The sequence below is a fragment of the Oncorhynchus gorbuscha genome, linkage group LG10 (assembly GCF_021184085.1).
Source record: "Oncorhynchus gorbuscha isolate QuinsamMale2020 ecotype Even-year linkage group LG10, OgorEven_v1.0, whole genome shotgun sequence".
NCBI classification, from domain to species: Eukaryota; Metazoa; Chordata; class Actinopteri; order Salmoniformes; family Salmonidae; genus Oncorhynchus; species Oncorhynchus gorbuscha.
In genome coordinates, this window is record NC_060182.1 from 11836859 (window position 1) to 11981037 (window position 144179).

Sequence of the window (144179 nt, forward strand, 5' to 3'; positions counted from 1 at the left end):
AGGCTGTTCTGAGGGCAAAAAGGGTGCAACTCAAAATTAGGAAGGTGTTCCTAATATTTTGTACACTCACTGTATGTAGAACCTAGTGTTGTGCAGGAGATATTGAAAATGAGGTTGAAAAGCGATGAAAATGACCCTAGAGAGATAGGCTTCAAATAGGCTATTGAGAAGGCTCATTATGTTTAACCAATAATAATGCACTAAATCACAGACTAGGCACATCATGAAACACATTGAGGTGAAACATTTCAGACAGTAGCCTAGTCGCAAAATATAACTCAATTGATTGAACGTTACATGTATTTCAATATGATTGAACTAGCCCATATAGGCCCATATAGCCTGCGTATCTTTTCATGCCGTCATCTCGATTTTTCATTTGAAGAATAATTTTATCCATCACTTATTTGTAACAATTGCAAATACTTTTGGCAACTTTGTAATTGTAGTCAACTTTGTAATTGTAGTCAACTTTGTAATTGTAGTCAACTTTGTTCTGAAATGATCGGCAGTCACAGTCACACAGACAGCATAGACATCTGGATTCTATGTTTAGCGGAGATCTTCTGTAAATAAAGTGATGCAGAAGGGCAAAAACAGCATCTAACGATGCCCCCCTGGCCGCTCTACGGATGGTCTGGAGCACTAGTAGATGTGTAAAGGTTTTTAAGACCCATGTTACTAACGAAGGCTTTGGGAAACACCTCGGCTACGAAAAAGACATCGTAAGAAGGTTCTAATGATGATCTTATTAACACTACGAATGCTCTGGGAAACGAGGCCCTGAACTTAACACATTGGCCACTCCAGAACAGTCCACTGTTTCTTCTTGAACCCTTCCAGGGTGCGTTTTGACGTGTGTTTGGTGTCATTGTCCTGCTGGAAGACCAACAGCCTTGTATGGAGACCCAGTTTTTGGACACTGTGATGAACATTTGATTTCAAAACACCTTGATAGTCTGTAGATTTTATGAGGTCTTGCACACATTCAAGGTCCCCAGTACCAGAGGCAGAAAAGCAGCCCCACAGCCTTATCGAAACTCCCCCATGTTTGCTTGTCGGGAGGGTGTTCTTTTCTTTGAATTCTTCATTTGGTCGTCAGTAAACATAGAGCTGATTTGTATTGCCAAAGAGCTCTGATTTTGTTTCATCTGTCCACATAAAATTAAGGCTTGTTAATGTGAATTCAGTTGGGGTTTCTTGTGTCTCTTTCATAATTGGGGTATTCCTATGTAAACAAACTTAATGGAGCATTACAAGAAAATAACACCCTCCCTTACAATCAAACATGGAGGAGGTTTGATAATGCTGTGTGGTTGCTTTGCTGCTTCTGGTACCGGGGGCAAGGCATCATGAAATCAGCAGATTATCAAGGTGTTTTGGAGTCCAATATTTAACACAGTGTCCAAAAACTGGGTCTCCGTCAAAGGTTGTGGGTCTTCCAGCAGGACAATGACCCCAAGCACACATCATAAAGCACCCAAGAATGGTTCAAAAAATAAACGCTGTTCTAGAGTGGCCAGCATTGAGTCCAGATCTGAATCCCTGTTCTGAAAAGAGCAGTTGGTGGAAGGCACCCCTCAAATATTGCAGAATTGGAGCAGTTTGCAGCTGAAGAGTGGGCCAAAGTTCCAGCAGATCGGTACAGCAAGTTCATTGATGGCTACAAGTAATGTTTGTCAGTAGTTATCATGGCCATACAACCAAGTATTAGTTTTCTCAATCAATAAAAAAAAAATTAACTTAAGTTTTAAAACAACTAAAATTGTTCTGCAATGTTGAACATTTAGCAACAATGTTTTTTTTCAATTTCAACTGAATTTAGAGGAAATAGGAAATTGTTTAAGAAAGGTGCAAGGGTACCAATATATTTGTCCGGAACTGTAAATGCATGGAGGGAAATTGTTTAAGAAAGGTGCAAGGGTACCAATATATTTGTCCGGAACTGTAAATGCATGGAGGGAAATTGTTTAAGAAAGGTGCAAGGGTACCAATATATTTGTCCGGAACTGTAAATGCATGGAGGGAAATTGTTTAAGAAAGGTGCAAGGGTACCAATATATTTGTCCGGAACTGTAAATGCATGGAGGGAAATTGTTTAAGAAAGGTGCAAGGGTACCAATATATTTGTCCGGAACTGTAAATGCATGGAGGGAAATTGTTTAAGAAAGGTGCAAGGGTACCAATATATTTGTCCGGAACTGTAAATACATGGAGGGAAATTGTTTAAGAAAGGTGCAAGGGTACCAATATATTTGTCCGGAACTGTAAATGCATGGAGGGAACTTGTTTCAGTTATTTATATTATCTATAACGCACTCCAAGAAGGCTACATATCCCTTAAATAAAGTACATTTCCTATCCTATTGACTTCCATTATTAATCAAAGTTTCTACTTGCCTTGAGTGGAGGACACGTGTGGGGATGATGCATACCAGAGCAGTAGGAGGAACCACATAGTCACAACAGAACAGAGAAAATGAGGCAGAGAAAAACTACCTTGGTTTATAAGGAAGGGTTGCATTTCCTTAAACTATAAATACAGGTCATCTTTGTCACCACACCTTGAAAACGCCATACAATGTAGCTCCAATAATCCCGCTATTTATTACATTACTGTATTCTGAGTTCAAGAAATTACACACTTTGATAAAGCTATATTATATTTGACAGAATAATTTTAAATTGACAAATAAAGTTACATTTTACTGTAGGTGTCCATTGTAAATGAAGAGGCCTTGCATATTGACAAAAAGTAGTCATCCACACTTAGATAAACCATGGTTTTCTTGTGGTCATATGAATCAGTATTTCATGATAGTAAGATGTAGTTTAGTAGGGTTGATATATTTACAGTAAACGTACATGCACTATTGTCACAGAGTGCTTACAACTGTAAAAATAACTACAAGAGTAGAGGTTATTATCAAGTTTCATATGTCTTAAGAAAAATAAATGACGTGTGAAAACCCGATATGAACACCAAATGCAACTAATATTAGCCTAAATGACGGTAAACACACACTTCTTGTAACCAATAGAGCGGCAGGAAGCCTGACGGTTCGAGAATTGGGCCAGTAACTGAAAGGTTTCTGCGTTTGAATACCCGAACTGACAAAAGTGTAAAAACTGTTTAATGTGCCTTTGAGCAAGAAACGTAACCATAATTTTCTCCAGAGGCGCTGTACTACTACGGCTGAACCTGTAAAACAACACATTTCACTGCACCTATTTGGTGTATGTGACAATAAAACATTATTATATATATTTTTCTTTATATGTAAGGTATCATATGCCATATTTCAACATAAATGAGTTTAACTTGAACAACAATGTTTTTCATGAGCAAACAAAATCATCTGAGACCCTCAGCTAGATGTCATCATGTTAGGCTGTGGCTGTGGCTGAGATAAGAGAAATGCCAGCTAAGTGGAAAGGTTGAGTGTTCTGTGGTTTTGTGGTCTGTCTGCTTACTGAGGGAGATGCAGTTATCTTCTACCATCTCAGAAGAGGAAAGGGTAGGGACACTTTTATTAAGCTCATCATCTTTAGCAGAGGCATTTTCATTTGTACACACAGTTCTTCTACATGTGTAGACGGGGAAATTCTCCATCTCCAAAGAGGACACCTCATCAGACTATGAGGAGTCCTATCAGTCATCCAAGTGAACCTTTTTTTGTGGAAAATATTTAAACATATTTTGTCATTTTTTTGTTGGGGGGTGGGGGTGGGCGGGGGGGGGTTAATGTTACAATATTTAAATGAACCTCAATCCATATTCTGTTCATATATTTTCAATTCATTATTTCCCACAGAACATTATGAATAGAATACAGACTGATACCTAGTCAGTTGCAAAACTGAACGCGTCTTCTGCATTTAACCCAACCTGAATCAGAGAGGTGCGGGGAGCTGCCTTAATCGACGTCCGCTGCACCCTGGGAGCAGTTGTTGTTGGTGTGAACTGCCTTGCTCAAGGGCAGAACGGCATATTTTTCCACCTTGCCGTCTCAGGGATTCAAACCTACAACCTTCCGGTTACTGGACTAACCCTCTGAACCGCTAGGCTACCTGTAAATGTAAATGTAAATGTAAATGCTACCTGCTGTACATAACTAAAATGTATTGATCATTTTGATCATATTATAAAGTTGAAGTAATAAAACATTTAAAAAAAAGAAGGGGCCTCCACCACCAACCTCCCATCACATTCACCAAACCCCACCCAGCCAAAATGCCTCCACCCCCAAACCCCCATCCCATTCACACAACCCCACCCAGCCAAAATGCCTCCACCCCCAAACCCCCATCCCATTCACACAACCCCACCCAGCCAACATGCCTCCACCCCAACCTCCCATCCCATTCACACAACCCCACCCAGCCAACATGCCTCCACCCCAACCTCCCATCCCATTCACACAACTCCACCCAGCCAACATGCCTCCATCCCAACCCCCCATCCCATTCACACAACTCCACCCAGCCAACATGCCTCCACCCCCAACCTCCCATCCCATTCACCAAACCCCACCCAGCCAACATGCCTCCACCCCCAACCTCCCATCCCATTCACACAACTCCACCCAGCCAACATGCCTCCGCCCCCAACCTCCCAGTCCATTCACCCAACCCCACCCAGCCAACATGCCACCATCCCCAACCTCCCAGTCCATTCACCCAACCCCACCCAGCCAACATGCCTCCACCCCCAACATCCCATCCCATTCACCAAACCCCACCCAGCCAACATGCCTCCACCCCCAACATCCCATCCCATTCACCAAACCCCACCCAGCCAACATGCCACCAACCCCAACCTCCCATCCCATTCACCCAACCCAACCCCACCCAGCTAGCATGTCTCCATCCAACCCCCCCCCCCCACTCCTGGAAACAATGTTTCCACCCTTCGCAACCCACCTATAAACTATAAACAACCCACCTATAAACTGTGGATGTATTTCAAGGTCTACCTTCAAACTTGGTGCCTCTTTGCTTGACATCATGGGAAAATCAAAAGAAATCAGCCAAGACCTCAGAAAAAAATGTAGACCTCCACAAGTCTGGTTCATCCTTGGGAGCAATTTCCAAACACCTGAAGGTACCACGTTCATCTGTACAAACAATAGTACGCATGTAGAAACACCATGGGACCACGCAGCCGTCATATCGCTCAGGAAGGAGACTCGTTCTGTCTCCTAGAGATGAACGTACTTTGGTGCGAAAAGTGCAAATCAATCCCAGAACAACAGCAAAGGACCTTGTGAAGATGCTGGAGGAAACAGGTACAAAAGTATTTATATCCACAGTAAAATTAGTCCTATTTCAACATAACCTGAAAGGCCACTCAGCAAGGAAGAAGCCACTGCTCCAAAACTGCCATAAAAACGTCAGACTACGGTTTGCAACTGCACATGGGGACAAAGATCGTACTTTTTGGAGAAATGTCCTCTGGTCTGATGAAACAAAAATGTAACTGTTTGGCCATAATGACCATCATTATGTTTGGAGGAAAAAATGGGAGGCTTGCAAGCCGAAGAACACCATCCCAACCGTGAAGAACCTCATGTTGTAGGGGTGCTTTGCTGCAGGAGGGACTGGTGCATTTCACAAAATAGATGGCATCATGAGAAAGGAAAATTATGTGGATATATTGAAGCAACATCTCAAGACATCAGTCAGAGAGTTAAAGCTTGGTTGCAAATGGGTCTCCCAAATGGACAATGACTCCAAGCATACTTCTAAAGTTGTGGCAAAATGATTTAAGGACAACAAAGTCAAGGTATTGGAGTGGCCATCACAAAGCCCTGACCTCAATCCTATAGAAAATTTGTGGGCAGAACTGAAGAAGCGTATGCGAGCAAGGAGGTCCTCAAACCTGACTCAGTTACACCAGCTCTGTCAGGAGGAATGGGCCAAAGTTCACCCAACTTGTTGTGGGAAGCTTGTGGAAGGCTACCTGAAAGATTTGACCCAAGTTAAACAATTTAAAGGCAATGCTACCAAATACTAATTGAGTGTATGTAAACTTCTGACCCAGTGGGAATGTAATGAAAGAAATAAAAGCTGAAATAAATCACTCTATACTATTATTCTGACATTTCACATTCTTAAAATGAAGTGGTGATCCTAACTGACCTAAAACAGGGAATTCTTTACAATAATTAAATATCAGAAATTTTGAAAAACTGAGTTTAAATGTCTTTGGCTAAGGTATATGTAAACTTTCAACTTCAACTGTATGTGTTGGGCTTTAGCTGAGATGATTCTTTACAGAGTCAAGTATATTTGTCCAGGCCTTAATTGTGAGGTGATTGCCATCTAAGAGCCAACATTTTTGTTTTTGTGGCAGGGCTGCCTGCCAGGGTACTTTTAAAGAAGCACTTAGTTAAGCACAGATAAAATGCACTCTGAAACTTCCCCCTGTTGCAATATGACTGAGGATAATCATTGTATGCATCATGTTTATGTTAATGAATTATTTGCTTTGGATGTAACTTAGTAGCCAACATATGGTAAAGAAATGCTTGGATGTCTATCATAAAACTACTGTACTTGCAATGCTTGCTTTCATTTCACGAGAAAAACACATACCACAGAGACATCTCTGCTAACAGAAACCACATCTTCCATCGTATTGAGCCGATGCATTGACTGTTTTTTTTCACATACTGTAGGTATTACATGTCCTTAAATTGAACTTGCAATTTAGATGAATTCTTAAATTATACTGTGTCTCCATCTCTTTGTTTGTTTGTTTTTGATTTATTTCATTGAAAAAGTTTAGGTGTAATACAAAGTATGTGAGTTTCTAAAACGGGCTATTGCATAAGACACCCCAGTAACCGTGGTGACAGTGCGGCCTAATGGTCTATTGTGATGCAATAGGAGTGAAGCCGTGAATACCATTCAGTCATTCTCTAGCTAGCTCTGGCAGCCAATGCCACAAATCATGTTAGTGATGTCATTTTAAACAGGTTTAGTGGCACTTCAAAGGTCAGTGACAATGTCAGGAAGATTAAGTCAGACTGACAGAAAGAGATGGACAGCATCACCGAATACAGGTCATATTATGGTTAGATCATCCAGTGGTCTTAAACTAATCATGCAGTACTTGAGATTTTAACTGCAAGGTATTTATTCTGCATTATTTATGAAAACAGACTGATATTAATTGTAATAAATGAAAAAAAAAGAATAACCATTGGGATTATGTCATCCTTTGTCGACTCGCAATGTTTCTTTATCCTGGTTCTGGGGAGACATTTCTAATTTAGAGTTGTGTTTCTTTATCCTGGTTCTGGGGACACAAAGGAGAGACATTTTTAAGTTAGAGTTGTGTTTCTTTATCCTGGTTCTGGGGAGACATTTCTAATTTAGAGTTGTGTTTCTTTATCCTGGTTCTGGGGACACAAAGGAGAGACATTTTTAATTTAGAGTTGTGTTTCTTTATCCTGGTTCTGGGGAGACATTTCTAATTTAGAGTTGTGTTTATTTATCCTGGTTCTGGGGAGACATTTCTAATTTAGAGTTGTGTTTCTTTATCCTGGTTCTGGGGAGACATTTCTAATTTAGAGTTGTGTTTATTTATCCTGGTTCTGGGGACACAAAGGAGAGACATTTTTAATTTAGAGTTGTGTTTCTTTATCCTGGTTCTGGGGAGACATTTCTAATTTAGAGTTGTGTTTCTTTATCCTGGTTCTGGGGAGACATTTCTAATTTAGAGTTGTGTTTATTTATCCTGGTTCTGGGGACACAAAGGAGAGACATTTTTAATTTAGAGTTGTGTTTCTTTATCCTGGTTCTGGGGACACATTTCTAATTTAGAGTTGTGTTTCTTTATCCTGGTTCTGGGGAGACATTTCTAATTTAGAGTTGTGTTTATTTATCCTGGTTCTGGGGACACAAAGGAGAGGACATTTCTAATTTAGAGTTGTGTTTCTTTATCCTGGTTCTGGGGAGACATTTTTAATTTAGAGTTGTGTTTATTTGTGCTGGTTCTGGGGACACAATAATATATGCCATTTAGCAGACGCATTTATCCAAAGCGACTTACAGTCATGTGTGCATACATTCTACGTATGGGTGGTCCCGGGAATCGAACCCACTACCCTGGCGTTTCAAGCGCCATGCTCTACCAACTGAGCTACAGAAGGACCATAAAGGACAAAGGAGAGACATTTTTTAATTTAGAGTTGTGTTTCTTTATCCTGGTTCTGGGGACCTAAAGGGACAAACATTTAGTTTTTTTGCACAAGCACTACACACCTGATTCAAATAATCAAAGCTTGATGTTGAGTTGATCATTTGAATCAACTGTGTAGTGCTAGGACAAAAACCTCATTTGAGCGTATGGTGAAAGGTGAAGATTTTATATCACACACTATAGCGCCCCCTACTGGCATTTTATCAAATCTCACCATGAAGGGCATTATAGGTAAAAAAAAATGGATGTAAAATAAAAATATAAACATATCACCATCATTCAGGGGGAGAAACACTAGAACAAACAAACAACTTAATAGCAAAACCATTTTCTAAATTATTCTTGCTTTATTTGCGGAATATAGAATACACACCTCTGTGCCTTTGGTCTCTTTCAGCCATCATCCTCCAGGGCCCTCAAACTCAACTCTGGACCTCCAAGTTAGTTTCACTGCATTTTTTCATTGTTCTCCTCTAATCAGGGACTCCTTTAGAGCTGGGACACCAGGTGTGTACAGTTAATTATCAGGTAAAACAGAAATCTTGCAGTCGTCTCCAGATCTCGCAGGCTAAGAGTTCAATACCCCTGCTCCAGGGAATCAGTGTATCTCTATTGCCTGCATGAGTACTGGTGCCACCTTTGCTGAACCTACACATCCGCTCACTTGTCATTGCATCAGGTTTATGAGGAGCAGTATGGACAAGGTTCTCATGGCTACTACACAACCTCCCACTCACTTGTCATTGCATCAGGTTTATGAGGAGCAGTATGGATAAGGTTCTCATGGCTACTACACAACCTCCCACTCACTTGTCATTGCATCAGGTTTATGAGGAGCAGTATGGATAAGGTTCTCATGGCTGGATCAGGTTTATGAGGAGCAGTATGGATAAGGTTCTCATGGCTGGATCAGGTTTATGAGGAGCAGTATGGATACGGTTCTCATGGCTACTACACAACCTACCACTCACTTGTCATTGCATCAGGTTTATGAGGAGCAGTATGGATAAGGTTCTCATGGCTGGATCAGGTTTATGAGGAGCAGTATGGATACGGTTCTCATGGCTACTACACAACCTCCCACTCACTTGTCATTGCATCAGGTTTATGAGGAGCAGTATGGATAAGGTTCTCATGGCTACTACACAACCTCCCACTCACTTGTCATTGCATCAGGTTTATGAGGAGCAGTATGGATAAGGTTCTCATACACAACCTCCCACTCACTTGTCATTGCATCAGGTTTATGAGGAGCAGTATGGACAACCTACACAACCCCACTCACTTGTCATTGCATCAGGTTTATGAGGATGGCTGGATCAGTTTATGGATAAGGTTCTCATGGCTACTACACAACCTCCCACTCACTTGTCATTGCATCAGGTTTATGAGGAGCAGTATGGATAAGGTTCTCATGGCTACTACACAACCTCCCACTCACTTGTCATTGCATCAGGTTTATGAGGAGCAGTATGGATAAGGTTCTCATGGCTACTACACAACCTCCCACTCACTTGTCATTGCATCAGGTTTATGAGGAGCAGTATATGCTACTACACAACCTCCCACTCACTTGTCATTGCATCAGGTTTTCTGGATAAGGTTCTCATGGCTACTACACAACCTCCCACTCACTTGTCATTGCATCATCAGGTTTATGAGGAGCAGTATGGATATGGATAAGGTTCTCATGGCTACTACACAACCTCCCACTCACTTGTCATTGCATCTGAGGAGCAGTATGGATAAGGTTCTCATGGCTACTACACAACCTCCCACTCACTTGTCATTGCATCAGGTTTATGAGGAGCAGTATGGATAAGGTTCTCATGGCTGGATCAGGTTTATGAGGAGCAGTATGGATACGGTTCTCATGGCTACTACACAACCTACCACTCACTTGTCATTGCATCAGGTTTATGAGGAGCAGTATGGATAAGGTTCTCATGGCTGGATCAGGTTTATGAGGAGCAGTATGGATACGGTTCTCATGGCTACTACACAACCTACCACTCACGTGTCATTGCATCAGGTTTATGAGGAGCAGTATGGATAAGGTTCTCATGGCTGGATCAGGTTTATGAGGAGCAGTATGGATAAGGTTCTCATGGCTACTACACAACCTCCCACTCAAACAATCTACCACTCAAACACTTATTTTATTCACACACCATCCATCCATCCATATATATACACACCATCCATCCATATATATATAGTTGTGTCATATGCTATATATATATATATATATATATATATATATATATATATATATATATATATATATATATATATATAGCATATGACACAACTTTACCCAGCTGTTATCACTTCCATTAGTGTAAATAATGTGATTCATATAGCTATGTATGTTTGGAAATTAATGTTGGCAAATATGTGTGAGATGTCCATAACATAGCTGCAGATTGAACACCAGATAATGAGATGAGAAATCACCAAAGATTTTTGTCCATTACTGCATGTTACAGGTTGGCCGACACAAAACGCTGCTATCGCTCCTTCAACTGACCTGGTATCGGCGATACTCTCTTCGTTCTCCATTCTGGAAAACAGTTGTCTTATAAACAACATTTACTGTATAAGGAAACTGTTTTCCAGATTTGAAAAGGAAGAGAGTATCGCCAATAACAGGTCAGTATTTTATTTGTATGTAACCTTTATTTAACTAGGCAAGTCAGTTAAGAACAAATTCTTATTTACAATGACTGTCTACCCCATCCAAACCCTCCCCTAACCTAGACAATGACTGTCTACCCCATCTAAACCCTCCCCTAACCTAGACAATGACTGTCTACCCCATCCATACCCTCCCCTAACCTAGACAATGACTGTCTACCCCATCCAAACCCTCCCCTAACCTAGACAATGACTGTCTACCCCATCCATACCCTCCCCTAACCTAGACAATGACTGTCTACCCCATCCAAACCCTCCCCTAACCTAGACAATGACTGTCTACCCCATCCAAACCCTCCCCTAATCTAGACAATGACTGTCTACCCCATCCATACCCTCCCTAACCTAGACAATGACTGTCTACCCCATCCATACCCTCCCCTAACCTAGACAATGACTGTCTACCCCATCCATACCCTCCCCTAACCTAGACAATGACTGTCTACCCCATCCAAACCCTCCCCTAACCTAGACAATGATGGCCTACCCCGGCCAAACCCTCCCCTAACCTAGACAATGACGGCCTACCCCATCCAAACCCTCCCCTAACCTAGACAATGCTGGCCTACCCCATCCAAACCCTCCCCTAACATTTACATTACATTACATTACATTTAAGTCATTTAGCAGACGCTCTTATCCAGAGCGACTTACAAATTGGTGCATTCACCTTATGACATCCAGTGGAACAGTCACTTTACAATAGTGCATCTAAATCTTAAAGGGGGGGGGGTGAGAGGGATTACTTATCCTATCCTAGGTATTCCTTAAAGAGGTGGGGTTTCAGTTGTCTCCGGAAGGTGGTGATTGACTCCGCTGTCCTGGCGTCGTGAGGGAGTTTGTTCCACCATTGGGGGGCCAGAGCAGCGAACAGTTTTGACTGGGCTGAGCGGGAGCTGTACTTCCTCAGTGGTAGGGAGGCGAGCAGGCCAGAGGTGGATGAACGCAGTGCCCTTGTTTGGGTGTAGGGCCTGATCAGAGCCTGGAGGTACTGAGGTGCCGTTCCCCTCACAGCTCCGTAGGCAAGCACCATGGTCTTGTAGCGGATGCGAGCTTCAACTGGAAGCCAGTGGAGAGAACGGAGGAGCGGGGTGACGTGAGAGAACTTGGGAAGGTTGAACACCAGACGGGCTGCGGCGTTCTGGATGAGTTGAAGGGGTTTAATGGCACAGGCAGGGAGCCCAGCCAACAGTTGCAGTAATCCAGACGGGAGATGACAAGTGCCTGGATTAGGACCTGCGCCGCTTCCTGTGTGAGGCAGGGTCGTACTAACCTAGACAATGACGGCCTATCCAGGCCAAACCCTCCCCTAACCTAGACAATGCCGGCCTACCCCATCCATACCCTCCCCTAACCTAGACAATGACTGTCTACCCCATCCAAACCCTCCCCTAACCTAGACAATGCTGGCCTACCCCATCCATACCCTCCCCTAACCTAGACAATGCCGGCCTACCCCATCCATACCCTCCCCTAACCTAGACAATGCCGGCCTACCCCATCCATACCCTCCCCTAACCTAGACAATGACTGTCTACCCCATCCAAACCCTCCCCTAACCTAGACAATGCTGGCCTACCCCATCCATACCCTCCCCTAACCTAGACAATGCCGGCCTACCCCGGCCAAACCCTCCCCTAACCTAGACAATGCCGGCCTACCCCGGCCAAACCCTCCCCTAACCTAGACAATGCCGGCCTACCCCATCCATACCCTCCCCTAACCTAGACAATGACGGCCTACCCCGGCCAAACCCACCCATAACCTAGACAATGCCGGCCTGGCCCAGCCAAACCCCCCTTACCTAGACAATGCCGGCCTACCCCGGCCAAACCCCCCTAACCTAGACAATGCCGGCCTACCCCGGCCAAACCCTCCCCTAACCTAGACAATGACGGCCTACCCCATCCAAACCCTAACGACGCTGGGCCAATCGTGCGCCGCCCTATGAGAATCCCAATCACGGCCGGTTGTGATACAGCCTGGAATCAAACCAGGGTCTGTAGTGACACCTCTAGCACTGAGATACAGTGCCTTAGACTGCTGCGCCACTCGGGAGCCTCAAGTTGTTGAAGAATCTATGGCATTGTTTTGTATAGTCAAACCTGTAGCGTCCAGTAATGGATGCCAGAAATCTTTGGTTATATCTCATTGTCTGGTGTACAATCTGTAGTTATCCATAACAGTGCTCATTACTCTAGTCCTATCTGCACTATATAACCCAAAATAAAGCTAACGAATAAATAGTAAAGTAACTTTAAAACAGCTGTAGTGTGCACAGTTTCAGATTTTTCATTGCAGTATTGTGCAAACAATAATAATTGTAGGAGGGGAAAAAAATGTAGGATTGTAAACACCAGATCTCATAGTCCAATCAAGTACAATAACAGCACCGGTATGTTAGCATGTTGAAGAGAGAAGTAGTTTGTGTATTACACAGCCGTCAACAGGCTGCATATACACAATATTACAAGAGCGTCTGAACTGAAAAACACTGTTGGTGATAATGGATGTCAATGACAGGTTACTGTGAACTCAAAGATGGATAGATACTTTTTTCTTACTGGTAACCTCTTCTCCCTTATTTATGACTCATTGACAGTGGATGTTGCTCAATCCCTTCTCTACATTTGATTTCCCAAGGAGGGGGGGGGGGGGGGACATGTAGAATACCTAAAACGGTATCCATGCATATCTGTGCTGAATTAGCACGTCCTTCCAACCTACTACACACAGACCATACAATCGGACCCACTTTGCATTCTGGCGAGGAACATGCCTGAATGTTTTTTTTATTTTGTTCATTTTTTTAACCTAATGTACACTTTTGGTGCAGACATCATTATTACGTTACAATGTTGTTGTCAGGGAAAAATAAATCAAACAAACTGTTCTGAGAGAAAGAAAATAAGATACCATGCAAAACGCCAGATGAGCTAGTCGTATCTGACACCACTAATATCAGTAGCTTCTCTTCTCCACCGTCTACTGAACAGGACTAATATCAGCAGCTTCTCTTCTCCACCGTCTACTGAACAGGACTAATATCAGTAGCTTCTCTTCTCCACCGTCTACTGAACAGGACTAATATCAGTAGCTTCTCTTCTCCAGTGTCTACTGAACAGGACTAATATCAGTAGCTTCTCTTCTCCACCGTCTACTGAACAGGACTAATATCAGTAGCTTCTCTTCTCCACCGTCTACTGAACAGGACTAATATCAGTAGCTTCTCTTCTCCAGTGTCTACTGAACAGGACCAATATCAGTAGCTTCTCTTCTCCACCGTCTACTGAACAGGACTAATATCAGTAGCTTCTCTTCTCCACCGTCTACTGAACAGGACTAATATCAGTAGCTTCTCTTCTCCACCGTCTACTGAACAGGACTAATATCAGTAGCTTCTCTTCTCCACTAATATCGTCTACTGAACAGGACTAATATCAGTAGCTTCTCTTCTCCACCGTCTACTGAACAGGACTAATATCAGTAGCTTCTCTTCTCCACCGTCTACTGAACAGGACTTAGCTTCTCTTCTACTGAACAGGACTAATATCAGTCTTCTCCACCGTCTACTGAACAGGACTAATATCAGTAGCTTCTCTTCTCCACCGTCTACTGAACAGGACTAATATCAGTAGCTTCTCTTCTCCACCGTCTACTGAACAGGACTAATATCAGTAGCTTCTCTTCTCCACCGTCTACTGAACAGGACTAATATCAGTAGCTTGTCTTCTCCACCGTCTACTGAACAGGAACATGCACTGCTGTATTAAGCTCGTCATTACACTGACAAGTTTGAAGATGCATGTGATTTAGAGACGTATGATACAAAATATGTTACATATGTAGTACCATCTAACGATCACTCCTTTTATTTTCAAATTCATTTGTGTAAAGATATCTATTGCAGAATACGGTATTCATATTACTATCTGTAAAGATGTATTTAAATATCAATATAATTGTGCAATTATTCATAATCTTTATAATCTCTCCCTGCAATTTCTTTACACACATTATGTATATTAGTTTTTCCTGCTTGTTCTAACGTTGCATATCTTTAAAAAGTTAAAGGCTTTCGATGCCGCGGTGGGTATATTATTGTTGAAAAGCACTCTTAGTAACCACACCATCAATCTGTGTCCCTTCTCTGAGTCCAAGAGGCATTGTCACCTGTTCCTGGTCAGCTCAGATTGTGTCTGTGGTACCCCTCACCCCACCCCCCACCACCGTATCTCCCTGGGCCAAAAGGTCAACCTCACAGTAACTGTTCCAGCACATCAAATGGATAGTTACAATTCATTTACTTTCTTTTTCTCACACTGCCCCTACCTTGACTATTCAGTAGACATTACGTTGGTATCGGAGTGAAGCATTTGTAAAGAGTGTGGATGTTATCATCCTTCTTCCCCATGTTCTTCTCTGACAGACCCCATTCCTGTTGTTTTGTGCAATGGGTCAAGAGGAGCTTCAGAGGGTTATAAAGAGGAGATCTTGACAGTTTCCTGGGTGTTATAGATACTGGAGCGAGAGTTGCGTAGGATGCCAGGGATGGTGGGTGAGTTAGGTAGGCTCTCATCAGGACTGTTGGCTGGGGGAGTGGGGATACTGATGATGGCTGCTGTGTAGTCAGTACAGTTCAGCTTCAGGTCTCCAGTTCTGGCGTTTAGACTGGAGCGACTGCTCACACACACACACACACACACACACACACACACACACACACACACACACACACACACACACACACACACACACACACACACACACACACACACACACACACACACACACACACACACACACACACACACACACACACACACACACACACACACACACACACACACACCGAAATAAAGTTAGACAATGCACGTATCTGTCACCATTACCCCAAAATAGTCAAATGTGTTTATGTTGAGAGGACTTGTATGTGTCCTCATTGTAAGTAGATCAGTGTATTCGAGACAAGTAATTTGTTCTTCCACTGTCTGTATAGTGATACATCCATCATAGCAACTATGTATAAAAATGCAAGCATTCAATAAAACAAACAAACTCACCATTATCAACTGTTTCCCTTAAAAATAAACAATGTCACGCTACAGTGGCAAATTAAATAAATGTTCCCATTGTTTTCAACTACATTTCTCATTAAACACAATGGAGGTTGTTTTGACAAAACATCGACAGTATCAACATAGTTAGAGCCAGCAGAGTTTGAGAAACTGTTCGAACTCAGCTTGTAATTCAAGATCAGCAGAATGTTCTTCTTAATGAATAGGCCAGAGCTAAATGTAGTAAAACATCAACAGCCTCTACAGGTGATTGAGTGGTGAGGCAAAGATAGAAAGGGAGGAGTGGGCTCCTTGAATCAGGTGGACAGTGTGTGCTGTACAGTACCTCTGTGGGTACTGAGTTCCAACAGGTGTCTTGGTGACGTGCAGCGTGTCCAGCTCCTGCACACTTCCCCGGTTGACAGACACGGTGGAGTTGGCAAGGCGAATGGCCCTCCTCTTGGCCCGCCGGGAGCAGCAGGTGGTGGTGGCCCCCTGCTGGCTGGACAAGGAAGTGCTGCGGCTGGTGCGGAAGCCCATTGAATCCATCATACACACCTCGCTGTAGGTGACTTCATCGGTGAACTCGTGATTCTGTCAACACATAAAATAATGAAAGACGTCGATCCTGGCCTCTGAACGGCCATCTTTAAACTAGCTGCAGGTGGCTGTATACTATATGATAGCTTCTCATAACTGCTGAAAGTGTGAAACCGAGTGTCACGCCTTGGTCATTGTATCTTGTGTTTTTGTTATATGTTTGGGTAGGCCAGGGTGTGACATGGGTTTATATGTTGTATTTCGTATTGGGGTTTGTATTAATTGGGAGTGTGTATTATTAGGGGTGTGTCTAGTTAGGCTTGGCTGCCTGAGGCGATTCCTAATTGGAGTCAGCTGATTCTCGTTGTCTCGGATTGGGAACCGTATTTAGGCAGCCTGAGTGCGCGTTGTATTTCGTGGGTGATTGTACCTGTCTCTGTGTTAGTCACCAGATAGGCTGTATTAGTTTCACTCGTTTGTTGTTTTCATATTTTCAGTTATTTCATGTACCGCTTTATCTTTATTAAAAGTCATGAGTAACCTACACGCTGCATTTCGGTCTGACTCTCTTCAAACAACAGACGAACAACATTACACCGAGTATATATACAGTACATCAAAATGAGCAATAAACGTATCAGACAATATTATCTATGAGATTTTTAAAAAGCAGCACTCACGGTGGTTTTCTCCAAGCACTGCAATAGATGATGATGTTGATGCTCGAAGGCGGACCTGTTCTTCACACAAAAAGCTGTGCTGTCACTATCGCCACCCTGAGGGACACAGCAAGACAGCAACTCACTTAGCCCAACATAGCCACACATGAAAGACTTTATCAGTGTAACACGATCACATCAATGGTAGTTAGTAGTTGGCAACGCATTGCGGTGGTAAGCAAACTTCAGATTATAAACACAAATGGGAGGTGATTTTGTCCAACAAACATTGTAGAATGAGTTATTCTTTAGGCAATAATACAGTATATTGATGAGTAGACATTATACTGATGAGTAGACATTATACTGAATAGTGGACATTATACTGAAGAGTAGGCATTATACTGAAGAGTAGACAGTATACTGATGAGTAGGCATTATACTGAAGAGTAGACAGTATACTGAAGAGTAGACAGTATACTGATGAGTAGGCAGTATACTGATGAGTAGACAGTATACTGATGAGTAGACAGTATACTGATGAGTAGGCAGTATACTGATGAGTAGACAGTATACTGATGAGTAGACAGTATACTGATGAGTAGACAGTATACTGATGAGTAGGCAGTATACTGATGAGTAGACATTATACTGAATAGTGGACATTATACTGAAGAGTAGGCATTATACTGAAGAGTAGACAGTATACTGATGAGTAGGCATTATACTGATGAGTAGACAGTATACTGATGAGTAGGCAATACACCTGCATTGTGCTTCTACACCTGCATTGCTTGCTGTTTGGGGTTTTAGGCTGGGTTTCTGTACAGCACTTTGAGATATCAGCGGATGTACGAAGGGCTATATAAATACATTTGATTTGATTTGATTTGAAATTTGATATACTGATGAGTAGACATTATACTGAAGAGTAGGCATTATACTGATGAGTAGGCAGTATACTGATGAGTAGACATTATACTGAAGAGTAGACAGTATACTGATGAGTAGACAGTATACTGATGAGTAGACAGTATACTGATGAGTAGACATTATACTGATGAGTAGACATTATACTGATGAGTAGACAGTATACTGATGAGTAGACATTATACTGAAGAGTAGACATTATACTGAAGAGTAGGCATTATACTGATGAGTAGGCAGTATACTGAAGAGTAGGCATTATACTGATGAGTAGGCAGTATACTGATGAGTAGACATTATACTGAAGAGTAGGCATTATACTGATGAGTAGGCATTATACTGATGAGTAGGCAGTATACTGATGAGTAGACAGTATACTGATGAGTAGGCATTATACTGATGAGTAGGCAGTATACTGATGAGTAGGCAGTATACTGATGAGTAGACAGTATACTGATGAGTAGACAGTATACTGATGAGTAGGCAGTATACTGATGAGTAGGCAGTATACTGATGAGTAGACATTATACTGAATAGTGGACATTATACTGAAGAGTAGGCATTATACTGAAGAGTAGACAGTATACTGATGAGTAGGCATTATACTGATGAGTAGACAGTATACTGATGAGTAGGCAATACACCTGCATTGTGCTTCTACACCTGCATTGCTTGCTGTTTGGGGTTTTAGGCTGGGTTTCTGTACAGCACTTTGAGATATCAGCGGATGTACGAAGGGCTATATAAATACATTTGATTTGATTTGATTTGAAATTTGATATACTGATGAGTAGACATTATACTGAAGAGTAGGCATTATACTGATGAGTAGGCATTATACTGATGAGTAGGCAGTATACTGATGAGTAGGCATTATACTGAAGAGTAGGCAGTATACTGATGAGTAGACAGTATACTGATGAGTAGACAGTATACTGATGAGTAGACAGTATACTGATGAGTAGGCATTATACTGATGAGTAGACAGTATACTGATGAGTAGGCAGTATACTGATGAGTAGACAGTATACTGATGAGTAGGCAGTATACTGATGAGTAGACAGTATACTGATGAGTAGACATTATACTGAAGAGTAGGCAGTATACTGATGAGTAGGCAGTATACTGATGAGTAGACATTATACTGAAGAGTAGGCATTATACTGATGAGTAGGCATTATACTGATGAGTAGGCAGTATACTGATGAGTAGGCATTATACTGAAGAGTAGGCAGTATACTGATGAGTAGGCAGTATACTGATGAGTAGGCAGTATACTGATGAGTAGGCATTATACTGAAGAGTAGGCATTATACTGATGAGTAGGCATTATACTGATGAGTAGGCAGTATACTGATGAGTAGACATTATACTGAAGAGTAGGCATTATACTGATGAGTAGGCATTATACTGATGAGTAGGCAGTATACTGATGAGTAGGCATTATACTGATGAGTAGGCATTATACTGATGAGTAGGCAGTATACTGATGAGTAGGCATTATACTGAAGAGTAGGCAGTATACTGATGAGTAGGCAGTATACTGATGAGTAGACAGTATACTGATGAGTAGGCAGTATACTGATGAGTAGGCATTATACTGATGAGTAGGCATTATACTGATGAGTAGGCATTATACTGATGAGTAGGCAGTATACTGATGAGTAGGCAGTATACTGATGAGTAGACAGTATACTGATGAGTAGACAGTATACTGATGAGTAGGCATTATACTGATGAGTAGACAGTATACTGATGAGTAGGCATTATACTGATGAGTAGACAGTATACTGATGAGTAGACAGTATACTGATGAGTAGGCAGTATACTGATGAGTAGACAGTATACTGATGAGTAGACAGTATACTGATGAGTAGGCATTATACTGATGAGTAGACAGTATACTGATGAGTAGGCAGTATACTGATGAGTAGACAGTATACTGATGAGTAGACAGTATACTGATGAGTAGGCATTATACTGATGAGTAGACAGTATACTGATGAGTAGACAGTATACTGATGAGTAGGCAGTATACTGATGAGTAGGCAGTATACTGATGAGTAGGCAGTATACTGAATAGTGGACATTATACTGAAGAGTAGGCATTATACTGAAGAGTAGACAGTATACTGATGAGTAGACAGTATACTGATGAGTAGGCAGTATACTGATGAGTAGGCAGTATACTGATGAGTAGACATTATACTGAATAGTGGACATTATACTGAAGAGTAGGCATTATACTGAAGAGTAGACAGTATACTGATGAGTAGACAGTATACTGATGAGTAGACAGTATACTGATGAGTAGGCAGTATACTGATGAGTAGACATTATACTGATGAGTAGACAGTATACTGATGAGTAGGCAGTATACTGATGAGTAGACATTATACTGATGAGTAGACAGTATACTGATGAGTAGGCAGTATACTGATGAGTAGACATTATACTGAATAGTGGACATTATACTGAAGAGTAGGCATTATACTGAAGAGTAGACAGTATACTGATGAGTAGGCATTATACTGATGAGTAGACAGTATACTGATGAGTAGGCAATACACCTGCATTGTGCTTCTACACCTGCATTGCTTGCTGTTTGGGGTTTTAGGCTGGGTTTCTGTACAGCACTTTGAGATATCAGCGGATGTACGAAGGGCTATATAAATACATTTGATTTGATTTGATTTGAAATTTGATATACTGATGAGTAGACATTATACTGAAGAGTAGGCATTATACTGATGAGTAGGCATTATACTGATGAGTAGACATTATACTGATGAGTAGGCATTATACTGATGAGTAGGCATTATACTGATGAGTAGGCATTATACTGATGAGTAGGCAGTATACTGATGAGTAGGCATTATACTGAAGAGTAGACAGTATACTGATGAGTAGACAGTATACTGATGAGTAGGCAGTATACTGATGAGTAGACAGTATACTGATGAGTAGACAGTATACTGATGAGTAGGCAGTATACTGATGAGTAGGCAGTATACTGATGAGTAGGCATTATACTGAAGAGTAGACAGTATACTGATGAGTAGACAGTATACTGATGAGTAGGCAGTATACTGATGAGTAGACAGTATACTGATGAGTAGACAGTATACTGATGAGTAGGCAGTATACTGATGAGTAGACAGTATACTGATGAGTAGGCATTATACTGATGAGTAGACAGTATACTGATGAGTAGACAGTATACTGATGAGTAGACAGTATACTGATGAGTAGGCATTATACTGATGAGTAGACAGTATACTGATGAGTAGACAGTATACTGATGAGTAGACAGTATACTGATGAGTAGGCAGTATACTGATGAGTAGACAGTATACTGATGAGTAGACAGTATACTGATGAGTAGACAGTATACTGATGAGTAGGCATTATACTGATGAGTAGACAGTATACTGATGAGTAGACAGTATATTGATGAGTAGACATTATACTGAATAGTGGACATTATACTGAAGAGTAGGCATTATACTGAAGAGTAGACAGTATACTGATGAGTAGACAGTATACTGATGAGTAGGCAGTATACTGATGAGTAGGCAGTATACTGATGAGTAGACATTATACTGAATAGTGGACATTATACTGAAGAGTAGGCATTATACTGAAGAGTAGACAGTATACTGATGAGTAGGCATTATACTGATGAGTAGACAGTATACTGATGAGTAGGCATTATACTGATGAGTAGACAGTATACTGATGAGTAGGCAATACACCTGCATTGTGCTTCTACACCTGCATTGCTTGCTGTTTGGGGTTTTAGGCTGGGTTTCTGTACAGCACTTTGAGATATCAGCGGATGTACGAAGGGCTATATAAATACATTTGATTTGATTTGATTTGAAATTTGATATACTGATGAGTAGACATTATACTGAAGAGTAGGCATTATACTGATGAGTAGGCATTATACTGATGAGTAGACATTATACTGATGAGTAGGCATTATACTGATGAGTAGGCATTATACTGATGAGTTGACAGTATACTGACGAGTAGGCAGTATACTGAAGAGTAGACATTATACTGATGAGTAGGCATTATACTGATGAGTAGGCAGTATACTGATGAGTAGGCATTATACTGATGAGTAGGCATTATACTGATGAGTTGACAGTATACTGATGAGTAGACAGTATACCTCCACAGCTTATTACTGAGTGACTGCCCTTGACTGTCTGTACAGTAAGTATTCTCCCTCTCTAATGATGTTAATCAGGACACAAAGAACTGTCTCCTGTATACCCACAACTACGTGGTCTCACACAGTTCCAACTACATCATCAAGTTTGCAGACGACAATTTTATGCCTGACTACCGACAACGACGAGACGGCCTACAGAGAAGAGGTAGGTACTCTGACGTCGTGGTGCTAGGTAAGCAACCTCTCCCTCAACGTCAGCAAAACAAAATAGCTGATTGTGGACTTCAAGAAGAACCAGGCTGGGCACGCCCCCATCCTCAACAACGGAGCCGCCGTGGAGACGAGACGTCGACCGATTATGATTTTTGAATGCCTATACCGATTATTGGAGGACCAAAAGGCCGATACCAATTAATCGACCGATTTGTAATTTTTTTTACATTTGTAATAATGACAATTACAACAATACTGAATGAACACTTATTTGAACTTAATATAATACATCAATAAATTAAATTATCCTCAAATAAATAATGAAACATGGTCAATTTGGTTTAAATAATGCAAAAACAAAGTGTTGGAGTGTAACGGTTGTCTTGGGTGGAAGAAGGAGAGGACCAAAGCGCAGCGTGGTTAGTGTTCATCTTTTTAATAAACAACTGAACACTTCAAAATACAAAACAACAAAGTAACAACCGAAACAGTTCTATCTGGTGCAGACACACAAAGACTGAAAATAACCACCCACAAACCCCAACAGAAAACAGGCTACCTAAATATGGTTCTCAATCAGGGACAACGATTGACAGCTGCCTCTGATTGAGAACCATTTCAGGCCAAACACAGAAATAGAAAATCATAGAAAAACTAACATAGACAACCCACCCAACTCACGCCCTGACCATACTAAAACAAAGACAAAACAAAGGAACTAAGGTCAGAATGTGACATGGAGAAGAAAGTAAAAGTGCAATATGTGCTATGTAAGAAAGCTAACGTTGAAGTTCCTTGCTCAGAACATGAGAACATATGAAAGCTGGTGGTTCCTTTTAACATGAGTCTTCAATATTCCCAGGTAAGAAGTTTTAGGTTGTAGTTATTATTGGAATTACGGGACTATTTCCCTCCATACCATTTGTATTTCATTAAACTTTGACTATTGGATGTTCTTATAGGCACTTTAGTATTGCCAGTGTGACAGTATAGCTTCCGCCCCTCTCCTTGCTCCTCCCTGGGCTCGAACCAGCAACACAACGACAACAGCCACCTTCAAAGCAGTGTTACCCATGCAGAGCAAGGGGAACAACTACTAGAAGACTCAGAAACGCTATTAGCACGCGAACCAGCCAGCCATTTCCCTTCGGTTACACCAGCCTCATCTCGGGAGTTGATAGGCTTGAATTCATAATCAGCGCAATGCTTGACGCACAACGAAGAGCTGCTGGCAAAACGCACAAAAGTGCTGTTTGAATTAATGTTTACGTGCCTGCTTCTGCCTACCACCGCTCAGTCAGATACTTAGATACTTGTATGCTTGTATGCTCAGTCAGATTATATGCAACGCAGGACACACTAGATAATATCTAGTAATATCATCAACCATGTGTAGTTAACTAGTGATTATGATTGATTGTTTTTTATAAGATAAGTTTAATGCTAGCTAGCAACTTACCTTGGCTTACTGCATTCGCGTAACAGTCTCCTTGTGGAGTGCAACGAGAGAGGGGCAGGTCGTTATTGCATTGGACTAGTTACCTTTAAGATTAGATCCCCCGAGCTGACAAGGTGAAAATCTGTCGTTCTGCCGTCATTGAAAATAAGAATGTGTTCTTAATTGACTTGCCTAGTTAAATAAAAAAAATACAGATTTCCGATTGTTATGAAAACTTGAAATCGGCCCTAATTAATCGGTCATTCCGATTAATCGGTCGACCTCTAGTGGCGACAGTCAGAAAAGTCAAGTCCCTCGTAAAGTCCCACATCTTCAAAGAGCTGAAATGGTCAAACAACACGGACACCATAGTGAAGAAGGCACGACAGCAACTCTTCAACCTCGAGAGGCTGAAGCAATTTGGCCTGTCCTCGAGAGCCCTCACAGTGTTCTACAGGATCATCATCGAGAGCATTCTGTCAGGCTGCATCACAGCCTGGTTCAGCAACTCCACCACCTCTGACCACAAGGTACTACAGAGGGTTGTACACTCAGTCGAACGCACCACTGGCTGCACACTGCCTGTCCTCCACGACAACTACAACACCAGGTGTCACAGGAAGGCAAAGAAGATCATCAGGAGACCCAGCCTGACCCAGTCTGTCCTCCACAACAACTACAACACCAGGTGTCACAGGAAGGCAAAGAAGATCATCAGGGGAACCAGCCTGACCCAGCCTGTCCTCCACGACAACTACAACACCAGGTGTCACAGGAAGACAAAGAAGATCATCAGGGGACCCAGCCTGACCCAGCCTGTCCTCCACGACAACTACAACACCAGGTATCACAGGAAGGCAAAGAAGATCATCAGGGGACCCAGCCTGACCCAGCCTGTCCTCCACGACAACTACAACACCAGGTGTCACAGGAAGGCAAAGAAGATCATCAGGGGACCCAGCCTTGCCCAGCCTGTTCTCCCCGCTTTCACAGGCTGTTCTCCCCCAAAACATACATTTATCCACTGGCCCCTGCACACCCTCACCCCTCAATGAACAGTTATACTTGTCAGTCACTGGTCACAATCTTTGTTTACACACTTCGCCACTTTTAACTGCAGCAACTGTACAGAATTTTGAACTAATTGTAAATATACATATGTAGACAAGACAAGGTTCTGTCTACATTATATTATTTTACTTGGTATTATTACTAGTATTATTACTATTATTAGTACTATTATAAGTACTTTTATTACCAGTAGTATTACTAGTATTGTTGCTATTACCATTATTACTAGTGTTATTACTATTACTCGTAGTATTATTAATACTGTTATTACTAGTATCATTATTAGCATTATTACCAGTGCCATTACTATTATTGGTACTAGCATTATTACCATTACTATTATTACTGGTATTATTACTATTACTATTATTACTAGTGTCATTACTGGTGTGATTACTAGTATTATTACTGGTATCATTACTATTATTAGTACTATTATTAGTGTTGTTGCTATTATTACTAGTATTATCACTATTATTAGTACCATCGCTACTATTACCAGTGGTATTACTATTGCTATTATTACTAGTATTATTACTGGTATTATTGTTACTGTTTGTGCTAGTATAATTACTAGTATTATTACCGGTATAATTACTATTATTGGTGCTATTATTGTTACAATTACTATTACTGGCATTACTACTAGTAGTAGTACTATTATTACTAGTATCATTACTAGTATCATTACTCATATTAGTACTTTTATTATTACTTTGGATATCATTATTACTATTATTAATAGCATTACTATTATGATTATTAGTACTATTATTATTACTTTTAGTATTACTATGATTACTGGTATTATCACTATTATCGGTACTATTAGTATTACTATTATTATTGCTGTTTTTATTACTGTCACTATTATTACTAGTATTATTACTATTATTATTATTGTTACTATTATTACTAGTATTATTACTGTTATTATTACTAGTATTAGTACTATTATTATTGCTGTTACTATTATTACTAGTATTATTACTAATAGTCTTACTGTTATTACTATTGTTAGTACTATCATTATTACTATTACTATTGTCACTAGTATCATTACTAGTAGTATTACTTGTATTATTGCAAGCACTATTATTACAAGTATTATTACTATTGTTATTACTGGAAACAAATACTATTATTATTGCTGGCATTAGTATTATTACTATTGCTACTTGTGTTATCACTAGTATTATTACAAGTGTTATTACTCGTGTTAGTACTATTATTAATGCCTGTATTAGTACTATTATTATTACTTGCATTATTACTAGCGTTATTACTATTATTACTGTTATTACTTGTATTATTACTATTATTGTGTGTATTATTAATTGTATTATTTGTATTATGTTGTATTATTTATTTATTATTATTATTTATTATTTGTATTAATTGTATTATTACCAGAATTATTACTAGTACTATTATTACTATTATTACTGCAATTACTTGTATTATTACCGTTATTACTACTACCACTTGTATTATTATTAGTATTATTACTATTTTTACTATTATTACTTGTATTATTACCAGTATTATTACTATCATTACTTGTCTTGTTACTAGTATTATTACTATTGTCACTATTATTACTTGTATTTTTTACCAGTATTATTACTATTATTACTTGTATTGTTACTGGTATTATTACTGGTGTTATTACCAGTGGTATTACTAGTGTTATTACTTGTATTATTATGAATATTATTGCTATTATTACTATTATTATTTACATTATTCATTATTACTATTATTATTCCTATTATTACTGATATTATTACTAGCGATATTACTATTGTTAGTACTTACATTATTATTATTACTATTATTAATTATATTATTACTAGTATTATTAATATTATTAGTACTTACATTATTATTATTACTATTATTACGTATATTATTACTAGCAGTATTACAATTATTAGTACTTGTACTAGTATTATTACTTGTGTTATTTCTAGCATTATTACTATTATTATTGCCTGTATTAGTTGTAACGGCGTTCGTCTGTTGAAAGAAGAGAGTCGGACCGAAATGCAGCGTGTTTGTTAATCATGATCTTTAATAAATGAAAACGAAACGATACATGAAATAACTCATAAATACAAAAACAACAAACGGAACGAAAACCTATACAGCCTATCTGGTGAACACTACACAGAGACAGGAACAATCACCCATGAAATAAAAGCAAAACTCATGGCTACCTAAATACGGTTCCCAATCAGAGACAACGAGAATCACCTGACTCTGATTGAGAATCGCCTCAGGCAGCCAAGCCTATACAACACCCCTCATCAGCCGCAATCCCAAATAATACAAACCCCAATACGAAAACATATAAACCCATGTCACACCCTGGCCTACCCAAACATATAACAAAAACACAAAATACAATGACCAAGGCATGACATTAGTACTATTATTAGCACTAGTATTGGTAGTATCACTATTATTACTTGTATTATTACTGGCATTATTGCTATTATTAGTACTGTTACTATTATTACTTGTATTAGTGCTAGCATTATTACTATTATTAGTACTGTTACTATTATTATTTGTATTAGTACGAGCATTATTGCTATTATTAGTACTGTTACTATTATTACTTGTATTAGTACTAGCATTATTACTATTATTAGTAATGTTACTATTATTACTTGTATTAGTGCTAACATTATTACTATTATTAGTACTGTTACTATTATTACTTGTATTAGTGCTAACATGATTACTATTATTAGTAATTTTACTATTATTACTTGTATTAGTACTAGCATTATTACTATTATTAGTACCGTTACTATTATTACTTGTATTAGTGCTAACATTATTACTATTATTAGTAATTTTACTATTATTACTTGTATTATTACTGGTATTATTACTGTTGTTATTTCCTGTATTAGTACTATTATGAGTACTAGTATTAGTACTATTACTATTATTACTTGTATTATTACTGGTATTATTACTATTGTTTCACTCACTTATCTTTGACCTGCATTGATGGAGCTTGGAGCTTAAGAATTTCATTGTACCCTTCAATTACTGTACATCTGTGACTAATAAACTCTGATTTGATTTGAACACAGAACCCCAGAGGACAACACTGCTAGCTAGCCTGCTAGCCCCCGAATAGCAACACTGCAGAAACTATTACACTCAACGGAACGACTTGATTAGTGTAGTGTCAACAACGCACCCACTGCCAGCTGGCCTACTTCAGCAGTACTGTATCATTTTAGTCAATATGATTCTTGCTACGTAGCTTAACTTTCTGAACATTCGAGACGTGTAGTCCACTTGTCATTCCAATCTCCTTTGCATTAGCGTAGCCTCTTCTGTAGCCTGTCAACTATGTGTCTGTTTATCCCTGTTCTCTCCTCTCTGCACAGACCATACAAACGCTCCTCACCGCATGGCCGCGGCCACCCTACTCTGGTGGTCCCAGCGCGCACGACCCACGTGGAGTTCCAGGTCTCCGGTAGCCTCTGGAACTGCCAATCTGCGGTCAACAAGGCAGAGTTCATCTCAGCCTATGCCTCCCTCCAGTCCCTCGACTTCTTGGCACTGACGGAAACATGGATCACCACAGACAACACTGCTACTCCTACTGCTCTCTCTTCGTCCGCCCACGTGTTCTCGCACACCCCGAGAGCGTCTGGTCAGCGGGGTGGTGGCACCGGGATCCTCATCTCTCCCAAGTGGTCATTCTCTCTTTCTCCCCTTACCCATCTGTCTATCGCCTCCTTTGAATTCCATGCTGTCACAGTTACTAGCCCTTTCAAGCTTAACATCCTTATCATTTATCGCCCTCCAGGTTCCCTCGGAGAGTTCATCAATAAGCTTGATGCCTTGATAAGCTCCTTTCCTGAGGACGGCTCACCTCTCACAGTTCTGGGCGACTTTAACCTCCCCACGTCTACCTTTGACTCTTTCCTCTCTGCCTCCTTCTTTCCACTCCTCTCCTCTTTTGACCTCACCCTCTCACCTTCCCCCCTACTCACAAGGCAGGCAATACGCTCGACCTCATCTTTACTAGATGCTGTTCTTCCACTAACCTCATTGCAACTCCCCTCCAAGTCTCCGACCACTGCCTTGTATCCTTTTCCCTCTCGCTCTCATCCAACACCTCCCACACTGCCCCTACTCGGATGGTATCGCGCCGTCCCAACCTTCGCTCTCTCTCCCCCGCTACTCTCTCCTCTTCCATCCTATCATCTCTTCCCTCCGCTCAAACCTTCTCCCACCTATCTCCTGATTCTGCCTCCTCAACCCTCCTCTCCTCCCTCTCTGCATCCCTTGACTCTCTATGTCCCCTATCCTCCAGGCCGGCTCGGTCCTCCCCTCCCGCTCCGTGGCTCGATGACTCATTGCGAGCTCACAGAACAGGGCTCCGGGCAGCCGAGCGGAAATGGAGGAAAACTCGCCTCCCTGCGGACCTGGCATCCTTTCACTCCCTCCTCTCTACATTTTCCTCCTCTGTCTCTGCTGCTAAAGCCACTTTCTACCACGCTAAATTCCAAGCATCTGCCTCTAACCCTAGGAAGCTCTTTGCCACCTTCTCCTCCCTCCTGAATCCTCCGCCCCCTCCCCCCTCCTCCCTCTCTGCAGATGACTTCGTCAACCATTTTGAAAAGAAGGTCGACGACATCCGATCCTCGTTTGCTAAGTCAAACGACACCGCTGGTTCTGCTCACACTGCCCTACCCTGTGCTCTGACCTCTTTCTCCCTCTCTCTCCAGATGAAATCTCGCGTCTTGTGACGGCTGGCCGCCCAACAACCTGCCCGCTTGACCCTATCCCCTCCTCTCTTCTCCAGACCATTTCCGGAGACCTTCTCCCTTACCTCACCTCGCTCATCAACTCATCCCTGACCGCTGGCTACGTCCCTTCCGTCTTCAAGAGAGCGAGAGTTGCACCCCTTCTGAAAAAACCTACACTCGATCCCTCCGATGTCAACAATTACAGACCAGTATCCCTTCTTTCTTTTCTCTCCAAAACTCTTGAACGTGCCGTCCTTGGCCAGCTCTCCCGCTATCTCTCTCTGAATGACCTTCTTGATCCAAATCAGTCAGGTTTCAAGACTAGTCATTCAACTGAGACTGCTCTCCTCTGTATCACGGAGGCGCTCCGCACTGCTAAAGCTAACTCTCTCTCCTCTGCTCTCATCCTTCTAGATCTATCGGCTGCCTTCGATACTGTGAACCATCAGATCCTCCTCTCCACCCTCTCCGAGTTGGGCATCTCCGGCGCGGCCCACGCTTGGATTGCGTCCTACCTGACAGGTCGCTCCTACCAGGTGGCGTGGCGAGAATCTGTCTCCTCACCACGCGCTCTCACCACTGGTGTCCCCCAGGGCTCTGTTCTTGGCCCTCTCCTATTCTCGCTATACACCAAGTCACTTGGCTCTGTCATAACCTCACATGGTCTCTCTTATCATTGCTATGCAGACGACACACAATTAATCTTCTCCTTTCCCCCTTCTGATGACCAGGTGGCGAATCGCATCTCTGCATGTCTGGCAGACATATCAGTGTGGATGACGGATCACCACCTCAAGCTGAACCTCGGCAAAACGGAGCTGCTCTTCCTCCCGGGGAAGGACTGCCCGTTCCATGATCTCGCCATCACGGTTGACAACTCCATTGTGTCCTCCTCCCAGAGCGCCAAGAACCTTGGCGTGATCCTGGACAACACCCTGTCGTTCTCAACCAACATCAAGGCGGTGGCCCGTTCCTGTAGGTTCATGCTCTACAACATCCGCAGAGTACGACCCTGCTTCACACAGGAAGCGGCGCAGGTCCTAATCCAGGCACTTGTCATCTCCCGTCTGGATTACTGCAACTCGCTGTTGGCTGGGCTCCCTGCCTGTGCCATTAAACCCCTTCAACTCATCCAGAACGCCGCAGCCCGTCTGGTGTTCAACCTTCCCAAGTTCTCTCACGTCACCCCGCTCCTCCGTTCTCTCCACTGGCTTCCAGTTGAAGCTCGCATCCGCTACAAGACCATGGTGCTTGCCTACGGAGCTGTGAGGGGAACGGCACCTCAGTACCTCCAGGCTCTGATCAGGCCCTACACCCAAACAAGGGCACTGCGTTCATCCACCTCTGGCCTGCTCGCCTCCCTACCACTGAGGAAGTACAGCTCCCGCTCAGCCCAGTCAAAACTGTTCGCTGCCCTGGCCCCCAATGGTGGAACAAACTCCCTCACGACGCCAGGACAGCGGAGTCAATCACCACCTTCCGGAGACACCTGAAACCCCACCTCTTTAAGGAATACCTAGGATAGGATAAGTAATCCCTCTCACCCCACCCCCCCTAAGTTTTAGATGCACTATTGTTAAGTGACTGTCCCACTGGATGTCATAAGGTGAATGCACCAATTTGTAAGTCGCTCTGGATAAGAGCGTCTGCTAAATGACTTAAATGTAATGTAAATGTAAGTGCCACCTCAGATGCTTCCTAAAAATCTAGCTAAGATTTCCAGGTCAAGGTGGTTAATCACCATCATAACTGTTATAGACAGTGAACAGCCAGTCGAAATCCTTACCATACAGATGATCTACTCTGATAGACTGAGAGACATGAGTGTGCCAGGCTGGGAGGGATGGAGCTGGGAAACAGCTCTGTTAGTCACAAAGCCAGTCTGGCGACCTGCTGGAATCACTACAGACATGTCCGATAACATCGTCCCACAAACTGATATAGCGACTATACTGCAGCCAAAACCAAGAAAAGACTTGGGAGAGAAAACAACCCTTCTAGGTTTATAAATAACTCTGCAGTCCTGTAAGTAATGGGTTTATAGATCCCTGATCTCACTCTGGGATTGTAAATATTGGATTATAGTGATTTCAACTGCTGAGAAGAAACAGAATAAAGACTACTCAGGACTCAACCTGGTACATTAGTAAAGATGGGAATTCAATCTCTCTCTGTCTCTGCCTCCTCCTCCTCTATCACCTCTAGTCCTTAAATCAGCATAATGCCTTCTCATATTCTTCTGTCCTCCAATGGTGTGAAGAGAGATTAGGATACTGAAATATGTCTGCCAGGAAGATGGAACACTTCTTCACCTCCTTCCCCTGGCTACGGCTATTAAGGAAAGCTACAGGAGATATTTACAGTTGAATTGTTTTCAATCATATTTGGCATCATTGAGTGTACGCTCTTAGAAAAAAAGGGTTCTTCGTTTGTCCCCATAGGAGAACACTTTTTGGTTTCAGGTAGTCAAACCCTTTGGTGGTGAGGCAGGTAATACTTTTTAGTGATGAACATTTTAGTGGTGAAAGGTTTCCATGTATATGGATATGGCTCCCGAGTGGCGCAGCGGTCTAAGGCACTGCATCTCAGTGAAAGAGGTGTCACTACAGACACCCTGGTTTGAATCCAGGCTGTATCACAACCGGCTGTGATTGGGAGTCCCATAGGGTGGCGCACAATTGGCCCAGTGTCGTCCGGGTTCGGCCGGTGTAGGCCGTCATTGTAAATAAGAATTTGTTCTTACCTGACATGCCAAGTTAAATAAAGGTAAATATAACACTTAGAACCTCGTATTTGTGAAAGGGTTCCACTTGGAACCAAAACAAGAGTAATTTCAGAGGTTTCTCAAATAAGAACAATGGAAGAATACTTTATGGTTCTTGGTAGCACCTTCTGTTCTAAGAATGGATTCAACATACAGATACTAAATAGACTAGTCTGCCATGCACACAGTACTGTATGTCGGTAGGTACAGCTGCAGGCCGACAGTAAACCTTCAGCCTTTTCTTTTTTCCCAAAGCTTTACCCACAGGCTACTCTCTCCTCTTACGGTAGAATGCAGAATTTCTTTAAAATCAAAAAACACAAATAATACAACTAAGGATTACCAACTGCCGTCGGCATAGCAACCCCATGAACTGCAATGGTTACGTGGGGTAAAATCTCTGTGAGGAGGGGTCATCCTGGAGGGGTTATGTGTTATGTGCAATGATAACATTAGAATAATTACCCAATGCCTATATTCCATATAGGGCATTTCAAACGAGGATATGGCCAACATACTATATGACATGATTTTATACTATATGACATGATTTTATACTATATGATGTGATTTTATACTATATGACGTGATTTTATACTATATGACGTGATTTTATACTATATGACATGATTTTATACTATATGATGTGATTTTATACTATATGACATGATTTTATACTATATGACATGATTTTATACTATATGACATGATTTTATACTATATGATGTGATTTTATACTATATGACATGATTTTATACTATATGACATGATTTTATACTATATGATGTGATTTTATACTATATGACATGATTTTATACTATATGACATGATTGTATACTATATGACATGATTTTATACTATATGACATGATTTTATACTATATGATGTGATTTTATACTATATGATGTGATTTTATACTATATGACATGATTGTATACTATATGACATGATTTTATACTATATGACATGATTTTATACTATATGACATGATTTTATACTATATGACATGATTGTATACTATATGACATGATTTTATACTATATGACATGATTTTATACTATATGACATGATTTTATACTATATGATGTGATTTTATACTATATGACATGATTTTATACTATATGACATGATTTTATACTATATGTGTCATGCAGGTGAAAGAGGACCCAAAAGCGACTTAACAGAAACAGAGTTTATTTAAGTCCAAACAGGGAATAACAGAAATCCTCTAGACTTGTAGAGGGGAAATAACTGGAGAAGCGGCCACAGACTGCAGGTCGCTTCGGGTAGGCGCAGGCCGTAGTCGACAGAGACACCTGCTCACACGCAGCATCTGATGAAGGCAAAAAACACGACAGGACAGGGCGATACACAATCACAGCAAAAACACGACAGGACAGGGCGAAACGCAATCACAGCATGGTGAATACAATACAAGGAACCGACGGGACAGGAACGGATCACAAAGGAATAAATAGGGACTCTAATCAGGGGAAAGGATCGGGAACAGGTGTGGGAAGACTAAATGATGATTAGGGGAATAGGAACAGCTGGGAGCAGGAACGGAACGATAGAGAGAAGAGAGAGCGAGAGAGTGAGAGAGGGAGGGGGAGAGAGAGGGATAGAAGGAGGGAAAGAACCAAATAAGACCAGCAGAGGGAAACGAATAGCATGGGGAGCACAGGGACAAGACATGATAATAAATGACAAACATGACAGTACCCCCCACTCACCGAGCGCCTCCTGGCGCACTCGAGGAGGAATCCTGGCGGCAACGGAGGAAATCATCGATGAGTGAACGGTCCAGCACGTCCCGAGACGGAACCCAACTCCTCTCCTCAGGACCGTAACCCTCCCAATCCACTAGGTATTGGTGACCCCGTCCCCGAGAACGCATGTCCATGATCTTATGTACCTTGTAAATAGGTGCGCTCTCGACAAGGACGGGAGGGGGAGGGAAGACGAACGGGGTGCGAAGAAAGGGCTTAACACAGGAGACATGGAAGACAGGATGGACGCGACGAAGATGTCGCGGAAGAAGCAGTCGCACAGCGACAGGATTGACGACCTGGGAGACACGGAACGGACCAATGAACCGCGGAGTCAACTTACGAGAAGCTGTCGTAAGAGGAAGGTTGCGAGTGGAAAGCCACACTCTCTGGCCGCAACAATACCTTGGACTCTTAATCCTGCGTTTATTGGCGGCTCTCACCGTCTGTGCCCTGTAACGGCAAAGTGCAGACCTCACCCTCCTCCAGGTGCGCTCACAACGTTGGACAAACGCTTGAGCGGAGGGAACGCTGGACTCGGCAAGCTGGGATGAGAACAGAGGAGGCTGGTAACCCAGACTACACTGAAACGGAGATAACCCGGTAGCAGACGAAGGAAGCGAATTGTGAGCGTATTCTGCCCAGGGGAGCTGTTCTGCCCAAGACGCAGGGTTTCTGAAAGAAAGGCTGCGTAGTATGCGACCAATCGTCTGATTGGCCCTCTCTGCTTGACCGTTAGACTGGGGATGAAACCCGGAAGAGAGACTGACGGACGCACCAATCAAACGACAGAACTCCCTCCAAAACTGTGACGTGAATTGCGGGCCTCTGTCTGAAACGGCGTCTAACGGGAGGCCATGAATTCTGAATACATTCTCAATAATGATTTGTGCCGTCTCCTTAGCGGAAGGAAGTTTAGCGAGGGGAATGAAATGTGCCGCCTTAGAGAACCTATCGACAACCGTCAGAATCACAGTCTTCCCCGCAGACAAAGGCAGACCGGTAATGAAGTCTAAGGCAATGTGAGACCATGGTCGAGAAGGAATGGGGAGCGGTCTGAGACGACCGGCAGGAGGAGAGTTACCCGACTTAGTCTGCGCGCAGTCCGAACAAGCAGCCACGAAACGGCGCGTGTCACGCTCCTGAGTCGGCCACCAAAAGCGCTGGCGAATAGACGCAAGAGTGCCTCGAACACCGGGATGACCAGCTAACTTGGCAGAGTGAGCCCACTGAAGAACAGCCAGACGAGTGGAAACAGGAACGAAAAGGAGGTTACTAGGACAAGCGCGCGGCGACGCAGTGTGCGTGAGTGCTTGCTTAACCTGTCTTTCAATTCCCCAGACTGTTAACCCGACAACACGCCCATAAGGAAGAATCCCCTCGGGATCAGTAGAAGCCACAGAAGAACTAAACAGACGGGATAAGGCATCAGGCTTGGTGTTCTTGCTACCCGGACGGTAAGAAATCACAAACTCGAAACGAGCGAAAAACAACGCCCAACGAGCTTGACGGGCATTAAGTCGTTTGGCAGAACGGATGTACTCAAGGTTCTTATGGTCTGTCCAAACGACAAAAGGAACGGTCGCCCCCTCCAACCACTGTCGCCATTCGCCTAGGGCTAAGCGGATGGCGAGCAGTTCACGGTTACCCACATCATAGTTGCGCTCAGATGGCGACAGGCGATGAGAAAAATAAGCGCAAGGATGAACCTTATCGTCAGACTGGAAGCGCTGGGATAGGATGGCTCCCACGCCTACCTCTGAAGCGTCAACCTCGACAATGAATTGTCTAGTGACGTCAGGAGTAACGAGGATAGGAGCGGACGTAAAACGTTCTTTTAGAAGATCAAAAGCTCCCTGGGCGGAACCGGACCACTTAAAACACGTCTTGACAGAAGTAAGAGCTGTGAGAGGGGCAGCAACTTGACCGAAATTACGAATGAAACGCCGATAGAAATTAGCGAAACCTAAAAAGCGCTGCAACTCGACACGTGACCTTGGAACGGGCCAATCACTGACAGCTTGGACCTTAGCGGAATCCATCTGAATGCCTTCAGCGGAAATAACGGAACCGAGAAAAGTAACGGAGGAGACATGAAAAGAGCACTTCTCAGCCTTTACGTAGAGACAATTCTCTAAAAGGCGCTGTAGAACACGTCGAACGTGCTGAACATGAATCTCGAGTGACGGAGAAAAAATCAGGATATCGTCAAGATAGACAAAAACAAAAATGTTCAGCATGTCTCTCAGAACATCATTAACTAATGCCTGAAAAACAGCTGGCGCATTGGCGAGACCGAACGGCAGAACCCGGTACTCAAAATGCCCTAACGGAGTGTTAAACGCCGTTTTCCACTCGTCCCCCTCTCTGATGCGCACGAGATGGTAAGCGTTACGAAGGTCCAACTTAGTAAAGCACCTGGCTCCCTGCAGAATCTCGAAGGCTGATGACATAAGGGGAAGCGGATAACGATTCTTAACCGTTATGTCATTCAGCCCTCGATAATCCACGCAGGGGCGCAGAGTACCGTCCTTCTTTTTAACAAAAAGAACCCCGCCCCGGCCGGAGAAGAAGAAGGCACTATGGTACCGGCGTCAAGAGACACAGACAAATAATCCTCGAGAGCCTTACGTTCGGGAGCCGACAGAGAGTATAGTCTACCTCGAGGAGGAGTGGTCCCCGGAAGGAGATCAATACTACAATCATACGACCGGTGAGGAGGAAGGGAGTTGGCTCGGGACCGACTGAAGACCGTGCGCAGATCATGATATTCCTCCGGCACTCCTGTCAAATCGCCAGGTTCCTCCTGAGAAGTAGGGACAGAAGAAACGGGAGGGATGGCAGACATTAAACACTTCACATGACAAGAAACGTTCCAGGATAGGATAGAATTACTAGACCAATTAATAGAAGGATTATGACATACAAGCCAGGGATGACCCAAAACAACAGGTGTAAACGGTGAACGGAAAATCAAAAAAGAAATAGTCTCACTGTGGTTACCAGATACTGTGAGAGTTAAAGGTAGTGTCTCAAATTTGATACTGGGAAGATGACTACCATCTAAGGCAAACATGGGCGTAGGCCTGTCTAACGGTCTGAAAGGAATGTTATGTTTCCGAGCCCATGCTTCGTCCATGAAACAACCCTCAGCCCCAGAGTCAATCAAAGCACTGCATGTAGCACCCGAACCGGTCCAGCGTAGATGGACCGACAGTAGTACAAGATCTAGATGAAGGGACCTGAGTAGTAGCGCTCACCAGTAGCCCTCCGCTTACTGATGGGCTCTGGCCTCTTACTGGACATGAATTAACAAAATGTCCAGCAACTCCGCAATAGAGGCACAGGCGGTTGGTGATCCTCCATTCCCTCTCCTTATTCGAGATGCGAATCCCTCCCAGCTGCATGGGCTCAGTCTCAAAGCCAGAGGAGGGAGATGGTTGCGATGCGGAGCAGGGAAACACCGTTGATGCGAGCTCTCTTCCACGAGCCCGGTGACGAAGATCTACCCGTCGTTCTATGCGGATGGCGAGAGCAATCAAAGAATCCACATCTGATGGAACCTCCCGGGAGAGAATCTCATCCTTAACCACTGCGTGGAGTCCCTCCAGAAAACGAGCGAGCAGCGCCGGCTCGTTCCACTCACTAGAGGCAGCAAGAGTGCGAAACTCAATAGAATAATCCGTTATGGACCGTTCACCTTGGCATAAGGAAGCCAGGGCCCTAGAAGCCTCCCTACCAAAAACTGAACGGTCAAAAACCCGAATCATCTCCTCTTTAAAGTTCTGGAATTTGTTAGAGCAATCAGCCCTTGCCTCCCAGATAGCTGTGCCCCATTCTCGAGCCCGGCCAGTAAGGAGTGAAATGACGTAAGCAACCCGAGCTCTCTCTCTAGAGTATGTGTTGGGTTGGAGAGAGAACACAATCTCACACTGCGTGAGAAAGGAGCGACACTCAGTGGGCTGCCCGGAGTAGCAAGGTGGGTTATTAACCCTAGGTTCTGGAGGCTCGGCAGGCCAGGAAGTAACAGGTGGCACGAGACGTAGACTCTGGAACTGTCCAGAGAGGTCGGAAACCTGAGTGGCCAGGTTCTCCACGGCATGACGAGCAGCAGACAATTCCTGCTCGTGTCTGCCGAGCATGGCTCCTTGGATCCTGACGGCAGTGTAACGAGCGTCTGTAGTCGCTGGGTCCATTCCTTGGTCGGTTCCTTCTGTCATGCAGGTGAAAGAGGACCCAAAAGCGACTTAACAGAAACAGAGTTTATTTAAGTCCAAACAGGGAATAACAGAAATCCTCTAGACTTGTAGAGGGGAAATAACTGGAGAAGCGGCCACAGACTGCAGGTCGCTTCGGGTAGGCGCAGGCCGTAGTCGACAGAGACACCTGCTCACACGCAGCATCTGATGAAGGCAAAAAACACGACAGGACAGGGCGATACACAATCACAGCAAAAACACGACAGGACAGGGCGAAACGCAATCACAGCATGGTGAATACAATACAAGGAACCGACGGGACAGGAACGGATCACAAAGGAATAAATAGGGACTCTAATCAGGGGAAAGGATCGGGAACAGGTGTGGGAAGACTAAATGATGATTAGGGGAATAGGAACAGCTGGGAGCAGGAACGGAACGATAGAGAGAAGAGAGAGCGAGAGAGTGAGAGAGGGAGGGGGAGAGAGAGGGATAGAAGGAGGGAAAGAACCAAATAAGACCAGCAGAGGGAAACGAATAGCATGGGGAGCACAGGGACAAGACATGATAATAAATGACAAACATGACAATATGATGTGATGTATACTATATGACATGATTTTATACTATATGACATGATTGTATACTATATGACATGATTTTATACTATATGACATGATTTTATACTATATGATGTGATTTTATACTATATGACATGATTTTATACTATATGACATGATTTTATACTATATGATGTGATTTTATACTATATGACATGATTTTATACTATATGACATGATTGTATACTATATGACATGATTTTATACTATATGACATGATTTTATACTATATGATGTGATTTTATACTATATGACATGATTTTATACTATATGATGTGATTTTATACTATATGAAGTGATTGTATACTATATGACATGATTTTATACTATATGACATGATTTTATACTATATGACATGATTTTATACTATATGACATGATTTTATACTATATGATGTGATTTTACACTATATGACATGATTTTTCCTCAGGAGGGCAACAACTAGGGAAATCCAAGTGATAACAAGCTAGATACTGTATGTTAGAATGTTTCATTTAGGTGAGGTTCTGGGTATTGGTAATACAACTGAGGTGAGTGGAGGGTGACTTGTGAGAGCAGTGAATTGCAACTCATCCTCTAGTAACTCTCTTTATCTGTTCTGGTCCCCTGCTGCTATCATCATTATCTCTGCGTGTCCATAACCCACCTGTCCACAACATCTGCTTTCTGTCCTCTGACTCGATGACCTCACAATAGGATTCCACATGACACACACCTCTCAAGAATGCCTCATATAGGCAGGGACCTTATGTCATTGGTTAACACAGTGTCAATGAGACTTTGTCTCATTCTGGGGGGGGGGGGGGGGGGGGGGGGTAGCAAGTCACCCTTCGTAATTGCAGGACTGCCTCCGGTGGATAGATTTAATCAAGGGGAAGTTTGGTATGAAATATTAATGACTGTCAATGTGACATTTGGTTATTTTAAACACCTTTGAAACTGAAGATGACTGATCCCCACAATGTGCTTTATTCATCCGTTTTGTGTTGTTGTCAGCGACATGACATTCTTATGCAGATTTAGTGGAACTGCAGCAGAACGTGCTGGTGTGGTGAAGGTGTTCCAGAATGGAGAGAGAGCGTTAGAGATAGAAATAGAGAGAGAGAAAGCGAGACAGAGAGAACAGTAATCTGTCTAATTCTGAAGTAAATACAGCCATTACTGGCCAAGAACAAGCTCCAATAAGTTACAAGCTCCAGTTAGTTACAAGCTCCAATTAGTTACAAGCTCCAATTAGTTACAAGCTCCAATTAGTTACAAGCTCCAATTAGTTACAAGCTCCAGTTAGTTACAAGCTAAAGTCAGTTACAATCTACAGTTAGTTACAATCTACAGTTAGTTACAAGCTGCAGTTAGTTACAAGCTACAGTTAGTTACAAGCTACAGTTAGTTACAAGCTACAGTAAATGATACCATGGCAACAAAACTGTCTCCTGAACAGAAAAAGCTTCAGATTAAAAGGTTTAGTGTTATTTTGTTTCATCACAAGGCTGAACAAGTGCTTGATATTATCAGTCCATCCCAGCACTTTGGAGCCTCTGCACTTTGGAGCCTCTGCTAAAAGCATTCATGTAGGTATATGTAACCTTTTACCATGCACTCTTCCCTACTGTGTTGAACATACTTTAGATTAAATACTGTATTCTGTACATTTGAAATCCAAACGTGAACACGTGAACCAACCTTGATTGTCTGTATATGACCATAAGGTAACATTTGTTCATGTGAATTCCTCACCTGCAATCCCCCATCCTCTTTGTGCTGCAAGAATGCATTGGTGGCCCCTTTTTTAGCCATTCGAATCCTTGCCTGACGCACTTTCTGGAGAATGGAAAAGAATTGGACAGAAATGGCCGTGTCAGCACTTGTTCCACATACAACCCAGTGAGCAATGTCTGGGGAATAAAAACTAAACTCCCATTTCACAAGACAGTGTGTTTCCTCGTAGCTTTACAATAGGCTTTTTGCCTGACAAGCGCACCTTGTTATTTGAAGGCAGATTGCTCCGACTTATTTATCACACACATATCGCGCCATACAGCAAAAGAACAACAATGTGACACACACATGATAAGAATGACATCATGCCTCTCTCTCATTTACCTGCTGTGCCCTCATCTTATCTGCCCTTTGGTTCTGGTGGTAGATCCTTGCGAAGTTGGAGACTATGACAGGCACAGGTAGAGCAATCACCAGCACGCCACTGAGGGAGCAAATGGAGCCAAATATCTTGCCCGCTATGGAGTCTGGAACCATGTCTCCATATCTGCAAACAGGAACAACAAGCCAGTGGGGGGTTAATGTGAGCAACGCTCCTCTCAGGTCATTACTCAGTTGGTAGAGCATGGCGCTTGTAACGCCAGGGTAGTGGGTTCGATCCCCGGGACCACCCATACGTAGAATGTATGCACACATGACTGTAAGTCGCTTTGGATAAAAGCGTCTGCTAAATGGCATATATTATTATTATTATTATATTATTACGGGGACTCGTACGACGGAACAGCTGTATCTCAACATCACACTATAGACAGACAGAAAGAGGTACAAACTAACGGCTGTGAGTGTAAGCATGTCAATCGTCCTGCCTTGAATTTCAAACAGTTTACTTTAGAATTGCTCTAACAAAAATATTTAAGAAATAAATGTGGCAGAAATAGATGACAAATACAGCACTCTACCACCAGTGAGAAAACATATTCAAATGAGAAACTCATAGGGTGAGAAGAGAATGAAATCAACCGAAGCATGCTCTTACTACAGTATGTGTAGTGAGACGTCAATACTGTATGTCCATTGTGACAAGTCTCACTGTGCATGTATGAACATGTTATTTATAGTACATTACTTGTCCAAATTCAGAAACGTGTCTTTGTAATTGAACAGCTCATTACAGAAAGGCTGATTAGGGAGTGTACGTTGTTTATAATAAGGGTTACCTGTAGAAAATCACACCTCTCTGAAATGAGAATGGATGGAAACTTGGTCCTGTAAGCATTACAATGCATTCATTTTGCACAGGGCTGCGGACCAGAAGGTTGTGGACTACAGTAGACAAAAGTAGGGATGGAAATATATTTTTTATAATAAAAAGAATTGCATGAATCTATCATCGTATTTGCAGTTTTTTTTGCCTTTTATAAAACTTTCATGCAATTCGATGTCATTTCACATGACTAGAAACATTAGCAGAATACCACACAAATGACCAAAAATTCAAGCTAAGAATGGACAGAGAGAGAGAGGCCGATGCGTTCATCTTATCATATTCCTCCAATGCCAAGTAAACATGTCTTGTTTGCAATGAAACTGTCCCTGTGTGCAAATAATTAAATCTGAGATGTCATTATGCATGGTATTTTTAAAAGTTTTTTATTTTATTTAACCAGGCAAGTTGATTAAGAACAAATTCGAATTTTACAATGACGACCTACCAGGGAACAGTGGGTTAACTGCCTTGTTCAGGGGCAGAACGACAGACTTGTAACCTTTCAGCTCGGGGATTCAATCCAGCAACCTTTCGGTTACTGGCCCAACAATCTAACCACTAGGCTACCTGCTCCGTCTGTGGTGGAAAGGTAGACAGAGTAGGCCTAATGACGCAGAAAAATGTAGGCTGGATACTCTTCTTCTGTGGTTTAACCCAACGAGAGAAGGTCACAAGTGTTTCCCTAAAAGCTGTATTGGTTTAAACATCTATTTTTACAGGAAGTTAATAGCTCAATCAATTGATAGCGACAGAATTAGATTACTTTCCAAGCAAAGTACATTTTTGTCTCCTCGGCTATAAAAGGTTGTAGCTCAGCCAATGAACGTCATAGAAACGTAACAAAGGTTGTAGCTCAGCCAATGAACGTCATAGAAACGTAACAAAGGTTGTAGCTCAGCCAATGAACGTCATAGAAACGTAACAAAGGTTGTAACTCAGCCAATGAACGTCATAGAAACGTAACAAAGGTTGTAGCTCAGCCAATGAACGTCATAGAAACGTAACAAAGGTATGCCCATATGTATTTGGTCACCTCTTTCCTGTTTATTTTACAGCTTGTTTCTAGCATAAAGCATCACGGACCAAATCGCTGTTATCGATCAAGTTATATAATTGGATCTGTTTAATTTCAGCACCAAGATGTAATTTTCTCAATTCTGTCTTACTGTGAGCTCAATAACTCTGATAAATACATTATGGGAAAGAAAAATATTGTTTTTATACAAATATACATATATTATAGTAGTAGCAAGCTATGAAAGTTGACCTCCGGTCCTCCTTCTCATCTTTACATGCTCCCTCTCAAACTGAACAGAACATAGGCTAGTCTTCGCACACGATATAGAACTTTTTGGACTAATGTCTATTTTTTTAGTAAGAAGCCTTTGACTCTACTCCTGAACTGCCACTATAGGCCTACATAGCACAGCCATTGGTTAGGTAGCACAAAAAAACAGTTTTGATCAGGAAGAGCAGAGCGGGGCACAGGGTTAGAATATCTGCACTCTAAAAATTAGGGGTTCAACCAGGGTTCTTCTAAGATCCTCAATGTTCTTTGAAGAACCTTGGGGTAATTGATGATGAAAATTGCCCCCAAAAGGTTCTTCCAAGAACCCCATAGGAGGTGGGGTTCATCGAGGAACCTCCTTAGTTGGTGAAGGTTCTTGCAGGAACCTAACTGCCCAACTGAAACATTTGGAAATGAAAGAACAGCAGGTGCAGGCACTTAACTGAAAAATGTAAAGATCTCAATTGAAGTTGTCCCTAGTATGATCTAAATTGATATTGTTTAATGATGATATCTTTACATATTTGCTCAAATCTTTCTAAAACAGAAAATGGACACAATTCCATGGATATCAATCAACAAAGAGGTACAAATATGTAGGCTATAAGAATATGTTGAAGGCTAGCTGTAATGGGTGCAGATGACAGAACTGGTCACTATTGTGTCAGTAGGTATACAGACGAGGAGGCATAAAAAGGTATGTCAACTGGCAACGTTACGCAGATCACATGAACCATCCTCCTCCCTTACCTCTTCAATGAAAATCCAACAGGCCTTTACACTTTGGACAAGGTATGTCCTTTATACCGTTTTTTAAAATTCATATTTACCACAAAAACCAAGGTATGAATATTGTTGAGTGCATGTTTTTTTGATCAACTGTATAATGAAACATTTTTGGATTCACAGACATCACCCTCCCTACACCTCTGATGAATATAAGAGGAAACCTGTTCGTTCACCATGCACTGTAAAATCATTCTGGCTGTGGATACGGAGAACATCAACACATTAACATCAACAGGCCAGAGGATATACCCATTGGACTTGGGGCTCTACTGGGAGTTTACCTCATATTGGGATTTTTTTATATGCTTTGCCACTAAAATCATAATAAACACTGAGAACTAAAATGTTGTGTTATTGTCTTTATTGTTATGCATATTATTATTAGTAATAATAGGGGAGGGGGGTAGTTAAAACATTTACCCCAATAAGTTCTTCAAACGGTTATTTGAGGATAAATTAAAAGGGGTTATTTGTAGGTGTTCCCCCACAGGTTTAATTTGAACAACCCCTAAAGGATACTCCAGGAACCTTTTCTTTTTAGAGCGCATTGCAGTGTGTAATGCAGCTTAGTTTTATTTACACCATCCCAGCAGCTTCTCCGAGCATGCGCTTCATATAGCCTAGCCTACAGCCTATAGGCTACGGATCATTTGATAGAGACCACACTAAATAGCATATAGGCTATGGATCATTTGATAGAGACTGTTACGTTCCCCAGTGTATGTGTTGTAGTTTGTATGTTTGCATGTGTTTATTTCAGGAAATGGCTTCCTGAAATCCCTCAAGCAGCTGATTGGTCGACTCCATGGCTAATTGGAGAGCTGACACCGCCCCCTCGTTAAGACACAGCTGTCTCCAATTACCCATTCCTTCAGAAGCTATATAAAAGCCAGTGTTCTGTTCAGAAGGGAGAATTTTGCTGGAAGTAGATTTGCTAGAGAGATTTGCTGGGAGGTCATTGCAGAGAGGTCATTGCAGAGAGGTCATTGCAGAGAGGTCATTGCAGAGAGGTCATTGCAGAGAGGTCATTGCAGAGAGGTCATTGCAGAGAGGTCATTGCAGAGAGGTCATTGCAGAGAGGTCATTGCAGAGATTTTGCTAGAGAGTTTTGCTGGGAGGTCTTTGCAGAGATTTTGCTAGAGAGATTTTGCTAGAGATTTTGCTGGGAGTTCATTGCTGAGAGTTGGTATGTTTTGTGAGTTTGTTGCTCAGATAGAGCTTATTTGATGTCCTTTGTTTCTTAGTTTGTTTGTGAAATTGTTTAATATTCTGTGTCATTTGTTCCCAGGGGGGAAGGGGAAGGCACCTAGGGAGTGCTTAGGCAAGAGGCCCGCGGGCATACATATACCCGTAGCATATTCACTGTCTAGGCACACTAGGTAAGACCTGGGCGGACCACCCCCTGTATTTTGGTTAGGGCACCAGGTGGTGCTAAATTAGGTAAGTAGTGGGTAGGCAGGTAAGATAGGAGAGGGGGGCTTTGAGATTTACTTTCTTTGCTTTGGTTCCGTCCAGCCCCTTTTCCCCATATTACCGTGTAAAGGAATAAAGTCCTTGTAAACGGTACCACATTCTGCCTGTTGTCATTCTTACTTGCATCTACAGTCCATACCTTTTTCTCTTCACGGAGAGTTTAGTTGTAGCAGGGTGTTGCGTTCCCTCTTCATAGAGGCGTGCGTAACAGAGACCACACTAAATAGCCTATAGGCTATGGATCATTTGATAGAGACCACACTAAATAGCATATAGGCTATGGATCATTTGATAGAGACCACACTAAATAGGCTATGGATCATTTGATAGAGACCACACTAAATAGCATATAGGCTATGGATCATTTGATAGAGACCACACTAAATGGGCTACGGATCATTTGATAGACCACACTAAATAGCCTATAGGCTACGGATCATTTGAGAGACCACACTAAATAGCATATAAGCTATGGATCATTTGATAGAGACCACACTAAATAACATATAGGCTAATACTAAACCCTCCCCTTGACTGAAATGGAAAATTCATGACCCTCCCCCATTTTCCTCCATGTAACCATTCTGTACATGTCCATCCATCCCTTATCATGACTGAAAATGATCACGCCAGAGCAGCTAAGAAAAATATTTCTGTCTCTCTCCTCCACTCTCACTGAACACACACGCGCACGCACACTTTTTCCCACTTCCTCTTAGTACATGCTATCAGGCACACAAGTTGCTGGTGGTTGCCTCATAAAGTACACCATCTGACCTCTGATTGGCATAGTTTGTTCCATTGATCACTGGTGCTGAGTTGAGCGACTGTTGAAAATAAATAAAAGTGGAGGGGTGTCAGAAGCCTGTCAGGTGTGTAGGATGCATACGACCATAAAAGGTCAAAAATAAAAAATATATAGGAACACTGCCCCACAAACATATTCGATTTACTGCTGAAATGTTAAGCTACTGATGGACTCCTCAAGGCATACAGCTTTAGAAAAAAAGATGCTATCTAGAGCTTAAAATGGTTCTTCGGCTGTCCCCGTAGGATAACCCTTTTAAGGAACCGTTTTGGTTCCAGGTCCCATCCTTTTGGTTCCAGGTAGAACTATTTTGGGTTCCATGTAGAATCCTTTCCAAAAAGGGTTCTCCCTGGAACCAAAAAGGGTTCTCCTATGGGGACAGCCAAAGAACCCTTTTGCAACCCTTTTTTCTACAGTTGAAATCAGTGCTGGATAACTGCAGGGGGAAATAGAGTGCTAAGAAAGATTACTCTACAAGTGCTGAGAAAGATTATTATTGTTTTTTAATTTATTTTTTATTTTATTCCCTTTTTCTCCCCAATTTCGTGGTATCCAATTGTTAGTAGTTACTATCTTGTCTCATCACTACAACTCCCGTACAGGCTCGGGAGAGACGAAGGTCGAAAGCCATGCGTCATCCGAAACACAACCCAAACCAAGCTGCACTGCTTCTTTAACACAGCGCGCATCCAACCCGGAAGCCAGCCGCACCAATGAAGGAAACACCGTGCACCTGGTGACCTGGTTAGCGTGCACTGCGCCCGGCCTGCCACAGGAGTCGCTGGTGCGCGACGAGACAAGGATATCCCTACCGGCCAAACCCTCCCCAACCCGGACGACGCTAGGCCAATTGTGCGTCACCCCACGGACCACCCGGTCGCGGCCGGCTGCGACAGAGCCAGAGAAAGATTACTCTACAATTGATAGGAAAGCTAATGGAGTTACTTGGGACTGGGGTCATTTGTAAACCAACCAAGGCCTTTAGATTGGCACCGTTTGAAGCCTTTTTTTGTGCCTCATACTGTAGTTATTGCAACACACCATAATTATGCTTAGGAGCTTCAGCCATTTACAACCATCTGAGTAGTTGTAATAGCATTGTAAAGGTAGAGCTTCAGCCATTTTACAACCATCTCAGTAGTTGTAATAGCACTGTAAAGGTAGAGCTTCAGCCATTTACAACCATCTCAGTAGTTGTAATAGCATTGTAAAAGTAGAGCTTCAGCCATTTACAACCATCTCAGTAGTTGCAATAGCACTGTAAAGGTAGAGCTTCAGCCATTTACAACCATCTGAGTAGTTGTAATAGCATTGTAAAGGTAGAGCTTCAGCCATTTACAACCATCTGAGTAGTTGTAATAGCACTGTAAAGGTAGAGCTTAAGCCAGTTACAACCATCTGAGTAGTTGTAATAGCACTGTAAAGGTAGAGCTTCAGCCATTTACAACCATCTCAGTAGTTGTAATAGCATTGTAAAGGTAGAGCTTCAGCCATTTACAACCATCTGAGTAGTTGTAATAACACTGTAAAGGTAGAGCTTCAGCCATTTACAACCATCTGAGTAGTTGTAATAGCATTGTAAAGGTAGAGCTTCAGCCATTTACAACCATCTCAGTAGTTGTAATAGCATTGTAAAGGTAGAGCTTCAGCCATTTACAACCATCTCAGTAGTTGTAATAGCACTGTAAAGGTAGAGCTTCAGCGGAGATGGTTGTTCAGTAATATTAGTAGAATTAGTACTGGCATTTGGTTTAGTATGCTGATACTGTACATGAAAACTGTATATCTTCATTCAGGACAGAATTGACATGCTTACAGCGAGACTCACACGTCTTATTAAACAAGTAATCTATCATAAGCAAATGGGACTTTATGAATAAGAAATAACAGCATATTTTTATTTTACTGCAGAATCATTCAATTCCATCCTAGGTCTGATCCTAATAAATTCCACAACTAACTGTTTTCCCTTCAAAATAAAAAAATAGATGAATGTGAGCAACGTTTTACCTGGTTGCAAGTTAGCGAGGAAACAAAGCGACCAGCCCATAGCCGGAAGAATCATTCTCAGAAAGCCCATAACACAAAGTGTTAAATCCTGCCTGCTGCCTGCTTCTAATGGGAAGAGGCTGCCTATTGTTGCATTCCCTGCTCCCCTTTCTTCAATAGCCCTTAAGGGGCTCTGCACTCCCTGGACCAATCTACATCAACCCTAGCCTCTAATCTCCGCACTGGAAAACATCAAAATGATCGAAAGAAATGATATCTGCAGATAGCTCTGGGTTCAATGATATACATAGATCTGTAGAAAGATGGTCATTAACATAATTGTTTCTCTATGTACTATGAATGTTAATGCTCATTGATATCATGCTATGAAAGCTATACTGCATAATTGCAAACCATATCAATTTTAACAAGGGAATATTTACATTTGATTGAACACAGGCATTAATGTTATTCAAATGTAATTTTGATATGAAAATCAGAAAACTACTGTACACAGGCAGGCGATCAGTATCAGCGTATCTGTGTTTTCTTACACAGCAATATCCATGTGCTTCTCATCAGTATTATGAGCTCTTTCATTTCTCCATAATAGAATAATGTCTTAGTTGGATGCCTCCCCCCCTATGGGAAAGAGCGATAGAGAAAGAGAGAGAGAAAGAGGAGAGAGAGAGAGAGACAGAGAAAGAGAGAGAAAGAGGAGAGAGAGAGAGAGAGAGAGAGAGAGAGAGAGAGAGAGAGAGAGAGAGAGAGAGAGAGAGAGAGAGAGAGAGAGAGAGAGAGAGAGAGAGAGAGACAGAGACAGAGAAAGAGGAGAGAGACAGAGAAAGAGAGAGAGAGAGAGAGAGAAAGAGGAGAGAGAGAGACAGAGAGAGAGAGAGACAGAGAAAGAGGAGAGAGAGAGGCAGCCTGGCCTAGATGTGGGTCCAGAAAAGGGTCAAGGGATGGTTATCAGTAGTTAACATGCAAGATTGAGTAGAGAGGAGTGAACCGAAAAATGTAAAAAGACTGTTAACTCCTCTTTTTTTTAAAAACAGCCCTACTGGTAAATGCTTCACAAAATTAATTTTGAACATGTCTTTTAAGGTCAGCTATTATTTCTATGGCTACCCAAAATGATTGGCAGCCATGTGAATGCAGTACAACAATGCAGTGTCTGTAGTGTTAATGGTTCTTCAGCTGAAAAGCATCAGCTGAAGCACCATTAACACTACAGACACTGCATGGCTTTTTGCCTGTCTCTTTACAATCAAGGCATGATATTTGGCTACTTGAAGGAGAGGTTTTGTCCATGATCCATGTATCCAGCCCAAAGGCTGTTTTCATGTCTAATAACAGTGCCATATATTGCACGTCAGTGGAGGCTGCTAAAGGGGAGGACAGCTCATAATAATGGATGGAACAGAGTAACGAAATGACATGAACGGAAACCGTGTGTTTCATACCATTCCACTGATTCCACTCCAGCCATCCCCACTAGCCCGTCCTCCCCAATTAAGGTGCCACCAACATCCTGTGTTGCATGGCAAGCCTGAGAAAACCCCCCAACTGTGACTAAGAGGTCTGATTCAAACGAGCCACATCCAGCGTTCTCATAGGATGATCCGAACCTAAAATGTGAGAAGAAGAGTTCATGAAGTGACCACAAACAAGTCCATTGGGCTGGAGTCACCCAAGTTGAACCTACCGTCTGAGATCAGCAGTCTCACCTAATCAATACGGACTATCACATAATATGTATGGTACTGATATTGACTGGTGAGTTGTGTGCTGCAGCTGTGATTGGTTTAACACTGATCCACTGTACATGATAAACAGCTGCTATGGAGAGGTTTCCAAACTCTTTTGATAGAAAAATAATAATTGAGGCTTCACCATGTAAAAATAAGTGATGTAATCAACGACCAATGTTTACATTTTTTTATTGGGGCTATGACAGTCTATTACAAATGAGTCTGTCAGTACTTTTGACAGTGTTTCACTCTAAAGGAAGTATGGTCTTGAGAAGTTCAGAAGATCATCAGGCAAATCATTTTGTATGATCTTCTGTGAAGAAAAGACTTTCATCATTGATGATGTTCCTTTCCCCCCTCAGTCTAATTTAGTACCTGGTCTTGTCCACTCTGTTCTAATGAGTCCTGCTCGTGAGGATTGTAGACACATGTATGTTCATGTGAGTCTTATCTTTCAGTGATGGGGTCAGAATATTTTGTAGCTTAAACCATTCTAAAGGTAGAGCCACATTTGTAGGAATAAAACAGAAACTGCTCCGTTTACTACAACTGCATATTGCAGCTAACAAAGGTTAATGATGTCACCCCTGTTCTGTGAACGAAGCACAGAGTTTCTTTCGCGACCCCATTTTTACATCAATTGATTGGACAGGATTTGGAAATAAGTGTAAATAAGTCAGAGCATAAAGAAATTGTCCATAGAACTCAGAGACAGGATTGCGTCGAAACACAGATCTGGGGAAGGGTACCAAAACATTTCTGCAGTATTGAAGGTCCCCAAGAACACAGTGGACTGCATCATTCTTAAATGGAAGAAGTTTGGAACCACCAAGACTCTTCCTAGAGCTGGCCGCCCAGCCAAACTGAGTAATCAGGGGAGAAGGGCCTTAGTCTGGGAGGTGACCAAGAAGCTGATGGTCACTCTGACAGAGCTCCAGAGGTCCTCTGTGGAGGTGAGTGAAACTCCTTGATGGACAGCCATCTCTGCAGCGCTCCACCAATCAGGTATTTATGCTTGAGTGGCCAGACGGATGCCACTCCTCAGTAAAAGGCACATGACAGCCCCCTTGGAATTTACCAAAATGCACCTGAAGGACTCTCAGACCATGAGAAACAAGATTCCCTGGTCTGATGAAACAAACTTTGAACTCCAAGAGCACCTCAGACCGAGGCAAAGGTTCACCTTCAAACGGGACCACAACCCTAAGCACACAGCCAAGACAATGCAGGAGTGGCTTCGGGACAAGTCTCTGAATGTCCTTCAGTGGCCCAGCCAAAGCCCGGACTCGAACATATCTGGAGAGACCTGAAAAGAGCTGAGCAGCGACGCTCCGCATCCAACTGGACAGAGCTTGAGAGGATCTACAGAGAAGAATTGGATAAACTCCCCAAATACAGGTGTGCCGAGCTTGTAGCATCATACCCAAGAAGACTCAAGGCTGTAGTCACTGCCAATGGTGCTTCAACAAAGTAAAGAGTAAAGGGTCTGAATACTTATGTAAATGTCATATTTTTTTATTGATCAATTTGCAAACATTTATAAAAACGTGTTTTTACTTTTTCCGTATGGGGTATTATACGAAGATTGATGAGGGGAAAAAACTATTTGATCAATTTTAGAATAAGGCTGTAAAGTAACAAAATGAGGAAAAAGTCATGGGTTCTGAATACATTTTGAATGCACTGTAAGGTCTTGATTCACTCATATCAATTAGAAAGCCTACAGATAAATAATCTTCCTTAGGATACAATGGTTCTTTGAAAATCATCAGCCACAGTAGGTACCCTTCGCTATACTCTGTAGACATGACGGGGGCAGGGAGTCTAGCGGAGTTAAGAGTTGGACCTGTAACCAAAGGTTTGAATCCTCGAGCCGACTAAGTCAACAATCTATTGATGTGCCCTTGAGCAAGGCATTTGCTCCTGGAAGTCGCTCTGGATAAGAGTGTCTGCTAAAATGACTGTAAATGTAAACATGACAAGGTGACTAACGTGGGAGCACAAGACATCAATGCAGAGTGATACTGTATGAGAATGTTGGGTCATTGCATCTCTGGACCAATATAAATGACTTTACATTATCCTCAGAAAACATATTACATCCAGTTCTGTACTGATGGAGATAAAGTGAAGAAATACCTTTATGTTTTCTCAGTGAGAAAGGTGTGGATGAAGTTCTCCTTTGTGTTTGTTTGACTGTTTTACACTCCAGAGATAAGAAATCCAAATACTGAACTGCACCTTTAAGTGAGCTAACAAAACAGCCTGAAGGAAATTCATTCAAAACAAACTCTTCTCCTCTTTTTCACAGGTTTATCTAAATGGTTCCCTTGAGGAAATAGACACTTTTTTATTTACATTCAATAAGCCATCTTGACATGCTGCTCATTGAGGTGTTGACGCTACAAACGAGATAATTAGGGCAAAGGTCTTCATTAGCTGAGCACTATTTGCAGGATACTTGACTAAAAACAGTGAAGCTAGATCTCATTCAGGATCCTTTATTAAAATGAGTGAAGCTAGATCTCATTCAGGATCCTTTATTAAAAACAGTGAATCTAGATCTAATTTGAGGAATATACACAAATTCCACATAGTAGCACAGAAATAATGTGTTATTCCACTCCTGGGATTCCACATAGTAGCACAGAGAGAATGTGTTATTCCACTCCTGGGATTCCACATAGTAGCACAGAGAGAATGTGTTATTAACACAGAGAGAATGTGTTATTCCACTCCTGGGATTCCACATAGTAGCACAGAGAGAATGTGTTATTCCACTCCTGGGATTCCACATAGTAGCACAGAGAGAATGTGTTATTCCACTCCTGGGATTCCACGTAGTAGCACAGAGAGAATGTGTTATTCCACTCCTGGGATTCCACATAGTAGCACAGAGAGAATGTGTTATTCCACTCCTGGGATTCCACATAGTAGCACAGAGAGAATGTGTTATTCCACTCCTGGGATTCCACATAGTAGCACAGAGAGAGAATGTGTTATTCCACTCCTGGGATTCCACATAGTAGCACAGAGAGAATGTGTTATTCCACCCCAGAGGGATCAACTGAAGACCTCTGAAATAAAGAGTTACCACATGTGACGAGGATGGAAAACTGTACACAACAACAGTGGTTGTAGTGAATGACCTCATAAAAGTGTGTCATCATGTATGAAAAGGTCAATCAGTTTACTGATGACACACTGTCATCATTGTTTTAGTTCACAATGGAGCCCCTAGTCCCACTCTTCATACCCCTGTTACCTCCTTTGTCCCACCTCCCACACATGCGGTGACCTCACCCATTACAACCAGCATGTCCAGAGATACAACCTCTCTCATCATCACCCAGTGCCTGGGCTTACCTCCGTTGTACCCGCACCCCACCATACTCCTGTCTGCGCATTATGCCCTGAATATATTCTACCATGCCCAGAAACCTGCTCCTCTTATTCTCTGTCCCCAACGCTCTAGGCGACCAGTTTTGATAGCCTTTAGCCGCACCCTCATACTAGTCCTTCTCTATTCTGCGGGTGATGTGGAGGTAAACCCAGGCCCTGCATGTCCCCAGGCACCCTCATTTGTTGACTTCTGTGATCGAAAAAGCCTTGGTTTCATACATGTCAACATCAGAAGCCTACTCCCTAAGTTTGTTTTACTCACTGCTTTAGCACACTCTGCTAACCCTGATGTCCTTGCCGTGTCTGAATCCTGGCTCAGGAAGGCCACCAAAAATTCAGAGATTTTCATACCCAACTATAACATCTTCCGTCAAGATAGAACTGCCAAAGGGGGAGGAGTTGCAGTCTACTGCAGAGATAGCCTGCAAAGTAATGTCATACTTTCCAGGTCCATACCCAAACAGTTCGAACTACTAATTTTGAAAATTACTCTCTCCAGAAATAAGTGTCTCACTGTTGCCGCCTGATACCGACCCCCTTCAGCTCCCAGCTGTGCCCTGGACACCATTTGTGAATTGATCGCCCCCCATCTAGCTTCAGAGTTTGTTCTGTTAGGAGACCTAAACTGGGATATGCTTAACACCCCGGCAGTCCTACAATCTAAGCTAGATGCCCTCAATCTCACACAAATCATCCACAACATTCCATTTGAGGTCATTCTTGAAGGACAACATTCCATTTGAGGTCATTCTTGAAGCACTCTCATTCCATTTGAGGTCATTCTTGAAGCACTCTCATTCCATTTGAGGTCATTCTTGAAGCACTCTCATTCCATTTGAGGTCATTCTTGAAGCACTCTCATTCCATTTGAGGTCATTCTTGAAGCACAACATTCCATTTGAGGTCATTCTTGAAGCACTCTCATTCCATTTGAGGTCATTCTTGAAGCACTCTCATTCCATTTGAGGTCATTCTTGAAGCACAACATTCCATTTGAGGTCATTCTTGAAGCACTCTCATTCCATTTGAGGTCATTCTTGAAGCACAACATTCCATTTGAGGTCATTCTTGAAGCACTCTCATTCCATTTGAGGTCATTCTTGAAGAACTCTCATTCCATTTGAGGTCATTCTTGAAGCACTCTCATTCCATTTGAGGTAATTCTTGAAGCACAACATTCCATTTGAGGTCATTCTTGAAGCACAACATTCCATTTGAGGTCATTCTTGAAGCACTCTCATTCCATTTGAGGTCATTCTTGAAGAACTCTCATTCCATTTGAGGTCATTCTTGAAGCACTCTCATTCCATTTGAGGTCATTCTTGAAGCACTCTCATTCCATTTGAGGTCATTCTTGAAGCACTCTCATTCCATTTGAGGTCATTCTTGAAGCACTCTCATTCCATTTGAGGTCATTCTTGAAGCACTCTCATTCCATTTGAGGTCATTCTTGAAGCACTCTCATTCCATTTGAGGTCATTCTTGAAGCACTCTCATTCCATTTGAGGTCATTCTTGAAGCACAACATTCCATTTGAGGTCATTCTTGAAGCACTCTCATTCCATTTGAGGTCATTCTTGAAGCACTCTCATTCCATTTGAGGTCATTCTTGAAGCACAACATTCCATTTGAGGTCATTCTTGAAGCACTCTCATTCCATTTGAGGTCATTCTTGAAGCACAACATTCATTTGAGGTCATTCTTGAAGCACTCTCATTCCATTTGAGGTCATTCTTGAAGCACTCTCATTCCATTTGAGGTCATTCTTGAAGCACTCTCATTCCATTTGAGGTCATTCTTGAAGCACTCTCATTCCATTTGAGGTCATTCTTGAAGCACTCTCATTCCATTTGAGGTAATTCTTGAAGCACAACATTCCATTTGAGGTCATTCTTGAAGCACAACATTCCATTTGAGGTCATTCTTGAAGCACTCTCATTCCATTTGAGGTCATTCCATTTGAAGAACTCTCATTCCATTTAGGTCATTCTTGAAGCACTCTCATTCCATTTGAGGTAATTCTTGAAGCACAACATTCCATTTGAGGTCATTCTTGAAGCACTCTCATTCCATTTGAGGTCATTCTTGAAGCACTTTCATTCCATTTGAGGTCATTCTTGAAGCACTCTCATTCCATTTGAGGTAATTCTTGAAGCACAACATTCCATTTGAGGTCATTCTTGAAGCACTCTCATTCCATTTGAGGTCATTCTTGAAGCACTCTCATTCCATTTCAGGTAATTCTTGAAGCACAACATTCCATTTGAGGTCATTCTTGAAGCACTCTCATTCCATTTGAGGTCATTCTTGAAGCACTCTCATTCCATTTGAGGTCATTCTTGAAGCACTCTCATTCCATTTGAGGTCATTCTTGAAGCACTCTCATTCCATTTGAGGTCATTCTTGAAGCACTCTCATTCCATTTGAGGTCATCTTGAAGCACTCTCATTCCATTTGAGGTCATCTTGAAGCACTCTCATTCCATTTGAGGTCATTCTTGAAGGACAACATTCCATCTGAGGTCATTCTTGAAGCACTCTCATTCCATTTGAGGTCATTCTTGAAGCACTCTCATTCCATTTGAGGTCATTCTTGAAGCACTCTCATTCCATTTGAGGTCATTCTTGAAGCACTTTCATTCCATTTGAGGTCATTCTTGAAGCACTCTCATTCCATTTGAGGTAATTCTTGAAGCACAACATTCCATTTGAGGTCATTCTTGAAGCACTCTCATTCCATTTGAGGTCATTCTTGAAGCACTCTCATTCCATTTCAGGTAATTCTTGAAGCACAACATTCCATTTGAGGTCATTCTTGAAGCACTCTCATTCCATTTGAGGTCATTCTTGAAGCACTCTCATTCCATTTGAGGTCATTCTTGAAGCACTCTCATTCCATTTGAGGTCATTCTTGAAGCACTCTCATTCCATTTGAGGTCATTCTTGAAGCACTCTCATTCCATTTGAGGTCATCTTGAAGCACTCTCATTCCATTTGAGGTCATCTTGAAGCACTCTCATTCCATTTGAGGTCATTCTTGAAGGACAACATTCCATCTGAGGTCATTCTTGAAGCACTCTCATTCCATTTGAGGTCATTCTTGAAGCACTCTCATTCCATTTGAGGTCATTCTTGAAGCACTCTCATTCCATTTGAGGTCATTCTTGAAGCACTCTCATTCCATTTGAGGTCATTCTTGAAGCACAACATTCCATTTGAGGTCATTCTTGAAGCACTCCATTTGAGGTTATTCTTGAAGCACTCTCATTCCATTTGAGGTCATTCTTGAAGCACTCTCATTCCATTTGAGGTCATTCTTGAAGCACTCTCATTCCATTTGAGGTCATTCTTGAAGCACAACATTCCATTGTAAACGTCACTCTACAGGGAACACAAATGACGAACACTAATTACAAACAATAATACAAAAAAAACAAAAAAACGTCCATTTCATCATCTCAAAACAGAACTGTTCCTCAATGGGTGTTTTCATTTTCTAACTAACACAAGATTTCATAATCCCCCTTCCTCCTTCCTCTCCTCTTCCTCCATCTACTTAAACTTACAGACTTGGTTCATCATTTTGTTTCAGAGCTGTTTTGTCTCAAAATGGCGTATTCATACCAGTTTTAGAAATCTGCTTGCCTGTTCATAAGGTATGCTTGTTCAGGTGTACACCAGTCTTCATAAACCTTTTCAAAGCTAGAGGAGAATCCACAGCTACCCATTACATGATATCACCTGCACAGGGGCTTCATATCTGCATCTCAGTGCTTTTGAACAGGTACCCACACCTCATTATGGCTGAAATGATTTTCGTGTGCAGAGCTCTCATGATAAATAATGGACAGAAACAATGCAGGCAGTTGGACTATATTTGCTTTTAGTTTTGCCCTTCACGGTACCTCTGTTTAAAAAGGGATATGCAACCCAAGCCGACTGCGTCTATTGGCTTCAAGCCCAGGGCGAGGGACTGAGAGACTGCAGCATCGCTGTCAGACTAGACCGGGACCAACACGTTCTTTCAGACCAAGGACAATCTACATATATTACTCAAAATATCCCCAAGATATGGATATACAATCAAGAAAATGAAAATTATACAGACAAGTCACTGACAGTCTGGCTGTAACAGATAACCTTTTAATGGAACTTTCTTCAGAGGATGATCATTTGAGGTTTTTGTTCTTTACTTTTTAATATTTCATCTGGAATGTTCTACCATCATACCCAGAGCCTTTGGTCTGCATAGCCGAGCGCTAAAGCTGTTGACGTCAAAAGTTACAATATATGTGTAACTCTGTGTTGTTGTATGTGTCAAACTGCTTTGCTTTATCTTGGCCAGGTCGCAGTTGTAAATGAGAACTTGTTCTCAACTAGCCAACCTGGTTAAATAAAGGTGAAATAAAATGTTTTTTTTTTTTGCTCGTTCACTCTAAAGAAGTGAAAACCTTGGAAAAATGGGTTCCAAAAGGGATCCTCACCTGTCTCCATAGGAGAATCATTTTTGATTCCTGGTAGAACCGTTTTTGGTATCAGGTATAAGTTAACCTCTCCAGACTGTGTACCTGCCTACCCCTCTACCCTCCTCTCCAGACTGTGTACCTGCCTACCCCTCTACCCTCCTCTCCAGACTGTGTACCTGCCTACCCCTCTACCCTCCTCTCCAGACTGTTTACCTGCCTACCCCTCTACCCTCCTCTCCAGACTGTTTACCTGCCTACCCCTCTACCCTCCTCTCCAGACTGTGTACCTGCCTACCCCTCTACCCTCCTCTCCAGACTGTGTACCTGCCTACCCCTCTACCCTCCTCTCCAGACTGTGTACCTGCCTACCCCTCTACCCTCCTCTCCAGACTGTGTACCTGCCTACCCCTCTACCCTCCTCTCCAGACTGTGTACCTGCCTACCCCTCTACCCTCCTCTCCAGACCTCGTGTTCTCACTCAGCTCTTTTAGACATTGACGTTATTATCTGAGTGTGGTATCGAGATAGGAATCCATCCTATAGTCTTGGTAGGACAGCAGCGAGGGGCAGAGACAGAGGGGGGCAGGGTACAGAGAGAGCGAGAGCAACAGAGAGACAGACACAGAGACAGAGACAGACAGACAGACAGACAGACAGACAGACAGACAGACAGACAGACAGACAGACAGACAGACAGACAGACAGACAGACAGACAGACAGACAGACAGACAGACAGACAGACAGACAGACAGACAGACAGACAGACAGACAGACAGACAGACAGACAGACAGACAGACAGACAGACAGACAGCGAGATATACAGAGAGATATACAGAGAGATATACAGAGAGAGACAAAAATAGAGAGACAGAGAGACAGACAGAGAGACACATAGACAGACACACAGAGACAGACAGAGAGAGACAGAGAGACAGACAGAGAGAGACATACAGAGAGATACATACAGAGAGACAGACACAGAGAGACAGAGAGAAAGACAGAGAGAGAGACAGACAGAGAGAGACATACAGAGAGACAAACACAGAGAGACAGACGCAGAGAGACAGACACAGAGAGACAGAGAGAAACAGACAGAGAGAGACAGAGAGAGAGACATACAGAGAGAGACATACAGAGAGACATACAGAGAGACAGAGAGAGACAGAGAGACATACAGAGAGACAGAGAGACATACAGAGAGACAGAGAGAGAGAGAAGGAAGAGAGAGTAGTGAAGGTAAAACGTAAAGAGCAGAGAAATGGACACCAGCTAAATGGAAAGGTGTAGTGATAATAAGGAAAGGAGGTGTGAGTGCCGGCTTGTCAGGACGCCAGAGGTGGATAAGTGGAAGAGGTGGGCCAAGGACAAATAAAAGGGTAAGGAAGAGGAAGTCCAGGAGATGTCAAGGAAACAAGAGGAGAATGGGGGGGGGGAACAGGCTGATGATCAAGAGGACACCAGTGAAGATGCTGTTTGTGACCATGTCAAAGGGCTCAGGTGGAATGTTGTGGCTCTCTAAGCAGGAAGGGCATTCTAAATGCCCCCTATGCTCCAATGGATAAGGAGTCTGCTATTTAGAGGAGTCAGTCAGTGTGCCAGGGGATCTGAATGTCGTGGAAGAACACAATGTAGACAATGTGTACATTCTAGCGTATACTCTAACGCGAATTAAAGAAAGTCATTAGGCAAGAATAAAAATAACAGTGACTTTAATCTTTACATGGCGGTCAAAGTATTCTATATAAAACATAAAACGAAGTAAATCTAAAATAATAGATTGTCACCGTTTATTTACCTCTAACTAGATGTTGCTATCTTCCATTTTCATTTTGAGTTTGAGGTGACCATTGCCCCAAGGGATAACCGTACCAAAATATTAGATCAATCAAAGCAGACCCATTGAAGTTAAATGAAACCTGATGGACCTTTCACTAAACAGAGGTTCAATAAGCTGTACTGTATAGACTGACCATCACATCACAACTACAGGAAGAGAAAGTCTGTGGCCTAACCAAGATGATCAAATCCAAACATCAAATCAAATGTTATTAGTCACATGGACAGAATACAACAGGTTGTAGACCTTACCGTGTAATGCTTACTTACAAGCCCTTAACCTTAACCAACAATGAGTCAATGTGGAGGCTATATACAAGGGGTACCGGTACTGAGAGGCATTAGATCGCAATCAACAGTATATCATACACAACCCACATCTAATCTGATTTAAGAAGGAGACGAGGAAGGGCAATTAAACGTAATGTTTACTGCAGCTACAAAAGAGATTATCGTGGACTTCAGGAAACAGCAGAGGAAGAACCCCCCTATCCACATCGACGGGACAGTAATGGAGAAGGTGGAAAGTTGCTGGGCGTACACATTACAGACAAACTGAAATGGTCCACACACACAGACAGAGTTGTGAAGAAGGCGCAACAATGTCTCTTCAAACTGAGGAGGATGAAGAAATGTGGCTTGTCACCCAAAACCCTGACAAACTATTACAGATGCACAATCGAGAGCATCCTGTCGGGCTGTGTCACCGCCTGGTACAGCAACTCAACCGCAAGGATCTCAAGAGGGTGGTGCGGTCTGCACAACACATCACTGGGGGCAAACTACCTTCCCTCCATGACACCAACAGCACCCGATGTCACAGGAAGGCCAAAAAGATCATCAAGGACAACAGCCACCCGAGCCACTGTCTGTTCACACCGTTATCCTCTAGAAGGCGATGTCAGTACAGGTGCATCAAAGCTGAGACAGAGAGATTGAGAAACAGCTTCTATCTCAAGGCCATCGGACTGCTAAACAGCCATCACTAACTCAGAGAGGCTGCTGCCTACATTGACACCCAATCACTGGACACTTTAATAAATGGTCTTGGTAGCCATTTGATTAGCTGTTCGGGAGTCTTATGACTTGGGGGTAGAAGCTGTTTAGAAGCCTCTTGGACCTAGACTTGGCGCTCCGGTACCACTTGCCCTACAGTAGCAGAGAGAACAGTCTATGACTAGGGTGGCTGGAGACTTTGCCCATTTTTAGGGCCTTCCTCTGACACCGCCTGGTATAGAGGTCGTGGATGGCAGGAAGCTTGGCCCCGGTGATGTACTCGACCGTATGCACTACCCTCTGTAGCGCCTTGCGGTCAGAAGCCGAGCAGTTGCCATACCAGGCAGTGATGCAACCAGTCATGGTGCTCTCAATGGTGCAGCTGTAAAATCTTGTAAGGATCTGAAGACCCATGCCAAATCTTTTCAGTCTCCTGAGGTGGAATAGGTTTTGTCGTGCCCTCTTCATGACTTGGTATGCTTGGACCATGGTAGACTTTCTTTTTTTCTATTGTGTTATTGACTGTACGCTTGTTTATTACATGTGTAACTCTGTGTTGTTGTTTCTGCTTTGCTTTATCTTGGCCAGGTCGCAGTTGTAAATGAGAACTTGTTCTCAACTAGCTTACCTGGTTATATAAAGGTGAAATTAATAAAAAATAAAAAATGGTAGTTTGTTGTTGATGTGGACGCCAAGGAACTACAGCCCCGTCGATGAGAATGGGGGTGTGCTCGGTCCTTTTTTCCTGTAGTCCACAATCATCTCCTTTGTCTTGATCACGTTCAGGGAGAAGTTGTTGTCCTTGCACCATATGGTCAGGTCTGTGACCTCCTCCCTATAGGTGTCACACCCTGACCTTAGAGATCCTTTTTATGTCTCTATTTGGTTTGGTCAGGGTGTGACTTGGGGTGGGTATTCTATGTTCTATTATTTGTATTTCTTTGTTTTGGCCGGGTAGGGTTGTCAATCAGGGACAGCTGTCTATTGTTGTCTCTGATTGAGAACCATACTTAGGTAGCCCTGTTTTCCACCTGTCTTTGTGGGAAGTTGACTTTGTTTATGGCACATAGCCTTTAGCATCATGGTTTGTTTGGTAGTGTTTATTGTTTTGTTCGGTGTCTTTTTCTAATAAAAAGAGAATGTACGCTAACCACGCTGCGCCTTGGTCCTCTTCTTTCAACGGCCGTGACAATAGGCTGTCTCATCGTTGTCGGTGATCAGGTCTGCCACTGTTGTGTCATCAGCAAACTTAATGATGGCATTGTAAGATAATGCCACTATAATGCCACTTTAATATTATCTTACATTACTCTTATCACATGTATATGAGGGGTGTCAGGTAGCATAGTGGTTAGAGCATTTGGGGGGTAACCGAAAGATTGGTGGATCGAATCCCAGAGCTGACAAGGTAAAACTCATTCTACCCCTGAACAAGGCAGTTAAACCCACTGTTCCTAGGCTGTCATTGTCAATGAGAATTTGTTCTTATCTGACTTGCCTAGTTAAATTGAAAGAATATACTGTCTTGAGACCCAATCACTGGACACTTGAATAAATGGATCACAAGTCATTTTAAATATCGTTTACATATCGTACATTACTTATATCACATGTATAAACTGTATTTTATACCATCTACTGTACCTGCCTATGCAACTCGGCCATCGCTCACCCATAACTTTATATGTACATATTCTCATTCACCCCCTTTAGATTTGTGTGTATTAGGTAGTTGTTGGGAATTGTTAGATTACTTGTTATATATTACTGCACTGTTGGAACTAGAAACACTAATTTTGCTGCACTCGCATTAACATCTGCTTACCATGTGTATGTGACCAATACGATTTGATTTGATTTGATTGGACTTTGGTTTGGATGCCATGTGTGGTTGTTTGTTTCAAGTCTTTTTGCTAATGGTCATTTCCTGGTTTACTACACTATTTCAGAATAGACTAATAATATAATTTTGTCAATATTTGTCAACTAGCCTATATGCACATTTTTGCAAGTAGCTCATGAACTTTTCTCTAAGTTAATATTTGTTTATACTGTACACGCAATTAACAAGAAATGACGTAGGCAAAAGTCATTATTCTTAAGATGAACGATCACGATTGGCCCATTCGATTTACTTAGGCTCAGTTACTGGTGCATTAACATCGAATTAGCAAACAATATACTATGCAATCTCTCTCTTTTAAAAACCACTGCATTGAAATTCTATCTTCTGGGTGGCCAGTTGGTTATTCTCTGTGCCCCAGCTAAAACTTGAGGCGAAGTGATATATTTTTGTAAATATAAAAAGATATACAGTACGTTCGGCCTCTGGTTATTATGTATAAACTGTCTGACTGGAGTGCAGGACCTGGAAGGTTAATGGTATTGTGAGGTAAATATTACCCCAGAGAAGAGGTTTCTCTGCAGCATCTGGTTTCTCTTAAAGTGGAATATCAATTATATACTACTAGAAGCTATAGTACAATATATACCTCCCTACAGCTTGGGGCTTAGGGAGAAACAAAGAATGCAATTAAAAGCCTTACTCCACCACGCTATCTAATCCATACTCTGCCTATAACTTAACCCTCATGGAAATCGAATTAGCATAATACCAAAATCCCCATACCAATCTGTCAGTTTAAGCTAGAGCTATCCGTTTTTACATTGGATGCGTCTCAATCCACCACATCCGTCTGTCGCACTTCCGCATATGCGGTGACAGAGCTGGAGCGGTGTTTGTCAGACCATGAGACATCCCAAAAACCGGTATTCTCACAAATGTTAACCCCATAGGTGTCTTGGAACTTATCTGAAGTCGATACAGCCGATCTGCCAACTTCTATATGTAGCGTCCGAACAATTAGGGCTACACACTATGATGCCTCTGGGTAAAGGTGAGACTCTCACGAACACATGCATGTTTGTTGTTTTAATACGGGACTCCCACAGGCCTCTCAAGACTCATCTGAAGGTCCCCTGGTACCAGTTGAAAAAAATGTATGGAAGTATATATGGAAAAGGAAAAGGGGAGTACCTAGTCAGTTGTACAACTGAATGCATTCAACCGAAATATGTCTTCCGCATTTAACCCAACCCCTCTGAATCAGAGAGGTGCGGGGGGGGCTGCCATAATCCACATCAACTGTTTAGTTCCAAAGATAAGGTGTTATATAGGCTTGACGCTTCAGAACAAACATCCTTTTTTTGAAGGGACTATCCGTTGTTCCATGTAGTGAATCTGTTATTCAATGTGTTTCTATGGGCTAATAGCAGTAATGCCAAATAAAGTGTTTTGGATTCTTCAAGAGGTATTAAAATTCTAAATCAAATAGCAAAATTATCCTCCGTCGGCTTAGACAGAGTTTAGATTGTTTAGTACCAAAAATAAGGGGTTAAAAAAATTAAATGTTTCGTATATCTCTCAGATAATAACGACAAAGCCTCAATGAATTGCAGAGAACACATCACTGCAGAGCAATTCACCTCCGCTTCTTCAAATAGGGAATAATTTCCTGTTCTAAATATAGCCACATCCATGCAGAGAGGGTTAATGCAATGAACACAAAGATCAATTTGCAAATAACGCCTTTGCCATTTGCAAATCTACTAGAGAAAGATACCTCTTCAAGATACCTCTTCAAGACACCTCTCAGTATCTTGGTAGTCTTTGAAACTAAAGTATACACCTCAAACACATGGTTAATGGGTTTAAAAACGAAGACACCTGGACCATGTCAGATATTGAGTTGAAATGCATTACATTTCCGGCTGTAAAAAAAAAAACATTATGAAATTATGAAAAAGATGAATAACATTCCACCCATGAGGACAGGAGAAAAGGGCTACAGATACAGTACCTCTTAGGGAGAAAAGGGCTATAGATACAGTACCTCTTAGGGAGAAAAGGGCTATAGATACAGTACCTCTTAGGGAGAAAAGGGCTATAGATACAGTACCTCTTAGGGAGATATCTAGAGAAAATAATGGTTAACTCTGTCACATTAACCTTTAACTCATAATCTAGAGATGATTTATGAGATATTCTGTCATTTATAAATGACATTAGGAATTATAACGTTATAATTAAGCAATAAGGTCAGAAGGGAAGATGCACAACTACTTGTTTACTGTTCTAATTATGTTGGTAACCTGTTTGAGGTATATGGCCAATATACCACATCTACGGGCTGTTCTTAGTCACAAAGCGAAGTGTCTGGATAGAGCCATTAGCTATGGTATATTGGCCATATACCTCAAACAGGTTACTAACATAATTAGAACAGTAAACAAGTAGTCGTGCATCTTACCCGTGGTATATTGTCTCATATACCACGGCTTTCAGCCAATCAGCATCTAGGGCTTGAACGACGTGGTTTATAATGGCCTTCATAAAAGAGACATACATTCTCATATAGTCTACTTTTCAGTCATCACGTACAGTACTGTATTCTCTAAAGAAAGAATGACTCGGTCAAAGTAAGTCCTCATGAGCATTTAGAGAATCTTATTATAACCATTATACTGTCATTTTATACATGACCAAACACCAACACAAAAATAACGTAATTCTATTTGGCCTACTATAAGTCTGGAATAAAACTGCATTTTATCATACTAACAGAATAACCGACTGTAGACTGCCATTGTCGACCAGGCCAAGCTTTTGTACTCAACGAATGTGACAAATAAAATTTTATTAGATTTTCCATTAATATTAAAGACAATCATCTGTCAGGGAAATTACATTTAAAACAAGTCTCAATAATAGCAGATTGCTCAAGTGCAACGGAGAACTGTCATATAGTTGTCGGACAAACTGTCTTTTTTTTCTTCATAGAAGGAACTAAAGGACCAACCTAACTGTGCCATTGAGATATTTTCCTATATATTACTGTAAAGTATGTTCCTATATATTACTGTAAAGTATGTTCCTATATATTACTGTAAAGTATGTTCCTATATATTACTGTAAAGTATGTTCCTATATATTACTGTAAAGTATGTTCCTATATATTACTGTAAAGTATGTTCCTATATATTACTGTAAAGTATGTTCCTATATATTACTGTAAAGTATGTTCCTATATATTACTGTAAAGTATGTTCCTATATATTACTGTAAAGTATGTTCATGAATAATGTAAATAGCACCATGCAATAATTATTTAACAAAAATTCACTCAATTCAAAAAGACCTTCAGTTTTAGTTTATAGAAACATATCACATTCACAGTGTAGCTTCTGTACATACAATTGATTGAAATGTAATTTAGCTAAGCGTCTATGTCCTTTTCAGTACCACATACAGTAGATGGCATGTGCAATGCAAGCATAGCTTCTCCCATTCCAACAGTTCATCAAAACAGTGTAATATTCAATTGAATATGATTTATTGGTAAGACACGTATAAAAGTTGCAGGAGGAAGGATTGGTATTTTGTGTTACTATGCTCTTTGCTCGTCCCTGATATTGAATTGTTTACAGCTCTTTCTTCAGTGATCCTGTGGTATGCAGCTGAAATGGAGCGACAGAACCACACACACACCCTAGTTAGACACAAGAGCACTGTGCATTGACGTTGCTTGTAGATCGCTATTCAACACGTTCACTCCATCCTGCTTGACAGACCTGAAGAGATTATAATTGTTTTATTACAGTATCAACGTCAACTTTGTTCACACCTTTAATGGCATTGACGTGCTCGTCTCAGTGGTCTAAAACTGTCCTTTTAAAATGAAGGAGTAGTACAAGTAGTGTTGTGAAGCAGTACAATCATATGGAGGTATGAAACCTTTGGATTATAGGTAGTATGTGGTTTGATTTATCAGAGTCAAACTGTAAAAAATTAAGTGAGTGGCAATGGAGGCAGCTTTTTATGCATGTCCTGGGGAACGTTATCTCTCGTCCGGGGGAACGTTATCTCTCGTCCTGGGGAACGTTATCTCTCGTCCTGGGGAACGTTATCTCTCCTCCTGGGGAACGTTATCGCTCGTCCTGCGGAACGTTATCTCTCCTCCTGGGGAACGTAATCTCTCGTCCTGGGGAACGTTATCTCTCGTCCTGAATGAGGCTGGTAGATACAGCCTGAATGAGGCTGGTAGATACAGCCTGAATGGGGCTGGTAGATACAGCCTGAATGGGGCTGGTAGATACAGACTGAATGGGGCTGGTAGATACAGCCTGAATGAGGCTGGTAGATACAGCCTGAATGGGGCTGGTAGATACAGCCTGAATGGGGCTGGTAGATAGAGCCTGAATGGGGCTGGTAGATACAGCCTGAATGGGGCTGGTAGATACAGCCTGAATGGGGCTGGTAGATAGAGCCTGAATGAGGCTGGTAGATACAGCCTGAATGGGGCTGGTAGATACAGGCTGAATGGGGCTGGTAGATACAGCCTGAATGAGGCTGGTAGATACAGCCTGAATGAGGCTGGTAGATACAGCCTGAATGGGGCTGGTAGATACAGCCTGAATGGGGCTGGTAGATACAGCCTGAATGAGGCTGGTAGATACAGCCTGAATGAGGCTGGTAGATACAGCCTGAATGGGGCTGGTAGATACAGCCTGAATGAGGCTGGTAGATACAGCCTGAATGAGGCTGGTAGATACAGCCTGAATGGGGCTGGTAGATAGAGCCTGAATGAGGCTGGTAGATACAGCCTGAATGGGGCTGGTAGATACAGGCTGAATGGGGCTGGTAGATACAGCCTGAACGAGGCTGGTAGATACAGCCTGAATGAGGCTGGTAGATACAGCCTGAATGGGGCTGGTAGATACAGCCTGAATGAGGCTGGTAGATACAGCCTGAATGAGGCTGGTAGATACAGCCTGAATGGGGCTGGTAGATACAGGCTGAATGAGGCTGGTAGATACAGCCTGAATGGGGCTGGTAGATACAGCCTGAATGGGGCTGGTAGATACAGCCTGAATGGGGCTGGTAGATACAGCCTGAATAGGGCTGGTAGATACAGGCTGAATGAGGCTGGTAGATACAGCCTGAATGGGGCTGGTAGATACAGCCTGAATGGGGCTGGTAGATACAGCCTGAATGGGGCTGGTAGATACAGCCTGAATAGGGCTGGTAGATAGAGCCTGAATGGGGCTGGTAGATACAGCCTGAATGGGGCTGGTAGATACAGCCTGAATGAGGCTGGTAGATACAGCCTGAATGGGGCTGGTAGATACAGCCTGAATGGGGCTGGTAGATACAGCCTGAATGGGGCTGGTAGATACAGCCTGAATGGGGCTGGTAGATACAGCCTGAATGGGGCTGGTAGATACAGCCTGAATGGGGCTGGTAGATACAGCCTGAATGAGGCTGGTAGATACAGCCTGAATGGGGCTGGTAGATACAGCCTGAATGGGGCTGGTAGATACAGCCTGAATGGGGCTGGTAGATACAGCCTGAATGGGGCTGGTAGATACAGCCTGAATGAGGCTGGTAGATACAGCCTGAATGAGGCTGGTAGATACAGCCTGAATGGGGCTGGTAGATACAGCCTGAATGAGGCTGGTAGATAGAGCCTGAATGGGGCTGGTAGATACAGCCTGAATGGGGCTGGTAGATACAGCCTGAATGGGGCTGGTAGATACAGCCTGAATGAGGCTGGTAGATACAGCCTGAATGGGCTGGTAGATACAGCCTGAATGGGGCTGGTAGATACAGCCTGAATGGGGCTGGTAGATACAGCCTGAATGAGGCTGGTAGATAGAGCCTGAATGGGGCTGGTAGATACAGCCTGAATGGGGCTGGTAGATACAGCCTGAATGGGGCTGGTAGATAGAGTCTGAATGGGGCTGGTAGATACAGCCTGAATGGGGCTGGTAGATACAGCCTGAATGAGGCTGGTAGATACAGCCTGAATGGGGCTGGTAGATACAGCCTGAATGGGGCTGGTAGATACAGCCTGAATGGGGCTGGTAGATACAGCCTGAATGGGGCTGGTAGATACAGCCTGAATAGGGCTGGTAGATAGAGCCTGAATGGGGCTGGTAGATACAGCCTGAATGGGGCTGGTAGATACAGCCTGAATAGGGCTGGTAGATAGAGTCTGAATGGGGCTGGTAGATACAGCCTGAATAGGGCTGGTAGATACAGCCTGAATGAGGCTGGTAGATACAGCCTGAATGGGGCTGGTAGATACAGCCTGAATGGGGCTGGTAGATACAGGCTGAATGAGGCTGGTAGATACAGCCTGAATGGGGCTGGTAGATACAGCCTGAATGGGGCTGGTAGATACAGCCTGAATAGGGCTGGTAGATACAGCCTGAATGGGGCTGGTAGATACAGCCTGAATGGGGCTGGTAGATACAGCCTGAATGGGGCTGGTAGATACAGCCTGAATGGGGCTGGTAGATACAGCCTGAATAGGGCTGGTAGATACAGCCTGAATGGGGCTGTAGATAGATACAGCCTGAATGGGGCTGGTAGATACAGCCTGAATGGGGCTGGTAGATACAGGCTGAATGAGGCTGGTAGATACAGCCTGAATGGGGCTGGTAGATACAGCCTGAATGGGGCTGGTAGATACAGCCTGAATAGGGCTGGTAGATACAGCCTGAATGAGGGCTGGTAGATACAGTAGATAGAGCCTGAATGGGGCTGGTAGATACAGCCTGAATGGGGCTGGTAGATACAGCCTGAATGAGGCTGGTAGATACAGCCTGAATGGGGCTGGTAGATACAGCCTGAATGGGGCTGGTAGATACAGCCTGAATAGGGCTGGTAGATACAGCCTGAATGGGGCTGGTACAGCCTGAGATACAGCCTGAATGGGGCTGGTAGATACAGCCTGAATGGGGCTGGTAGATACAGCCTGAATGGGGCCTGAATGGGGTAGATACAGCCTGAATGAGGCTGGTAGATACAGCCTGAATGGGGCTGGTAGATAGAGCCTGAATGGGGCTGGTAGATACAGCCTGAATAGGGCTGGTAGATACAGCCTGAATGGGGCTGGTAGATACAGCCTGAATAGGGCTGGTAGATACAGCCTGAATAGGGCTGGTAGATAGAGCCTGAATGGGGCTGGTAGATACAGCCTGAATGGGGCTGGTAGATACAGCCTGAATGGGGCTGGTAGATACAGCCTGAATGGGGCTGGTAGATACAGCCTGAATGGGGCTGGTAGATACAGCCTGAATGGGGCTGGTAGATACAGCCTGAATGGGGCTGGTAGATACAGCCTGAATGGGGCTGGTAGATACATCCTGAATGGGGCTGGTAGATAGAGCCTGAATGGGGCTGGTAGATAGAGCCTGAATGGGGCTGGTAGATAGAGCCTGAATGGGGCTGGTAGATAGAGCCTGAATGGGGCTACTACTGAAGATACAACTTTGGGGTATTGAGCAGTCAGTAGTCCCAGTCATGTTGCACAACTATTTCTCCCCTAGTCTATTAAATCCCAGATCTAGGGAAACAGCGCTATGGGAACATTGTTAAAGTGGGAAGGAGACTATTTTCCCCCCTAAACACTCAGTGTATTTTCCACCTGCCTCGGTGTAACCACTGCTCTGCCCAGTCCCGGTGTAACCACTGCCCTGCCCAGTCTAGGTGTAACCACTGCCCTGCCCAGTCCCGGTGAAACCACTGCCCTGCCCAGTCTCGGTGTAACCACTGCCCTGCCCAGTCCCGGTGTAACCACTGCCCTGCCCAGTCCCGGTGAAACCACTGCCCTGCCCAGTCCCGGTGAAACCACTGCCCTGCCCAGTCCCGGTGTAACCAGTGCCCTGCCCAGTCCCGGTGTAACCACTGCCCTGCCCAGTCCCAGTGCTGAGCCCAGCCCAGTCTGATAAGGTTGGCTGTAATGGCTGAAAGCTGAGGCGATGCATCCCAGCATTCTCCTGTGATTAATTTTAGAATTGACAGAGGACATAAATCCAGAACTGTGCATAAAAGGTGTTAAATTAGTGGCTGTGCTGAGAATTAATGTGAGGCATCACTCCTCGCAACAGAGTCCTCTGAACACTGCAAATTACCTCATAACTTAAGGAGAAACATGACATTGAATTGCCATTTGGCCAATTTTTACAGGTTCTGTCACCTCAACTGTACATTAACGTGCTGATTGTTCATGTTCAATTACTCAGTTTCCAACTCTTAAACCATCCACTTTTAGGCCTACAGTAGGTGAAGTATGGGTTCGAGGTTGTTTGTAGACCGAAAATAAAGCTTTAGATCACCTGTTAATTGTCTCAACAAATATTGTAGTTACATGATTGGATGTACAAGACTACAAAAGGCAACTTAAACTACTGTACCCCAGGATTACAGCAACAAGGTGAGAAAATTTACACGTATATAAATAAGGGTGTGATTATAATACAGTTGCAATGGTTATTTCCATTTATGTAATTCTGATTAATGGCTGAGAGTTCATTAGCATACAGAGGAGTGGAATTTGCAGAAAACATTTCATGAAAATGAGAAAGCTGGCTTTAGAAATGTGTTCTTCTCTGTCTATTTTCAGAGAGAGATTGAGAGCTGCTGTCTCCTGGAGACGACACAACTTTTAAAAGTGAGGATTTCACTGGACAGTTACTTTAAATATTCCCCATGTAATGTTAATGGGTCACTAACATGGCTGCCATAGAATGTTGTAGTGTCATGTTAACGGGTCACTAACATGGCTGCCATAGAATGTTGTAGTGTCATGTTAATGTCACTAACATTAGAATGTTGTAGTGTCATGTTAATGGGTCACTAACATGGCTGCCATAGAATGTTGTAGTGTAATGTTAATGGTTCACTAACATGGCTGCCATAGAATGTTGTAGTGTCATGTTAATGGGTCACTAACATGGCTGCCATAGAATGTTGTAGTGTAATGTTAATGGGTCACTAACATGGTTGCCATAGAATGTTGTAGTGTCATGTTAATGGGTCACTAACATGGCTGCCATAGAATGTTGTAGTGTCATGTTAATGGGTCACTAACATGGCTGCCATAGAATGTTGTAGTGTCATGTTAATGGGTCACTAACATGGCTGCCATAGAATGTTGTAGTGTCATGTTAACGGGTCACTAACATGGCTGCCATAGAATGTTGTAGTGTCATCATGTTAATGGTCACTAACATGGCTGCCATAGAATGTTGTAGTGTCATGTTAATGGGTCACTAACATGGCTGCCATAGAATGTTGTAGTGTCATGTTAATGGGTCACTAACATGGCTGCCATAGAATGTTGTAGTGTCATGTTAATGGGTCACTAACATGGCTGCCATAGAATGTTGTAGTGTCATGTTAATGGCTCACTGACATGGCTGCCATAGAATGTTGTAGTGTCATGTTAACGGGTCACTAACATGGCTGCCATAGAATGTTGTAGTGTCATGTTAACGGGTCACTAACATGGCTGCCATAGAATGTTGTAGTGTCATGTTAATGGTCACTAACATGGCTGCCATAGAATGTTGTAGTGTCATGTTAACGGGTCACTAACATGGCTGTCATGTTAATGGAATGTTGTAGTTGTAGTGTCATGTTAATGGGTCACTAACATGGCTGGCCATAGAATGTTGTAGTGTCATGTTAATGGATCACTAACATGGCTGCCATAGAATGTTGTAGTGTCATGTTAATGGGTCACTAACATGGCTGCCATAGAATGTTGTAGTGTCATGTTAATGGTCACTAACATGGCTGCCATAGAATGTTGTGTGTCATGTTAGTGTCATGTTAATGGTCACTAACATGGCTGCCATAGAATGTTGTAGTGTCATGTTAATGAGTCACTAACATGGCTGCCATAGAATGTTGTAGTGTCATGTTAATGGTCACTAACATGGCTGCCATAGAATGTTGTAGTGTCATGTTAATGGGTCACTAACATGGCTGCCATAGAATGTTGTAGTGTCATGTTAATGGTCACTAACATGGCTTAGAATGTTGTAGTACGGGTCACTAACACATTAGAATGTTGTAGTGTCATGTTAATGGCTCACTAACATTGCCATAGAATGTTTGTAGTGTCATGCTTAATGGCTGACATGGCTGCCATAGAATGTTGTAGTGTCATGTTAATATCACTAACATGGCTGCCATAGAATGTTGTAGTGTCATGTTAATCACTGACATGGCTGCCATAGAATGTTGTAGTGTCATGTTAATGAGTCACTAACATGGCTGCCATAGAATGTTGTAGTGTCATGTTAATGGGTCACTGACATGGCTGCCATAGAATGTTGTAGTGTCATGTTAATGTCATGACATGGCTATAGAATGTTGTAGTGTCATGTTAATGGGTCACTGACATGGCTGCCATAGAATGTTGTAGTGTCATGTTAATGGTCACTGACATGGCTGCCATAGAATGTTGTAGTGTCATGTTAACGGGTCACTAACATGGCTGCCATAGAATGTTGTAGTCACTGACATGTCATGTTAATGTTGTAGTGTCTCACTAACATGGCTGCCATAGAATGTTGTAGTGTCATGTTAATGGCTCACTGACATGGCTGCCATAGAATGTTGTAGTGTCATGTTAATGGGTCACTAACATGGCTGCCATAGAATGTTGTAGTGTCATGTTAATGGGTCACTAACATGGCTGCCATAGAATGTTGTAGTGTCATGTTAATGGGTCACTAACATGGCTGCCATAGAATGTTGTAGTGTCATGTTAATGGATCACTAACATGGCTGCCATAGAATGTTGTAGTGTCATGTTAATGGACAACTGACATGGCTGCCATAGAATGTTGTAGTGTCATGTTAATGGTCAACTGACATGGCTGCCATAGAATGTTGTAGTGTCATGTTAATGGGACACTAACATGGCTGCCATAGAATGTTGTAGTGTCATGTTAATGGGAACTGACATGGCTGCCATAGAATGTTGTAGTGTCATGTTAATGGATCACTAACATGGCTGCCATAGAATGTTGTAGTGTCATGTTAATGGACAACTGACATGGCTGCCATAGAATGTTGTAGTGTCATGTTAACGGGTCACTAACATGGCTGCCATAGAATGTTGTAGTGTCATGTTAATGGTCAACTGACATGGCTGCCATAGAATGTTGTAGTGTCATGTTAACGGGTCACTAACATGGCTGCCATAGAATGTTGTAGTGTCATGTTAATGGTCAACTGACATGGCTGCCATAGAATGTTGTAGTGTCATGTTAATGGATCACTAACATGGCTGCCATAGAATGTTGTAGTGTCATGTTAATGATGGCTCACTAACATGGCTGCCATAGAATGTTGTAGTGTCATGTTAATGAGTCACTAACATGGCTGCCATAGAATGTTGTAGTGTCATGTTAATGAGTCACTAACATGGCTGCCATAGAATGTTGTAGTGTCATGTTAATGAGTCACTAACATGGCTGCCATAGAATGTTGTAGTGTCATGTTAATGAGTCACTAACATGGCTGCCATAGAATGTTGTAGTGTCATGTTAATGAGTCACTAACATGGCTGCCATAGAATGTTGTAGTGTCATGTTAATGAGTCACTAACATGGCTGCCATAGAATGTTGTAGTGTCATGTTAATGAGTCACTAACATGGCTGCCATAGAATGTTGTAGTGTCATGTTAATGAGTCACTAACATGGCTGCCATAGAATGTTGTAGTGTCATGTTAATGAGTCACTAACATGGCTGCCATAGAATGTTGTAGTGTCATGTTAATGAGTCACTAACATGGCTGCCATAGAATGTTGTAGTGTCATGTTAATGGCTCACTGACATGGCTGCCATAGAATGTTGTAGTGTCATGTTAATGAGTCACTAACATGGCTGCCATAGAATGTTGTAGTGTCATGTTAATGAGTCACTAACATGGCTGCCATAGAATGTTGTAGTGTCATGTTAATGAGTCACTAACATGGCTGCCATAGAATGTTGTAGTGTCATGTTAATGGCTCACTGACATGGCTGCCATAGAATGTTGTAGTGTCATGTTAATGGATCACTAACATGGCTGCCATAGAATGTTGTAGTGTCATGTTAATGGGTCACTAACATGGCTGCCATAGAATGTTGTAGTGTCATGTTAATGGGTCACTAACATGGCTGCCATAGAATGTTGTAGTGTCATGTTAATGGTCAACTAACATGGCTGCCATAGAATGTTGTAGTGTCATGTTAATGGCTCACTGACATGGCTGCCATAGAATGTTGTAGTGTCATGTTAACGGGTCACTAACATGGCTGCCATAGAATGTTGTAGTGTCATGTTAATGGCTCACTGACATGGCTGCCATAGAATGTTGTAGTGTCATGTTAATGGGTCACTGACATGGCTGCCATATAATGTTGCAGTGTCATGTTAATGGGTCACTGACATGGCTGCCATATAATGTTGTAGTGTCATGTTAACGGGTCACTAACATGGCTGCCATATAATGTTGTAGTGTCATGTTAATGGGTCACTGACATGGCTGCCATAGAATGTTGTAGTGTCATGTTAATGGGTCACTGACATGGCTGCCATATAATGTTGTAGTGTCATGTTAATGGGTCACTGACATGGCTGCCATAGAATGTTGTAGTGTCATGTTAACGGGTCACTGACATGGCTGCCATAGAATGTTGTAGTGTCATGTTAATGGCTCACTGACATGGCTGCCATAGAATGTTGTAGTGTCATGTTAATGGTTCACTGACATGGCTGCCATAGAATGTTGTAGTGTCATTTTAATGGGTCACTAACATGGCTGCCATAGAATGTTGTAGTGTCATGTTAATGCATCATAATGCAGAATCCTCAATGTCCCATTACTCTAAATACATGGCTCTGCTGTATTTTACCTGTCGAGGCTGAAGAAACACAGGGAGTAATTCAGCTCTCACATCCAGACTTGGACCTTTTCTGCACAAGACTGTTGTATGTAAGCAAGTGTGTTGCTGACTATGTCTACAGTAACTGTGTAGACAGTTTTTAAAAAGTGTTGCAGACAGTGTCAGTTTTGTTAAATCAACATTGTCCAATAGATGTAACATGGGTTGGCAGTATCAGGTATTGTTAGGAACAGCCAATGCCAGAACATTCTGTACAATGTAAACAGTGGTCCTAATTTAGTTAAGGCACAGCAGTAGACAAGAGAGAGGACGATATGGTGGAGTGATTTTGGAAGAATCATAATAACATAATCCAATGTGCAGATCTCAACCGCCAATTGACTTACAACTTGACATATGCCACTGTACTGGTTGCTACACATCATCTTCAATGTCCAGTTATGGGCATACTGTTGTAAATATAATTGTATAATTATATAATTGCTTTCTTGTACTCTTTATAAGTGGATATGTGACTGAATAAGAGAGAATGCTGTGCGATGCAGAGCTGATCGATTGTCTTCCAACGTATTTTAGGGAAGGCATCTTGTAGTTAATGTGTTCACTGACTCTGGAAAAAGCAGGGGCAGGACAGGGAGGGGAACTTGCTCAGACTATCAGGAACATGTTTTGGGGGCCAAATAAAATATGTATAATAGTGTTAGTTCTTCACTGTCATCATGAGGCATCTACGTTTCATAAAAAACAACGACCATACCTTGTGGCATGACCCGAAATGAGGGAATTGGTTCATTTATAGTGGGCTATAGAAGAGCATTACAGCTTTAAAATGATATCGAAACAAAACATTGAATTCATAATGACGGAAATGACATAATTTCCTTTGAAAGATGTTTCTCAGCAGCGATACATTATACTGTTTCATTATTAGGCTACATTACTGGATCCAGAACATCCATTAGTCTTCCCTGATCCTTTCCACATCAGATTAAAAAAACATCCAGTTTCACAAAACAAACACTATCCATGGGAGGCTTATTACATTATGGCTTGTGCTAAGATATTTCATGGCATATATTAATATAAATCGCAGTGGAATGTCTTGGGGACAATATGTAGATTCATTATTTTTCTCCATGGAGAAATCCTATTTTTTAAAACTTTGGCTATTTGAAAGTTAATGGTTTCCCTCCCTGATTTTCAAGAAAAATAACTATATAAGTTGGTGGTATTTTGTATTTTCATTGTGGACATTTATGTATTCTGAGAACTTGGATTAATATAATTGAAGAGTTTCATTCCAAAACGCAATAGATTTTCCGAAATGTTGGTAACTTGACATTAATTAAAAATACATCTGTGAAAGAGAGCTATACTTTTTAAAATGTTTAATCTTACCATGACATGGGCTAGTGAAAAGACAGACGTGATTTAGTTTGAAATACAATTTCAAGGTGATTATTTTTGAGACAAATAGTCAGGTATTGTGGCAAAATGCACTTCAAAGAACAGAACTCCAAGAACAACAAATCCAAGATGGCGGAGCAGTCAGGCGCCTGTCTTCGTCTTGTCGTGTCCCGTGTATATATCTTTTAATATCTTTTTTCTTTGCATGTATTTTTCTTAACCTCAACTTCAACATGCTCTCCTGCAACCCGCCTCACCTAATGTGGTATGGATCTGCTATTTTCTTTACTTTAGAACCAGAAACCCCAACAGAAATGAGCCAGCTAACTAGCTACTAGTCATCTAGCCACCGCAAGCAGTCATCAGCTAACCTTTAGCCCGGACAACTTCTGCCAGTCTGCACAGCGTGATTCAACCCAGAGCATATCGGACTTCTTCTTCTCCATATCTCCAGATTCCTACCGCAAGCTCTGAACCTTTTCACCTGGATCATCGCAGCTAGCTAGCTGCTATCTGAGTGGCTACTCCTGGCTAATGTCTCTGTCCCAAAGCAAGCACCAATCAGCCTGGAGCTAGCATATGCTAGGCCCATCTCCCAGCTAGTTGAAGAGGTCCATCAGCCACTCTTTGGGCTACAATACCTATTTTGCCAATTTGCCTGGACCCCTTTTACTGCCGATACGGAGCCCCGCCAATTCATCACGACTGGACTACCAACATAATCCGCCCGAGGGTTTTTTTCAACAGGCTCCATCGCTATGTCCCCTGAATGCCCATCTGCTAGCCTGCTAGCCGTGGAACGCTAGCTGTCTAGAGCATATCGGACTGTTAGCTGAAGAGGTCCATCAGCCAATTTCTTGGGCTACAATAACTATTTTGCCAATTGGCCTGGACCCTTTTACTAAACAGAGCCCTGCTGATCCATCACGACTGGTCTGCCGACGTAACCGCACGATGGTGGCAACAGACTTTTTCTGCCGCGATGTCCCTCTAGGCCCTTCTGCTAGCCTGCTAGCCCCGGACCGCTAGCTGTCTGAAACGCCATGTCTCCAGCCCGCCTAGCTACTCACTGGACCTCTATGATCACTCGGCTATGCATGCCTCTCTCTAATGCCTTGTCCATTGCTATTTTGGTTAGTGAGTATTGTCTTCTTTCACTGTAGAGCCTCCAGCCCTGCTCAATAAACCCTGAAATTTCCATCCCTATCTATAATATTTTCTGACAAGATAGAACTCCCAAAGGGGGCGGAGTTGCAATCTACTGCAGAGAGAGCCTGCAGAGTTCTGTCTTACTATCCAGGTCTGTGCCCAAACAATTTGAGCTTCTACTTTTAAAAACCCACCTTTCCAGAATCAAGTCTCTCACCGTTGCCGTACAATAGAAAACCTTCTGCCCCCAGCTGTGCCCTGGATACCATATTTGAATTGATTGCCCCCATCTATCTTCAGAGGTCGTGCTGTTAGGTGACCTAAACTGGGACACGGTTAACACCCTGGCCGTCCTACAATCTAAGTTGGATGCCCTCATTCTCACACAAATGATCAATGAGCCTACCAGGTACAACCCCAAATCCGTAAACACTGGCAACCTCATTCTAACCAACCTGCCCTCCAAATACACCTCTGCTGTCTTCAACCAGGATCTCAGCAATTACTGCCTCATTGCCTACATCTGTAATGGGTCTGCGGTCAAACGACCAACCCTCATCACTGTCAAATGCTCCCGAAAACCCTTCAGCGAGCAGGCCTTTCTAATCGACCTGGCCCGGGTATCCTGGAAGGATATTGACGTCAATCCGTCAGTAGAGGATGCCTGGTTATTCTTTTAAAAGTGCTTTTCTCACCATCTTAAATAAGCATGCCCAATTATATATATATTTTTACAAGGAACAGATATAGCCCTTAGTTCACTCCAGACCTGACTGCCCTTGACCAGCACAAAAACATCCTGTGGGGTACTGCATTACCATTGAATAGCCCCAGCAATATAAAACTTTTCAGGGAAGTTAGGAACCAATATACACAGGCAGTTAGGAAAGCAAAGGCTAGCTTTTTCAAACAGACATTTTCATCCTGTAGCACAAACTCCCAAAAGTTCTGGGACACTGTAAAGTCCATGGATTAAGAGCACCTCCTCCCAGCTGCTCACTGCAATGAGGCTAGAAAACACTGTCACCACCAATAAATCCACTATAATTGAGAATTTCAATAAGCATTTTTCTACGGCTGGCCATGCTTTCCACCTAGCTACCCCTACCCCGGTCAACAGCCCTGCACCCCCAACAGCAACTTGCCCAAGCCTACCCATTTCTCCTTCACCTAAATTCAGATAGCTGATGTTCTGAAAGAGATGCAACATCTGGACCCCTACAAATCAGCTGGGCTAGACAATCTGGACACTCTCTATCTAAAATTATCAGCCAAAAGTTTTGCAACCCCTATTCAACCTCTCTTTCGTATCGTCTGAGATCCCCAAAGATTGGAATGCTGTCACGGTCATTCCCCTCTTCAAAGTGGGAGATACTCTAGACCCAAACTGCTACAGACCTATATCTATCCTTCACTGCCTTCACTGCCTCTAAGGTCTTCGAAAGCCAAGTTAACAAACAGATCACCGACGATTTCGAATCCCACTGTACTTTCTCCGCTATGCAATCTGGTTTCTGAGCTGGTCATGGGTGCACATCAGCCACGCTCCAGGTCCTAAACAATATCATAACCGCCATCGACAAGAGACAATACTGTGCAGCTGTATTCATCGACCTGGCCAAGGCTTTCGACTCTGTCAATCCCACATTCTTATTGGCAGACTCAACAGCCTTGGTTTCTCAAATGACTGCCTCACCTGGTTCACCAACTACTTCTCAGAGTTCAGAGTGTCAAATCGGAGGTTCTGTTGTCCGGACCTCTGGCAGTCTCAATGGGGGTGCCACTGGGTTCAATTCTAGGGCCAACCCTTCTCTGTATACCTCAATGACGTTGATCTTGCTGTTGGTGATTCTCTGATCCACCTCTACGCAGACGACACCATTCTGTATACTTCTGGCCCTTCTTTGGACACTGTGTTAACTAACCTCCAGACGAGCTTCAATGCCATACAACTCTCCTTCCGTGGCCTCCAACTGCTCTTAAATGCAAGTTAAACTAAATGCATGCTCTTCAACCGATTGCTGCCCACACCTGCCCGCCCGTCCAGCATCACTACTCTGGACGGTTCTGACTTAGAATATGTGGACAACAACAAATACCTAGGTGTCTGGTTAGACTGTAAACTCTCCTTCCAGACTCACATTAAGCATCTCCAATCCAAAATTAAATCTAGAATTGGCTTCCTATTTCGCAACAAAGCATCCTTCACTCATGCTGCCCAACATGCCCTTGTAAAACTAATTCTATTGCCGATCCTTGACTTCGGCGATGTCGTTTACAAAATAGCCTCCAACACAATACTTAGCAAATTGGATGCAGCCTATCGCAGTGCCATCCGTTTTGTCACCAAAGCCCCATATATTACCCAACACTGTGACCTGTTTGCTCTCGTTGGCTGGACCTCGCTTCATATTCGTCGCCAAACCCACTGGTCATCTATAAGTCTATGCTAGGTAAAGCCCCACCGTATCTCAGCTCACTGGTCACCATAGCAGCACCCACCCGTAGCACGCGCTCCAGCAGGTATATTTCACTGGTCACCCCCAAAGTCAATTCCTCATTTGGCCGCCTTTCCTTCTAGTTCTCTGCTGCTAACGACTGGAACAAATTGCAAAAATAACTGAAGCTGGAGACTCATATCTCCCTCAGTAACTCTAAGTACCAGCTGTCAGAGCAGCTCACAGATCACTGCACCTGTACATAGCCCATCTGTAAATAGCTCATCCAACTACCTCATCCCTATACTTTTATTTACTTATCTTGCTCCCTTGCACCCCAGTATCTCTACTTGCACGTTCATCTTCTGCACATCTATCACTCCAGTGTTTAATTTCTAAATTGTAATTATTTCACCACTATGGCCTATTTATTGCCTTACCTCAGTTATCCTACCTCATTTGCACTCACTGTATATAGACTTTTTCTATTGTGTTATTGACTGTACGCTTGTTTATTCCATGTGTAACTCTGTGTTGTTGTTTGTGTCGCACGGCTTTGCTTTATCTTGGCCAGGTCGCAGTTGTAAATGAGAACTTGTTCTCAACTATCCTACCTGGTTAAATAAAGGTGAAATAAAATATTAATAAAAAAACTCCAACAGAAAAAGTACTGTATCCTGGTTGGGTTTTAAACAGTCAGGCTACAAGTAATAAAGTATTGATACATAAATAAATATTCAAATCAATTTGTTTGAACTATATAGGTTGTGTATACAGTGCATTCGGAATGTATTCCCTTCCCTTTTTCCACATTTTGTTATGTTACAGCCTTATTCTAAAATGTATTCAATTATTTTTTTCCTCATCAATCTACACACTACCCCATAACGACAAAGTGAAAACAGGTTTTTAGCCATTTTTACAAATGTAGAAAAAAAACACCAGAAATACCTTATTTACATAAGTATGCAGACCCTTTGCTATTAGACTCCGCCCAAAACTGAGCAATTGGGGAGAAGGGCCTTGGTCAGGGAGGTGACCAAGAACCTGACGGTCACTCTGACAGAACTCCAGAGGAGAACCTTACAGAAGAACCACCATCTCTGCAGCACTCCACCAATCAGGTATTTATGGTAGTGGCCAGACTGAAGCCACTCCTCAGTAAAAGGCACATGACAGCCCGCTTGGAGTTTGCAAAAAGGCTCCTAAAGGACTCTCAGAATATGAGAAACAAGATTCTCTGGTCTGATAAAACCAAGATTGAACTCTGGCCTGAATGCCAAAAGTCACATCTTGTGGAAACCTGGCCTCCATCCCTTTGTTGAAGCATGGTGGTGGCAGCAGTCTCTGAATGTCCTTCAATGGCCCAGCCAGAGCCCAGACTTGAACCCGATCGAACAACTCTGAAGAGAACTGAAAATAGCTGTGCAGCAACGTGCCCCATCCAACCTAAATGAGCTTGAGAGGATCTGCAGAGAAGAATGGGAGAAACTCCCCAAATACAGGTTTGCCAAGCTTGTAGACTCAAGGCTGTAATCGCTGCCAAAGGTGCTTCAACAAAGTACTCAAGTAAAGGGTCTGAATACTTATGTAAAAGTGATATTTCAATTTAAACCCCTTGATTTTCTTTGTCGTTATGGGGTATTGTATGTAGATTGATGAGGGGGAAAACAAAACACAATCGAATAAGGCTGTAACGTAACAAAATGTGGGAAAAGTCAAGGGGTCTGAATACTTTCTGAATGCATATCACATAACCGATTTATTGTATCCAGAGGGTGAGCAGCATATAAAATGTGTTTTCTTTGCAGACATTTAAGTAACTTTTACAAAGAAATTACAGGTTTTTTTCGTTAGGATAAATCAAGGGCAGTTTTTATTTATTTATTATTTACAGTTAAGGGAAGGATTTAAGGACTAGTAAGGACATTGAAAGCCTGGTGGATTCTTATAGTCAGAGTGACACAGGCTGCTGTTTGCAGTCTCAGTATATGTTTGCAGTCTCAGTATATGTTTGCAGTCTCAGTACATGTTTGCAGCCTCACTATATGTTTGCAGTCTCAGTATATGTTCGTAGTCTCAGTATATGTTCGTAGTCTCAGTATATGTTTGCAGACTAAGTATATGTTTGCAGCCTCAGTATATGTTTGCAGTCTCAGTATATGTTTGCAGTCTCAGTATATGTTTGCAGTCTCAGTATATGTTTGCAGTCTCAGTATATGTTTGCAGTCTCAGTATATGTTTGCAGCCTCAGTATATGTTTGCAGCCTCAGTATATGTTTGCAGTCTCAGTATATGTTTGCAGTCTCAGTATATGTTTGCAGTCTCAGTATATGTTCGCAGTCTCAGTATATGTTCGCAGCCATATTACGGTTTCCCCTCACCTGAGCGGCGATGGATCTTGGCTCTTTACTTCTTATGAGATTATTTAGCAAGTTTCCTCTTTGAGCCAACAGGAAGAGATATCACGGGCTCCAATAAACTGCTGAAGGGATCGCTAATCAAAAGGTCAGGGACACACAAGTTTAAAGCTAATGTAACACTAGGTAGACAGCTGAGAGTGACAGCTGTTATCCTAAATTAATAAGATAAAGGTTCGGATTACGTTCCTCAGTGTGTAAAAAGTATTTAGAAAAACTTAACTTACGACTGAACAGACAAATATGAAATCAATTCGCTAAATGACTTCATTGTCCCAACTCTGTAAACACATGGCTCGGTATATAGCGCGTTTTGGTATGAAACAAGTGTTTTGCAAAAAAAAAACCACATCTAAAGTAAATGTTTTAAAAGGATGAGAACAGACGTTCATACACGTACAGCGCCTTCAGAAAGTATTCATACCCTTTGACTTATTCCACATTTTGTGGTCTTACAGCCTGAATTCAGATTGGATTGAATACACCCATCTGCACACAATTACCCATAACTACAAAGTGAAAACATGTTTTCAGAAATGTTGATAATTTATTGAAAATGAAGTACAGAAATATCTCATTTACATAAGTATTCACACTGAGTCAATACATGTTAGAATCACCGTAGGCATCGATGTCACGATCGTCTAATGAAATAACGGACCAAGGCGTAGCGTACGTAGAGTTCCACATGTTTAATCCATTTTTTATTTTAACTTTATTTAACTAGGCAAGTTAGTTAAGAACAATTTCTTATTTTCAATGACGGCCTAGGAACAGTGGGTTAACTGCCTGTTCAGGGGCAGAACGACAGATTTGTACCTTGTCAGCTCGGGGGTTTGAACTTGCAACCTTCAGGTTACTAGTCCAACACTCTAACCACTAGGCTACAATAACAACAAAGAGGAATTACCAGTCCAGTCCAGCTCAAGCAGTGCTCAACAGGCAACTACACAGAAACAAGATCCCACAAAGCACAATGGGGAAATGGCTGCCTAAATATGATCCCCAAACAGAGACAACGATAAACAGCTGCCTCTGATTGGGAACCATACCAGTCAAACATAGATATAAAAACACTAGATCACCCACCCTAGTCACACCCCGAGCTAACCAAATTAGAGAATAAAAAGGCTCTCTATGGTCAGGGCGTGACACTACTCCCCCACCAAAGGTTTCGGACTCCGGCCGCAAAATCTGACTCTATAGGGGAGGGTCCGGGTGGGTGTCTAGCGTCGGTGGTGACTCCGGTGCGGGTCTTTGGCCCCGCCCAGACCCCGGGTCCGGCGATGGAGCCGGGTAGAACGCCGTACCCGGACTGGGCACCGGCGCAGAGGAAGGCTCCAGCCTTGGAGCGGGACTGGACGCCGTGCCTGGACATCGGCGCAGAAGAAGACTCTGGCCTTGGAGATGGGCTTTGACTCTGGCCGTGGACCTTCGCAGGAGGTTCCGGACCGTGGACCTTCGCAGGAAGTTCTGGACCGTTGACCGTCTCAGGAGGTCCTGGACTGTGGACCGTCTCAGGGGGTTCCGGACTGTGGACCGTCTCAGGAGGTTCCGGACCGTGGACCGTCTCAGGGGGTTCCGGACTGTGGACCGTCTCAGCAGGTTCCGGACTGGGAATCGTCGCCAGATGCTCTGGACTGGGAACCGTCGCCGGAAGCTCCTGAGACGGTCCACGGTCCGGAACCTCCTGAGACGGCCCATGGTCCGGAACCTCCAGCTCCATGGCCGGAGCCTTCCCCTGCGCCGATGCGCCAATCTGAGCACAGCGTCCAGTTTATCTCCAAGGCCAGAGTTTTCTTCTGCGTTGGTGCCCAGTCCAGGCACAGTGTCCAGTCCCGCTCCATGGCGGGAGCCTTCCCCTGCACCGATGTCCAGTCCAGACACGGCATCCAGTCCAGCTCCATGCCAGGAGCCCCCCTATGCGCCGATGCCCAGTCCAGACACGGCGTCCAGTCCCGCTCCAGGGCAGGAGTCTTCTTCTGCACCTAGGTTCAGTCCAGGCACAGTGTTCAGCCTGGGTCCATTGCTGGATCTGCGGGATGAGTGGGTTCTTTGTCCTGCACCAGAGCCGCCCCCAATGCTGGCGGATCCGCGGGATTAGCAGGTTCTTCGCCCCGCACCAGAGCCGCCACCAACACTAGATACCCCCCTAACCCCCCCTTTTTGTTTCAGGTTTTGCGGTCGGAGTCCGCACCTTTGGGGTGTGGGGGGTACTGTCACGTCCTGACCATAGAGAGCCTTTATTAGTCTAGTTTATATTTTCTAAGTGGGGTTCTAATTTTGTTTTCTATGTTGGTGATTGGTATGATTCCCAATTAGAGGCAGCTGGTAATCATTGTCTCTAATTGTGGATCATATTTAGGTAGGCTTTTTCCACCTGTGTGTTATGGGATATTGTTTTGAGTTAGTGCACGTAGCATCTCGTTAGTCACGGTTCATTGTTTGTTTCTTTATTTGTTTTGTTCTAAGTTTTTCACTTTAATAAATGATGTGGAAACCATATCGCGCTGCAGCTTGGTCCGACCATTATTACGACGAACGTGACAAGCAATCACAGCGTCTTTCTGGGCAGTGGTGGAAAAAGTACCCAATTGTCATACTTGAGTAAAAGAAAAATAGATGAATAAAAAATTACTCAAATGAAAATGAAAGTCACCCAGTAAAATACTACTTGAGTAAAAGTCTAAAAGTGTTTGGTTTTAAATATACTTAAGCATCTAAAGTAAATGTACTTGCTAAAATATACACTACCGTTCAAAAGTTTGGGGTCACTTAGAAATGTCCTTGTTTTGGAAAGAAAAGCACATATTTTTGGCCATTAAAATTACATCAAATTGATCAGAAATACAGTGTAGACATTGTTAATGTTGTAAATGACTATTGTAGCTGGAAACAGCAGATTTTTAGGAAATATGAAGAGTGGTACTCAGTGATGTGTTGTATATGCCACAAACATACATTAAGGCTTTGTATTCAGGACATACAGTAAACATTTTAGCCATATTTTTTTCATTTTAATTAGGTGCCTTATTCTGTCATTTAGGTAAGTATTGTGGAGAAGCTACAATGTTGATGCAGCCTCAGTTTTCTCCCATCACAGCCATTGAAAGAAAAATCCACCCAAAACCACTCAGTCCTGTAATTTACAGTGTTGCATAACACTAAAATGCGAGAACAATATTTTTTGTAAACAAATGTTTTATTTTGTCGTTATAATAAGGTGGGTAGCAACATGTTCAAATTGTTGTGGAAATCTGTTGCAGCTCAAGTTGCCTCTTTAAGGAATACCTAGGATAGGATAAGTAATCCTTCTCACCCCCCCCTTTAAGATTTAGATGCACTATTATAAAGTGACTGTTCTACTGGATGTCATAAGGTGAATGCACCAATTTGTAAGTCGCTCTGGATAAGAGCGTCTGCTAAATGACTTAAATGTAATGTAAATGTAAAACCCACAATGCAATGGTCTCTCTATGGGCTGGCTGCCGAGCTAGCTAGCAAACGTAGCTACACACAATAATACCAAAGTCAATATCAGCATGTGAATTAGCTACTTAGCTGTAAAAACCTAAACAAACTGTACTATCAATTTAGGGGTCTACAATCTCACCATGTTCAACCTGCAGATCAATGTGCCTCACAGAGTGAACATGCATAAAAGATGTTTTCACAATCTAAAAGTCATATTCCTATTAACTTCCAGTTTAGTTAGAGAGACTTTATCACAATGCTGCGTCATACCGGCAGAATTTCTGCCTGCTTGAATGGCCATAGCTCAGATACACATAAAATATAACACAATATAACATTCAAAATGGGTGAATCTTTACTTTAAAATCTAACTATTTTAAAGTCACCATTGGCCTCATGGTAAAATGTCTGAGCGGTTTCCTTCCTCCACCGGAGTGTAAACCTACAGGACGGTAGCGCTCCAGGAACAGGATTGGAGTGTAAACCTACAGGAGGGTAGCTCTCCAGGAACAGGGTTGGAGTGTAAACCTACAGGACGGTAGCTCTCCAGGAACAGGGTTGGAGTGTAAACCTACAGGACGGTAGCTCTCCAGGAACAGGGTTGGAGTGTAAACCTACAGGACGGTAGCTCTCCAGGAACAGGGTTGGAGTATAAACCTACAGGATGGTAGCTATCCAGGAACAGGATTGGAGTGTAACCCTACAGGAGGGTAGCTCTCCAGGAACAGGGTTGGAGTGTAAACCTACAGGACGGTAGCTCTCCAGAATCAGGATTGGAGTGTAAACCTACAGGAGGGTAGCTCTCCAGAATCAGGGTTGGAGTGTAAACCTACAGGACGGTAGCTCTCCAGAATCAGGATTGGAGAGCCATGACTGAATCCCCTGTGTTCCCCCCCACTCAAGGCAAGAAACATGCTTTGCTCATTATAGCCATATAAATGAATGATGTTGAACCACAGAATGGGCACAATTACATGTATTTTTCCCCTATTGAGAGTGTTACATTGATCACACAACAAGAGCAATGGCATGCGTGTGCTTTTAACAAAACAAAGCTATCTACTGTAGCAATATGTGGGTCATATACAGTAGAGACAGAATATAAACACTGCACAGAGAACATTTTTTTGTACATTTTCTTGGAGAGAAGGAAACTGCAATAAGTACTGATGGAGTAAACTGTCCAGAAATTCATTTGCAGTAAAGACCCAGTTAGATGCAGTTAAATTGCTCATCTCAAGCATTGTATTGCCGTTTTAGCAAATTGTGTTATTGATTTGGTGCTATGCATAGAGCTAAGGAGCTCCCATTTTGAACAAATGAATATGGATCACTGTACAGTAAGTATGTCCTCAGAGGGTCATCTTTGTTATTTTCATCTTAATGTGGAGGTTGAGCTGAGTTATATTCCAATAATAACTCACAATCTCACATTTTGGCTAGGCAACATATACATATTCGTGCGTGCACGCAAGTGTTTTTATTATCAAGTAACACAAAACCATGGAAACAAAAGAATGATATAACCCAGCTTAGCCCAGTGAGGATTTCAGGCCCTTTAAATATACACTGGGACACCGTTATAAGTACAAGGAAACTTAATGAAAATAATTGATGAGAGTAGAGTATTCGCTGGAGTTTCAGCGGCTGTGCTCTCTACCTCAGTGAGAGAGATAGTCAGAGACAGAGTCTAAGCGCCGCAGCTGTACAGTGTCTGCCCACTCCTGAGAGCTCCGCGGGGAGAGGTGTGGATACTACTGAGGCAGACGGGAACTTGGGAGGAAGATACGTTAGTGTTGTCATCGCTCCACGCAGCCTGTAAATAGGTCAGCCTGAGAAGGCAGAAGGGCCACAGCGAGAGCCTGCCCAAAACTGTGAGCACATCCAATTACTTAGAGAGGAAGCCAACACAATACTACATAGAGAACAGGAAGGGGAAAAAAAGGAATAGCAGACTAGGAAGTATTTTTTTCTACTGAAACATGTAAGACTGGTGCTCTTAGTCATACGTTTTACTAACCTCGTTTAAGGTTTCATGCCAAGTACTTACTTACCTACTACTTACTTGCAACTAACATACTTACTACTTACAACCAATTTCCTACTAACGTACTATTAACATACTATTAACGTACTATTAACGTACTATTAACGTACTATTAACGTCCTATTAACGTGCTATTAACGTACTATTAACATACTATTAACGTGCTATTAACGTACTATTAACGTACTATTAACGTGCTATTAACGTGCTATTAACGTGCTATTAACGTGCTATTAACGTGCTATTAACATACTATTAACATGCTATTAATGTGCTATTAACGTACTGTTAACGTACTATTAACGTGCTATTAACGTACTATTAACATGCTATTAACGTACTACTAACGTGCTATTAACGTACTATTAACATACTATTAACGTAATACTAACGTGCTATTAACGTGCTATTAACGTACTACTAACGTGCTATTAACGTACTATTAACGTAATACTAGCGTGCTATTAACATACTATTAACGTACTACTAACGTGCTACTAACTTACAAGTATACTTTTTTAATTTAACATTTTGTAGCGACCCGCACAGACAGCTGTGTGTTATGTGTTATGCTGTTCATTGGTTGTGTTGTAGGTATCAGTACCCATTGTTCGCGAGGTTCGACATGCCAGTCAACCTGCTATCTGGCCAACCACGGGAATGCCTGGAATGTTCTGGTGCCGGGCATCCTGGTAGCTGGCGGAGCGGCGAAGTGGGGTTTGGCAGCGGTGTGGAGCATCACAAGTTTAATATCATGTTTAGCCATTGTTCTCTCTCTCTTATGTCTGGTCTTAACAAGAGATGGTCACAGTTGTTTTATACGGGTATCCTTGATTTATTTGGCGTGGGCTGCGGCCAAACAGTAGCCTGTGTTGAGTTGGGTTAATAAACAGGGAGTTCGTAAACTAAATCCTTTGTCCGGACAATTGTTAATTTATGATCCAGCCAGGTCATTAGTGTCAGAAGTAAAAACGTAGATACAAGTTAGCCAGCTAGCTAGCTGACTACTGTGGCCAGCTAACGTTACGTGGGGAAAGGGTGTTGAAAATGCCGGCCTACCCCGGCCAAACTATGACGGCCTACCCCGGCTAAACCCGGAAGACGCTGGGCCAATTGTGTGCCGCCCTATGGGACTCCCAATCCCAGCAGGTTGTGATACAGCCTACCTACCTACCTACTTACTATGTGTCATGCAATGTATGCAGAGTGACAATGCTATTTAACTTATAAGTTACATGAACAACAGAGCACAGCATTGTGATTGATTGTACAGTATACAGTACCATTAAATAAAATAAGACATCATGGTGCAGATCTACCTTTCCATTTGTTCAGTCTATGTTCAACTCCCTGACTGAAGTGCAGACGTATCCCACTTTATATTTTAGTCATTTAGTAGGTGCTATTATACAGAGCGACTTACAGGAGGAATTAGGGCTAAGTGCCTTGCTCAAGGGCACGTCGAACATGTTTTTCACCTTGTCAGCTCTGGGATTCGAACCAGCGACCCTTCGGTTACTGGCTTAGCTCTCTTAGCCACCTGCTGCCCTACCGGCTGCAATTCATGACATCAATTAAGCCAAGGGCCATTACCTCAACCTGTTGTGTTTTGCTTATGTTTTCTTCTTTGGAATAGAATCCCCTACGGAGGCACCTCTCCTCACGTGTGCTTTATCCTGGAGGTTCATCAAAGTCCACGAAACAGATTTCAATTACTGTGACCTCACAATGGTCCCTGAAAGAACTCAAATCAGCTTAGCATTTGCACAGTGCACACTGAATCTCTTCTACAATAACTGGGTTATAACAAGAGTTTTAACCTAATACCAATTATCTTTTCCATTGGCCGATTTGATTGACCAGAGAAAGTAGCATACTCTTCTGACTCCCAACTTCCAGGTCCTTGTCAGTGTGTGGTTTCACATGACACTAATCCGCGCGACGCACAGCCGATCTGTACACCTTAATGGGTCAACAAATCCAGTTATCTGTAGAAAATCCAGTTGTCTGATTTTTTCCAAAGATTATGGATCGCTTGTCATTGTCAAGCTGCAGAGTACTGTCAAAATGACAGCATAATAACACAAGACAATCCATCGAATGGTATAGAAAAGAGCCTAGAAACGGCTCCATGAACAATTAACCCTTGCCTGTCCTGACAAATAGTCGGCGTCTCAGAAAAGTAAAATACATAGTGAATGTTGGATCGCTGCTTTGGCACAGGCTGTTCTCCACCTCTCTCTCTCTGAGGAGTGTTGACTTCTGGGAACACTGTGTTCTGCCATCCAGTGGGCGAGAGCAGTTGGAGAACAAAAGGTCAGACCAGTATGAAACATCATACGATATATGGTACTTGGCTGACATGGTTCAAATGAGATTCTTCAACAAAAGGAAACAAAACTAATTTCAAGTCAATTAAAATCAGTTTCTCTTTATGGGAGTTCTCAACCTCCAGCAACAAAGTTAATAGCACCAGCAGGTAGGTAGAAAAGACATGCCGTCCGGTACATTATTTGGAAAGTAGAAGGCAATTTCTAAGTATCACATGCATCAGAAATGAAGATTAAGGAACGTTACATCACAAGATATTACAATTTGTAATAAATACTAAACCCAATCTCAGGCAAAGGAGCTCATGGTCAGAACTACACGTTGAGATACAACAGTTTGTCACGGAAGATTATGTGCACTCAGTCATAAAACATTTTGGTGTCGGTGAGCCCAGTCAGTCAGCCTATTATTGTTCAAGGAGAGAGGCGCTCCCCCAAAAGGCACTTACATAAGACAGTAACAGATGGTGACTGATGTGTGTTGGGACTGAATTCCTCAGGAGGAGGAAAATGATGCAACAGAAGTAAAGAGGCTTGTCATTTAACCAAAATCAAGGATGAAAGTCAATGCGGTATTTCACCTCCTTTTGAAAGGTATTTCACCGGTTCCTGATGGGACTGGAGAGTTTCACTATGAACAAGGTATGCAATGATGTATAAATACTGTATACAATAATGATTATTTCTTAATAATATTTGTAATAAGAGTAAATAAATCATTGCTTACATATAGGAAAAAGGGACTGTGATGACATTGTGGGAAGGTTTTCACGGCTAGTTATTTCGTACTACTATCTTGAATAATTCCTTTCCTTTTCAACTATTAGCCAGTGGGATGGGAATAGGCCAAGCTCAAATAGGGGAATGAAAAAATGGTAGAGATGAAGTCCTATTTTTTAAATATTTGTTTTAATTTTACCCCTTTTTCTCCCCAATTTCATTGTATCCAATTGTTGTAGTGATTCCAAGATGGCGTAGCAGTAGGTCGTCCTGTCGTATCGTGTCCCCTGTATATATCGTCTCTTTTTCGTTTTACATATTTTTCTTTGCATATCTTTAAAAACATTTTGCTAAACCTAAGCTTCCAAATACTCTCCTGCAACCCGCCTCACCCAATGTAGCTACTTTTTCCTGAAGTATTTATATTTACTTCAGAACCGGAACCCCTCAACTGAAGCTAGCCAGCTAACCACCAGCTATGCTAGCGGTCTTCAGCTAATCGGTCATCAGCTAACCTTTAGCTCGGAAAGCTCTCGCCAGTTCGAACAACGCAACGCTAACCAGAGCATAACGGACCTATTTATTTTTTATCCGCGGATTCCCACTGCAAAGGAACATTTTTCAGCTGGTCCTTCTGTAGCTCAGTTGGTAGAGCATGGCGCTTGTAACGCCAGGGTAGTGGGTTCGATCCCCGGGACCACCCATACATAGAATGTATGCACACATGACTGTAAGTCGCTTTGGATAAAAGCGTCTGCTAAATGGCATATATTATTATTATTATTATATTATTATATATTACAACTAGCTATCGAGCTAAACCGCAACCCACGACCGGTCTGTCGATGTCACCGCATGAAGAGGAATAAACAGACTCACCCCAGACTCACCCCATCGCGACGTCCCCCAAAGGCTAACTCTCTAGCCCTTGCTATCTCCTTGCTTGCTAACTCGGCCTGCTAACCCAGGTCCGCTAACTGCTACCTTGTTTACCCCGGCCTGCTAACTGTTAGCTTGTTAGCACAGGCCTGCTAACTGTCTGCATCGCCGCGTCCCAAACACTCAGTGGCCCATATGTACTTTCTATGTCTTCCCGATTTAAATTTTTTTGTTTATACCTTCCGGAAACCTGCCTCACCCAATGTGATACGGAATCGCTATTATTTTTAATTTTTAGAACACACTCAAGAACCTCCAGAAGCTAACCAGCTAACTAGCTACAAGCTATTTAGTCATTGTTAGTTTTTTAACCTGGATAACACTCGCCAGTCCAGCTCCCCTGCCCCATCCACCGCTGCCCCCTGGACACTGATCACTTGGCTACATAGCTGATGCACGCTGGACTGTCCATTAATCACGGTACTCCATTCTGCTTGTTTGTTTTATCTGTCGGCCCCGTTGCCTAGTCAACGCCATTTTACCTGCTGTTGTTGTGCTAGCTGATTAGCTGTTGTCTCACCTACTGTTTTAGCTAGATTTCCCAATTCAACACCTGTGATTACTGTATGCCTCGCTGTATGTCTCTCTCAAATGTCAATATGCCTTGTATATTGTTGCTCAGGTTAGTTATCATTGTTTTAGTTCACAATGGAGCCCCTAGTCCCACTCCTCATACCCCTGATACCTCCTTTGTCCCACCTCCCACACATGCGGTGACCTCACCCATTACAACCAGCATGTCCAGAGATACAACCTCTCTCATCATCACCCAGTGCCTGGGCATACCTCCGCTGTTACCGCACCCCACCATACCCCTGTCTGCGCATTATGCCCTGAATATATTCTACCATGCCCAGAATCCTGCTCCTCTTATTCTCTGTTCCCAACGCTCTAGGCTACCAGTTTTGATAGCCTTTAGCCGCACCCTCATACTACTCCTTCTCTGTTCCGCGGATGATGTGGAGGTAAACCCAGGCCCTGCATGTCCCCAGGCACCCTCATTTGTTGACTTCTGTGATCGAAAAAGCCTTGGTTTCATGCATGTCAACATCAGAAGCCTCCTCCCTAAGTTTGTTTTACTCACTGCTTTAGCACACTCTGCTAACCCTGATGTCCTTGCCGTGTCTGAATCCTGGCTCAGGAAGGCCACCAAAAATTCTGAGATTTCCATACCCAACTATAACATCTTCCGTCAAGATAGAACTGCCAAAGGTGGAGGAGTTGCAGTCTACTGCAGACATGGCCTGCAAAGTAATGTCATACTTTCCAGGTCCATACCCAAACAGTTCGAACTACTAATTTTGAAAATTACTCTCTCCAGAAATAAGTCTCTCACTGTTGCCGCCTGCTACCGACCCCCCTCAGCTCCCAGCTGTGCCCTGGACACCATTTGTGAATTGATTGACCCCCATCTAGCTTCAGAGTTTGTTCTGTTAGGTGACCTAAACTGGGATATGTTTAACACCCCGGCAGTCCTACAATCTAAGCTAGATGCCCTCAATCTCACACAAATCATCAAGGAACCCACCAGGTACAACCCTAACTCTGTAAGCAAGGGCACCCTCATAGACGTCACCCTGACCAACTGGCCCTCCAAATACACCTCCGCTGTCTTCAACCAGGATCTCAGCGATCACTGCCTCATTGCCTGTATCCGCTACGGAGCCGCAGTCAAACGACCACCCCTCATCACTGTCAAACGCTCCCTAAAACACTTCTGTGAGCAGACCTTTCTAATCGACCTGGCCCGGGTATCCTGGAAGGACATTGACCTCATCCCGTCAGTTGAGGATGCCTGGTCATTCTTTAAAAGTAACTTCCTCACCATTTTAGATAAGCATGCTCCGTTCAAAAAATGCAGAACTAAGAACAGATACAGCCCTTGGTTCAATCCAGACCTGACTGCCCTCGACCAGCACAAAAACATCCTGTGGCGGACTGCAATAGCATCGAATAGTCCCCGCGATATGCAACTGTTCAGGGAAGTCAGGAACCAATACACGCAGTCAGTCAGGAAAGCTAAGGCCAGCTTCTTCAGGCAGAAGTTTGCATCCTGTAGCTCCAACTCCAAAAAGTTCTGGGACACTGTGAAGTCCATGGAGAACAAGAGCACTTCCTCCCAGCTGCCCTCTGCACTGAGGCTAGGTAACACGGTCACCACCCCCAAGCCTCTCCAGGTTCTCCTTTACCCAAATCCAGATAGCAGATGTTCTGAAAGAGCTGCAAAACCTACACCCATATAAATCAGCTGGGCTTGACAATCTGAACCCTCTATTTCTGAAACTATCCGCCGCCATTGTCGCAACCCCTATTACCAGCCTGTTCAACCTCTCTTTCATATCGTCTGAGATCCCCAAGGATTGGAAAGCTGCCGCAGTCATCCCCCTCTTCAAAGGGGGAGACACCCTGGACCCAAACTGTTACAGACCTATATCCATTCTGCCCTGCCTATCTAAGGTCTTCAAAAGCCAAGTCAACAAACAGATCACTGACCATCTCGAATCCCACCGTACCTTCTTCGCTGTGCAATCTGGTTTCCGAGCCAGTCACGGGTGCACCTCAGCCACACACAAGGTACTACATTTACATTTACATTTAAGTCATTTAGCAGACGCTCTTATCCAGAGCGACTTACTAAACGATATCATAACCGCCATCGATATAAGACAGTACTGTGCAGCCGTCTTCATCGACCTTGCCAAGGCTTTCGACTCTGTCAATCACCATATTCTTATCGGCAGACTCAGTAGCCTCGGTTTTTCGGATGACTGCCTTGCCTGGTTCACCAATTACTTTGCAGACAGAGTTCAGTGTGTCAAATCGGAGGGCATGCTGTCCGGTCCTCTGGCAGTCTCTATGGGGGTGCCACAGGGTTCAATTCTCGGGCCGACTCTTTTCTCTGTATATATCAATGATGTTGCTCTTGCTGCGGGCGATTCCCTGATCCACCTCTACGCAGACAACAAGTCGCTCTGGATAAGAGCGTCTGCTAAATGACTTAAATGTAATGTAAATGTAAACAACACCATTCTATATACTTTCGGCCCCTCATTGGACACTGTGCTATCTAACCTCCAAACGAGCTTCAATGCCATACAACACTCCTTCCGTGGCCTCCAACTGCTCTTAAACGCAAGTAAAAGTAAATGCATGCTATTCAATCGATCACTGCCCGCATGCAACTGCCGTACAGCCTCGGGAGAGACGAAGGTTGAAAGTCATGCGTCCTCCGATACACAACCCAACCAGCCGTACTGCTTCTTAACATAACGCGCATCCAACCCGACCAATATGTCAGAGGGTACACCGTGCACCTGGCAACCTTGGTTAGCACACACTGCGCCCGGCCCACCACAGGAGTCGCTGGTGCGCGATGAGACAAGGACATCCCTACCCCAAGCCCTCCTTAACCCGGATGACGCCTAGGCCAATTGTGCGTCACCCCAAGGACCTCCATGGGGCGATTACGGTTACTATTACGGCCGGTTACGACAGAGCCTGGGCGCAAACCCAGGGACTCTGATGGCACAGCTGGCGCTGCAGTACAGCGCCCTTAACCACTGCACCACCCGGGAGGCCCCGAGATGAAGTCCTATTAATGAGGAATCAAGTCAGTTGCCTTAGAGACATGGTCAAGTACTTACAAATAGAAAAATGTGCTTATTGGAGCCTCCACAAGTCTTTCCCTCTGCTTTGATCAGCATAGCTACATTTACATGCAATCTTTCTGCAAAGGAAGACTAAAGCATTATGTTTCATGAGATATCATCAGTGAGTATATTACCTAGCTTATAGCCTGAACAGAGAGAGAATACATTACCCAGAGTCTAGCCAGAACAGAGAGAGAATACATTACCCAGAGTCTAGCCTGAACATATAGAGAATACATTACCCAGAGTCTAGCCTGAACAGATAGAGAATACATTACCCAGAGTCTAGCCTGAACAGATAGAGAATACATTACCCAGAGTCTAGCCTGAACAGATAGAGAATACATTACCCAGAGTTTAGCCTGAACAGAGAGAGAATACATTACCCAGAGTCTAGCCTGAACAGATAGAGAATACATTACCCAGAGTCTAGCCTGAACAGATAGAGAATACATTACCCAGAGTCTAGCCTGAACAGATAGAGAATACATTACCCAGAGTCTAGCCTGAACAGATAGAGAATACATTACCCAGAGTCTAGCCTGAACATATAGAGAATACATTACCCAGAGTCTAGCTTGAACAGATAGAGAATACATTACTCAGAGCCTGAACAGATAGAGAATACATTACCCAGAGTCTAGCCTGAACAGATAGAGAATACATTACCCAGAGTCTAGCCTGAACAGATAGAGAGTACATTACCCAGAGTCTAGCCTGAACAGATAGAGAATACATTACCCAGAGTCTAGCCTGAACAGATAGAGAATACATTACCCAGAGTCTAGCCTGAACAGATAGAGAATACATTACCCAGAGTCTAGCTTGAACAGATAGAGAGTACATTACTCAGAGCCTGAACAGATAGAGAGTACATTACAGGAATATGTATAGCCATACCAGTAGAAAACAATGCTTAATTACCATTAAGAATGACTGTGTACCGCTCTATTGTGAGCAGTAGCAGTTCTTTACACTATTAGAGAACGGTTCCATCTGTCTATAATTCTGCCAAGATCCACTCTCAAAAAGTCAAACCTTGGCAGGATGATAATGTGTTTGGATTCCTCTTTGATATGCACATTCTACTACAGCCCTATACTGTATGTACATGTTTAGACATTCACATTTAGAGCCATTTAGTTGACACTCTTAGAGCAACTTACAGGAGAAATTAGGGTTAAGTGCCTTGCTCAAAGGGGCACATAGTCAAGATTTGTCATCTAGTCGGCTCAGGGGAGTCAAACCAGCAAGCTTTTGGTTATTGACGCAACTCTCTTAACCACTAGGCTACCTACCTGTCGCATATATCTAGACAAAATAAGGTCCGTTTCAAGGACATCAAGCTACTTCAAAGCAGTCTGCTCTGACAATATCAAAGATCTAAGATCATTATTGAAAATGAAAACATATCAAAGGAAAACATAAGTTCTGTAATAGTGTAACAGTTATCATGAGAATGTGAGATTTGCCGTTTTCAAATCCTTTTTCCTCTTCAGATTAATTATGATAGCATTCCAAGAGGAAACAGCATGTGAATAAGGGGTTTTGGATAATTATGCATCAGGGAAAAGAGAGAGCAGGGAAGAGAGAGCAGGGAAGAGAGAGCAGGGAAGAGAGAGAGCAGGGAAGAGAGAGCAGGGAAGAGAGAGAGCAGGGAAGAGAGAGCAGGGAAGAGAGAGAGCAGGGAAGAGAGAGCAGGGAAGAGAGAGAGCAGGGAAGAGAGAGCAGGGAAGAGAGAGCAGGGAAGAGAGAGAGCAGGGAAGAGAGAGCAGGGAAGAGAGAGAGCAGGGAAGAGAGAGCAGGGAAGAGAGAGCAGGGAAGAGAGAGAGCAGGGAAGAGAGAGCAGGGAAGAGAGAGAGCAGGGAAGAGAGAGCAGGAAAGAGAGAGAGCAGGGAAGAGAGAGCAGGGAAGAGAGAGAGCAGGGAAGAGAGAGCAGGGAAGAGATAGAGAGCAGGGAAGAGAGAGCAGTGAAGAGAGAGCAGGGAAAAGAGATTTTGGGAGGATGGTGTCGTATGTATAACCCGGACATGCTCCAAACCTGAGAGGATAAATTAGGTGCTAACCTAACGTAGCAGGCGTAAAATAAACACCTGGAACTAGGTCCCCTACATACTGATCTTGACGAGAAGAAAAAAACTGTTGGGTGAGGTTCTCTTCTGCACTGCTCAACCAATCCACTAAATGTGGAGGAGGAGTTAAGATGGAAAGGTTCTCTTCTGCACTGCTCAACCAATCCACTAAATGTGGAGGAGGAGTTAAGATGGAAAGGTTCTCTTCTGCACTGCTCAACCAATCCACTAAATGTGGAGGAGGAGTTAAGATGGAATGGTTCTCTTCTGCACTGCTCAACCAATCCACTAAATGTGGAGGAGGAGTTAAGATGGAATGGTTCTCTTCTGCACTGCTCAACCAATCCACTAAATGTGGAGGAGGAGTTAAGATGGAATGGTTCTCTTCTGCACTGTTCAACCAATCCACTAAATGTGGAGGAGGAGTTAAGATGGAATGGTTCTCTTCTGCACTGCTCAACCAATCCACTAAATGTGGAGGAGGAGTTAAGATGGAATGGTTCTCTTCTGCACTGCTCAACCAATCCACTAAATGTGGAGGAGGAGTTAAGATGGAGTGTCACCTTTTTAACGTCCAAAAGCTGAAGTCACGTGACGTCACAGTGACGTCACAGACTCTCTTTCCGTTTCCCCTGAAAACCGGAACATCCGGTTGTTGGGAACTCGGCAGACTATAGTATAATACCATAATGTATCTTTACTTTCTCTTTCTGTTGTATAACTGCACAATAATAAACAGCTTACTGTATAACATAGAATAACCACAGTATCTCCATCCCCATGTTCCTTCCCTCTGTCATGGTCATTTGCTTGTGAATGACTAGGAAAAGCTTTTGATCTGAAATGGTGGTTGAAAGGTCCACGGCAGCCGTTTTTGTCTCATATATCACATTATTTCTGGGCAACAAATAAGTACCTTACTGTGATTGTTTTAAATTAAAATGTGTTTTTTTATTTATTTTAAAATAGCTTTCTTAGCAGAGAGCAATTTCTCACGCAAGAATTTAGCGAGGACCGTCTAGGAGTGGTCAGAGTGGGGAGGAGAAACTGAGACGTTAGGAACTCTCTTTCTTATTAATGGTGATGTCATCAGGCAGGACAAAACTTCATTCCACCAAAACAGGCAGTAATTTCAGGTGGTCTTTTCAAACAGCTCTTACACTAAAAGGGCTTTATCATTTTCAATTTCATAGTATTATTCCAACCTCAGTGTGTGAAAATACACAGAGTGGACTAAACTTTAAGAACACCAGCACTCTACACACACGCTCCAAGACAAAGAAGGTGAATCGAGGTGAAAGCTATGATTCCTTATTGATGTCACTTGTTAAATCCACTTCAAACAGTGTACATGAAGGGGAGGAGACGGGTGAAATAAGGACTTTCAAGCCTCGAGACAAGTGAGACATGGATTGTGCTTGTGTGCCATTCAGAGGGTGAATGAGCAAGACAAAAGATTTAAGTGCCTTTGAACGGGTTATGGTAGTAGGTGCCTGGCGCACCGGTTTGACTGTGTCAAGAACTACAACGCTGCTGGGTCTTTCACGCTCAACAGTTTCCTGTGTGTATCAAGAATGGTGCACCACCCAAAGGACATCCAGCCAACTTGACACAACTGTGGGAATCATTGGAATCAACATTTGACACCTTGTAGGGTCCATGCCCAGACACCTTGTAGGGTCCATGCCCAGACACCTTGTAGGGTCCATGCCCAGACGGATTGAGGCTGTTATGAGGGCAAAAGGTGTTCCAAATGTTTTGTACACTCAGTGCAGTGGACACACCCAGTGCAGTGGACATACCCTGTGCAGTGGACACACCCAGTGCAGTGTACATTAAACACTGCACTGGGCCTTTAACACCGGCACGCTATTGACTGCCATTGAACTGTTAATCAATTCTTGAAAAGCAGAAGCATGTCACTGCTGAGGAAAGCCCATGCGTCTACATTGTTACATCATACTCTCAGGCAGCCTCCACACAATAGCAGAAACCCAGGTCAAAACAGGTCACCTGACATCACACATACAGTGCCTTGCGAAAGTATTCGGCCCCCTTGAACTTTGCGACCTTTTGCCACATTTCAGGCTTCAAACATAAAGATATAAAACTGTATTTTTTGTGAAGAATCAACAACAAGTGGGACACAATCATGAAGTGGAACGACATTTATTGGATATTTCAAACTTTTTTAACAAATCAAAAACTGAAAAATTGGGAGTGCAAAATTATTCAGCCCCTTTACTTTCAGTGCAGCAAACTCTCTCCAGAAGTTCAGTGAGGATCTCTGAATGATCCAATGTTGACCTAAATGACTAATGATGATAAATACAATCCACCTGTGTGTAATCAAGTCTCCGTATAAATGCACCTGCACTGTGATAGTCTCAGAGGTCCGTTAAAAGCGCAGAGAGCATCATGAAGCACAAGGAACACACCAGGCAGGTCCGAGATACTGTTGTGAAGAAGTTTAAAGCCGGATTTGGATACAAAAAGATTTCCCAAGCTTTAAACATCCCAAGGAGCACTGTGCAAGCGATAATATTGAAATGGAAGGAGTATCAGACCACTGCAAATCTACCAAGACCTGGCCGTCCCTCTAAACTTTCAGCTCATACAAGGAGAAGACTGATCAGAGATGCACCCAAGAGGCCCATGATCACTCTGGATGAACTGCAGAGATCTACAGCTGAGGTGGGAGACTCTGTCCATAGGACAACAATTAGTCGTATATTGCACAAATCTGGCCTTTATGGAAGAGTGGCAAGAAGAAAGCCATTTCTTAAAGATATCCATAAAAAGTGTTGTTTAAAGTTTGCCACAAGCCACCTGGGAAACACACCAAACATGTGGAAGAAGGTGCTCTGGTCAGATGAAACCAAAATTGAACTTTTTGGCAACAATGCAAAACGTTATGTTTGGCGTAAAAGCAACACAGCTCATCACCCTGAACACACCATCCCCACTGTCAAACATGGTGGTGGCAGCATCATGGTTTGGACCTGCTTTTCTTCAGCAGGGACAGGGAAGATGGTTAAAATTGATGGGAAGATGGATGGAGCCAAATACAGGACCATTCTGGAAGAAAACCTGATGGAGTCTGCAAAAGACCTGAGACTGGGACGGAGATTTGTCTTCCAACAAGACAATGATCCAAAACATAAAGCAAAATCTACAATGGAATGGTTCAAAAATAAACATATCCAGGCGTTAGAATGGCCAAGTCAAAGTCCAGACCTGAATCCAATCGAGAATCTGTGGAAAGAACTGAAAACTGCTGTTCACAAATGCTCTCCATCCAACCTCACTGAGCTCGAGCTGTTTTGCAAGGAGGAATAGGAAAAAAATTCAGTCTCTCGATGTGCAAAACTGATAGAGACATACCCCAAGCGACAAAGTATTAACTTAAGCAAAAGGTCGCAAAGTTCAAGGGGGCCGAATACTTTCGCAAGGCACTGTACATGTGTCACGCAGGGGAGGCTGGTAGGAGGAGTTATAGGAGGATGGGCTCACTGTAATGGCTGGAATGGAATAAATGGAATCAAACACAAACATGTAAACCACATGTGTGACTGTTCCATTTACTCCATTCCAGCCATTACAATGAGCCCGTCCTCCTATAGCTCCTCCTACCAGCCTCCTCTGGCGCGAGGAAAACAATAGGCCAAGCTAGCTCTCCCTTCTCTGATCTCTTTGGCTCTGACCGTTTGCACGCTGATACTGAAACAGCCTCCAACCTCCATCAATCAAATGGAAAGATGCTGTTGTAGCGGTGATAGCCAGAAACCTGGAGCAGTCCGTCTGACAGAGCCCATTTCTCCGTTGATAGCATGGTTGCTACACTTCAGTAGAGGCTCATCAAGCATCTCTTGCTAGATCATTAGCTAAGGGTGAAGCTACAGTCGTAAGCCGGCGCTAGATGATGTCATTCGACATGTGGTAAGATGGACACAGATATATGTTACCACACTACAGGCACTACATGGGCTCCAGAGTGGCATAGCGGTCTAATGATCTGCATCTCAATGTAAGAGGTTTCACTACAGTCCCTGGTTTGAATCCAGTTTGTATCTGGCTGTGATTGGGAGTCACATACGGCGGCGCACAATTGGCCCAGTGTCGTCTGCGTTTGGCCGTTGTAGACCGTCATTGTAAACAAGAATTTGTTCTTAACTGACTTGCCTAGTTAAATTACTTTTTTTTTACATTAAAAAGGCCAAAACCACACATTCAGTTTCTAATCCATTCCAGGAAATTTGCAAACACAGATATTTTACAACTGGATGACTTTGTAATTCTACAGAGGAAATCAAGGAGATTGCATGAAGTTTTATGGTGTCACGGTACATTAAATCTCTCTACATATTAACACATTGATAGTCTCAGAGTCAAATTGGTTCGAAGCTGAAATCATAATGGAGGATGAAGTTTGTCAGGCAAAATGGAGACAGTGGTAAAAGCTTATGTGCTGCGTTAATTGAGCCCATTTAGTGCTTGGACCCATACTGATTTGAGTTTAATGGCCTGGGGGAATTGCCATAAAAACAAGCCGGGTGAAAGGTTGAAGATTGGGTGTATTGAAGAGGCCTGGGTGAAGACAGGGCGAGGACCACGGCTCACTGGGGTACTGTCGTTGCTGTGGCCCAGACACACATGAAATAACCCTACAGATGAGTCCTCAATCACCAAAACAACATGTACTCTCTGCTGCAGTGGTATTCTGATGAATGGGACCGTTTGAAACAGCGTGCAGCTCATCTTGAGGTCCCGTAAATATCTATTTTCCTGCACTCACTCTGCATATTTCATTCCCCTCCACCACAGCATGATACTCATCTGCTAAACGCTGCTCTTATTTACAAAAATATTTTTTGTAGTATTTTAATATGTTAAAATCCGCATTCATTAGCAATGGTTACATGTTTGCAAACTAAATGAAATGATGTGACAGGTTCCCCACATTGGGGAACTGTAATAGAACATTCAGTATCTTATCTACAGCCCAGAGTACTATTATTACATAATGATAAACCTTATGCCAAATAAAACATGCTGCAGAATTGTTTTACTACTCAATCTCAAATGCAAACTACAATCATTATTGTTAAACCCTGGTCGTTTACATCAAGTGCCTGGAGTGGGCTGTCAATTCTTCTGAACCCCATTAATTTCCCATTCACAGCACACAACCCATTACGCCCCCATTCATAACACACCTGCAGGAAGAGTGTTTGAGAGTGTGACACCTGAGAGCAGTGTAGCACTGAGGTGACGACAAGGGATTGGCGCTATAAAATTACTCATTCACAGTCCAAGACATTTCTCGATTGATTCTACTGAGAATACTCCCACCCATTTCATATTCAGAGCAGCAAAGTAAAATATTCGGAGGCCTATGCAACAGTATGTGGGTAGTAGAAGTCGATATGGAACTGGTGATGATGCTCTTGCAGTATATAAAGGTTAAGTAGTATAACAACATCCAAACACTTACCCTAGTGTTGTCATGGTGACAATGGTGTACCAGAAGGAGGCGGGGATGCTGGAAAACGTGGTTCCCTTGGTGCCTTTCTCAGCATAGAACATGACGGTGGCGAAGATGATGACAGCCATGGTGAGAGAGAAGAGGAGGAAGCCCAGCTCCGAGGCGCAGGCCTGCAGAGTGCAGCCTAGGATGCGCAGGCCCTGAGAGTGGCGGGAGAACTTGAAGATTCGGAATACCCGGAAGACTCGCAGGGTAACAAAGGCCCCGCTGACTTCTTCGTTCTCGGGCATGACAAGGCCGATGTAGAAGGGCAAGATGGCCACCACGTCAATCACGCTCATCACTGAACGTGCAAAATCACAGCGGCTGGGGGCAGCATACAGCCTCATGAGGTACTCGCAGGAGAAAATAAGCACACAGGCCGTGTCCAAACAAGAGAAGGCCACAGAAAACTTCTCACCACACGGCAGGTCCTTTATACTCCCTTTGAGTGGTCGACAGGGAACCGTTTCCACAACGTTGGCAATAACAGACACGGCGATGAAGAAGCCGGTGACGTAGTAGAACACCAGGGCCATGGTGGAGGTGTGAGGGTTCTCGAAGGCCCTCCACAGCTTATCACGTAACGTGGCGTCTGGGGGCAGGGGAGCGTCTCCGGCATTCTCTGCCTCTGTGTCCTCAGCCAAACGCTCCTGGTTCTCCTTCTTACGATCCCGGTACTCCTCCATACAGCAGTCACCTATGATCTCAGGTATTATGCCATAGAAAGCCAGCTCCTCCTCAAAGGCCTGAATGCATTCATGTCGGGGATAGTGTAGCTTGCCTGTTCTAAAAAAGTTGAGAATATGGCGAAACATCTCTGGATCCCTGTCAAAGAAATATTCCTGAGTTTCCTCATTGTAGAAAAACTCCTTTTCTGAGCTGCCTAGAAGGGTGTCCGGATAACGGTCCAATGTGTTCTTCCATGTCTGGAAGCGTAGTCCACTCACATTAACAAACAGGATCTCATCACTGCGACTTGTTTTGTCCACAGGAGGCTTGGGCATGGTCTGTTGGGCCAGTGGTAGCCAGCCCACGGCTGCTGCCCGAGCAAAGGGCATCCATGTTGCAACTCCAGCAGCCATTTTGTTTAGTAGCTTATGTTTCAGGAGTAAACGGGATGTTGAGTAATGGTACAGAGAGTCTCTAGGTACTTGATGGTTATTTCTGGGTCTTCTCTGATCAGAAGGAAAACGATAGGTATATCCAATCTAATCATCCGTCTGAACTGAAGGCCTCAACAACCAGATTGGCTTGCCTCCATTCCCAGTCTGTCAATTTGTTTGTGCATCAGTTTCAACAGGAGAGGGAGAAATGATGCCGGGAGAGAGATGACAGTGTTTTCATTGTCAAAGAAAAGGGTCACGGCAGTTGTGGGCTGAACAATGGTCAGGCCATTGGAATAGTTCAGGAAAACTTACTCTCATTCATAAAACATCAGACTATTGACCTCTCATCTAAGTAATAGCACAGTGATATTGTAGAACAATACTGTATATGGCTTTTCAGTCGTGTTTAAACAGACTTCCAGAGAACTAGTGGTTGAAGTCTCCGGCCTTTGCTTGCTGCCTCGCCTCTCTCAGAAGACAGATTGGTTGCAGTGCTGTGGTTTTCAACTTCCTATTAAATTGTGATGATGTTCCCCGAAGATGCAAGATAGACACATTTTTCTCTTGCTTTTTTTCTCTCCCTTGCAGTGTTGCTCTCCAACTTTGATTATGGGATGGCTCTCTTTGTCCCTTAGTTTCTCTATCCCTCTCTCTCAAATGCACAACCAAACCTTAAGTGTACTGGATTTCTCCGATGTCTGAGAGGCCTTCTGAATGGAAAAGTTAGAGTCTTAGGCGTTTCTACCCCTTGTATGGTGGTCCCTTTTTTATACCTGTCAAGACACACAACACACACAACTTAGATATTGAGCAGCACAGGCTGTAAAGGCACGGTATGCTACATCTATTTGTGTCACAGCTTGGGTGAACTGCTTAAAAGTCTGAGCATAAAAATACAAAACAAAGAGGTTCCTCACAAAGGAAACTTTGAAGTTGACCACGTTTGAATGGTATTTAGAACCCAGACCAAACAGTTGTACCAATATAAAAACAATCCTTATACTTAAATGTCCATTTTGCAATAATTGTCAATCTGTACAGAGCCTCAACCCAAATAAGCACTGTGCCCCTTTGATCTTTAAACACATTATGCATCAACCACACAACTGTACCTCTTCAGTATCAACCCACAAAGGGATTATGCTTTCAATGTGTCATAACATAAATAATGCTGAATTGAATTTCAATATAAAAAAGGTTACCATTAAATCCCGAGATTCAATTACTATATTTTGTTTTGAATTTAAATGTCACTCTTCTAAACAAGAGAGGTGTTAGGGTGTATCCATGAAACATCTAGTCTGCCTTGTGAGGGAGTTGGAGTGTATCCAGACCCGTCTCTAACCAACAGACCCGTCACTCTAACCAACAGACCCGTCTCTAACCAACAGACCCGTCATTCTAACCAACAGACCCGTCACTCTAACCAACAGACCCGTCTCTAACCAACAGACCCATCTCTAACCAACAGACCCGTCTCTAACCAACAGACCCGTCACTCTAACCAACAGACCTGTCTCTAACCAACAGACCTGTCTCTAACCAACAGACCCGTCACTCTAACCAACAGACCCGTCTCTAACCAACAGACCCGTCCCTAACCAACAGACCCAGACCCGTCATTCTAACCAACAGACCCGTCACTCTAACCAACAGACCCGTCTCTAACCAACAGACCCGTCTCTAACCAACAGACACTCTAACCAACAGACCTGTCTCTAACCAACAGACCCGTCTCTAACCAACAGACCCGTCTCTAACCAACAGACCCGTCTCTAACCAACAGACCCGTCATTCTAACCAACAGTCACTCTAACCAACAGACCAACAGTCCACTCTAACCAACAGACCCGTCTCTAACCAACAGATTCTAACCAACAGACCCGTCCCTAACCAACAGACCCGTCATTCTAACCAACAGACCCGTCACTCTAACCAACAGACCCGTCACTCTAACCAACAGACCTGTCTCTAACCAACAGACCTGTCTCTAACCAACAGACCCGTCCCTCTAACCAACAGACCCGTCCCTCTAACCAACAGACCCGTCACTCTAACCAACAGACCCGTCATTCTAACCAACAGACCCGTCCCTCTAACCAACAGACCCGTCCCTCTAACCAAAAGACCTGTCTCTAACCAACAGACCTGTCTCTAACCAACAGACCTGTCTCTAACCAACAGACCCGTCCCTCTAACCAACAGACCCGTCTCTAACCAACAGACCCGTCACTCTAACCAACAGACCCGTCCCTCTAACCAACAGACCCATCTCTAACCAACAGACCCGTCCCTCTAACCAACAGACCTGTCTCTAACCAACAGACCCATCTCTAACCAACAGACCCGTCCCTAACCAACAGACCCGTCCCTCTAACCAACAGACCCGTCCCTAACCAACAGACCCAATTCTAACTAACAGACCCGTCTCTAACCAACAGACCCATCTCTAACCAACAGACCTGTCTCTAACCAACAGACAGGTGACCCAACCCAGAAGCATAACTGTGTACAAGATGTTCCCCCAATCAAAAATCAATAAGACACTATAAGACAGCATTCCTGCTGCAGTGGACAGGAATTAGATCCAAAACAGCTACTAGAGTAAACAAAAACATAGCAATCTCACATATCAGTCGAGTACTAATGGTTAGTCTACAAGTTAAATGAGGCTTTCTCGCTGTGTTCACTTAGCCTTCTATGTAACGTGTTACTTTAATGTGCTCCTCATGTTACTGTGCTCCTCATGTTAATGTGCTCCTCATGTTACTGTGCTCCTCAAGTTGATGTGCTCCTCATGTTACTGTGCTCCTCATGTTACTGTGCTCCTCATGTTGATGTGCTCCTCATGTTACTGTGCTCCTCATGTTGATGTGCTCCTCATGTTAATGTGTTCCTCATGTTACTGTGCTCCTCATGTTGATGTGCTCCTCATGTTAATTTGCTCCTCATGTTAATGTGCTCCTCATGTTGTTGCTTACAACAACATGGCCACTCAGTCAAATTAAAATTAAATATGAAATATCCCTAAGGAAAAGGCATAATTTTAACTAAAGTATCGTTAGACTAGCACTTAAATTCAGGTAAGGATGAATAAATAAATAAAATATGTATTGTAGAGTATGTTATGTGCATCTGAATAACATACATCTGAATGACTCTTGAAGTTATGTGTCTGTTCCATTACTATCTGGAGAAATGAAGATCATAGCTACTTACCATGCATTACAGCTGAAGACAATGTAGGATGAAGGGTCCAATGTATCAGAAAAGATAAAGCAAAGGCAATAGGAGATTTAAAACCAGGCATGAACAAGCCCCTCTCCTGGAATGGAACCATATCGCACACCGGATAGTGGGGGAGTGATTCTCATGCTTTGCCTTAGCTCCACTCTCTCCTCTCACTCAGCACTGTGACTCCGCTTGCTCTCACTCTCTCCAACTCTACCTCTCATTTGCTTGCTCAACCCTCCCCCCACCCTCTCTATTGTGCTCTCCCTCTCTCCGATCACACATACTCACCTCCATAACCAATGAAGAACACAGAACAGAATACATGTACAGTTAAGTCATTTAGCAGACGCTCTTATCCAGAGCGACTTACAGGAGCAACTAGGGTTAAGTGCCTTGCTCGAGGGCACATCGAACATGTTTTGTCACCTCGTCAGATCAGGGATTCAAACCAGCAACCTTTCATTTAGTGGCCTAACACTCTTGACCACTAGACTACCTGCCGCCATTAGGCTGATAGGAAACAAAGATAATGTTATTTGATATACCAAAAGTCTACAGACTGTTCAGAGTGTTTTTGAATGCACCATAGCTAATGAAGTTTGACTCAGCAGTTTTACTGGGGGAATACACTTCATATTTTATACTCAGTCTCGACCCATTCCTAAAGATTTTGTTTTCCTACAGTATTTATAGGGCAGCTTGATTAGAAAGCAATAGGAGTGGAATTTCAGGCCATGTTTAAGCTTTAATACCTAGCCAGAGAAGAAGAAGACAAGACAGGGCGGCTCCGTAAGGTTGGGAATAGTAATGATCTTAATCATTATGGCCCCATTTCAAGGCGTCCTTGTCTAGCTAAGATTCCTGAATCCTTAGTTGATGTATCTGAGAAATTAATTTTGAATGTAAACCAATCAGGAATTTGGCCTGGGCACAGCACTATTACAGCTACCACTTTAGTTGTTATAAATCTTAGACACTCAAAGGAAATGTGCTGCTTTGTTTGTGGACTTGTCAAAAGCTTTTTATACTGTTGATCATGCTATTTTATTGAACAAGTTGTCCTTGATAGGCCCGAGGTCTGACTCCTGTTCATGTTTTAATGATTATCTTAGTGACAGAACTCAGGCCATCATGATTGATGGGGTTACGTCTGAATTTCTTGATGTACTTAAAGGTGTACCACAGGGGTCAATTTTGGGACCAGTTTTCTTCACTATTAATATAAAAACTATTGGTCAATCTGTTAAAAATGTGAAACTTAATCTATATATGTGGATGATACTATTATGTATGCTGTTGCCCAGACTGTTGATCTGGCTGTGTCAAAACTACACTCAGATTTTATAGCTAATAATAATAATAATAATAATATATGCCATTTAGCAGACGCTTTTATCCAAAGCGACTTACAGTTATGTGTGCATACATTCTACGTATGGGTGGTCCCGGGGATCGAACCCACTACCCTGGCGTTACAAGCACCATGCTCTACCAACTGAGCTACAGAAGGACCACATGCAGGAATTCCTTGCTGATTTAAAACTTTGCCCGCTTTACGGGCAAAACGGAATACATGATGTTTTTAAACTCTCGTAAGAATGTTTCAGATGAACTACATGTTCACTCATTAGATGGCTCTCGAAATCAAAGTGTTCCTGCATATAAATACTTAGGTATTTGGATTGATATGGATTTGACATTTAAAAAACATTTAGATAAGCTGGTTAAGAAGCTAAGATTTAAAACTAGCTTTTTCTTCAAAAACAAAACGTGCCTCTCTCTTAGCAGTAGAAAGCAGGTTATTCAGTCAACCTTTTTTATCTGTTCTTGATTATGGTGATATTATTTATTAAAGTGAATCTGCTACTACTCTTAAATGTTGTATGACATCTACCATAGTGCCCTTTGTTTTTTATTTAAAGGTGACAGTTTTGAAATTCACCACAGCAATCCTATATCAAAAGGTTGGCTGGACTTCGCTAAAGACCCACAGATCTCTACATTACTCCCTTTTTGCTTACAAGGCCCTACTTCATAAACTTCCGTCTTTTCTAACTTTTCTGTTGAAGTATAGACACCTGATTGTCTAACACATTCACAGGGTTGAGGATCCTAGGGTCTCCCCCGAGCTAGATAAATCTGCTTTTAGTTTTAATGCACCGTATTGATGGAATAAAATTGTTAAAAAAACATTTAATCTTGATGTTCTGGTGACTTTCAGGCAATATAAAGCATTGATTGGGTATAACGTTCTGTTTGTCTGTTGAAGGAGAAGAGGACCAAAACGCAGCATGGTATGTATCCATAATATATTTTAATGAAATATCACTGGACACAGAAAACAAAAGGAACAAGAGAAATAAATGAAAACCGACAGTCCCGTGTGGAACAAACACTGACACAGAAAAATAATCACCCACCAAAACACAGGTGGGAAAAGGCTACCTAAGTATGATTCTCAATCAGAGACAACGAACAACACATGCCTCTGATTGAGAACCATACTAGGCCAAACACGTAGAAAATATAACCTAGAAAAAGAACATAGACAACCCACCCCAACTCACGCCCTGACCAACCTAACACAAAGACATAAAAAGAAACTAAGGTCAGAACGTTGGGGACTTATTTGTAGAGGAATGTAACTGTTTTTCTGGATGATTTGTGATGTTGTATTTGTGCTTCCCATGACTGTGTTTTTTATTTTAATGTGTGTGTATACAGTACATCCGGAAAGTATTCAGACCAATTGACTTGACTTTCCACATTTTGTTACATTACAGCCTTATTCAAAAATGGATTGAATTTGTTTTCCCCCCCTCATCAATCTACACATAATACACCATAATGACAAAGCATCAGCAAGTTCTTATACATTTTTGCAAATGTATATATATTTTTTAAGTTGTCAAAAGTTTATGAAAAGCTGTCATTATGGCAAAAAGTGGCTATTTGAAGAATCTCAAATATAAAATATATTTTGATTTGTTTTACACTTTTTTGGTTACTACATGATTCCATATGTGTTATTTCATAGTTTTGATGTCTTCACTATTATTCTACAATGTAGAAAATAATCAAAATAAAGAAAAACCCTTGAATGAGTAGGCGTTCTAAAACTTTTGACTGGTAGTGTAAGTATTCAGACCCTTCACTCAGTACTTTGGTGAAGGACATTTGGCAGCGATTACAGCCTAGAGTCTTCTTGGATATGACGCTACAAGTTTGGTAAACCTGTATTTGGGAAGTTTTTCCCATTTTTCTCTGCAGATCCTCTCAAGCTCTGTGATGGGGCGCGTCGCTGCACAGCTATTTTTAGGTCTCGTCAGAGATGTTCGACCGGGTACAAGTCTGGGCTCTGGCTGGGCCACTCAAGGACATTCAGACTTGTCCCTAAGCCACTCCTGCATTGTCTTGGCTGTGTGCCTAGGGTCTTTGTCCTGTTGGAAGGTGAACCTTCACCCCAGTCTGAGGTCCTGAGAGTTCTGGAGCAGGTTTTCATACAGGATCTCTTTGTACTTTGCTCCGTTCATCTTTCCCTCGATCCTGACTAGTCTCCCAGTCCCTGCCACTGAAAAACATCCCCAAAGCATTATGCTACCACCACCATGCTTCACCGTAGGGATAGTGCCAGGTTTCCTCGAGATGTGACGCTTTTCATTCAGGCCAAAGAGTTCAATCTTGGTTTCATCAGACCAGAGGATCTTGTTTCTCATGGTCTGAGAGTCTTTAGCTGCCTTTTGGCAAACTCCAAGTGGGTTGTCATGTGCATTTTACTGAGGAGTGGCTTCTGTCTGGCCACTGTACCATAAAGGCCTGATTGGTGGAGTACTACAGAGATGGTTGTTCTTCTGGAAGGTTCTCGCATCTCCACAGAGGAACTCTGGAGCTCTGTCAGAGTGACCACCGAGTTCTTGGTCACCTCCCTGGCCAAGGCCCTTCTCTCTCGATTGCTCAGTTTGGCTGGGCGGCCAGCTCGAGGAAAAGTCTTGCTGGTTCCAAACTTCTTCCATTTAAGAATTATGGAGGCCACTGTGTTCTTGTGGACCTTCAATGCAGCAGACATTTGTAGGTCCCCTTCCCCAGATCTGTGCCTCGACACAATCCTGTCTTGGAGCTCTATGGACAATTCCTCATGGCTTGGTTTTTGCTCTGACATGCACTGCCAACTGTGGGACCTTATATAGACAGGTGTGTGCCTTTCGAAAGCATGTCCAATCAATTGAATTTAGCACAGGTGGACTACAATCAAGTTGTAGAAACATCTCAAGGATGATCAATGGAAACAGGATGCACCTGAGCTCAATTTCGAGTCTCATAGCAAAGGGTCACCAGTCTCAACGTCAGCAGTGAAGAGGCAACTCCGGGATGCTGGCCTTCTAGTCCAGAGTTGCAAAGGAAAAGCCATATCTCAGACTGGCCAATAAAACGAAAAGATTAAGATGGGCCAGTCATCTCGTAGTCATCTCTTCACTTGACGTTGAGACTGGTGTTTTGCAGGTACTATTTAATGAAGCTACCAGTTGAGGACTTGTGAGGCGTCTGTTTCTCAAACTAGACACTCTAATGTACTCGTCCTCTTTCTCAGTTGTGCACCAGGGCCTCCCACTCCTCTTTCTATTCTGGTTAGAGACAGTTTGCGCTGTTCTGTGAAGGGAGTAGTACACAGCCTTGTACGAGATCTTCAGTTTCTTGGCAATTTCTTGCATGGAATAACCTTCATTTCCCAGAACAATAATAGACCGACGATTTTCAGAAGAAAGTTATTTGCTTCTGGCCATCTTGAGCCTGTAATCGAACCCACAAATGCTGATGCTCCAGATATTCAACTCGTCTAAAGAAGGCCAGTTTTATTGCATATTTAATCAGAACAACATTTTTCAACTGTGCTAACATCATTGCAAAAGGGTTTTCTAATGATCAATTAGCCTTTTAAAATGATAACCTTGGATTAGCTAACACAACGTGCCATTGGAACACAGGAGTGATGGTTGCTGATAATGGACCTCTGTACGTCTTTGTAGATATTCCATAAAAAAATCTCCCGTTTCCAGCTACAATAGTCATTTACAACATTAACTGTATATATATTATTATATAATGTGTATATTTATGTCTTATCATACAGGGCACATTTGAAAACGAGACCAATTTCTCAATGTCTTCACTGTTAAAATAAAGTTATGTGGTGTCATGTTTGCCCTACCACTTACAAATACAAAATTCATGTTCAAATAGCTCTCACTATATCCTACCTGGATACTGTGCTTGGACAACATTTTTAATTAGACAAATGAATGGCTGAAGAGAAAAGGTAACAACGTTCACAGACACAGCCTGAGGAGGAACATATAGGATCAACAGCATCCTAATAAGAACATGAAGAAACAGTATTACAAACACAAGCTGTGGTCATTCTATTCCCTCACTTGAATTATTAATGTGGGCAAAAGCTGCATTCAGCACTCTGACATTCATTCAACCTACCATTTACAACTAGCCAATGACCATTGACCAAAACAAACATACAGCACAATCCCACGTGTGTGAATGGGATCACCATTTAATGCAACTGTACTGAAATATTGGTTAATTCTGCAACAATAATGGGACTTGATTCTGTTAACATCAATAAAATGTAAATAAAATATATATACTGGATATATACATAATAATATATATATATAATGCACATCGTACAAAAAGTCACATTATACAACGTTCTCAGAATATGAGAAGAGTACACACGTAATGATCGGTCATATGTACCTGCAGGAAGCTTGTGAGGTATTGAACTGCACAGCAATCAGATATGGGTCTGTTTGCCTTTGAAACCGTCACCGGAAAGGATCTGGAGCTGATGAACTATTTTGTGGATTCTCTGTTTCTATTTTTATGCCCACTTGTTTATTTTCAATGATAGCACAGCCATTACAGAGTACATGTGACTCTCCTGGTCTAATTAAGTGGTGGAAATGTGTTCTTTGGGGCATGAGGACCAAAACGGATGTAAATTGTATACTTCTTTGTGATTATCCTCAATGAGTATTAATCAAGTGTGTCATTTGTATGTGTACCTTGTTTTAAATGATCAAATAAACTAAACTAAACTAGGTAATTGTGACTGAAATACTATAAGAATGGCCCCAAGACACCAACATGGATTCTTCACTGTGTTAGGTATTGATTTATAGGGGGTCGATATCCCTGCCTTCAATAGTGAATACAAACACAACAAATGCATTTAACTACCGAGAGAGGGAAAGCACGGCAGAGGCACTTCGTCCAAGGAAGATGGCTGAATTGCATTAAGGTGAATGACTTGATAGTGATTGAGGCTGCATAAAGACTCACTGCTCAAACGAATATTAATGGCAATCATGGCAGTTAGTTAAAGGAAGAGTTTCTCTATTCCAATCAGTGAAGTAGTGACATAATAATCAAATGGAGGGCTTTTCATTGAAGTCAAATTTCATTGGCTGCTTCTGCAGTCTGTATTATCTTGTTAATATTTCAACAATCTCAGTGCTGTCCTGTGCAGAGTGGAAACAATGAGATGGAGAAAACTGTTGAAGTGAATTTTTAAAAAGTGGATAAGGAATGATGATGGGAAAAGAGGAGCTCATTGGCCAGTCTCTACCTGTCCCTGTAGCTGTCTGATGGCTAGTCTCTAACTGCCTCTGTAGCTGTCTGATGTCTAGTCTCTACCTGTCCCTGTAGCTGTCTGATGGCTAGTCTCTAACAGCCTCTGTAGCTGTCTGATGTCTAGTCTCTACCTGTCCCTGTAGCTGTCTGATGGCTAGTCTCTAACTGCCTCTGTAGCTGTCTGATGTCTAGTCGCTACCTGTTCCTGTAGCTGTCTGATGGCTAGTCTTTAACTGCCTCTGTAGTTGTCTGATGTCTAGTCTCTACCTGTCCCTGTAGCTGTCTGATGGCTAGTCTCTACCTGTTTCTGTAGATATATGATGGCTATTATCTCCCTGCCTCTGTAGCTGTTTGATGGCTAGTCTCTACCTGCCCCTGTAGCCATGTGATGGCTGGTCTCTGCCTTCCCCTGTAGCCATGTGTTGGCTAGTCTCTACCTGCCCCTGTAGCCATGTGATGGCTAGTCTCTACCTGCCCCTGTAACCATGTGATGGCTAGTCTCTACCTTCCCCTGTAGCCATGTGATGGCTAGTCTCTACCTGCCCCTGTAGCCATGTGATGGCTAGTCTCTACCTGCCCCTGTAGCCATGTGATGGCTGGTCTATACCTGCCGCTGTAGCCATGTGATGGCTAGTCTCTACCTGCCCCTGTCGCCATGTGATGGCTAGTCTCTACCTGCCCCTGTAGCCATGTGATGGCTAGTCTCTACCTGCCCCTGTAGCCATGTGATGGCTGGTCTCTACCTGCCCCTGTAGCCATGTGATGGCTGGTCTCTGCCTTCCCCTGTAGCCATGTGTTGGCTAGTCTCTACCTGCCCCTGTAGCCATGTGATGGCTAGTCTCTACCTGCCCCTGTAGCCATGTGATGGCTAGTCTCTACCTTCCCTTGTAGCCATGTGATGGCTAGTCTCTACCTGCCCCTGTAGCCATGTGATGGCTAATCTCTACCTGAGCCTGTAGCCATGTGATGGCTAGTCTCTACCTGCCCCTGTAGCCATGTGATGGCTAGTCTCTACCTGCCCCTGTAGCCATGTGATGGCTAGTCTCTACCTGCCCCTGTCGCCATGTGTTGGCTAGTCTCTACCTTCCCCTGTAGCCATGTGATGGCTAATCTCTACCTGACCCTGTAGCCATGTGATGGCTAGTCTCTACCTGCCCCTGTAGCCATGTGATGGCTAGTCTCTACCTGCCCCTGTAGCTGCCTGATGTCTGTGTTGGTGTTCCTCTGTAACAGTTACTGTATGACCTCTTAATTTTTTGGTTGGGTCTGGCTTGGTTTGGTCTGGCTTGGCTTGGTCTGGCCGGGTTTGGTTGGGTCTGGCTTGGTTTGGTCTGGCTTGGCTTGGTCTGGCCGGGTTTGGCTGGGTCTGGCTTGGTCTGGCTGGGTCTGGCTTGGTCTGGCTGGGTCTGGCTGGGTTCGCCTTGTGTGGTTCACTGGGCTTTCACCTCCTGTTCTCCAGGGACGTTTGGTGGCTGGCTTTACATTCTTGTTAACTCAACTAAGAGTCCTCAGCTCCCATCACATCCACCAACACATTCCTCCCTCTTTTCCTTCACTGTAATGTTTAGTAACCTGGTTAGAAATGGGCCCTTGACACTTTTTCATTTTCCATTCAGTGATGTTATGTTAAAATATTAGAGCAGTACTACGCAGCCTAATGACCCTATTCTTCATACAGTACATGAAGAGTCATTATACTTGCCATCCGAGCACCATGCATGTTGGCCTGTAGCTGAGACCAGTGTATGTTTCATGTTTAATTTATCTCCACCTTTCTATGAATGATTTACAGAGAGGTTTAAAAAGCTCTCCTGTGCATATAGCACTTCATTCCATCACTTCAAACGCTCACTCAGCTTCGTCTAACAGCAGGCTATACGGCTTTACTTGGGATTTTTCCTCGTATCCATACTAACCTCTACATTAACACTTCCTGGCCCGCTATCCAGGAAAGAAACCATGCTGAAATATATGCCCACTTGCTTTTCGACCACGCAGTTACAATTCCTTCACTATTAATCATAGCATTTTCCAATGTTCATAAACATGTAGTACACTTATGGTTTACTGTGAAATGTGTTTGGCTTATGCCCTTTTTACACCCGTCTCTATTTCATACTAGTTCAAATCACCCGAAAGACACAAGGACTAAAATTGAATTATCCACCTATAATACTAAAACAGCGACAGTATGTGTGATGCATACAATCGAAAGTAAAGGCCTTTGAGACCTTTATATAACTCTGTTTCCCAGAACATGTTAGTCTGGTGAAATAGGGACCAAGTGTATATAATTTAAGATTCATAAATGAAATATGAGGAGCTCACATAGACTGGGTAGAATTCAGACACAAAGTTATGAGTTTAAAGCTATGAAATGGAAATGTGTCTGAAATTGCATTTGAAAGCACTCTCAAAATTCTGAGTGCCACCTCAAAAATCTGCTCATCCTCTGGGAGGACAGCCAGTGGAACAAAAACAAATCACTATTCATAGCGACTAACAATAATTTTTTTTTTTTTTTTACCTCAGCACAGATAATGTTTATAGTGTACATACTGTGGATTCATGTAAATTCTTCGCCTGTGTTTTATGTTTTTCATCTACCCAGCCAACGCTGCTGTCCCATGTATAAAGAGACATTATAAACAAGGTAATTCGAGCCCTGAATGCTGATTGGCTGACAGCCGTGGTATATCAGAACATATACCAGGGCATGACAAAACTTTTATTTTAAGTGTTCTAATTATGTTGGTAACCTGTTTAAAATAGCAATAAGGCACCTCAGGGGTTTGTGGTATATGGCCAATATACCACGGCTAAGGGCTGTATCCAGGCACTACACGTTGCGTCGTACAAAAGAACAGCCCTTAGCCAGGCCAAGGATTGGGCGGCAGGTAGCCTAGTGGTCAACGTGTTGGGCCAGTAACCGATCGGTTGCTAGATCGAATCCTTTAGCTGACAAGGTACAAATCTGTCGATCTGCCCCTGAACAAGGCAGTTAACTCACTGTTCCTAGGTTTTCATTGTAAATAAGAATTTGTTCTTAACTGATTTGCCTGGTGAAATAAAAATAACTAAAAATGACCACACCCCATGCCTTATTGCTTAATTCAACACTGGACACTTTGTTTCTTTTAATACCGTTTTCACAGTGTGTATTTACATACTGCATTCTTCACATACTGTATCTCATTCTAATATACACTGAGTGTACAAAATATTAAGAAGACCTGCTCTTTTTGTGACATAGCTTTCACCTGGATTCACCTGGTCAGTCGATGGTCCCATGTCTCTTGTTAAATCCACTTCAATCAGTGTAGATGAAGGGGGAGGAGACAGGTTAAAGAAGGATTTTTAATCCTGGAGACAACTGAGACATGGATTGTGTATGTTTGCCATTCAAACGGTGAATGGGCAAGATAAAAAATGTCAGTGCCTTTGAACGGGGTATTGTGGTAGGTGCCGGGCTGTTACGGACTGTTACGGGCTGTTACGGCTGTTACGGGCTGTTACGGGCTGTTACTGTCATGTTTTGTCATTTATTATCTTGTCTTGTCCCTGTGCTTCCCATTCTATTCGTTTCCCTCTGCTGGTCTTATTAGGTTCTTTCCCTCTTTCTATCCCTCTCTCTCCCCCTCCCTCTCTCACTCTCTCGCTCTCTCTTCTCTCTATCGTTCCGTTCCTGCTCCCAGCTGTTCCTATTCCCCTAATCAATCATTTAGTCTTCCCACACCTGTTCCCGATCCTTTCCCCTGATTAGAGTCCCTATTTCTTCCTTTGTGTTCCGTTCCTGTCCTGTCGGTTCCTTGTCTAGAATTCACCGTGCTGTGTTTGTGTATCGCCCTGTCGTGTCGTGTTTTCCTCAGATGCTGCGTGGTGAGCAGGTGTCTGAGTCTGTCTGGTTCAAGTGCCTTCCCGAGGCAACCTGCTGTTCACCTGCTGTTCAAGATCGAGTCTCCAGTTTGTCCTCGTTATTTCGAGTGAAAGTTGTGTTTTTTGTTTGTATTTACTTTACTGGATTAAAGACTCTGTTTTCGCCAAGTCGCTTTTGGGTCCTCTTTCACCTGCATGACAGAAGGAACCGACCAAGGAATGGACCCAGCGACTTCAGACGCTCGTTACACTGCCGTCGAGATCCAAGGAGCCATGCTCGGCAGACACGAGCAGGAATTGTCTGCTGCTCGCCATGCCGTGGAGAACCTGGCCGCTCAGGTTTCCGACCTCTCTGGACAGTTCCAGAGTCTACGTCTCGTGCCACCTGTTACTTCCTGGCCTGCCGAGCCTCCAGAACCTAGGGTTAATAACCCACCTTGCTACTCCGGGCAGCCCACTGAGTGCCGCTCCTTTCTCACGCAGTGTGAGATTGTGTTCTCTCTCCAACCCAACACATACTCTAGAGAGAGAGCTCGGGTTGCTTACGTCATTTCACTCCTTACTGGCCGGGCTCGAGAATGGGGCACAGCTATCTGGGAGGCAAGGGCTGATTGCTCTAACAAGTTCCAGAACTTTAAAGAGGAGATGATTCGGGTTTTTGACCGTTCAGTTTTTGGTAGGGAGGCTTCTAGGGCCCTGGCTTCCTTATGCCAAGGTGAACGGTCCATAACGGATTATTCTATTGAGTTTCGCACTCTTGCTGCCTCTAGTGAGTGGAACGAGCCGGCGCTGCTCGCTCGTTTTCTGGAGGGACTCCACGCAGTGGTTAAGGATGAGATTCTCTCCCGGGAGGTTCCTTCAGATGTGGACTCTTTGATTGCTCTCGCCATCCGCATAGAACGACGGGTAGATCTTCGTCACCGGGCTCGTGGAAGAGAGCTCGCATCAACGGTGTTTCCCTGCTCCGCATCGCAACCATCTCCCTCCTCTGGCTCAGAGTCTGAGCCCATGCAGCTGGGAGGGATTCGCATCTCGACTAAGGAGAGGGAACGGAGGATCACCAACCGCCTGTGCCTCTATTGCGGAGTTGCTGGACATTTTGTTAATTCATGTCCAGTAAAAGCCAGAGCTCATCTGTAAGCGGAGGGCTACAGGTGAGCGCAACTACTCAAGTCTCTCCATCAAAATCCTGTACTACTTTGTCGGTCCATCTACGCTGGACCGGTTCGGGTGCTACATGTAGTGCCTTGATAGACTCTGGGGCTGAGGGTTGTTTCATGGACGAAGCATGGGTTCGGAAACATGACATTCCTTTCAGAGAGTTAGAGAAGCCTACGCCCATGTTCGCCTTAGATGGTAGTCATCTTCCCAGTATCAGATTTGAGACACTACCTTTAACCCTCACAGTATCTGGTAACCACAGTGAGACTATTTCTTTTTTGATTTTTCGTTCACCGTTTACACCTGTTGTTTTGGGTCATCCCTGGCTAGTATGTCATAATCCTTCTATTAATTGGTCTAGTAATTCTATCCTATCCTGGAACGTTTCTTGTCATGTGAAGTGTTTAATGTCTGCCATCCCTCCCGTTTCTCCTGTCCCTACTTCTCAGGAGGAACCTGGCGATTTGACAGGAGTGCCGGAGGAATATCATGATCTGCGCACGGTCTTCAGTCGGTCCCGAGCCAACTCCCTTCCTCCTCATCGGTCGTATGATTGTAGTATTGATCTCCTTCCGGGGACCACTCCTCCTCGGGGTAGACTATACTCTCTGTCGGCTCCCGAACGTAAGGCTCTCGAGGATTATTTGTCTGTGTCTCTTGACGCCGGTACCATAGTGCCTTCTTCCTCTCCGGCCGGGGCGGGGTTCTTTTTGTTAAGAAGAAGGACGGTACTCTGCGCCCCTGCGTGGATTATCGAGGGCTGAATGACATAACGGTTAAGAATCGTTATCCGCTTCCCCTTATGTCATCAGCCTTCGAGATTCTGCAGGGAGCCAGGTGCTTTACTAAGTTGGACCTTCGTAACGCTTACCATCTCGTGCGCATCAGAGAGGGGGACGAGTGGAAAACGGCGTTTAACACTCCGTTAGGGCATTTTGAGTACCGGGTTCTGCCGTTTGGTCTCGCCAATGCGCCAGCTGTTTTTCAGGCATTAGTTAATGATGTTCTGAGAGACATGCTGAACATCTTTGTTTTTGTCTATCTTGACGATATCCTGATTTTTTTCTCCGTCACTCGAGATTCATGTTCAGCACGTTCGACGTGTTCTACAGCGCCTTTTAGAGAATTGTCTCTACGTAAAGTCTGAGAAGTGCTCTTTTCATGTCTCCTCCGTTACTTTTCTCGGTTCCGTTATTTCCGCTGAAGGCATTCAGATGGATTCCGCTAAGGTCCAAGCTGTCAGTGATTGGCCCGTTCCAAGGTCACGTGTCGAGTTGCAGCGCTTTTTAGGTTTCGCTAATTTCTATCGGCGTTTCATTCGTAATTTCGGTCAAGTTGCTGCCCTCTCACAGCTCTTACTTCTGTCAAGACGTGTTTTAAGTGGTCCGGTTCCCAGGAGCTTTTGATCTTCTAAAAGAACGTTTACGTCCGCTCCTATCCTCGTTACTCCTGACGTCACTAGACAATTCATTGTCGAGGTTGACGCTTCAGAGGTAGGCGTGGGAGCCATTCTATCCCAGCGCTTCCAGTCTGACGATAAGGTTCATCCTTGCGCTTATTTTTCTCATCGCCTGTCGCCATCTGAGCGCAACTATGATGTGGGTAACCGTGAACTGCTCGCCATCCGCTTAGCCCTAGGCGAATGGCGACAGTGGTTGGAGGGGGCGACCGTTCCTTTTGTCGTTTGGACAGACCATAAGAACCTTGAGTACATCCGTTCTGCCAAACGACTTAATGCCCGTCAAGCTCGTTGGGCGTTGTTTTTCGCTCATTTCGAGTTTGTGATTTCTTACCGTCCGGGTAGCAAGAACACCAAGCCTGATGCCTTATCCCGTCTGTTTAGTTCTTCTGTGGCTTCTACTGATCCCGAGGGGATTCTTCCTTATGGGCGTGTTGTCGGGTTAACAGTCTGGGGAATTGAAAGACAGGTTAAGCAAGCACTCACGCACACTGCGTCGCCGCGCGCTTGTCCTAGTAACCTCCTTTTCGTTCCTGTTTCCACTCGTCTGGCTGTTCTTCAGTGGGCTCACTCTGCCAAGTTAGCTGGTCATCCCGGTGTTCGAGGCACTCTTGCGTCTATTCGCCAGCGCTTTTGGTGGCCGACTCAGGAGCGTGACACGCGCCGTTTCGTGGCTGCTTGTTCGGACTGCGCGCAGACTAAGTCGGGTAACTCTCCTCCTGCCGGTCGTCTCAGACCGCTCCCCATTCCTTCTCGACCATGGTCTCACATCGCCCTAGACTTCATTACCGGTCTGCCTTTGTCTGCGGGGAAGACTGTGATTCTTACGGTTGTCGATAGGTTCTCTAAGGCGGCACATTTCATTCCCCTCGCTAAACTTCCTTCCGCTAAGGAGACGGCACAAATCATTATCGAGAATGTATTCAGAATTCATGGCCTCCCGTTAGACGCCGTTTCAGACAGAGGCCCGCAATTCACGTCACAGTTTTGGAGGGAGTTCTGTCGTTTGATTGGTGCGTCCGTCAGTCTCTCTTCCGGGTTTCATCCCCAGTCTAACGGTCAAGCAGAGAGGGCCAATCAGACGATTGGTCGCATACTACGCAGCCTTTCTTTCAGAAACCCTGCGTCTTGGGCAGAACAGCTCCCTGGGCAGAATACGCTCACAATTCGCTTCCTTCGTCTGCTACCGGGTTATCTCCGTTTCAGAGTAGTCTGGGTTACCAGCCTCCTCTGTTCTCATCCCAGCTTGCCGAGTCCAGCGTTCCCTCCGCTCAAGCGTTTGTCCAACGTTGTGAGCGCACCTGGAGGAGGGTGAGGTCTGCACTTTGCCGTTACAGGGCACAGACTGTGAGAGCCGCCAATAAACGCAGGATTAAGAGTCCAAGGTATTGTTGCGGCCAGAGAGTGTGGCTTTCCACTCGCAACCTTCCTCTTACGACAGCTTCTCGTAAGTTGACTCCGCGGTTCATTGGTCCGTTCCTTGTCTCCCAGGTCGTCAATCCTGTCGCTGTGCGACTGCTTCTTCCGCGACATCTTCGTCGCGTCCATCCTGTCTTCCATGTCTCCTGTGTCAAGCCCTTTCTTCGCACCCCGTTCGTCTTCCCTCCCCCTCCCGTCCTTGTCGAGAGCGCACCTATTTACAAGGTACATAAGATCATGGACATGCGTTCTCGGGGACGGGGTCACCAATACTTAGTGGATTGGGAGGGTTACGGTCCTGAGGAGAGGAGTTGGGTTCCGTCTCGGGACGTGCTGGACCGTTCACTCATTGATGATTTCCTCCGTTGCCGCCAGGATTCCTCCTCGAGTGCGCCAGGAGGCGCTCGGTGAGTGGGGGGTACTGTCATGTTTTGTCATTTATTATCTTGTCTTGTCCCTGTGCTTCCCATTCTATTCGTTTCCCTCTGCTGGTCTTATTAGGTTCTTTCCCTCTTTCTATCCCTCTCTCTCCCCTCCCTCTCTCACTCTCTCGCTCTCTCTTCTCTCTATCTTTCCGTTCCTGCTCCCAGCTGTTCCTATTCCCCTAATCAATCATTTAGTCTTCCCACACCTGTTCCCGATCCTTTCCCCTGATTAGAGTCCCTATTTCTTCCTTTGTGTTCCGTTCCTGTCCTGTCGGTTCCTTGTCTAGAATTCACCGTGCTGTGTTTGTGTATCGCCCTGTCGTGTCGTGTTTTCCTCAGATGCTGCGTGGTGAGCAGGTGTCTGAGTCTGTCTGGTTCAAGTGCCTTCCCGAGGCAACCTGCTGTTCACCTGCTGTTCAAGATCGAGTCTCCAGTTTGTCCTCGTCATTTCGAGTGAAAGTTGTGTTTTTTGTTTGTATTTACTTTACTGGATTAAAGACTCTGTTTTCGCCAAGTCGCTTTTGGGTCCTCTTTCACCTGCATGACAGTTACGGGCAGTTACGGGCTGTTACGGGCTGTTACGGGCTGTTACGGCTGTTACGGGCTGTTACGGCTGTTACGGCTGTTACGGGCTGTTATGGGCTGTTACGGGCTGTTACGGTGACCGTATTACTGACACACCAGCAGTCATGAGTCAGGACCACAGTAAAATTCCATATGACTGTTGAGTCACGGTAATCTCCTTTAATGTACTCTGGACATGTTTTGGTAGTACCTTACTTGCTAATGACCTGGTACTCAGGGCTCTACTGTCCCTCTAACCACTCTGACGTCAGTGCAAATACAATCTAAAAATCACATCAAACACTCATCATCAAAACATTTAAAACTCACCCCACTATGATAATCAATTTGAAGAAGTTAATCGCCTTTGAGTGTGGACTGTATTATTATGCATACTGGATGGACAGTTTACATTCGTTATGCTACACTCCAAAATGAAAAATGTCTATCCACGAGTCTGGAAGAGAACCTATAGCCCTAGGCCATGCTGTTGTTTCATTGATTGTGCAGGGTGGCTCACAGTTAGCTTATAATAATAGTGCATTTGTATAGCCTAGTAACATGGCATTTTTTACATTTTCATAATTAATAGGCTGAGACATTTAGCTACATAGAATATCTCACCACCGTGCGTTTCCATCTCCTCCTCTCTCTCTCCTTTATTCCTTTCTCGACAGCGTACACGGGCTGTCAACAGCTTGGTGAAATTCTGAATGTTTTGTTGCAAAAACATGTTACTATCAATGTTCCCAAACAGATTTTTACTTGGTTTCCTATATTAAGCACTGGGTAGCTGCAGGAACAGGGTTGGAGAGCCCATGGCATACTGTCATGTTTTGTCATTTATTATCATGTCTTGTCCCTGTGCTCCCCATTCTATTCGTTTCCCTCTGCTGGTCTTATTAGGTTCTTTCCCTCTTTCTATCCCTCTCTCTCCCCCTCCCTCTCTCACTCTCTCGCTCTCTCTTCTCTCTATCGTTCCGTTCCTGCTCCCAGCTGTTCCTATTCCCCTAATCATCATTTAGCCTTCCCACACCTGTTCCCGATCCTTTTCCCTGATTAGAGTCCCTATTTCTCTCCTTGTTATTCGTTTCTGCCCTGTCGGTTCCTTGTCTAGAATTCACCGTGCTGTGTTTGTGTATCGCCCTGTCGTGTCGTGTTTCCCTCAGATGCTGCGTGGTGAGCAGGTGTCTGAGTCTGTTTGGTTCAAGTGCCTTCCCGAGGCAACCTGCAGTTCACCTGCTGTTCAAGATCGAGTCTCCAGTTTGTCCTCGTCATCTCGAGTGAAAGTTGTGTTTTTTTGATTGTATTTACTTTACTGGATTAAAGACTCTGTTTTCGCCAAGTCGCTTTTGGGTCCTCTTTCACCTGCATGACAGAAGGAACCGACCAAAGAATGGACCCAGCGACTTCAGACGCTCGTTACACTGCCGTCGAGATCCAAGGAGCCATGCTCGGCAGACACGAGCAGGAATTGTCTGCTGCTCGCCATGCCGTGGAGAACCTGGCCGCTCAGGTTTCCGACCTCTCTGGACAGTTCCAGAGTCTTCGTCTCGTGCCACCTGTTACTTCCTGGCCTGCCGAGCCTCCAGAACCTAGGGTTAATAACCCACCTTGCTACTCCGGGCAGCCCACTGAGTGCCGCTCCTTTCTCACGCAGTGTGAGATTGTGTTCTCTCTCCAACCCAACACATACTCTAGAGAGAGAGCTCGGGTTGCTTACGTCATTTCACTCCTTACTGGCCGGGCTCGAGAATGGGGCACAGCTATCTGGGAGGCAAGGGCTGATTGCTCTAACAAGTACCAGAACTTTAAAGAGGAGATGATTCGGGTTTTTGACCGTTCAGTTTTTGGTAGGGAGGCTTCTAGGGCCCTGGCTTCCCTATGCCAAGGTGAACGGTCCATAACGGATTATTCTATTGAGTTTCGCACTCTTGCTGCCTCTAGTGAGTGGAACGAGCCGGCGCTGCTCGCTCGTTTTCTGGAGGGACTCCACGCAGTGGTTAAGGATGAGATTCTCTCCCGGGAGGTTCCTTCAGATGTGGACTCTTTGATTGCTCTCGCCATCCGCATAGAACGACGGGTAGATCTTCGTCACCGGGCTCGTGGAAGAGAGCTCGCATCAACGGTGTTTCCCTGCTCCGCATCGCAACCATCTCCCTCCTCTGGCTCAGAGACTGAGCCCATGCAGCTGGGAGGGATTCGCATCTCGACTAAGGAGAGGGAACGGAGGATCACCAACCGCCTGTGCCTCTATTGCGGAGTTGCTGGACATTTTGTTAATTCATGTCCAGTAAAAGCCAGAGCTCATCTGTAAGCGGAGGGCTACAGGTGAGCGCAACTACTCAAGTCTCTCCATCAAGATCCTGTACTACTTTGTCGGTCCATCTACGCTGGACCGGTTCGGGTGCTACATGTAGTGCCTTGATAGACTCTGGGGCTGAGGGTTGTTTCATGGACGAAGCATGGGTTCGGAAACATGACATTCCTTTCAGAGAGTTAGAGAAGCCTACGCCCATGTTCGCCTTAGATGGTAGTCATCTTCCCAGTATCAGATTTGAGACACTACCTTTAACCCTCACAGTATCTGGTAACCACAGTGAGACTATTTCTTTTTTGATTTTTCGTTCACCGTTTACACCTGTTGTTTTGGGTCATCCCTGGCTAGTATGTCATAATCCTTCTATTAATTGGTCTAGTAATTCTATCCTATCCTGGAACGTTTCTTGTCATGTGAAGTGTTTAATGTCTGCCATCCCTCCCGTTTCTTCTGTCCCTACTTCTCAGGAGGAACCTGGCGATTTGACAGGAGTGCCGGAGGAATATCATGATCTGCGCACGGTCTTCAGTCGGTCCCGAGCCAACTCCCTTCCTCCTCACCGGTCGTATGATTGTAGTATTGATCTCCTTCCGGGGGCCACTCCTCCTCGGGGTAGACTATACTCTCTGTCGGCTCCCGAACGTAAGGCTCTCGAGGATTATTTGTCTGTGTCTCTTGACGCCGGTACCATAGTGCCTTCTTCCTCTCCGGCCGGGGCGGGGTTCTTTTTTGTTAAGAAGAAGGACGGTACTCTGCGCCCCTGCGTGGATTATCGAGGGCTGAATGACATAACGGTTAAGAATCGTTATCCGCTTCCCCTTATGTCATCAGCCTTCGAGATTCTGCAGGGAGCCAGGTGCTTTACTAAGTTGGACCTTCGTAACGCTTACCATCTCGTGCGCATCAGAGAGGGGGACGAGTGGAAAACGGCGTTTAACACTCCGTTAGGGCATTTTGAGTACCGGGTTCTGCCGTTTGGTCTCGCCAATGCGCCAGCTGTTTTTCAGGCATTAGTTAATGATGTTCTGAGAGACATGCTGAACATCTTTGTTTTTGTCTATCTTGACGATATCCTGATTTTTTCTCCGTCACTCGAGATTCATGTTCAGCACGTTCGACGTGTTCTACAGCGCCTTTTAGAGAATTGTCTCTACGTAAAGGCTGAGAAGTGCTCTTTTCATGTCTCCTCCGTTACTTTTCTCGGTTCCGTTATTTCCGCTGAAGGCATTCAGATGGATTCCGCTAAGGTCCAAGCTGTCAGTGATTGGCCCGTTCCAAGGTCACGTGTCGAGTTGCAGCGCTTTTTAGGTTTCGCTAATTTCTATCGGCGTTTCATTCGTAATTTCGGTCAAGTTGCTGCCCCTCTCACAGCTCTTACTTCTGTCAAGACGTGTTTTAAGTGGTCCGGTTCCGCCCAGGGAGCTTTTGATCTTCTAAAGGAACGTTTTACGTCCGCTCCTATCCTCGTTACTCCTGACGTCACTAGACAATTCATTGTCAAGGTTGACGCTTCAGAGGTAGGCGTGGGAGCCATTCTATCCCAGCGCTTCCAGTCTGACGATAAGGTTCATCCTTGCGCTTATTTTTCTCATCGCCTGTCGCCATCTGAGCGCAACTATGATGTGGGTAACCGTGAACTGCTCGCCATCCGCTTAGCCCTAGGCGAATGGCGACAGTGGTTGGAGGGGGCGACCGTTCCTTTTGTCGTTTGGACAGACCATAAGAACCTTGAGTACATCCGTTCTGCCAAACGACTTAATGCCCGTCAAGCTCGTTGGGCGTTGTTTTTCGCTCATTTCGAGTTTGTGATTTCTTACCGTCCGGGTAGCAAGAACACCAAGCCTGATGCCTTATCCCGTCTGTTTAGTTCTTCTGTGGCTTCTACTGATCCCGAGGGGATTCTTCCTTATGGGCGTGTTGTCGGGTTAACAGTCTGGGGAATTGAAAGACAGGTTAAGCAAGCACTCACGCACACTGCGTCGCCGCGCGCTTGTCCTAGTAACCTCCTTTTCGTTCCTGTTTCCACTCGTCTGGCTGTTCTTCAGTGGGCTCACTCTGCCAAGTTAGCTGGTCATCCCGGTGTTCGAGGCACTCTTGCGTCTATTCGCCAGCGCTTTTGGTGGCCGACTCAGGAGCGTGACACGCGCCGTTTCGTGGCTGCTTGTTCGGACTGCGCGCAGACTAAGTCGGGTAACTCTCCTCCTGCCGGTCGTCTCAGACCGCTCCCCATTCCTTCTCGACCATGGTCTCACATCGCCCTAGACTTCATTACCGGTCTGCCTTTGTCTGCGGGGAAGACTGTGATTCTTACGGTTGTCGATAGGTTCTCTAAGGCGGCACATTTCATTCCCCTCGCTAAACTTCCTTCCGCTAAGGAGACGGCACAAATCATTATCGAGAATGTATTCAGAATTCATGGCCTCCCGTTAGACGCCGTTTCAGACAGAGGCCCGCAATTCACGTCACAGTTTTGGAGGGAGTTCTGTCGTTTGATTGGTGCGTCCGTCAGTCTCTCTTCCGGGTTTCATCCCCAGTCTAACGGTCAAGCAGAGAGGGCCAATCAGACGATTGGTCGCATACTACGCAGCCTTTCTTTCAGAAACCCTGCGTCTTGGGCAGAACAGCTCCCCTGGGCAGAATACGCTCACAATTCGCTTCCTTCGTCTGCTACCGGGTTATCTCCGTTTCAGAGTAGTCTGGGTTACCAGCCTCCTCTGTTCTCATCCCAGCTTGCCGAGTCCAGCGTTCCCTCCGCTCAAGCGTTTGTCCAACGTTGTGAGCGCACCTGGAGGAGGGTGAGGTCTGCACTTTGCCGTTACAGGGCACAGACTGTGAGAGCCGCCAATAAACGCAGGATTAAGAGTCCAAGGTATTGTTGCGGCCAGAGAGTGTGGCTTTCCACTCGCAACCTTCCTCTTACGACAGCTTCTCGTAAGTTGACTCCGCGGTTCATTGGTCCGTTCCGTGTCTCCCAGGTCGTCAATCCTGTCGCTGTGCGACTGCTTCTTCCGCGACATCTTTGTCGCGTCCATCCTGTCTTCCATGTCTCCTGTGTTAAGCCCTTTCTTCGCACCCCCGTTCGTCTTCCCTCCCCCCCTCCCGTCCTTGTCGAGAGCGCACCTATTTACAAGGTACATAAGATCATGGACATGCGTTCTCGGGGACGGGGTCACCAATACTTAGTGGATTGGGAGGGTTACGGTCCTGAGGAGAGGAGTTGGGTTCCGTCTCGGGACGTGCTGGACCGTTCACTCATTGATGATTTCCTCCGTTGCCGCCAGGATTCCTCCTCGAGTGCGCCAGGAGGCGCTCGGTGAGTGGGGGGGGGTACTGTCATGTTTTGTCATTTATTATCATGTCTTGTCCCTGTGCTCCCCATTCTATTCGTTTCCCTCTGCTGGTCTTATTAGGTTCTTTCCCTCTTTCTATCCCTCTCTCTCCCCCTCCCTCTCTCACTCTCTCGCTCTCTCTTCTCTCTATCGTTCCGTTCCTGCTCCCAGCTGTTCCTATTCCCCTAATCATCATTTAGCCTTCCCACACCTGTTCCCGATCCTTTTCCCTGATTAGAGTCCCTATTTCTCTCCTTGTTATTCGTTTCTGCCCTGTCGGTTCCTTGTCTAGAATTCACCGTGCTGTGTTTGTGTATCGCCCTGTCGTGTCGTGTTTCCCTCAGATGCTGCGTGGTGAGCAGGTGTCTGAGTCTGTTTGGTTCAAGTGCCTTCCCGAGGCAACCTGCAGTTCACCTGCTGTTCAAGATCGAGTCTCCAGTTTGTCCTCGTCATCTCGAGTGAAAGTTGTGTTTTTTTTGATTGTATTTACTTTACTGGATTAAAGACTCTGTTTTCGCCAAGTCGCTTTTGGGTCCTCTTTCACCTGCATGACACATACAGAGTTTGGGCAGTATCACCTCTCGCACAGCGAGAGCATGCTCCTCAAACTGTCACACCCTGATTTATTTCACCTGTCTTTGTGCTTGTCTCCTCCCCCCTCCAGGTGTTGCCCATCTTCCCTATTATCCCCTGTGTATTTATACCTGTGTTCTCTGTTTGTCTGTTGGCAGTTCATTTTGTTTCGTCGAGCCTACCAGCGGTATTCCCCTTGCTCCTGTCTTTTCTCTAGTTCCTGTTTTCTAGTTTTCCTGTTTTCCTGTTTTTTACCATTCTGCCTGCCCTGACCCCGAGCCTGCCTGCCGTTCCGTACCTTGTCACACCACCTTGGATTACTGACCTCTGCCTGCCCTGACCCTGAGCCTGCCTGCTGTTCTGTACCTTTCTGACTCTGCTCTGGACCACTGACCTCTGCCTGTCCTGTCATTTTCCTGCCCCCCTGTTTTTGTAATAAACCTTTGTTACTTCGAAACTGTCTGCATCTGGGTCTCCTCCTGAGTCGTGATACAAACAGTGGTTAATGCGAGAAGTGAAATAAGTGTTCTTATATTTATTTCTCAGCTGCTCATATTAAGCACATACTCCACTATAAAACCGAGACCGGCATCATTGAAAAACTGGCCCATTAGATCATGGGCCATTCGAAAGCGAAACTAATTCTACATATTAGTAAAGACAAGATTAAATTGAGAATAATCTGATGGGTGTAAATATGATGATCACTTGATGAGAGAACAGCTGTGCAGCTTGAGGCAAGGAAAAGAGCTTAAGCTTTTTTTGCGAATTTCTCCAATCATCAATAGCCTGTAGTCACATTATGCAATCCATGTATGTTTTAATTTCTAAGACATTCTGAGGTTTGTATCAGTCACAACTAAAGTTGCCAAATAACTCTAAATCTAGCATATACAGTTGAAGTCGGAAGTTTAGGTACACTTAGGTTGGAGTCATTAAAACTTGTTTTTCAACCACTCCACAAATGTCGTGTTAACAAACTAGTTTTGGCAAGTCGGTTAGGACATCTACTTTGTGCATGACACAAGTAATTTTTCCAACAATTGTTTACAGACAGATTATTTCACTTATAATTCACTGTTTCACAATTCCAGTGGGTCAGAAGTTTACATACAGTAAGTTGACTGTGCCTTTAAACAGCTTGGAAAATTCCAGAAAATGATGTCATCGCTAATTGATATAATTTGAGTCAATTGGAGGTGTACCTGTGGATGTATTTCAAGGCCTACCTTCAAACTCAGTGCCTCTTTGCTTGACATCATGGGAAAATCAAAAGAAATCAGTCAAGACCTCAGAAAACCTGAAAGGCCGCTCAGCAAGGAAGAAGACACTGCTCCAAAACCGCCATAAAATAGCCAGACTACGGTTTGCAACTGCACATGGGTACAAAGATCATACTATTTGGAGAAATGTCCTCTGGTCTGATGAAACAAAAATAGAACTGTTTGGCCATAATGACCATCGTTATGTTTGGAGGAAAAAGGTGGAGGCTTGCAAGCCAAAGAACACCATCCCAACCTTGAAGCACGGGGGTGGCAGCATCATGTTGTGGGGGTCCTTTGCTGCAGGAGGACCCCAAGCATACTTCCAAAGTTGTAGCAAAATGGCTTAAGGACAACAAAGTCAAGGTATTGGAGTGGCCATCACAAAGCCCTGACCTCAAACCTACAGAAAATTTGTGGGCAGAACTGAAAAAGCGTGTGCGAGCAAGGAGGTCTTCAAACCTGACTCAGTTACACCAGCTATGTCAAGAGGACAGGGCCAAATTTCACCCAACTTATTGTGGGGGACTTGTGGAAGGCTTTCCAAAATGTTTGACCCAAGTTAAATAATTTGAAGGCAATGCTACCAAATACTATTTGAGTGTATGTAAACGTCTGAGCCACTGGGAGTGTAATGAAAGAAATAAAAGCTGAAATAAGTAATTCTCTCTACTATTATTCTGACAGTTCACACTCTTAAAATAAAGTGGTGATCCTCAATGACCTAAGGCAGGGAATTTTTTGTAGGATTAAATGTCAGGAATTGTGAAAACCTGAGTTTAAATGTATTTGGCTAAGGTGTATGTTTTGAAGGTTTGAAGGTAGGCCTTGAAATACATCCGCAGGTACACCTCCAATTGACTAAGTGTATGTTAACATCCGACTTCAACTGCATTGTTGGTGTTGGCATAGACTGAATTTGGATTAATTACTGATAGTGTTATTTATGTTGTTAACTAGATTAGTCCTGACATTTGTGATTGTTTTTCGTTTTTGATTATTTGTGTACTTGTCTGACATGTTTACCTCACTGTTAGGAGCTAGTAACACAAGCATTTCGCTGCACCCGCTATAAAATCTGCTAAACTGTGTATGCGACCAATAAACTTTGATTTGATTTATATTCTATCTTCTGCAGCAGCATCATTTCACCAAATCAAGTTCTGGGTACATTATATGTAAATGTATTGCCAAATAAAGGTGATTCTGATACTGATTCTGATCATACCTTACAATACAGTAGCATACAATACAATAACACTATTTTAATTTTTCCACAGGATTGGTAGTTAGTATTGAATAAATGAGTAAAAGTACCACAGCGCTTAAAGAAACCAGAGTAGATGGTGGTTTGATCATCAAGATAAGCTGGTAATAACAGTGGCTTCTCCATTAAGCCTAATATCTCACTCTGATTGGACCAAATAAAATAAAAAGGAAGATAAACTAAACTGCCTCCAGAGAATAAAATCATCGTAACCACTGTGTACAGTATTATGTGCTCCTTCCAAATCAAAAAAAGTATTTTAATGGCATACTGTAGTATTCTGTCATCACACATGTTTTTTGTTTAGCCAAACTGGACAGAATCATTCAATAATGTGTACCCAACAGGTGGCTGAATGCTGTGCTACAGCATAATTGATTTGATCTTTAAATAGTAAGCAGCTAATTACAGTTACAATTTAGGCCAGTTGCTCTGGCTGAGATACCCAATGGAAACTGAGGGTTTCTCAGAGAAATGGAGCTCTACATCAAAACTATTGCCTGGAAAAGGAGTCAGATTTCGATGGTATTGTACAGCTGGGACCTGAGTCCACATCTGTCATATCTGCATGTATGGTTTGTAGGGTGTACCCATACATTTAGTTACATGGACATTAATACAGAACATTATCCTACATTTTGGATATCCTTGGACAACTCAGGGAGACGGTTAGGATATCTTAATCATTACTCCTCTATGGTTTGCTCAAATAACTGTGGAAGCTCAGAGATATGACGTGAACGAAATGCAACACTGACAATCTGTGGGATATTCTTAGGAGAGGAGTATCCTTGCGGAGAGATGAGAGAGAGAGAGATTTTTTTGAGCATGTCTAATTCTTACCTCCCCAGAGAGGTTTTCCATCAGGAAGGTCACTGTCTCCATTAGTGGCAGCATAACAGTCAGGAGGGACACTCACTCCATACTGGCCACTTTTATACACCACTTTTATACACTCTGATATCGTCGCTACACTCACTCCATACTGGCCACTTTTATACACTCTGATATCGTCGCTACACTCACTCCATACTGGCCACTTTTATACACTCTGATATCGTCGCTACACTCACTCCATACTGGCCACTTTTATACACTCTGATATCGTCGCTACACTCACTCCATACTGGCCACTTTTATACACCACTTTTATACACTCTGATATCGTCGCTACACTCACTCCATACTGGCCACTTTTATACACCACTTTTATACACTCTGATATCGTCGCTACACTCACTCCATACTGGCCACTTTTATACACCACTTTTATACACTCTGATATCGTCGCTACACTCACTCCATACTGGCCACTTTTATACACCACTTTTATACACTCTGATATCGTCGCTACACTCACTCCATACTGGCCACTTTTATACACCACTTTTATACACTCTGATATCGTCGCTACACTCACTCCATACTGGCCACTTTTATACACCACGTTTATACACTCTGATATCGTCGCTACACTCACTCCATACTGGCCACTTTTATACACTCTGATATCGTCGCTACACTCACTCCATACTGGCCACTTTTATACACCACTTTTATACACTCTGATATCGTCGCTACACTCACTCCATACTGGCCACTTTTATACACCACTTTTATACACTCTGATATCGTCGCTACACTCACTCCATACTGGCCACTTTTATACACTCTGATATCGTCGCTACACTCACTCCATACTGACCACTTTTATACACTCTGATATCGTCGCTACACTCACTCCATACTGGCCACTTTTATACACTCTGATATCGTCGCTACACTCACTCCATACTGGCCACTTTTATACACTCTGATATCGTCGCTACACTCACTCCATACTGGCCACTTTTATACACTCTGACTTTTATACACTACTGCCACTTTTATAGTCTGCTACACTCACTCCATACTGGCCACTTTTATACACACTTTTATCTGATATCGTCGCTACACTCACTCCATACTGGCCACTTTTATACACCACTTTTATACACTCTGATATCGTCGCTACACTCACTCCATACTGGCCACTTTTATACACCACTTTTATACACTCTGATATCGGCCACTTCCATACTGGCCACTTTTATACACCACTTTTATACACTCTGATATCGTCGCTACACTCACTCCATACTGGCCACTTTTATACACCACTTTTATACACTCTGATATCGTCATACTGGCCACTTTTATACATGATATCTACACTCACTCCATACTGGGCTACACTCACTCCACTTTTTATACACTCTGATATCGTCGCTACACTCACTCCATACTGGCCACTTTTATACACCACTTTTATACACTCTGATATCGTCGCTACACTCACTCCATACTGGCCACTTTTATACACTCTGATATCGTCGCTACACTCACTCCATACTGACCACTTTTATACACTTTTATACACTCCATACTGGCCACTTTTATACACTCTGATATCGTCGCTACACTCACTCCATACTGGCCACTTTTATACACTCTGATATCGTCGCTACACTCACTCCATACTGGCCACTTTTATACACCACTTTTATACACTCTGATATAGTCGCTACACTCACTCCATACTGGCCACTTTTATACACTCTGATATCGTCTGGCCACTTTTATACACTCACTCACTCCATACTGGCTTTTATACACCACTTTTATACACTCTGATATCGTCGCTACACTCACTCCATACTGGCCACTTTTATACACTCTGATATCGTCGCTACACTCACTCCATACTGGCCACTTTTATACACTCTGATATCGTCGCTCACTCCACTCACTCCATACTGGCCACTTTTATACACTCTGATATCGTCGCTACACTCACTCCATACTGGCCACTTTTATACACTCTGATATCGTCGCTACACTCACTCCATACTGGCCACTTTTATACACTCTGATATCGTCGCTACACTCACTCCATACTGGCCACTTTTATACACTCTGATATCGCTACACTCACTCCATACTGGCCACTTTTATACACTCCATACTGGCCATACTTTTATACACTCTGATATCGTCGCTACACTCACTCCATACTGGCCACTTTTATACACTCTGATATCGTCGCTACACTCACTCCATACTGGCCACTTTTATACACTCTGATATCGTCGCTACACTCACTCCATACTGGCCACTTTTATACACTCTCGCTACACTCACTCCATACTGGCCACTTTTATACACTCTGATATCGTCGCTACACTCACTCCATACTGGCCACTTTTATACACTCTGATATCGTCGCTACACTCACTCCATACTGGCCACTTTTATACACTCTGATATCGTCGCTACACTCACTCCATACTGGCCACTTTTATACACTCTGATATCGTCGCTACACTCACTCCATACTGGCCACTTTTATACACCACTTTTATACACTCTGATATCGTCGCTACACTCACTCCATACTGGCCACTTTTATACACTCTGATATCGTCGCTACACTCACTCCATACTGGCCACTTTTATACACTCTGATATCGTCGCTACACTCACTCCATACTGGCCACTTTTATACACTCTGATATCGTCGCTACACTCACTCCATACTGGCCACTTTTATACACTCTGATATCGTCGCTACACACACTCCATAACTTTTATACACTCTGATATTCCACACTCCCAAATGGCCACTTTTATACACTCTGATTGTCGCTACACTCACTCCATACTGGCCACTTTTATACACTCTGATATCGTCGCTACACTCACTCCATACTGGCCACTTTTATACACTCTGATATCGGATTACTTCCATACTGGCCCTTTTATCACTCTGATAGCTGACAGTCTGTCTCCTTAATAAAAATAATTCCTTAGTTCCAACTCCAAAATGGCCTCATTGACTAACTGATCTGTCTGTCATTCAGGGATTATGGCCTCATTGACTAGCTGACAGTCTGTCTCATACATGGCCTCATTGACTAACTGACTGTCTGTCTCATACATGGCCTCATTGACTAACTGACTGTCTGTCTCATACATGGCCTCATTGACTAACTGACTAATGTCTGTCTCATACATGGCCTCATTGACTAACTGACTAATGTCTCTCATACATGGCCTCATTGACTAACTGACTAATGTCTGTCTCATACATGGCCTCATTGACTAACTGACTAATGTCTCTCATACATGGCTTCATTGACTAACTGACTAATGTCTGTCTCATACATGGCCTCATTGATAAACTGACTAATGTCTGTCTCATACATGGCCTCATTGACTAACTGACTAATGTATGTCTCATACACGGCCTCATTGACTAACTGACTAATGTCTCATACATGGCCTCATTGACTAACTGACTGTCTGTCTCATACATGGCCTCATTGACTAACTGACTGTCTGTCTCATACATGGCCTCATTGACTAACTGACTGTCTGTCTCATACATGGCCTCATTGACTAACTGACTGTCTGTCTCATACATGGCCTCATTGACTAACTGACTGTCTGTCTCATACATGGCCTCATTGACTAACTGACTGTCTGTCTCATACATGGCCTCATTGACTAACTGACTGTCTGTCTCATACATGGCCTCATTGACTAACTGACTGTCTGTCTCATACATGGCCTCATTGACTAACTGACTAATTTCTGTCTCATACATGGCCTCATTGACTAACTGACTAATGTCTCTCATACATGGCCTCATTGACTAACTGACTAATGTCTGTCTCATACATGGCCTCATTGACTAACTGACTAATGTCTCTCATACATGGCCTCATTGACTAACAGACCGTCTGTCTCATACATGGCCTCATTGACTAACTGACTAATGTCTGTCTCATACATGGCCTCATTTACTAACTGACTAATGAACTGACTAATGTCTCTCTCATACATGGCCTCATTGACTAACTGTTTAGCAGTTAAAGTCATTCGGCCAGTAACTTAAAGGTTGCTGGTTTGAATCCCTAAGCTGACTAGATGAAACATCTGTCGATGTGCTCGAGATAGGCACTCAACCCTAGTTGCTCTGTGAAAGAGTAGCACTAAAATGTCAACGTTAGGATGGATGTCAGAGGTGGCGCAGTGTCATCTAACTAATGAATAATCCCCGGGAGCATGGTAAGAACCAGTCTTAGTGCTCTCCCTGGGCCAAAGTGTTCAGAGAGAGTCTAGATTATGAATTTGTGCACTGACAACGCTATGCTTTAGCCTACAGAACCTGTTAAAATCCAGGTAGTCAAATTTAAAAGAGGCCAAGAAAAAGAAATGAGTTCATTTTAAGGGCAGTGTTTTCACCAGGTTGGGTCCCATACAGTTGTAGCAATGAGATACACAGTAGACTCAGTCTGTCATAATGACACAGTATGATACCAACATAGCTGCAGGGATAACTGGTGCTGATGGGGCAATGAAAGTCCCTCGTGTAGCTTAATGAACACTGCACTCGGAGGCCTTCAACTGAGTGTAGATTACTGTGTTGTGAATGATGGTCATCTCATAATAGTCAGTGTGCTAAAGCTTCTACACAATGTCTCCCTTCCATGCCGACTTGACGTGACATTGTCATTATTTCCAGATGTTATCTGAGTGGGAAGGGTTTTAAAATTTAAATGCCCAGTGTTTCACAGCAGATCTCTTTTATACGTGTACAAGTTAGTGTGCAGTGGGAGGACGTTGTGGCATAGTCACAATTCAGTGAAATTGAATCATGAAAGTGTGTGTGTGTGTGTGTGTGTGTGTGGCATGAGTGCCCATTCTCCCACCATGTCCACTCTCCTTCTCCGAGGCCACACCCCTTCAATTGTCAGCACTTATTGTAGATAATGCTATTGATTGTCAAAACAAATTGTTCATTGTGATGGATATCCTGTTGTATGAGCATTAGTGCTTTAGATGATGTTGGAAAGGATCTTTGAAATGTTCTTTTTTTATAACCTTTATTTAATCTTTTATTTAGGGGCGGCAGGGTAGCCTAGTGGTTAGAGCGTTGGACTAGTAACTGGAAGGTTGCAAGTTGCAAGTTCAAACCCCCAAGCTGACAAAGTACAAATCTGTCGTTCTACCCCTGAACAGGCAGTTAACCCACTGTTCCTAGGCCGTCATTGAAAATAAGAATGTCTAACCCCTAGTCCAGGTTGGGATGGTGCAGTGGGAAATGCCTGCTGAGCAACATCATATTTTGACATTTTTTGACTACTTAACAAAACATTTAAAGGATAGATGATTCTGTAAGTATTCATTTGCTATTCCATGTCAAAATACTATTATTTTACCTTTATTTAACTAGGCTTGTCAGTTAAGAACAAATTCTTATTTACAATGACGGCCTACCAAAAGGCAAAAGGCCTCCTGCGGGGATGGGGGCTAGGATTAAAAATAAATAAAAATGTAGGACAAAACACACATCCCGACAAGAGAGACCACACAACACTACATAAAGAGAGACCTAAGACAACAACATAACATGGCAGCAACACATGACAACAACATGGTAGCAACACAACATGACAACAACATGGCAGCAGCACAACATGGTAGCAGCACAACATGGTACAAACATTGTTGGGCACAGACAACAGCACAAAGGACAAGAAGGTAGAGACAACAATACATCACGCAAAGCGGCCACAACTGTCAGTAAGTGTCCATGATTGAGTCTTTGAATGAAGAGATTGAGATAAACCTGTCCAGTTTGAGTGTTTGTTGCAGCTCATTCCAGTCGCTAGCTGCAGCGAACTGAAAAGAGGAGCAACTCAGGTGCTTTGGGGACCTTTAACAGAATGTGACTGGCAGAATGGGTGTTGTATGTGGAGGATGAGGGCTGCAGTAGATATCGCAGATGGGGGGAGTGAGGCCTAAGAGGGTTTTTATAAATAAGCATCAACCAGTGGGTCTTTCAACGGGTATACAGAGATGACCAGCTTACAGGAGTATAGAGTGCAAATCAAATCAAATCAAATTTTATTTGTCACATACACATGGTTAGCAGATGTTAATGCGAGTGTAGTGAAATGCTTGTGCTTCTAGTTCCAAAAATGCAGTGATAACCAACAAATAATCTAACTAACAATTCCAAAACTACTGTCTTACACAGTGTAAGGGGATAAAAAATATGTACATAAGGATATATGAATGAGTGATGGTACAGGGCAGCATACAGTAGATGGTATCGAGTACAGTATATACATATGAGATGAGTATGTAGACAAAGTAAACAAAGTGGCATAGTTAAAGTGTACAGTGATACATGTATTACATAAGGATGCAGTCGATGATATAGAGTACAGTATATACGTATGCATATGAGATGAATAATGTAGGGTAAGTAACATTATATAAGGTAGCATTGTTTAAAGTGGCTAGTGATATATTTACATCATTTCCCATCAATTCCCATTATTAAAGTGGCTGGAGTTGGGTCAGTGTCAATGACAGTGTGTTGGCAGCAGCCACTCAATGTTAGTGGTGGCTGTTTAACAGTCTGATGGCCTTGAGATAGAAGCTGTTTTTCAGTCTCTCGGTCCCAGCTTTGATGCACCTGTACTGACCTCGCCTTCTGGATGATAGCGGGGTGAACAGGCAGTGGATCGGGTGGTTGATGTCCTTGATGATCTTTATGGCCTTCCTGTAACATCGGGTGGTGTAGGTGTCCTGGAGGGCAGGTAGTTTGCCCCCGGTGATGCGTTGTGCAGACCTCACTACCCTCTGGAGAGCCTTACGGTTGAGGGCGGAGCAGTTGCTGTACCAGGCGGTGATACAGCCCGCCAGGATGCTCTCGATTGTGCATCTGTAGAAGTTTGTGAGTGCTTTTGGTGACAAGCCGAATTTCTTCAGCCTCCTGAGGTTGAAGAGGCGCTGCTGCGCCTTCTTCACGACGCTGTCAGTGTGAGTGGACCAATTCAGTTTGTCTGTGATGTGTATGCCGAAGGAACTTAAAACTTGCTACCCTCTCCACTACTGTTCCATCGATGTGGATAGGGGGGTGTTCCCTCTGCTGTTTCCTGAAGTCCACAATCATCTCCTTAGTTTTGTTGATGTTGAGTGTGAGGTTATTTTCCTGACACCACACTCCGAGGGCCCTCACCTCCTCCCTATAGGCCGTCTCGTCGTTGTTGGTAATCAAGCCTACCACTGTTGTGTCGTCCGCAAACTTGATGATTGAGTTGGAGGCGTGCGTGGCCACGCAGTCATGGGTGAACAGGGAGTACAGGAGAGGGCTCAGAACGCACCCTTGTGGGGCCCCCGTGTTGAGGATCAGCGGGGAGGAGATGTTGTTGCCTACCCTCACCACCTGGGGGCGGCCCGTCAGGAAGTCCAGTACCCAGTTGCACAGGGCGGGGTCGAGACCCAGAGTCTCGAGCTTGATGACGAGCTTGGAGGGTACTATGGTGTTGAATGCTGAGCTGTAGTCGATGAACAGCATTCTCACATAGGTATTCCTCTTGTCCAGGTGGGTTAAGGCAGTGTGCAGTGTGGTTGAGATTGCATCGTCTGTGGACCTATTTGGGCGGTAAGCAAATTGGAGTGGGTCTAGGGTGTCAGGTAGGGTGGAGGTGATATGGTCCTTGACTAGTCTCTCAAAGCACTTCATGATGACGGAAGTGAGTGCTACGGGGCGGTAGTCGTTTAGCTCAGTTACCTTAGCTTTCTTGGGAACAGGAACAATGGTGGCCCTCTTGAAGCATGTGGGAACAGCAGACTGGTATAGGGATTGATTGAATATGTCCGTAAACACACCGGCCAGCTGGTCTGCGCATGCTCTGAGGGCGCGGCTGGGGATGCCGTCTGGAGGACGGCGGGCAAAAAAGTTATTTAGTCTGCCTGGGAGCAAGACATCCTGGTCCGTGACTGGGCTGGGTTTCTTCTTGTAGTCCGTGATTGACTGTAGACCCTGCCACATGCCTCTTGTGTCTGAGCCGTTGAATTGAGATTCTACTTTGTCTCTGTACTGACGCTTAGCTTGTTTAATAGCCTTGCGGAGGGAATAGCTGCACTGTTTGTATTCGGTCATGTTGCCAGACACTTTGCCCTGATTAAAAGCAGTGGTTCGCGCTTTCAGTTTCACGCGAATGCTGCCATCAATCCATGGTTTCTGGTTAGGGAATGTTTTTATCATTGCTATGGGAACGACATCTTCAACGCACGTGCTAATGAACTCGCACACCGAATCAGCGTATTCGTCAATATTTTTATCTGACGCAATACGAAACATGTCCCAGTCCACGTGATGGAAGCAGTCTTGGAGTGTGGAGTCAGCTTGGTCGGACCAGCGTTGGACAGACCTCAGCGTGGGAGCCTCTTGTTTAAGTTTCTGTCTGTAGGCAGGGATCAACAAAATGGAGTCGTGGTCAGCTTTTCCGAAAGGGGGGTGGGGCAGGGCCTTATATGCGTCGCGGAAGTTAGAGTAACAATGATCCAAGGTTTTACCACCCCTGGTTGCGCAATCGATATGCTGATAAAATTTAGGGAGTCTTGTTTTCAGATTAGCTTTGTTAAAATCCCCAGCTACAATGAATGCAGCCTCCGGATAAATGGTTTCCAGTTTGCAAAGAGTTAAATAAAGTTCGTTCAGAGCCATCGATGTGTCTGCTTGGGGGGGATATATACGGCTGTAATTATAATCGAAGAGAATTGTGAGGAATTCTAAATCAGGTGAACAGAAGGATTTGAGTTCCTGTATGTTTCTTTCATCACACCATGTCTCGTTAGTCATGAGGCATACGCCCCCAGCTTTGATATGTGCTGAGAGAAGGTCAGTGTACCATCTAGCCGTACTCCCAAGTACTTGTATGAGTTGACTACCTCAATCTCTAAACCATCAGAGGTAGTAATAACACCTGTGGGGAGAGGGGAATTCTTCATATCAAACCACATGACCTTTGTTTTGGAGGTGTGCAGAACAAGGTTAAGGGAAGAGAAAGCTTGTTGGACACTAAGAAAGCTTTGTTGTAGAGTGTTTAACACAAAATCCGGGGAGGGGGCCAATTGAGTATAAGTATCATCTGCATATAAATGGATGAGAGAGCTTCCTACTGCCTGAGCTATGTTGTTGGTGTATTATCCATCATCACTATATTACTAGCATGACAGCAAATTGCATTCCTCTGCACTGAACGTAAGCTTCTTAATGAAATGGGATGCAAAGAAACAAGGAAAGCAAAACCAATAAAGTAATGTGACACAAGTGTGTGTTTGGATTTGAATGTGTCCTTCACACAGTTGTGGTGCTCTGAGTCAGTGTACATCCTCATTTACCCAGCCTCCTCTTTCTCTCGCCTCCACCCAGGATTACGTCTCCACTGCTTGCCTCAGTGACTCCATTAGATTTCAATTATGTCTCTTTTTCCCCCCGTCCTGTAAATCCAGGGAAGTGTTAGAGTAAGGAGAGAAAAGATGCTGTGTGGGGCAGGAATAGAGCACGGGTGAGCGAGAGTGAGTAATGTAAAAAGATTGGTGGAGATCGAGGCAGAAATACATTATTAAAAGATTGGTGGAGATAGAGGCAGAAATACATTATTAAAAGATTGGTGGAGATCGAGGCAGAAATACATTATTAAAAGATTGGTGGAGATCGAGGCATGAATACATTATTAAAGGATTGGTGGAGATAGAGGCCGAAATACATAATTAAAAGATTGGTGAAGATAGAGGCAGAAATACATTATTAAAAGATTGGTGGAGATCGAGGCATGAATACATTATTAAAAGATTGGTGGAGATCGAGGCAGAAATACATTATTAAAAGATTGGTGGAGATCGAGGCATGAATACATTATTAAAAGATTGGTGGAGATCGAGGCAGAAATACATTATTAAAAGATTGGTGGAGATCGAGGCAGAAATACATTATTAAAAGATTGGTGGAGATCTAGACAGAAATACATTATTAAAAGATTGGTGGAGATCGAGGCATGAATACATTATTAAAAGATTGGTGGAGATCGAGGCAGAAATACATTATTAAAAGATTGGTGGAGATCGAGGCAGAAATACATTATTAAAAGATTGGTGGAGATAGAGGCAGAAACATATTATTTATTCATAATGATGATTCTGTAATGATTTATAGATAGCACCCATTAACAGAAGGTAATCTGTCTATTTCTTTGAAGTCAGTTTTATACTCCAGACTGGAACATCAATGCAGGACAATGGGAGAGCCAAGGCTGTTTGTCCTCTGGAGTGGGATCAGTGTGATGGGAGAGCCAAGGCTGTTTGTCCTCTGGAGTGGGATCAGTGTGATGGGAGAGCCAAGGCTGTTTGTCCTCTGGAGTGGGATCAGTGTGATGGGAGAGCCAAGGCTGTTTGTCCTCTGGAGTGGGATCAGTGTGAGGGGAGAGCCAAGGCTGTTTGTCCTCTGGAGTGGGATCAGTGTGTGTGATGGGAGAGCCAAGGCTGTTTGTCCTCTGGAGTGGGATCAGTGTGATGGGAGAGCCAAGGCTGTTTGTCCTCTGGAGTGGGATCAGTGTGAGGGGAGAGTCAAGGCTGTTTGTCCTCTGGAGTGGGATCAGTGTGATGGGAGAGCCAAGGCTGTTTGTCCTCTGGAGTGGGATCAGTGTGAGGGGAGAGCCAAGGCTGTTTGTCCTCTGGAGTGGGATCAGTGTGAGGGGAGAGCCAAGGCTGTTTGTCCTCTGGAGTGGGATCAGTGTGATGGGAGAGCCAAGGCTGTTTGTCCTCTGGAGTGGGATCAGTGTGAGGGGAGAG

The 144179-nt window shown here is 43.5% G+C and overlaps 2 protein-coding genes across 2 annotated transcripts in view; both read right to left on the reverse strand.

Annotated features, from left to right (window-relative positions):
- LOC124045546 (scavenger receptor cysteine-rich type 1 protein M130) overlaps nucleotides 1-2488 on the reverse strand; it is a 16991-nt gene extending 14503 nt beyond the window's left edge. The window contains exon 1 of the mRNA XM_046364902.1: nucleotides 2401-2488. Coding sequence (XP_046220858.1) covers nucleotides 2401-2458 — 58 coding nt within the window. The 5' untranslated portion in view covers nucleotides 2459-2488. The remainder of the gene's footprint in view (nucleotides 1-2400) is intronic.
- An 11980-nt stretch (nucleotides 2489-14468) lies between these two features.
- On the reverse strand, nucleotides 14469-108342 carry kcnd1 (potassium voltage-gated channel, Shal-related subfamily, member 1). The gene is made up of 7 exons (XM_046364211.1): nucleotides 108171-108342; nucleotides 103813-105724; nucleotides 41234-41396; nucleotides 40868-40951; nucleotides 17184-17279; nucleotides 16310-16557; nucleotides 14469-15586 (listed from the first exon to the last, which is right to left on the reverse strand). The coding sequence occupies exons 2-7, from the start codon at nucleotides 104925-104927 to the stop codon at nucleotides 15385-15387; spliced, it is 1908 nt and encodes a 635-aa protein (XP_046220167.1). The 5' UTR covers nucleotides 104928-105724; nucleotides 108171-108342; the 3' UTR covers nucleotides 14469-15384.
- Between the last annotated feature and the right edge of the window lie 35837 nt (nucleotides 108343-144179).

Bases quoted from the DNA above. Each gene is read 5' to 3' on its own strand.
- kcnd1 (XM_046364211.1), bottom strand. From the start codon at position 104,927: ATGGCTGCTGGAGTTGCAACATGGATGCCCTTTGCTCGGGCAGCAGCC. The intron at 17,280-40,867 runs GTGAGGAATTCA...TGTGTCCCTCAG, and splicing joins AAGAGGATGGGGGATTGCAG to GGTGGCGATAGTGACAGCAC. The intron at 16,558-17,183 runs GTGAGTGCTGCT...ATGTGTTGACAG, and splicing joins AGTGCTTGGAGAAAACCACC to AATCACGAGTTCACCGATGA.